Source organism: Strongylocentrotus purpuratus, unplaced genomic scaffold (genome assembly GCF_000002235.5).
Source record: "Strongylocentrotus purpuratus isolate Spur 01 unplaced genomic scaffold, Spur_5.0 spur5_scaffold_11, whole genome shotgun sequence".
NCBI lineage: Eukaryota > Metazoa > Echinodermata > Echinoidea > Camarodonta > Strongylocentrotidae > Strongylocentrotus > Strongylocentrotus purpuratus.
Window position 1 is genome coordinate 27,388,388 of NW_022145596.1, and position 115,791 is coordinate 27,504,178.

The 115,791-nt window shown below is 37.7% G+C and overlaps 4 protein-coding genes and 1 long non-coding RNA gene across 6 annotated transcripts; 4 read left to right on the forward strand and 1 right to left on the reverse strand.

The window, feature by feature from the left end:
- Positions 1 to 8,401: 8,401 nt before the first annotated feature.
- LOC579905 (protein unc-50 homolog) lies at positions 8,402 to 19,272 on the forward strand. Of its 2 annotated transcripts, none has more exons than XM_030981065.1 (8): positions 8,402 to 8,618; positions 15,238 to 15,533; positions 15,942 to 15,967; positions 16,479 to 16,544; positions 17,078 to 17,198; positions 17,778 to 17,914; positions 18,412 to 18,513; positions 18,882 to 19,272. In XM_030981065.1, the coding sequence occupies exons 2-8, from the start codon at positions 15,322 to 15,324 to the stop codon at positions 19,019 to 19,021; spliced, it is 804 nt and encodes a 267-aa protein (XP_030836925.1). In that variant the 5' UTR covers positions 8,402 to 8,618; positions 15,238 to 15,321; the 3' UTR covers positions 19,022 to 19,272. The 2 variants fall into 2 exon arrangements, with proteins under 2 accessions (XP_030836925.1, XP_030836924.1); XM_030981064.1 differs by having other exon boundaries at positions 8,403 to 8,618; positions 15,297 to 15,533.
- Positions 19,273 to 20,931: 1,659 nt separating this feature from the next.
- Positions 20,932 to 22,128, forward strand: LOC115922318. The gene is made up of 2 exons (XR_004063424.1): positions 20,932 to 21,627; positions 21,932 to 22,128. It is a non-coding gene; the product is annotated as an uncharacterized LOC115922318 (long non-coding RNA).
- A 3,279-nt stretch (positions 22,129 to 25,407) lies between these two features.
- Positions 25,408 to 60,520, forward strand: LOC580021. Its single transcript, XM_030981066.1, has 17 exons — positions 25,408 to 25,613; positions 33,144 to 33,174; positions 33,925 to 34,049; positions 35,417 to 35,714; positions 36,347 to 36,519; positions 37,283 to 37,486; positions 38,208 to 38,325; positions 39,161 to 39,295; positions 41,908 to 41,999; positions 42,348 to 42,579; positions 48,559 to 48,638; positions 49,498 to 49,741; positions 50,389 to 50,468; positions 52,019 to 52,253; positions 52,929 to 53,009; positions 53,437 to 56,429; positions 56,929 to 60,520. The coding sequence occupies exons 1-17, from the start codon at positions 25,611 to 25,613 to the stop codon at positions 57,097 to 57,099; spliced, it is 5,295 nt and encodes a 1,764-aa protein (XP_030836926.1). The 5' UTR covers positions 25,408 to 25,610; the 3' UTR covers positions 57,100 to 60,520.
- Positions 60,521 to 64,827: 4,307 nt separating this feature from the next.
- Positions 64,828 to 89,359, reverse strand: LOC580085 (hyaluronan receptor-like). Its single transcript, XM_780159.5, has 22 exons — positions 89,011 to 89,359; positions 87,170 to 87,277; positions 86,206 to 86,291; positions 85,622 to 85,714; positions 84,116 to 84,304; positions 83,083 to 83,172; positions 82,601 to 82,712; positions 80,097 to 80,162; positions 78,395 to 78,569; positions 75,950 to 76,144; positions 75,293 to 75,512; positions 74,756 to 74,857; positions 74,160 to 74,333; positions 73,548 to 73,658; positions 72,464 to 72,637; positions 71,454 to 71,552; positions 69,814 to 70,094; positions 68,888 to 69,184; positions 68,270 to 68,326; positions 66,709 to 66,757; positions 66,092 to 66,268; positions 64,828 to 65,722 (listed from the first exon to the last, which is right to left on the reverse strand). Exons 1-22 carry the CDS (start codon positions 89,054 to 89,056, stop codon positions 65,561 to 65,563), a joined length of 3,063 nt encoding a protein of 1,020 aa, XP_785252.4. The 5' UTR covers positions 89,057 to 89,359; the 3' UTR covers positions 64,828 to 65,560.
- A 23,989-nt stretch (positions 89,360 to 113,348) lies between these two features.
- LOC105443304 (uncharacterized protein K02A2.6-like) lies at positions 113,349 to 113,873 on the forward strand. The gene has a single exon (XM_011676326.1). It carries the CDS (start codon positions 113,349 to 113,351, stop codon positions 113,871 to 113,873), a length of 525 nt encoding a protein of 174 aa, XP_011674628.1.
- Positions 113,874 to 115,791: the final 1,918 nt, after the last annotated feature.

The window sequence follows — 115,791 nt, forward strand, 5'->3', positions numbered from 1 at the left end:
CCCTACATTCTAACTAATCCTAAGTCTGATTACATGTACATGTATGTTGAAACATATACACTATAATATTGAAATGCCTTGGTAAGGTTGAAGAGTACAGTACTATTATAAGCCGTGTGAATAGTTTACCTTACCAATGCTGTACTTTTTTGGTGAATTGATACGAGTTTCTAATAAAATGTGCACCTTTATACTCTATGGTCCGTATTTTACTTCATAAATTAAACCCGACTGTGCGTCTCAGATCATGTTTAACAAAGGAAAACTGAAACTTTGGACTTACTTCCTTTGTTAATTCTGATTTTGAACAAAAGCTTAAGGACATCCGTGGGTTTAAGTTGAATACAGCCTTGTGCCTGTACACTTTGGAGTTTCTCGACTGTTTTGATGAGTGTAATTATTGGACAGTCAGAACATTTACATGATAAAGGGATTTCATATATTCATCTCTATGAATATGGATAACAATTTGAAGAAGAAAAAAAACTCTTATTAACTGATGCTGTAAATAAGCTTTTACAAACGTTTCAAAACAGTGGGGGAAAATATAAAAAATTGGTGTTATACCCATTTTTTGCTAGTATTAATTATTCACCTCTGTTTGTGAGTTTTGGGGGCAGAATGCTGAAAATCTTGTGTTAATAAGGGGGAAAAAAGTTTGATTATTTTTTTGGCGACACTGTCTTAGTCCTCTTTGGTGCCAGATTTTATGAGAGAATGTTCAGTTTGTTTGAAATGTTAGCCATGTGCATTATTATCCTACTTAAAGATGAAGTTGAGTTCTGGTCATGCGATTGCATTGTGAAAGAAACGGTGTGGAACCGACCAGAAAAGGTTGATCATCTAGCATATAAGAATTTGTGTGTATTGCAAGGTTCTGGAATCATCAAAATGATAAGAAATTCGGCCAAGTCTTGGTAAAGTTACAAACACTTGCACAGAAAGACGTATATGGACTACACGAACACGTGGCGTAAAAAGCCGGCCCCCGATTTCTACGATGTTACATGTATATTTAGAATATGAAGGCATTTGAAGAGCCATGCTTTTCAGGGAACATGTCTTAACTGATGTTCTTCCACATTTGCATAATAAGAATGAGTAATGCTCACAAATTATTTTTCACCTCTTCCCAGAACTCAACCTTCTCTTTAATCATAGGGCTTTGGGGAGCAGTAAGATGCTTTTTTAGATATTTTATGCTGTTAATGGTGTGATTTTTTTAAAAACATTTTTAAGATCTTAGGGGATGATACTAGTACATAAAATTTGGTGTAGTTTTGTGCCAGATCATATGGTTTCAAATTTTGAATTACATCCTTCTTCTATTTCTCCATCTTCCAAGGTCAAAGTAGAGTTCTATGGCAAAAAAAGAACATGTATATGATTGTGTACCCTTGTGATATTTCTATCAAGTTGTTCTTGACATTACTGTAGTAAATTGTGTGTCTTTGTGCAACGTCTGACATACATTACAGCAATACCAATATGGTACTCTGTTTTACCGTTTAAACATTGTTTTCTGACTGTGCCTTTGATTATCATACATTTTCACCCAAAGCCTTCTGAAATTTCCTTCCTCCTTTAACAATACTGTAGCAGCATGCGGTACTCATAGATATTTGGAATAGACAAATAGATTTGTTAGATGCCTGCTTCTATTTTTAAAGGGATCATTATGTAATAATTGTGTAAATATTAATTAAAAAAGAGATTAATGTTTGTGCTTGGAAATGTACACAACTATTGCATGGTCAGCCAAGTTAAATTAAAATTAAAATGTTGATGTATTTGTACTGAATAATCTGGACTAATAATTTGGTCAATATTTCTCTCTCTCTCTCTCTCTCTCTCTATATATATATATATGTATGTACATATTTTCTAGATTTTCATCAATTTACTTAAAGATACGGATCATGGTGCCAAATTTTGTGCAATATTTATGACGAATCACACTTGCTTCTTAATAACCCTTAATCTTTAATTGTTATCAAATAATCTTCCAGATATTAATTTGCATTTCAAGTGCCTATGTTTAGAAATGTTTTACATTAGGTTACATTAATTCATTTAAATTGTTTCTCTCTGTCTGTTTATGTACCATACTCATGAAGGGTTTGTGTTCTTCTATTCCTCACTTCTCTTTCTTTATTGTCTTCTTGTTTCATATATTTTAATTTATACATGAACTCTTTGCTGCTTTTATTGAGAAGGGACATCATTTTCACAGTGATTTGCCAGCATTCAAAAGCTATTGCTTTAATCAGGGCTCTACATTATCTTTTTTGGAAGGGGATCCAGATTGATGTACGAGACCCTATGTAACAAGTTTAATCTTAGGGAAGGGGATGGGGGAGAGGTCTGGACTTATATTTTGAGTGCCCATGTGTTTCGGTTGCCTGTAAGTGTGGAGCCATGCTTTAATACCTAAGAAAAGATATCTTATACTTTGGAATCATTTGAAACAAATGGAATCATTTTCGTATTTGAAGGACTGGAATAAATGTTCACTGCAAAAAAAAAAGAATTATCGTAATGTCTAATAGTATTTTATATGGGTTCGATTAAGGACCCTTTCAAAATTACGGGGTTAGATTAAGGACTTTTCCCAAATTACTTGTACATGATAGCCCCCCTTTGAATTAGCACTGGCTATTAAATGATATTGAAAATGTGAGAAGTATGATATTTTAGATGAAAGCAGATGGCTACTAACCTACTTTAGGATAGAGAAGAGGAGTAAGGGATACCTCATTGCTTTACCATTGATACAAGATATTTTTTATATGTTACCATCTTATGATAATTTGCCAGAGTTGTATATTTTAAAGTGAAATATCACCTTCAACATGCATATGAAAAATTAAAAGTTTTGTGCTTTACCAATATCATTGTTGATGTATTATTATTTTTAAGACTCATAAATGTAATTACCTGCTGTAATTTTAAATGTTATTTTACTATGTACACCTGTAATGGAACACAGACACCACATGAAGAGTATGATATAGTCGATCTGTTCTTTAGGATCATGCTTTAGTTAGAGGAGCATGGCAGAAATGGGGTTACTTCTTATGTTCTGAAGCTATGTTAATGTGAATACACACTTTTCCTTTACAAGCAATATCTTGTTTGAAAAAATGAAACAAGGTTTGTAATCAGAATTTTAAATATGTTGATTGAGGTGTTTCATTCAAAAGGTGTTTCATTCAAAAGATGCTGTTCCTGAATTTTAACAGGACTGTGTATCCCAAAATGATATACAAATCTATTAGGCTAATAAATTATGTTAGGTAATTATAAATATATTACAGGTATACATATTTACAAAGTCACCATAGATTTAGTGTGTATTCTACTGAAATTTAAATACTAGATGATGTACACATTGCTTCATTCAAAGATCCAGTTCATGCGATGAAAGTTAGACCCAACTCTAATCTTTCTTTCTAAAAAAAAACTATTTAGACACAACATCAGGTTGATCTAAATAAATGGCATACATGTCTTTGTTTTTACAAAAGAATTGAAGTATCTTGTGGGGAATAAATGAGGGTAAATGCATAAGGAATTGGAGGATAACATGTAGAAGACTGAGAAAAACTATTTGTGAGGTAATGAAATCTTGAAAGAATATAAATAGAGAAAAGTGGATGAATGAGACAAAATGAGATTATGATGAGCCACAGAGCTAACATCTATATTTTGCAAGTTTCTTTTGCTGTAAAAATATTTGGGAAGAAAGGAAAGAAGAGTCATATTCATTTTTTTTTACAACAGCATTTTAATTATCAATGGAAGTTTAGGTCCAGTATCTTTTCTACCTTCAAATATAGGTAATTTTGATTACAGATGGATGATATTGCTTTGTTCACATTTACAAGATCATTACCAAGTTTTTAAAACTTCATACATACAATGGTGCATACATACATACATATCAACAACCATTTTGTTGTTACTGATTGGGAATTCCTATAAGTATTAGTACACAAAGGTAGGTATTGTATACTTAAGTGAAAGTATAGGATATCAATGTAAACTTTTCATTTAAATTGTTTTAGACAGCTCCTATCGTCCATCCTGTTTCCAATTAGATCAGTAAAACACAAGAAGTACTAAATAAGAATATAGAAAGAAAAAATTCTTCATAGCGCTAAGACTTTAAAGGTAATACAAAGTTTTGGGAAATTTGGAGAATTGGGTGGATAGTGATTCTTTACCATTTTTATATATTTGGATGCCCCTGTGGATGTATTGTAAGCACTAGAAAAATTAGCCCCTAAAACACTTCTGCTTTCGAGAAATATTCAATATAATAATTTACCGGTGCTCCCGGTAAATTTTGATAAATTTCAAATAGCGCCTACACCGGAAGGCTGTACAATGATAGCTGTGACAATGAAAATCTCAGAATATGTAGTTGTGATATATAATTTCCAAACGGGAATAGCTTATCGGTCGATTTTAGTCAAGAAACATTGTTTCATAGCTTAATTAATATCTTGACTTTGAGAGGGAGCTATACAACATAAAGAGTTTATTATTTACAATTTCAAAACTTTAGACTCGTTTTCAACTGCGACAACGATCACTCAATATTGTAGGATCGTATTTGCTTCCAATATTTTCACCAAATTCATGACCCCATACCAAAACTTTGTATTACCTTTAAGAAATCAAAAATAATTCTTGCTTTATCTTATATTCCCAATACTTTCATTATAATATCATCTTGTTATAAAAGTATAAAGTTTGTTCATTAACTCATATAGTTTAACACAGAGTTAATGCCCTTCTGGCTCTGAACAGATAAATGTGATCTGTAGGTGAATATGCACTTTTTTTCTTTGATACATCAAGATTAATCAAAGTGTATCATCGTAATGATGAGCAAACTGCAATATAAATATCTGAAAGGTGAAACAAACTTATAGCATAAAAATATGCATGTATACTATCTGTTGGAATCCAGAAAAGTTTTAAATCTTATGTTAAACACTTTAGATAATGCCTTTCTGGCTCTCAACAGATAATATATATACATATATATATATATGTATATATATATATGTCACACTATCAATAGAAATAGATCAAAAGGAAACGTGCCATGGAATTTAAGTCAATTTCACTTGATCAAACATATTCATATAACTTGTTTCATAAATTGCAGAGTGATTTCCGTTCACAAGCAATAAAACTCTTTAACTGACTCAATAAATTCTATCGCAATATCTGCGTGCACTTAGATTAAATGGAACTCCATTTTTTCTCCATTTGCTATGCTCCAGTGTACGGCAGTACGAGTATGCAATACTCTTGTATAAAACATTTGAACACAGTTTGTTGTGCAAAGTATACCTGATCCACAAAATGATGACATAGTCATATCAGGATGTTAAAAGTTAGTTTTGAATCATAATCATCAATGGATAATAATGCTAGGGTACCATATTCACAGGATCATAATCCATTAAAAAAAGCCATAATGCACTATAATTATACCTGTAATATATGAACATTAATACATACACACAAACCCTGGAGACCAAGCCATATTGAACAAGCCTTGCATATCAATCATCCTTACATCCCGATCCATGAAATTGCAAATCCACATCCTGGTCTTGAAGACGGAACCTTGCAAACTCTTCAACCGTCACGTCACATGGTAAATGTCCACAACATTTGATTCAGTTAATCATTGAGGCGTCAATTCTTGTCCAGTACAATTTGACAGAGATTGGATCAGTATCCTTTTCTCCCTCGGAATCTTGTCCTTGTGTCAAGCTATGGCATCATAAAAGGAACATAGAAGCAAGCACATAAACATATCAATAACAATATCTGCACAAATCAATATCAACAGCATGCATGTCAATATTTACAATACTGTTTGAATTACCATGCCTGAATATAGTTCATTCTTTTAAACAGTTGTCAACTATAATAAATATTTTAGTGCACGGTTGATCATTAAAACATACAAAACAAGACATTACAGAAATTTAGCGCAAATGCTCTATGTGATTGTCAAGTACTTCACAAAAATATGATATTTTATTAAAGAAAATAAATGAAAAACTTGAAATGGAGCGCAAACTGTTATATCATTCATATAGAAGTGAAATTTTGAGAATATGAAAGAATACAAAGTTCGAAATTCCCAAATAGTTTTTACAAAAAAAGTATTACAAGAGTAGAGCATAAAAGCAAAAAAGAACAAAATACATACCAGTGATCTTTTACATTCAAAGAAGGCAAACTGTAAAGCTCTGCATTCACTGTCAACTCTTGCTCCCTCTTTTAGGCATTCCTTAGGAGACATTTTGTCCTTTATGGGAAATGGGATAAATTAAGTGAAACAATTCAAACATACAAGTTGAAAATTTGTTAAACGAAAAATTACACTTCAAAAAAGAATATGATGAACAAGAATATGAAAACAGAGAAAATGAGAGGATGGAGAAGGAAAAGATGGTAATACAATTTGAAATGCACTCAGTACATACATAAAAATGTATCAAATTTAATGAATATACACATTACATTGTTGTATTTTCTTTTAAATCCTGAGGGCAGTTGTGGATGAGTCCAATCAACGGACAAGTATGATAAACAAGATGAAAAATATAGAATAAGAGAAGATAGAAGGAAAATAACATGATACAATTTGGAATGAACTATATTACAGTAACACATGAGAAAGAAGTTGAAAATGTTAAACAAGGCTGATGAGAGCTAGAGGAGGGTTTTCTTACTTTCCTGACACAATCACTCTCCAGGAGACATGCCTTAAGGTCTTCTTTCAGCCCAGAGCATGGTTTCTTCACCTCCCCCTCTATTGCCTCTTCAAAATACTTGGGCATTGCTCCAAATAAAATCAAATACTGTTAACCTGCAAGTCCACCTGTCCTTGGCAAACAAGTTGACTGTAATAGAGGAGTAATGATTAGAAAAAAATGATCAGTGAAAATTGAGGAAAGTCAATAAGAAAGTTGATATGTTACTGAAAGTATTTATGAACAATAACACAAGGTGGCTACTCTAGTCTGATTTCTTTGGCAAGCGGCTCTCAGTATTATGTTAAATAGCCTCCACCAATATATCACACTCACAATGCTCCTACAATACCATGTTTAATAAATTATCAATAATAACATCTAATAATATCTAACTATTTAAGTCTAACATTAATTAAATGATTGATAGGCCTTTCAAATAATGACAATTATTAGCACATACTAGTACTAGTCTATATAATCATAAATGGGCCTTTTTCTTTCATTACCATTATTATTATAATCATTCTAGATTCTATCATTATTATTATTATTATACAGTAGATCCCTATTTTTATTTCATCATGATGACTCATTGACTTGAACAACTAAATTGAAGTTTGATTAAAATTAAAGACTTGAAGTTAAAATTGATGAAGATAATTCACACACACAACTGTAATACTATTCTGTGTATTAAAATTTACTCATCATCATGTCACGTGCGAGTCATACTCATAATAATATTTTTTTTACCTATTAAAAAAAATTAAGAACATACACATTAACTTGGTAGTTGACATATTTTAAATCGCTTTTTGTTTCTTAATATTGCTTTTGTTTTGCTTTTTAACATTTGAATTTTGAAATTATTCTTTCTAACAATAACATCGGTAAGTTGGAAAAAAAAATTGTATTTTACTATTTTTAGGTGTCATCACTCATCAATTGTCGCTTAAGTACCGATTTGGAGTGAAATCAGTTGAATTCTGTACAGTGGTGTTTGAAATGTTGAAAATCGATAGCACAACTTTTAATACATAGCTAGGATAGTAATGCAGCTATGTGTGAATTATTATGTGGTAGATGAATGCAATGAACTAACATCAACATGCACGTATGGGGCAATACATTTTGTTTTATAGTTAAAAATGATCACATTAGTCTTATTATACCAATTAAGTTGCGGAAAGGTATGCGTGATAATATGAAGATATATACCCAATGCACTTTAACGCAGTATGAATCCAGTAAAGTCGTTCCAGGTGAAGTGCAGACACATAAATTTTGAGCGGTGGATTGGGTTTTCAGTCAAAGGAGGCTGCCATCTTTATTCGGTATACCTCTTTATTCAGCTTTAAGTTTTCCGATCTTTTATTTTAAATTGCTACTGATGTTCAATCATCAAAAATATAGAAATGTATATTTATTTTTGTATTAAATATTTATTAAATATAAAATTAATATTAAAAATTGTCTAATTGTATGATTTTTAAATAATTTTAAAACAATACACCTGATTGAGGCTGTATAGGGGGGGGGGGGGTGGTAAGCGGACACCTTTTTTTTTTTCTATGTTTTTGTACACTTTTGAGCTTCCACGTATAATTCAATAGGCCTACGTGTTTTTAACTGGCTCTTATACATAAGTTAGGCCCTATTCTTTGCGTTTGCAGTGCAGTATTTGAGGTCATCGCTTGGAACTTTTATAATTAATTCTCGACCAGTCGATCAACCTAGTTGAGCCAGACTGATCAAGAGTCACAAGACTTGGACCTAAGTCTGAGACAAGAGGGGAAGAGGACCAGGCCAAGATCAGACATTAGACAGGTAAAAACTAATTTGGAATTGGGAGTTTGGAGGCTCGGTGAAACTGAAATTGAAAATAGACAGAGTCAGAGAGACGAGAGAGTCGAATTTTATTTGGAATCTAATATGTGTAGTGAGTAGTGTATAGCAGTAGCCGTAGTATCCTTGAAGAGACTGAGAGATGAGTCAAACTTATTAAAGTTAACATGGAAGAAGTCACAAAAGGGCCATTCCATGAGAAGAAGGACATGACATCAAAAAAAGAAATGTACCTCTTATGTTAATTCTTTGATTTATCACTAACCTTATGCCATGGATGTTCATAAAACATTAGGGCCTTTCAAATTCAATACAATTTTTTTTTCATTTTTGTTGATTTCCTAAGATCTCAAACTATCATCAAAAACGTACATGTGGGACTGTAGCTGAAAAAAAAAAATTTATTGCAGATTACACAGGATTCTTGTAATTTTTTATCCTGAAAATTTCGCTAAATGGAAAAAGATGAATATATTTCCATATTCTAAGGGGTCCTGTGATATTTAATCTATTACAAAGGGGTGAAAATGGCCTCCGGACAAAATGTAACGCGAGTTACCGTAACGTGAGTTACCGACATATTTGCTTCCTGCATTTTACTAGTCCATCGTTTCTTATCTTTAATATTGTGATCTTATACTAGTAAGTCACAACCTACTATCAAATTAAAATAGGAAAGATTTTGTCAAGATTGTCTAGTATGAGGAGAAAAGAGGGTCTCGTAGAATTGACCATGTCCTTTTTTTGTAACGCGAGTTACCGAAATTCAATAATCCAAGAATCTAAAAATGTTTGTTCTTCAATTTTCTCTTTTGTTTCATTCAGTTGTTCTATATCTACCCTGTCCATGTTTGAAAAAAGTATCTTGTAGATCCTAGCAGTTCTAAAGATATAGGCACATTATCGTGTCAATGTACCCATTAAGTGTAACGCGAGTTACCATGGAATGGCCCAAAAACAGACTCCCGGATCCCGTTTGAAAATCATAATTCACAGTCACAGTCTCACAGATGAGATTTAGCAAGGTCATGTCTGTTGACGTTGTTTGAAGAAGTGACAGAGGATTACACTGTACAGCTAGGGTGTCTGAACGATTTTTCAATTTTCAATTTGGGATCGTTTTTCACAATTTTTGTTTGATATTTGAATTAAAAATGTAATCAGAATAATACATTTCAAATTTCAAGTCTCGCCGATGTTTCTATCAAAAGATACAGCCCCTTCAAAACGCTGAAATATTCATAGCATTTTGCTCAGAATCGACGAAAAAGACGTTTTTGGTGTGCACCTCTATAGGTAGCCTCTCTCATTTTGAGCTCTGTAATTTGTTTCATTTTTCACCAATTTTGGTTGGATTTAGTATTTGTATTCTCAACATTGTGTTTGATATTGGTCAAGGAACAGAGGTAATCAATTTGTAAGGTGTATTTTGGTGTGAATTTGCAGTATTTCTGTTAAGTTTAATGTTTGATGTTCTTGTTCAATTTTACTGTACAGGCATGTGCATTAAGCTTTACTGGTACTTTGCTTGTATGCCATTTGAATGTACTGACATTCACAATAGTCTCTTTTGTATGCTCCTTTTGTGTAAGCTATTCCTGCTTGTACAATGGATGGAAAGCCATTGAAAGTGTTGTTTTCTATAGGGCTTGTTATTTCTATTCTGTACACTTTGAATCAGCCCTATATAACCAAGGAATGTTTCACTTGTACTGGCTCACACATGAAGAGCCTCCACTGTAAACATCTCAAATATTGTAGTCAACCTATACTATACTACTGTAATTCGACAGCTACATTTCGATGTCTCCTTAATTCTGGAGATATCCAGCCCAATCCTGGTCCAGTGAATCGCACTGAGAATGTTTCCAATATTGGCCATACCAACTCACCTCCTTATTCAGCTGATTGTACAGCTTTACATATTTCATACAACTTGAATGATCTCCATCAGATTAATAACCAGCCGCTTAATTTACTACCCATGAATGTTTGGAGCAGGATCTGCGATCTTGGCATCGGTCGCCGACGTCGAACTCATCGCGGACGTGGGCGGCGTACGATGCCAAGGCCGGATTTCCCTCCACCAATGTCGGTATCATCCAATAGCCTCAAACTTGGCCTTTGGAATGCACGTTCCATGACCAATAAAACACACGCAATTACTGATTTGATTGTTGAACATGATCTAGATGTTCTAGTCATCACCGAGTCGTGGCTCTCTGGAGACAGTAAGAGGGATGGTCTCATATTAGCTGATCTAAGATCTGGTTTGCCTAATTATGATTTCACCCATCGACCCCGGTTATCTTCCAAGGGCGGTGGGATTTTGCTTCTCTATAGATCCACGGCTCGCTGTACCTTGAACAACAACAATGATTTTACATCTTTTGAATTACTGGATGTCACACTCAATCTGACACCTTCATCTGCTGTAAGGTTGTACTGTATTTATCGACCACCCCCGTCTGCCAATAATAATCTCTCCAACGGCACATTCTTGGATGAATTTCCAACTCTCCTTGAAGGTGCTGTTGTAGATGATCATTTTCCTCTATTATTGGGTGATTTCAACATACATGTTGATGATCCCAATGATAATTTTGCAAAATCTGTTATGACATGTGTTGATTCGTTAGGGTTCAAGCAACATGTTCGTGAACCAACCCATCGCGCAGGTCACACTCTAGATTTGATTTTCACAAGGAATTCGGATGATGTCTGCAACGTGAACTCGCTATCTTCCATGCCTTCCGACCATTGTGCACTTGTCACCACTGTCAATATCGCAAGGCCAAAGAATCCCAAGAAAGAGGTTTCCTTCAGGAAATATCGCAGCATTGACAAGGACTCTCTACGCAACTCTATTGACACAATGTTCCATTCACTTCCTGATCTATCTTGTCCATCTGCTTCCGCGGAGCATTACAACTCATCTTTGCGGACGTTGATTGATGAGCACGCTCCAATCCAGGTCAAGACTGTATCAATCAGACCTGATGCGCCATGGTTTACCGATGATATCCAGGAAGCCAAGAGGCGAAGGCGTCGTGCGGAACGTCGTTCGATCAAGTCTGGACTTTTTGTTAATAGAGAGCTGTACCGCCGTGAATGCGAGTCATATTACGAGTGCATCTTCAATGCGAAGTCAGCGTATCTCAAAGATCTCATCAAGAATGCTGACACTAAAGAACTGTTTCGTCTTGTAAAGACACTCTCAACGCCCACTCAATCTTCACCTCTTCCAGATCATTCTTCTGATAGTGAACTCGCCAACAGATTTGCTACATTCTTCAGGGAAAAAGTCGCCAAAGTTGTATCCTCTTTCCCTAATGTAGTACCAGCACCAGCTTCAAGATCTTTTGCTTCAGGCCCTCGTCATGAACTCTCTGATTTCTGCCTTGTATCCCTCTCACAAGTCAGGAAGCTCATCACTTCACTTCCTTCTAAACACTGTAAGCTAGATCCGATTCCTACCTGGCTTCTAAAGGAAGTCCTCGATGAACTCCTTCCTCACATAACCAAACTGTTCAATCTCTCGTTATCATCCGGAATAGTTCCAGAGTCTTTTAAGACTTCTCTGCTTCTTCCCCTCCTAAAGAAGCCGAGTCTCGACACGAATGGACTTAAGAACTACAGGCCCATCGCAAACCTGCCATTCCTTGGGAAGGTTTTGGAACGTATTGTGTCACTACAGCTGAAAGCCCACATTGACAATCTCGGTTTGTTTCCAATCCACCAATCTGCCTATCGGAATCATCATTCTACTGAGACTGCAACTGTCAAGGTCCTAAATGACCTACTTCTAGCTGTAGATAAGGGTAATGAAGCTGTCCTCATCTTGCTTGATTACACTGCCGCATTTGACACTATCAACCACGACCTGTTACTCCATCGCTTAGAGAACGACTTCTCCATCACCGGCACCGTACTTCAATGGATTAGCTCCTATCTCATGCACCGAACTCAGAAGGTGATCATCAATGACACCAACTCGGAATCATTTCCCCTCATCTGCGGCGTTCCTCAGGGTTCCGTGGTCGGCCCCCTCCTGTTTATTCTTTACACCAGCCCTCTCTCAAATGTTATTAACCTTCATCAGAATATTCAACACACTATGTATGCAGACGACACCCAGATTTATGTAACTCTTCACCCAAACAGCAGGACAGTAGCCGCGAACAAACTCACCAGTTGCCTCAATGAAATCAAAACCTGGTCTTTTCAAAACTGTCTCTGCCTTAATGATTCAAAATCTGAAATGATTCATATTACTTCTAAATTTCGGAACTCAGACCCCTTTCCTGATCTTGTTATGAGTGATGGCTCTCTCAGTTGTTGTGCTTCTGTGCGTGACCTTGGTTTAAATATTGACAGCAATCTTACTTTCAAACAACACATTAGTAATATTTGTAAGTCTGCTTCCTTTGGTATATATAAGATCAGTAGAATCAGGAGGCTACTTGACCGACCCACAACTTCAAAATTAGTCCATGCTTTTGTCTCGACCCATATCGATTACTGTAATTCTTCTCTTTCTGGCCTCCCTCAGTCACATCTAGTCCCACTTCAAAGGGTACAGAATAGCGCTGCTCGGCTTGTGACTCTCTCGCGTAAATCAGAGCACATAACTCCAATATTGAACTCACTACATTGGCTTAAAATTCACCACCGCATATCCTTCAAAATTCTTCTCCTGTGCTACAAAGCTATCAATGGCTTAGCCCCCTCTTACCTTTCCGATCTCATATCCTTACGTTCACGTACGTCGTCACGAACACTTCGTTCATCTTCCACATTACTGTTAACACCTGGACCCCGCACTAACACCCGGTATGGTGACCGCGCCTTTTCAGTTATTGCCCCCGCTCTCTGGAACAAACTGCCCGCCTTTATTCACTGCGCCCCCTCTGTATCTCAATTCAAATCTCTACTCAAAACCTATCTTTTCAAATTGTAAATTGCAGTTGTGCGTCGGTCAATGGAGGTGCGCACCATATTTGTCTTTATTTAGTTGATTGCCACTGTTTTTCTTACCTTATCTATGTTACTTTTGTATTTTTGCTTTTTCTTCTAATTTAATTCTACGGGTTATAGTCTTCTCTTAATCAGAACACTGTGCGCTTAGAAACATCAGTATTAAGCGCCTAATAAATGTTATGTATTATTATTATTATTACACGCAGAGTTATGTTGTTTTGCTAAATTTAGCCAAACAGCTGTATCGCGCGATATGCAAGCGTATGCATATCGTACGCAAGTTGCTCAGCCAATGCGCGACTTGCAAGCTTGAGCCACGCTGTCTCCGCGATATGTGCCATTGACTAGTATGGGTGGCCGTTCCCGCCATAGAACCCGGAAGTGAATACACGTTGTAGTCAATGGCAATATCGCGGAGACAACACGCGATATTGCCATTGACTACAACGTGTATTCACTTCCGGGTTCTATGGCGGGAACGGCCACCCATACTTTCATTCACTATAAGCGCACATGTTACGCGATGTAACCATGGTTTGGACTGAGCAGAGCTCACGCCTCCCTAATTAGCTGATTCCAAAAATGTGGGAAGGGTATTTTCAAACTGTTATAACAAATGATCCCTTGGGGCTAGCGAAAAAAAAAGCATCTGGATATTATCCTTACGTCTAGCCCTGCTTAAGCCGCGGGGCGGCAGCTCAGGAAAGTGGCAAATTTTGGAGCTAGGATGCAAACAACATTTCAATCGCTGTTTTGACCAAGATATTTTTAGAATTCTGGGGGTGGCCCCCGATGGGGAATATGGAGAAAAACCTGCTCTTTCATATGACACCTCATTTATTGAGTTTCACCTTCAGGATCATTTGTTATAAAGGTTTGAATTTCAAATTTTTTCATAAAATCATTGACCAATTTTGGATGGTCGCACAATGCACGTAGACCACATAGGGAAGCGTACAATCTCTATGGGAAGGGTTTTAGCACACAACATTGGGTGCGCGATCAGACACCCTAGTACAGCCCACACTGACCCTGTCAAATTAAAAATTGCCCTGACGTCCCCCCCCCCCCCATCTACAAATAGGGTCTAGTTACTAGATATACATGTACACCCTATCCATGGAGATATAAGAAGAGATATCTCCATGCCCTATCCGCACCTCTTTTTAAAACTCAATATTTTGGAGGACCAACCAACCAGTACCAAGATCCTCGTATCGTGATGTTGATGATCATGATGATGTTGTTTTGTTCAATTTGTTGAGGATGGAAATTGGAAAATAATAAATGATAATGAATAATAGATCTACGTGATAAATAATAAATTATAAATTATAAATAGAAGTTGCCATTGAATTTGTTAAACTTAAAGGTAGTCCAGGTTTTTAATTTATGACTGGTAGATTTATAAATATATGTAAAGAAAAGAAAAGAGTTTTTTTTTTTCTCTTGAGGTTCAATTTTGGGATAGTTTTTGCACCTGTGATTTTGGCGCATCATATTTATATATAAGAATAACAACACAGTCTTTTGTTTCTCTCTCTCTCTCTTTCTCTCTCTCTGTCTCTGTCTCTCTCTCTCTCTCTCTCTCTCCCCCCTCCCATTCCTGTTAGCATTGTAGTGAAGGTCTTAGCCTGGGATGATTGATGATCAGTTTCATTATCGTCTTTTACCAATTAGATCTGAGAGTTGAATTATCACAGAGATGCTGTCCAGTGTCATCACCACCCATTCCCCGCATTCATCCCCACCCACCAGCCCGACGGGGATTGGGCCAACTTCCCCTCGTACGGAGGCCCACATGAGTGCCCAAGCTAAGCGGCAGAAGTATCTGCGCCGAATTCTGCATTTCCGCCAGATGGATTTTGAGTTTGCCATGTGGCAGATGATCTATCTCCTGGTTGCTCCTCAGAAAGTGTAAGTTTATAAAAACTTGTTGGGAGAAATAACAAATTAAGAGTAATCAAGAGTTGAGCCAGTAAAACCAATCCAATCCATAGGTATTTTATTAGCACCTTTTCCTTATGGCTGAAAAGTGTGTTACAATATGTGCCACATTTATATGGGCCACTGAACATTAACTATCACTTCAAAAGACCAGAAGAGCCACTGTTTACATATGAAAGTATATTTTTTCTAGCAAATAGATGAGACTTCACAAGTTCCTTGAACTTGAGTATAGACATCAATGCAGAAAATCATCAGTATCATAAACAGAACATCTAGGTAGGAATTTCAACAAGGACTTGTAAGCTATTAAACTTGTATATATTGATGTTAATATGATTTCATTTTCCTTTTCTTCATCTTTGTCTCTTTTCATAGATATCGCAATTTTCAGTACAGAAAACGTGAGTACATTTGGTACCCTTAATTTCTTGATTGTAATCTTACATCTGCAGTACATTCATTTCTCATTTGTGCTCACCAAAATATTGTCAATATTCTCCACTGTAATTTAATTGCTACCATTGCTACCATTACCATTTCCGTACTACTTTTCTCATTAATCTTTCTATGTCATCTGTAATTATTTTGTGCAGGATGTTGATAATCTTGTTCAAAAATATCATTCCTGACTTTAATATCAATTTAGGTTTAGGTTTGATACAATAGGGAACCTTTAGTCATTTCTGAAAGCCATGGTCTGTTGCCTCCCTGATCCCTTTGTAGTTATTCAGTTTATCCTATATTATGTCTGTTAAGTGTTATTATTTTTTAATCCCTTTTTTAAAAACACATTTTGTACACAGCAAGCAATTAATGAACATTAAAGTATTCAAGCAGAGTACTTCGTTAAATCAGGAACAAAAGCACTGAGGTCTATCTCAACTAATCCTACACTTTTTATTTTATTTTCAGAAACTAAGAACCAGTTTGCAAGGGATGATCCAGCTTTCCTTGTCCTTCTGAGTGTCTGCCTTTGTGGTAAGGTTTATCATAATTGAACTGTGTGGAGCTTTTAGAGTTTCTCCAGGAGAAGGAGGGGGGGGGGGGGGCTCCCATACCCATCCCTGAAATATCACCAATTGAATTATCAATCACCAGCTTTTTAAGCATTGCTCCAGCATAAAGCATTTAATTTTTTTTTTTTAATACCTCAAGGTGCAATAATATGAGTAATGTACACCACATACATTGTATATCTTTCAATACAGACATACTGAAGCTTTTCATGTTGCACCTGTTAGAGTCAAAGGCAAGACTGAATAGAAATCTGAAGAATGCCAGAGGAAAAACTTCATTATTTCTGTATCATTCCATTTTTTCAAGATCTTTTTATTATAGAATCAAACGACGGGGATCAGAATAATAGTGTACGCACTTAGTCAGTTAACAAGTAAGGTGCCTCATAAGAAACAGTTATTATTATAATCATTATTGTTATTGATATAAAATGTGAATGATCTATTACTTCCTCATTTGAATGAAAACATTGTCTTTTACTTGTGTTTCTGCAGCATCTTCAGTTGGATTTGCCTTTGTGTTAGGTTTGTCTTTTGTGGGATTCCTCAAGTTTCTTCTGTGGGTGGTGTGTATTGACTGCATTAGTGTTGGACTCTGTATTGCTACAGCCCTGTGGTAAGTTTCAATGTGATGTTGAATTAGTGGTCCATTTGTATAGAGGAAGAAGAGTCGATAGTGAGAAGGATAAAAGAGTGAATATTCGTCATGGGAAATATATGAATTTTTTTAATTTAATTTTTTGTAGATGGAAAGGATGGGATGGTCTAGGGGCATGAAAACCAAGTATTCAATTTTACTGCACACCATGTCGAAACAAATGGATAGACATGCTAACTGGTATGATATCCATGAATCAGAAACGTTTATAATGTTCTCACATAACTAGACAAAAACATGAGAGAATTGTGGCTATGCTATGCTCATGATCCTGATCAGAGGAGGGGGAGAGGAGGGGATGGAAGGAAAGGGAGGGAGGGGAAAGGAAGAGGTGATAGAGGAAAAAAGACGGTGAGGGAAATGAAAAGAGAGAGTGCCGAATTGGTGAGAAAAAATGATTATTATCTGGAAAGTATAAATTAATTGATTAACTGGTTATTCATGTATAATTTACCTCACATCACATCGCATTTCTATGTGTCAAAAATTGATATCATTCATACGTTGTTTCCTATTCTTTTCTTTGCTTCTTTCCAGGTTCATAACAAACAGATATCTGTTGATATCCCATCGAGGGCAAGATGTGGAATGGGGTTATGCCTTTGATGTCCATCTTAATGCTTTCTTTCCCATACTCATTATTCTTCATGTGTTCCAGCTTATTCTTTACATGCGTAAGTTTGGAAAATTGAATGTAATGGCCCATAGTTTGGGCAATATTTTGAAGTCAGACAAAATTGTAACTATGTCTTTTATACATCACTTGGGTAAAGTACAATTATGTCATCCCTTCCATATATTGTGCTATTTGCATATTCAAAACCTAATCTATATTGACTTGTGACTTCAGTAATTGTGACTGCATATTATATTACAAAATTTGTTGGCCGAAAGACTGTCAGAGATCTATGTTCTATCAAGTTCTCTTTATTTTACCCCAGAGATCCATTTCAAAGTTATATTGAGCAATAATTCCCTAAGAAGAATATCCAATAGCTAATTTCATTTTGATGTTTATAGCAGTTCCCATCATCTCTTTATTTTTTTATATATTTTTTTTTAATATTAACATATTGCCTCCAGGAACCGGGTGTTCCCTGCTTTGAAGCCTACAAGTATTATAGAATTCAGATATCAGTGGGTAAATTTTGTTTTGTTTGTTGTTTTTCAGCAATTATCAATAGAGACTCATTTCTGTCAACTTTCTTTGGCGACACGCTCTGGTTGATTGCGATTGGTTACTATATCTACATTACATTTCTTGGTTACAGTGGTGAGTTCAGATAACATTAGCTCTTAATATAAAAATGCACTTAAAATGTATTCAAAATTGTTATCAAATTCCCCACAGCAATCTGGGATATTTGTAGAAATCGTGACACACAGGATGACCATGTTTAGTGCATGTCAATGTTCTTCCTATTCATGTGCAGAATCACAAATAGAAATTATCTTTTACCTTCCATATTTCACATCAGTTTAATATTGCTTGTGCCCTGTCATTTACCGACTAGATCAAAGAAATCTGATCAAAAGGTTCGGGTAAGTTACCAAAACTGCACCTGGGCTGTGTAAGCCTTCTTTCTATGTGAAAATGCAGTTCTTGTAAAGACATGTTTCATGTTTCTTATTTTCTGACAGCATTACCGTTTCTCAAGAGGACTGTAGTGCTTCTATACCCACCCTGCGTAACACTATTCTGCTTGTACGTCCTTTCCGTTATACTCAATTGGAACATCAGTCGGACTGTCATGCACTTTTACAGATATCGAGTCAACTAGAGCCGTGCGAACTACAGAAAAAAGGCACAGACTTTTCTACATATATATAATGGCACAATGGACTCTTTGCTGTGGAACTTGAGATGGTATTGGCTGACTATGCTCTTCTGTATGAGATGGTGAATAAAGATCATCAAACTGGCATCTATCTCTTTTATAGCAGTGTGATACGGCACATCTTTGTTTGTTGATGGAATGGTATTTGAAATGCATATTTGTTAAAAAACAGCAGTAATGTAACATTGTAAAAATTTAGTGATTGAACAATCTATGCTCTGGTGACAATTGCTTCATGGTCAATTTGTAATACTAACTTCATCTTTGGATCCTAAACTTGACCTAATCCTAATCCTTACACCAGTGCAGCTTGCAGGGCAGGCACTCTACCACCAGGCCATCACTGGTCAATGGCACAGTCACGATGAACTGGAAACAAATACCTCAGCTCACCTGACCCTAAATAGAAATATTCATTAGTCCGCCATTAGGATAATAGCTTTGAATGTTAGGCTTCCTTGGAGAAGTTTCAATTGTTTTGGAAACTTTGGCTTGCATCCAGTAGATGTACAGATAGCGTGCTCAATCTTGTAATTAAAAACTACCGGTAGTCGGAAAAAACTCTTCTCCCAGGAAGCCGAACATTCAAAAGATACATGTAAGTAAGCAGTGTGTATATATATATTTCCATGTTCGATAATTGCATTGAATTTTGAAGTAACTAGCTTCTTTCTAGGGCAAAATATGTGTATAGAGTCTATATAGAGCAGGTAGACAATTATAGCATATTTAGTATTCACAAAATGATCATAGAAAGAACTGTTAAAAAGACTTTCCATCTCCAAGGATATCAAACATTATTCAAAGAAATTTTGAGTTTAATGCACAGCTTACACCTAACCTCTTAACTTTAGTACTGAATTCTCATCTGTGCTTAATATAGGAGCCACACAGTCCCCATAGGCAATGGGTTATGTATTTCATCATTTCTTTTCTATAGCTCATCCTTGTACTTTAACTGCATCTGAAATTCTGAATGGAACGTTTCGCTCTTTCAGAAGAAATTTGAAGTGTTGCATTTAATGTGTCATCTCTCCATTACAGTCATTTGATTTGATTATTCTAGTAAGAGGCTGCAGAGGTGAAAAATCTAGTTTAATGTGGGTAGGGAATTTTGTCATCAAAATGATACAAATCATATAACTGAAAGCTTGATGCAAGAGAGTTCAATTGCTTGTCATATGGGGATGAAAAGATATCCTTCCCCCCCCCCCCCCCGGGGGGTCCCTCTGTCTCTCTCTGTCTCTCTCTCTGTATCAGGCTCTCTGCTAAATGTTGTACATTTGATTGTTTTGTTTGATTTCAAATATACTAAACAACTTAAAAAGGCTTGACCGAATTGCATGCTTTCAATAGGCATTGAAATGGACAGTGGTTATGACATTAAAGGGATAGTTGAGTTCTGTTTTCAGACTGCAAATGCCTTCAAAGTGCATGGTAATTGCTATTATTCTTATCTATGACATTTATAGTGCCCTTTTAGAACCTAAATTTGTTATAAAGGCAATTTTAGACCCCAAATTGTGTGAAATTTAGTCAATACGAGCATACCAATTCAGCTCCACTTTAAAAAAAACACGGTGACCGTTAATTAAGTATTTAATTACAAAAAACAATACATGGGCCGGCTGGTTGTGCGTAATATAAGCAATACAAAAATGCCAACAGAAAAGCCAACACCGGCATTGGCTGAAATACGACATAAAAGGCGTTATTTCGTTTTTTCAACGTTTTTTTCAAATCTTTCAAAATATCTAATATTTGTGGTGGTACACAAGTATTAGAAATCGTGATATTTTAGCCGTCTCTGAACCGATTTAGATGAAAACAAAGATGATTTTGTCATTTAAATATTATGTTCTTTCAAATTTACCACTCAGTTTTTCATTATCTCACAAAAAATTATTTTGTGTAGCACCCTCTGCAACAGAACTCAACTATCCCTTTAACAAATTTATGGGCTATTGAGAATACCTCTGAAAAGAAAAACTTCAGGTACCAATCTCAAGCAAAAACATCATGCCATTATAACCAAAATTGCAATTTGTAGGTGGTGTCTTATATTCATTCAGCATATAGGTCTATAAGGCCTCTGCTTTCAATTGCAAAGATATATATATATATATATATATATATATATATATGTGCAGATAATATCATAATATCAAACTGCTCAATATGCTCAAACATTATGTATACATTTATCTGCTTCTTCATTGTTGTTTGTGTCAAGACCGTTACTTCTTGTAACAAAAAAGGGAAAAAAGAAGGAATTATTAGTCCTCTGTGTATGGATAGTGGTACGTGATGTAGAAAATGCTTTTTACAATATTTATTAAACTTCAGAAACCTTGATTTTGCTGAAAATTAATTGAATTATTTTGCGCTCACAATGTGATGAAAACAAAACCATTTTTAAAAATCTTCCTTTTCTAAATTTCATTAGTAACATGCATTGCATGCATACTTGTATTGCATGTATAAAGGTTACATGTTGGATATCTTAACCATTATTATTTTGATTAGTGGAAACAATATGTATATGTGTAGTCTTTACAGTGTAAGCTATAATGATCAATGTTTCAAGGTGAGAAATGAACCAATTTTCACAGATTTTATTTCATTGCATTTCATTAACATAAAAGATTGTTGACAGATTTGCCTACCGTTCATATACATGTATGACATTATCACTCCTATATGCTAACAATAAGCCTTAGGCATCTACTGTTCAAAGTTTGAAATGAACAAACATATAAAGTCATAATTCAAACATATCTTCCTTGGAGTATAAAATAATGTCAAGAAATTACCCTTGAGATAATTTCCTGACAGTGTCTGTGACATTGTTAGACCTAAAATTCCAGTATAGAATACTTTAAAATGTGACTTTTTGTAATATCCTCAAATATTAAACCATTGCTTATATAAAGTCCTGAAGAATTTTGCTGAAAAAATTATTTAAGAAATACAGATGACTAGACAAGTTTGATTTGTATTGGAAATAAAAACTTGTTTGTACATCTGAAAATTGTTCATTCTCCAGTGTACAAAGTGTGTCGTGGATAATTTTTTTGATAAGTTATTTATTTTGATGCTGCTTATAAGTATTAGCTTGCATGGCTCGTGGTTGCACTCTCTCACATGGTGCAACCGCAAGCCTACTGTATAATATTTATTTTCCTTTTATGTTTGTCTTAAATGTTTTCTATCAATAGATATTCAAACATTATTTTTCTCCATCTACTACCAGTAATTATAAAGAAGTTAATTTTTTGTCACTAATATGATAAAAAGACAATAGTTTTGACTCATCTAAAAAGGGGTAAATGACAGAAAGCATATTAGGTTTTGATTTGAATCTAAAATAATGTGATAGTTATTTTTTATGTTTACTGTAAACGTGGGCATTGGGGAACAATTTATTCAGGGATAGATGTTGCTTACCCAAATATCATCTTTCCAGTTACTAGATTCTGCAAAATAAATTCTGATATTTCATTATGAACGTATATCAAAACGTTATAAATATATGCCTTACTACTGTGATGACGAAATACAATTGCTTCTCTTAAACAGGACGGTTGATAATCACAGTTTCACCCCCCCCCCCCCCCCCCCTCCATCATCCTCCCCAAGACGGTTGCTCCATTTCCTTACAAAGTTTGCCCTATATTTGAGAACATGACATCCCTGGTTATTTCAGAATTCTTTTCTCTTTCTCTGCCGCCCCCCCCCCCCCCCTTCCCTCGTTTTACATCTTTATTCTTGTCTCCATTGATTGAAGTCCTAAGTAAAATAGCGTAAAACGCATACTTGAGGGATTTTGTCGGTATATCAAACTCAATTGAACAAAATGTCATCCAAAATAAATTCAAGAATTTATAACTAAAAAATTTAACTAAATGAGAAATGAGATATGAAAAAAGGAGAGAGGGGGGAGATAGGCGAAGAGAGTGGAAGAAAGGATGATAGAAAAGAGAGAGAACGAGGAAGAGAGAAGACTCGAGAGAGAGAGAGAAAAGAGACGCACAAAGAAAAGAAATAAAAAAGAGACCGCCCAAAAGAAAAGGAAAAAGTCAAAGAGAAAAGGAGGAAGAGCGTAAAGCGGGGAAACACAACAAATATAATAATAATATACATGTATAATTTAAATCACGATCTAATTTCAATACATTATTTATTTTATCAAGAAGAGAAGAAAGAGAGAGACAATAAAAGGGGAAGGACAAGAGAAAAGCAGGAAGCACCCTAAAAGAAGAAGAACAAGAAAAAATACGGTAATGATTGAATAATTGATTGAATTATATTACTAATCAGGATCTAATTTATTTATTTAAAAAAATAGATAAAGAAAGTAAGGACAAAGAAAAGATGGAGACGTGACAGCACCAGGCACGTAGCCACTGGGGGCACGGGGGGGGGGGGGGGGGGCACGTGCCCCCTAAAATTCCAAGATCGGTTGAACTTTTTTAGACCCCTTTTTTTTACCTCGATCGATTACATGTATGTGCCCCCCCCCCCCAAACATCGAACTCTGGCTACGTGCCTGGAAAGCACCCTAAAAGCGAGAAGAACAGGAATGAAATATCTTAATGATTATTACATAATTGATTTAATATAATTATGTATCACATAGATTCAATAAAAAATGATATTACGTTCCACCTGTCTTTATAACGAGCCGCTGAAACCACTCTCTTTTATGATGTACAGCCGCGCATGCAGCGGTCCAAGTTAATAATCAGTCACACACAGGAAGGGGGAGGGGCGGGGTTCCCATGCCCTAGCTGTCGTCTTCATCAAATGGCGAAGACAAAGAACAATGATAATGAGACAGAACATCAAAAGAAATGAAGAAGAAGAAGAAGAAGAAGAAGAAGAAGAAAATCAATGAGTAGAGAAGGGAAGAGAATTAAGAGAAGAGAGTGAGGAGAGGGGCGTGAAATGTGATGCAACTGGCCCTCCCCCACTTTATATGGCTCGCGCATTTCGTCCATAATGATGATGATGATAATACGAATAATAATACACTATAATAATGCTAATGACGACGATAATAATGATAATTATAATAATAAAAATAATATTAATAATGAAAATAATTAATTTCAATGATAATTTGAAGAATGATTATACGATTAAGATAACAATTAACAAATACATTAAAACTACTAATAACGATCACATAATGATAAGATTATTATTATTACTATCACCATATATTTTTGTTCAGTGTTATTATAATACCGTCCAGCTATCAGGGTGGAATTCCCTTTTAAACTATATAGCTCGGTCCTCGGTGATTTCGATCCTGCACTGTATGTGCCCCTTGACTTCGTTTTGCATGGGGCACTGTCCCGGGGCACTGGGTTGTGTCTAAACTTACCTTGGGCTGTAGTTTTAACTGTGCCCCTTAAAGAAGTCAGTATTTTGTATAATACATGTATATAATTATACATGCGGACTCATGCATGCAGCCCCCCCCCCCGCACCTCGATTCTCGGACGCCGCTCCAGTGCCCCATTTTGCACTATTTGTGACTTCTAACTATAGGCCTATTCGGCAGCAAGCCCCTGATTTCTAAGTAAAAATATCTCTTCGATCTTACTTCAATATATATTTTAATTATATTTAACGCTGTGAATAGACCGTCGGATACATTGATATAGTAAGCCATATATATGAACCTATGATATATGTAATCTTAGAGTTTGTGTTCTGCTTGCTTGCTCTTATTTATTCCCCTCGCAGTGATGGTGACTAGAAAATTTATGAATTCTTCGTTATACCAGGCTCGCGCCCTTCCTAATACTATGCCTGGAAGAATATAATTGAGAATTACCCTAATTATATAGACGTAGTGTGAAAATATATGTTTCTTAAAATCAAAGGAAATCCTTCTACAATGGTGTTGCAAAATAATGCAGAATAAATCAGACATACCGATTGTCAAAATCTTTAAAGACCAATTAAACAATTATTTGGGGGTGTGACCGATAATATGTGCCATCTATTCGAGTGGGTTTTAAATTGTGCGCCTGCTCCATAAATCAGCCCTTCTCAAGAGACTGGATCTCATTGGTCGAATGTGAAATTACTTCCGGTATATCCACGCGATGAATTCTTCAAAGCAGTATTTTCCCAAGCTCTTTGATTAGTTTTATTCATACTCATCAATGTTGCATCAATCATAAATAAATATATATGTTAGTGCCTACTTTATCTACTAATTAATCGCAATCAATCAATTATCTGACCAATCAAAATTTGCGAACTGACTTGTCTTTGCAAAAACCCTGCTATTGCGCATGCGCCAATCATGCTCCATGTTGTTATTTACTAGATCGAGAGAGAGCGAGAGAGAGGGCGGCGAGAGGAAAAAAATAGGAGAAAAAAGGTTATCATCGAGTTCAAGCTCTCATCCGAGTTCTTCGGCCAAAATGTCGGCACAAGTTTCACGATGTTTTACAAGTAATTTCTCACAAATCCGTTGTTACAGTCATTGAGAACGATTCTTGGAGACAACATCATGGTGAGTAACGTATTCATGTTAAATTTGTGCGAACAGACGAATTTTACGCCAACTTTAATTAGAGGTCTAGATCTATGTTCGAGAAAACTGAAAAATGGTGAAGAAGCGAATCATCTTGTCAGTCACGTAGAGATAGACGCCAAGCTGTCATCTTGTCTCTACATTCAGTTTGCTGCATCCTCAGTTCATTAATATCAAACAAATTAGTGAGAAGAACAGAGTAGGTCTACTGTTGTGTTTCCTGAGAAAAAGAGCTGTTATTTATTAAGTCGTAAAATTGTGAATGTAAAAGAATAATGGAGAGCATGCACTCTCTGTGAGTCTGACACCAATGCCAATGGACGGTGAAAGCCTAACTTTGTTAGTGTCTGATCATCTATTCTCAGATTCTAGACTCTAGTATTTTCCTACTCTAATTAGATCTAGGTCTACTATTATTACTAGAGTCTAGACTAGATCTAGATCTAGACCTACTATTATTTTTATATTTATTTAGAATAGAATCTATTCATACTTTCTCGTAAGTCTGATAAGAAAGTCAGAATTTACATTTTACAGGGGTCTAGAGTCTACTCAAATTGTTGAACAGTCATTTAATATTTAAATAATGTTGCAATCATTTATCATTGATAGTCGATATTTCAATTTTAGAAACGAGAAAATAGTAAGTAGACTCTAGGCTAATGTAAAGTTCATCCAATCCAAGATTATGACTCTTATGAGAGCTTTCCTTTTATGGAATCCATGCCCATGCCATGGAATCATTTGTCATGTTTTAGACCGAAAGCTTCAGTCTCTATAATCGTCGGTTGTTCCACTGAGACTACGTCTGGCTCCACTAGACCTCCGGTTATAGAGACAGAACGACTGCCTATGCCAGCCTGTGTTGAACTTATTCCGCTAGATTTTAGCCGCTAGGCCCCTCCCACAAACTTGCCACGGCCGTATTGTTATGCCCCAAAATCCCCCAAAATGTCATTTTACCTCGTCCATATCCAATTTTAAATTAGGCCTAGGCTATAATACATCGGTTCCACTTACTAATTTGATGGAAATAATCCGTTTAATGGTCCCTTTTAAGGAAATTATGGGTCAAAATCGACATCCATGTTGAAAATCTTGCAAGCCGTGTTAAACTCTCGCTGCCGTCAATCTCATCCCTTCTAGTCTACGCCGAAGGCAAAATGATTATGAAGGAAAAAACTGTGATAACGCCATTACGAACGTGTAGATGGCGCACAGTTTTTCCTTCATTATCATTTTGCCTTCGGCGTAGACTAGAAGGGATGAGATTGACGGCAGCGAGAGTTTAACGGACGGCTTGCAAGATTTTCAACATGGATGTCGATTTTGACCCATAATTTCCTTAAAAGGGACCATTAAACGGATTATTTACATCAAATTAGTAAGTGGAACCGATGTATTATAGCCTAGGCCTAATTTAAAATTGGATATGGACGAGGTAAAATGACATTTTGGGGGATTTTGGGGGCATAACAATACGGCCGTGGCAAGTTTGTGGGAGGGGCCTAGCGGCTAAAATCTAGCGGAATAAGTTCAACACAGGCTGGCATAGGCAGTCGTTCAGTCTCTATAACCGGAGGTCTAGTGGAGCCAGACGTAGTCTCAGTGGAACAACCGACGGTATAGAGACTGAAGCTTTCGGTCTAGTCATGTTTGTATCTAATTCCACAGAGGCAGAGCCCATTTGCAGTGTCTCAATCTTGTAACAACTAACATTGCTGCTGGGTTTTTTCCTAGACAGAATTTTCTGTCTCTTTCGTTCGTTAGCCTCTGATTTGGGTAGGGTCGGCTCCTGTAAAGCCGACCCTACGCAAATCAGAGGCTAAAGAACGAAAGCCGACCCTACCCAAATCAGAGGCTAACGAACGAAAGAGACAGAAAATTTGGTCTAGTTTTTTCCCAGTCATACCGGTACTCATACTAGTAGTCAATTACATTAGTCATATACAATTTTTTACAAGGTATTCCCATTTAGGTCTAGTTATCAGATGTCTATACTGAGGTGACTTTCTACGGTAGATAAGCTTGTGTTCCAAACTGGTGACGGTTTCAACACTGTTATAAAAAATAGCCATCTGGGTCGGGGAATTCTTTATAAAAGTTGCATTTGGAAACCTTCCCCATAGTACACAGACGGTAGGCCTACTACATATCGCTGGAACCACAGCAGGAGTTTGATAATTACTCATCATTTTGGCTACAATCTAGCCAAAAATTTGTCTCTGAGTTGTCCTTTATTTCAACCATAAGTTTCTGAAAAATCTACAAACTGAAAAGAAATAATTAATACAGACCCCAATGTAATGTTAATCTAAAGTTATAGTCTAGATCTACTGTAAATCCATTTAAAACATACAAATATAAGGACTTACTTTCAGCTAATCTATCCGGTTCGTGAAGCCGCTGATTGCCGTTCACATGAGACCTGCAATCACATTGCAACTGCACATAATCTCAGTGGAACAATCATCAATGCAAGAGGCTAAAACTTAACGTCTAAATATGTAGATTGCCTGGCAGGCTGGCATATACAACAATTAAAAAAAACAGCTAACTTGAACTAAATCTAATTATGTAAATTCCATAAGCTGATGAAGATACAATGGATATAATTTTATTGAAAGATTCGGATCCCTTATATTTTAAAAGGCTTCTTTTTTCTGCGCATATTGCTGCTTCTCCTAGCAACTTACATTACAAATCGACATCGGCCAAAGTAGAAATAGGCACATCCTCACAAATGCATTATTGTATTTGTTATCTAAAGTAAGTCGTAGTTCAATAAAAGTAAATGAGCAAACAAAGTTATAGTTTCTTAAAAATTTATTCCCTCTCCCGTGTCTCGTCTCAAAACCAACTCGCGATCATCAACCGATCACAACGTTTCTAACATAACATGAGGGCAGCATTTAACAATAATGGCCCTTGTTCAAGTCACATACATGTACATGTACATAACACACATCGTTCAGTGAGTGGTTTGAGTTGGACTATTAGGTTGCTTCAGTAATGAAGCCTTGTCGTAATTAGAAATCTAGATCTCTATTTGACTTTAGACTTGGCTCTTCTGGTCCAAACTATCTGACATTATCTTTTATGTTATAATAATGGTAGCTTCTTATATAGTGCACATGTCTGTCACGTTGTGAAGCTCCTGGCACTTCAACCTTATTACCCCAGTCTTGGCTGGCAGCCAATTATGTAGCACTCTGGCATATCAGGTACCCATTTACACCTGGGTGGAGAGTGGCAAAAGGACGTTAGTGCCAGGGTGGGATTCGAACCCTGGCCCTAGGATTGAGAATCAAGTAAATGAACCACTATACCGCAACACCTCCAAATGTGATGCATTCAGCCCCGTTATAGATGTAGCGCCCGTACCCTAAATAACACTGAGTGGGGGGGGGGGGGGGGGGGACTTGGCATCATAACATAGATATAGTTTCTTACAAATTTGAGTTGTAGTTTCTGATTGCTGTACCACACTCACATAGATGGAAATACTGCATCTATGTTGACAGAGAAAAAGTACTCTGAAGCAGTGAGTGATTTATTTCTGGAAAATATATTCAGATTTCAGAACTCTTAGTTCTGGGCCCCGTCTTACAAACGGTTGTGATTAATGTCAATCACCACTACAGTATAAATGTATGAACATACTGTTAACCATTTTAAAGTTTTTAATTTCTTAATTGGTCATCCATCCCTTCTAATAGAAACTATGGTCCTGTTTTAGAACAATACCTGTATTTTCCTACTTTGGAACCCTGCTCACAATGATTTCTGATCATTTTGATCATCATTCATGAACCTTGGAAAGGACATATCAGAACCAGAACTATTCCAATTACAACATAGAGGTCATATTGGGTAGGATATCCTAGATGAATGTGGTACTGTGTGGAGGCAATAATTTGATGTTCTGAAAGACGTGTGAATACCAGTTTTTGCAAAAGAACAGACTGAAATGTTTAATCATGCACATCACTCCCCAAACATGAATCAAGCATTGAAGCAAAATGTCTAATAAACATTAGGAGCAGCAATGCATAGCATTAATATTTTTTTAAAGAAAAAAATACAGATGTTCCTTAAGATATTTTCTGGAATTGATTTTGGTCAAAATATTTTCAGGTACAAAAAGTGCAGTCTGAATATAGTGACCTATTCGTATTCATGCTCCACGTATGCAACAAGTAACTTGTAAACTGTTATCTTTTGTGTGAATGAAAATATTTCAAATGTCATAAGAAATTAGGATAGGATATGAGGTCATTGGTGAATTTCAGCACAAAGTTTTATGTACAGATACATGCTTTGAGACTCTCATTCAGGACTTTTGACCACATTGTTGTGAGTCTAATACTCTTTTCACACTTGTTTTGCTTAACCCCATACTATCCTTAACCCCGGACTAACTTTTTTGGCTTTTCTCACTGTAATTCGTTAGCCCCGTACTAGCCATAGCGTGAATATTTATTAATTCGCTCCACTGCGTAATCCCGGACTATTCTTCATTTCTGTTCTCATTCATTTGCTTGGCAACGCAATTCTGGAGTTAGCACCACAATTGCGAGGCTAGCCCTGCTATTTTGCAGGGCCAGCTAACCCCGTACTATAGGTGGGGCTAGCCCACTTTGGTAAATACGTGTCTGAACAGAAAGTGGAATAAGCTTAACCCCGGACTATAGGTGGAGCTAAGACCCCCCTTTAACCCCTCCTATATTACGGGGTTAAGCAAATTTTTGCCAGTGTGAAAAAGAAAGTGGAATATACTTAACCCCGGATTAAGGGGGGGGGGGGGGATAACCCCACCTATAGTACGGGGTTAAGCAACATTTTGCTAGTGTGAAAAGAAAGTGGAAATAAGCTTAACCCCGGACTATAGGTGGGGCTAAGATCCCCTTTAACCCCACCTATAGTACAGGGTTAAGCAAAATATTGCCAGTGTAAAAACAGTAAGAGTGTATCTGCCAGAGCAGTGGATGTTTACATGGTGCAATTTCTTTTTATTGTGACAATTATCCTAGTTCTCACTAACATCAAAAATAGATTGAACATGTAGCATATATGTTTCAGAATGCAGATTTTTTATTTTGTGCATTACAAACCATGGACAAATTGTTTTTCTGGGGTCTTCCTTGGTATCTACAGTACATGTATATTAGGGAGTGTTAGATTGAGTGGAAGAGAACGGCGTGAACGTCCACTGATCATGCGTGTCTATGGCAAGCCGTTTAAACATTTATTCTTATATTTTTATATCAAGAATTACCATTGCTTTACAACAGAAAATCATTTCTTGATATCAAGAATTAAATTCCTGATGTCAAGAAATAGGAATAAATGTTAATACGGCTTGCCACGGACACGCATGATGAGTGGACGTTCACGCCGTTCTCGTCCACTCAATCTAGAAGTCCCTAATGACTCCTTTTAGAGCTACATGTAGCTTTAGGGGCAAATTACCCTATATTTTCACTCAGATTACTATATCAGGGTCAGAAGTTGCTGTTAGCATAATCATGCTTTTGCATACCGTCAAAGATTCAAGCAATAATTCATTCTTTGTGATTGAATGAAGAATGACCTCCTGACCTTCATGAATTTAACAGAGTGTGAAGCAAACCCCTATGTGAAAGACTAAGATATCAATCGTTCTTTCCCTTTTGTTCGACATGGGAAATTTCCACAGTTGAACACTGGTATTCATTTTAGGCCTCATTTAACAATTTTTTTCCCATTGTTTTATTTGTTAATCTTATGAGAGAGGATCAAAGGACACATCCATTACTAAAAAAAAATTAAACAGAAAACAAGGTGCAATTGGTAGTTCCATTTTGAAGCTGTTATTGGTGTATATTGTATGTGAATGAAAGTCACAAAATTTTACTCCCTCAGTTGCTGATAGCTCTTGTGATGTCATGCTATTAACAATGACCAGGAGAGAGACGATTTTTAGAGATTATTTGATGGGAAGAAATAAGAATTATTATTATGATAATTATGATTATGATACGGTAATCATATAAGTCAGAAGGGGTATAGAAATGATCTGTATTTTAAAGTGCTTATTTTTTATATTTGTTTATATTGTAACCCCTTGATAGCCGTATGATAGGCACTCCATGTCCTGCAGTGCAATTTCATATACAGCTCTGTACATGTCAGAGCCATCAATTGTTTGGCCAACCTGTTTCTAGTTGGTTACAGTGTGGGGAATACTGCTTTGCTGGGCAAGTACAAGAAACAATAATATAACCCTTGTTGTGACCAACTGAAAGTTTCTGAAACCAAGTTGTCCAAACTGGTTCTGTACACTGTATTTCAGACCTACATGTACAAGTACCTGACAAATTAATAAAAGAACTTCTGATATATCATACATTCTATTTACATGTTTTCCGAAAGATGATGCCCCAAATTTATTTTGTGACAATGCATGTACCACTTCTATGGATGTAGTAGAGGTGCCACACTGAATCTAGGTCAATGGTCTCAATGTGAACATACTTGAAATAGAAGCCTTTAAATATCATTATTGCTATGCTTGTTATTGGATTTCTAACACTTGTTGTCATATCCTAGTTACCACATCACGACAACGCTTTCTCAAAAACTGGCAATCTGAAGCTGTGCACCTTCTTCCAAATTTGAAAAATGTGTTAGCCGACGAGCCATAGTTGCAGAGTTGTGCTGGAAAAGTCATGTTGATAGTTCAGCTTATTTTTACAAGAGTAACTTGTACCTGTTGAAATTTGGTGATACATGCATCAATAATCACAGTTTAATTTTTTTTAACAATAGGGTGGATTCACAATTAACGGCGCCCCCACCGGCAAGCCAATTTTTCAGCTCGCGGGTCTATATCTTTCCATCAGTGCAGCGCAGCAAAACACGAGCCACCAATCAAAATGACGAAAGCATTCGTTCAATGAGATCGATTATTCTGGAGTCGGTGCCCATTTGTTTTCCTACTGATATCAGTCAAAATCCACTCATCAATTGAATCTGACTGAAAAGTTGGCTTAATTTCGGACAAAATACCATACAAACTGTAATTTTTCCAGAAAAGTGACAAAAATTACTAAATGTTGTTGATGGTGACCACTTATTTTAGCATCAGGGCCCATAATTAGATTAGATTAGGCCTATGAAAATGACCAAGGTGTGGTGAGTAGGGTCACTAAGAATTTAACCCTGAGTACGCTCCCGGATTCAAACCTTTCCCCTTATCTCTTAGGCCTAGAGTATTCATGTAAGTCACAGCTGATACAATGTCAACTATGTCCCATAATGCATCACATGAAATCAACCAAACATTGGTGTCGCTAGATGGCGCTGTGGATCCACCATATTGCAGCACAGTTTTGTGCAAATGCTATCCTTAGCTGTGTATTATTTGTCGATTGTGAATCCACCGTATTGCAGCACGGTTTGGTGCAAATGCTTATACCCTTAGCTGTGTATTATTTGTCTGATCTTATGCCTTTTTTCTTCCCACAGAACTCCCTGGATTCTGAGCCACCATACAGTGGTAAGTTGATAACTCATGAATTCAATTAAAATAAGCGGTAGTGTTAAATGTATAAATTATTACACACAGATTAGTCATTCCATGGGGTAAGGGCAACTTTTGTGACGTACCATGAGTGAGAAACCGTGTCTCCTACATGTATCAACCATAACAATATTTGTCCAATTGAGTTTAGCACAATATAGAAATATTGAATATTGAAATAGATTTTTGAAGTACTCCAGCTTTATGATGAATCAATATTATAGACCCAAAGTTTATGTAATATTGCAGTTTGTTGTATATAAATTGGTGTCCATATAATGTTGGTAAAAAAGAAATGCATATCAAGCAAAGATTTTGAAGAGAAGCAACTGAGAAACAGGAATGACTCTGGCAGGGCACTACTGTTTATATATTCAGTGCATAAACATATTCAACAGATGATTTTGTCTTCCATGTGTAGTTAGAGATCTCACATTAGCATTTAAATGTAAATTGTGCAAACTCATTCACAGACAGAGTCACAAGGCATCCATTTTTACAATTATTATTGATGTAAAAGGAGGTGAATATGAACCAAAAAATAATAATTATTTCTTTGATTGTTTTTTGGTTGGTATTTTAATGTCCCTTGAGGAATTAAACAAACTAAAAAATGGAGAATATGCATCAAAACTTTGTCATTGTGTATTTTCAAGACCTAAGATTTCAAGTTTTGTGCTCTTGCTGTTATTACCGGTAATTTTTTTTCTGCCTCTTTTTTTTGCAGTTTTGGATCTGGAGGAGGCTGCCTACTGATGGGAGACTGCATGATGGGGGCAGCTGACCCTCTACTCAGCCAAGATCCTCACAGCGTTCACAACACTTATAATAGCTCAGCAGAGGAAGAAGTAGTAAGTAGTTTGATAGGCTGATCTTATCAGTGGCAAAGGTCCACATTTCTTCTCTTGACAACTAGAAGTCCTTTAATCCTCTACAAAAATCTATGGCCTTCTGGCTCTCAGCAGATGACTTGATAGTTTATAAAAAAATTATATAAAATATTTCTGCCAAAGTTATGCCCATTTATTTTGTTTTACTTTGATGTTGTTTGCCGCCAAAAATTCCGTACATTTGGAAATGAAGGTAGTATTTAAGTCTACAATTTTGCAGCAGATTGGTGAGTGTAGAAGCCATCTATTGCTATGAAAATTAAGCAATCTTTTACTTTTTAATGCAATTAAAATTAATTAATATCTAGTATTCATGTATTTTCAAAGGAGAAGCATGACTTTTAGACAGAATAGTATATAGCAGAAGAAAAAAAATTAGATAAAAATTCAGAAGGGGGGGGGGGGGGGAGAGAAGTAATTCATCATTTTTACAAGCGCACACTTGCTCATCTAACCACATTAACTTTCGCATCCTACTGGGTACCCATTTAACACCTGGGTGGAGAGTGGCAAATGTAGATCAATGTCTTGCCAAAGAACATTAGTGGCGCAGCGGGACTTGAACTGCGGACCTTGTGATCCACAGTCCAGTGACATATCCACTCGACCACAACACCTCACATGTGTATATCTCTTCTACATATTGGGGATATCTGAGAATGACAAGGCTCGCATCATCAGCTTTCTTCCTTAGGGGTTACTTGAAAGAGCAGTTAGGTTAACTTATATCATAAGTTTCATTTGGAGATACTCAATAGGTGGTCAGTTATATCTTATTGAAGATGTATTAAGCCTCGGTCACAAATGCCATTACGAACTGCTACGAACGCCGTACGAACGATTTTCAGACAATGGAAATTCAGGAAGACAATGGAAAAACGGAGATTCATACAAAATTATCGTTCGTACAAACCTTTGTGACCGTAGCATTAAACAGTATAGTTAAATCAAATTTGTTAGTTCGTTTTGTTAAACCACTGAATCCAATTTGATTGCATAGACTTTAGCCCAAGTTATCCCAGTCTTTATTTTAACCTGTTAGGGTGTTAGTATAACAAGGGTTGGCTAAAAATGATGGTGGCACAAGTGCCTTTGGCTACCTGAAATACTATTGGGTGTTTTAAGTGTTACCTTTGTGGCCAAATTGACCAAATAGTTTGTATGATTGTTTCTTGTTTGTACATTATGCATTTCATCGTAAATGACCACCAAAAAGTTTGATTCTAGCAAGATGAGAAGTTGCCTAAGCCGCCTGGCTGGCAACTGGTAACTTTGAAGAGATCAATCATAATATTGGACAAATTTTATCCTTGGTTTTGACAATCCAGAGCAACGATTTTCCTGAAGAACAAATGATGCCTTCAAGTAATCTGTACAGTCTATACCTGCTGCACCCCAGCTCAGACTCCAAAACATCGCCCAAGCAGAAGTCTGATTTCAACCACTACGGAAGCAACGAGAATGAGCACAAAGGCACAACCAACGGGAGGACCAGTGATTCTGAGGAGAACATTGACGTTCTGTCAGTGGACAGTCACAGCCAGTCAACACCAAACACCAATGGGCTTGATCATGATGCTCTGTTTGAAGGAATGCCCTTCTATGAGCTCAAAGGGAGAGAAGTTGGTGAGTTGATCAGACATGGGTAGTATAATGATGGTAAAGTTGGTGAGTTGATGAGACATGGGTAGTATAATGATGGTGAAGTTGGTGAGTTGATCAGACATGGGTAGTATAATGATGGTGAAGTTGGTGAGTTGATCAGACATGGGTAGTATAATGATGGTGAAGTTGGTGAGTTGATCAGACATGGGTAGTATAATGATGGTGAAGTTGGTGAGTTGATCAGACATGGGTAGTATAATGATGGTGAAGATATTAGGTCCTATTATTAAAAACTTTACAGATATCCATTGTAAATCTAATAAAATAATGGGATTGATTTCCTTTACTTAGCTTAACACACTATAATATTAGCAAGAACAAAATGTGTTAATATTTTCTATAAAATTTGAAGTTACAAGGAAGTATTTTCTGAGGTTTGCTCTCTTAATTAGTTAGCCACACAATTTTGGAATATATTTTTTCTTCCACAGGCTTTTCCTTGGTCTATAATTAACAGACACAATATTCAAGATATGTACACATGCTTTAAATACCAAGTAGATGATCACAAATTTAATGCATTCCAGTAAAAAGACATTTATATTAGTTACACATTTCCTCACGAGAATTATTTTGATTTGGCTGTTTGACAGGACCCTGTGCCTACTGCACCATGTGGCGGTCAATTCGATTCCTGTCGTACTGTGGGAACTACCCTTTCTGTAGTGTGGCTTGCACCAAGAAATTTGCAGTATATAAGAGAGAGAAGGGAGAGCTACTGGAGAAGACTACTGGAGACCTTAATACAAGCCAACATCTCAATAAGGTGGGTTCACACTTTCTAAACTTGATTCAGCATACATTTTACATCTATCTATACATAATGTAATGTGATGTAATGTGTTCCCTAATATTTTGAAGCGCCTTGAGCATCTAATTAAACTGGATAATAGGGCTATATAAATCTCATGTATTATTATCATTATTATAGGCAAATACCATGTGCTCTGTGCAGAGAATGGAATTAATAAAAAGTTGTTGAAAAGATGCATACATGTTTTTTTTTAAATATTGTGAAAGGCAAGCGAGAACTTCGTATTTGCAGCCATGCTCATCCAAAGTTTAGAAAGCTCATTTAGGATAATGGGTATGTATAGTACTATTCTGGGTTGAATTTTATTCTTATGATAATTGGTACTCATGAATACCCTGTAAAAGTATCACCAACCTGATAGTGTGGTACAGTATGTCACTGAAACAGCTCCAGTAGGACTTTTGTGCCAAATTGTTGTTGTTGGTGTTGATTCATTGGGGTCCAAGCTATTAGAAATTGAGGGTTTTTTTTCCAGAAGACCCCAAAGTTCCCTATTGCACTTTATATAAGCCATTTTGGCACCCAATATGGACCCCCCCCCCCAGGAAATGAAGGAGGGGTCTGAAAATTTGAACCCCATCATTTTTGGCCAATTGGGACCCTTTTGAAGCCAAAACAGCAACAACAAAAACAAATTTGGCAAAAAAATCCTACAGGATTACATATCATACTGCACTATGACCACATTGTATTTTGTTGTACAATGCTTTTTTAGGTGCCCACCCTGTTTGAGGAGCACAAACCACAACCCTTGTTTCCTCCACGTTTCAACAACCACAAGCATTCCAGATCGGTCAGTGTTAACAACACCATTCCCAACGGTCAGATGACCAACGGTCACAGCTCAGAGGCATTTGACTGGACAGAGTATCTACAAGCTCATGACACCGAAGCCGCTCCTGTGAAGTGCTTCTGTCATGTAAGTTGTGATTGAGTTGTCATTTTCCAGGAAGCAAGGGGCAGAATGGGACTCTACTTTTATCCTGAAAGAAAAACACTGTCATATTTTTTTTCTTTTTATTGTAAAAAAAAAGAACTTTCCTTTCAACCACAAATTGGTTAAATATTTTCAGCTCTTCCTTAAAACCCTGTAATCTCCTGCTTACCAGTATACCCATAACACCCCTTCAATTCTAAACATTCCTGTTGCATCGCTTGCAAATTTAAAGCTTCTGTGATGTAAGAGTAGGATAGTATAAATTAGGACCACTTTGGGATATTAAAATTGTGTGTTTTTCTTGTTTTGCATCGTTGAAAAGTATCTTTACTTCAAAAGCACATAGCTTTGTATTTGTGTGTCCACCGATGATGTGCTTCAAGTCATGACTATACTTTATATACAGGTGTTGTAGATACCATAGAGGTACTCAAATCAAGTGGCCTAAACACTTGACTAGAGTAAGAAAAGTCATGGAAACCGGGTATGAATGAAGTCCATAAATGCCATAAGCAATGAAATTGATAGCCTAGCTAGAGTTGGGGTTAATGGCAGAGTGCATTTAGGAAGATTGATATGAGCTATACGAGAAGCTATTGTTCTCATTATCATCGTCATCATCATTGTAGTTATTGTCATCATGATCATGATCATCACCACCACTATCATTATTATCTTTGATTTTTATTGTTGTGGTTGACAGGCACCCCTGTCCCAGGAATGGAAAGGTAACATGATAGGAGCGATGATAGAAGTGCACAACAGAGACCCTGAGGAATCAGCCAATAGCTTCTGGGTAGCACGGGTTATACACATGGCAGGTCAGTAGCAAATCAATGCCATAGAACCAACCGTTCCTTACGCGGAGGAATGACTCCTACTTTTGACTGTCAAAGTAATCATATGAACCCTAGTTTCCTTTCTTCGGAAAACCTCTGTGTAAAACTGATAAAATCATTGCGGTTTTCACTAAGTGACGGTAGTGAGGAAAATCCACACGCAAATTGTATGGGATTATCATTCACTACTGTCACTTCATGATAATAGGGACGAAATACATTGTATTTCCAGTTGTGCTTTAAGGGATTCCTAATTGTTGTTGTGAAATGTTGGTAGGTATGCAATTCCTAAAGTCCCATCCAGTAATAGCCATGTTTCAGTAATAATATGGTTCCTTGTCCGGGACTACATGTATAAACAGTTCCTTGTCTGGGACTACATGTATAAACAGTTCAAGTTAAGACATTCTCAGGCTTCTAGAGGGTGCATCCATAATCTCACTGGGCAAAGACATCATTCACATGTGTTGCACATCCTTGGACTAATGCAAAGTACCTGTTTCCTTTAACATATTGATGTGTCAGTGCTGCAATATGATGTTGCCTAGCAATATTTTGGAGAAGCACCATCTACAGCTCCAGGATGCCATGAGTTGAACACATACTCCTCCTCTCTTAGCTCTTAACCACTAATGCATTATTTGAAGATTTTTTTTCTTCCCCACATGGCAATATTTGCAGTACATGCATGTTGGGGCCGACTGCCTCCCTTTCCCCATTCATTCACAAACCTCAAGAATATCATTCTCTAGAATTAAAAAGATTTTTATCTACTCATCTGAAAGAATTTATTTGAAAACTTTTCTTGATATTTTAGGTTACAAAGTGAGGTTAAGATTTGAAGGTTACGGCATGGACAGCAGTCATGACTTTACCCTTCATCTTCTCATGGCTGAATGCTACTCTCTTAACGGTGCTGTCAAAGCAGGTCACATCATGAAACCACCAAAAGGTTAGTAAGGTCAATACAATTATACGACAAATGCTCCGTTCTGTTATTTACCGCCTCCATACCTTCAACTACCAACTAGGCTTGGGAGCGAGAGCCGAGTACCCGACTCTAACCGATTCTGAAATCCAGAACCGAGGAGTCGACTCCAATCTCTAGAGAGTCGATTACTCGAGCACGTCGGTTCCGAGAAAAGGAGACTCGGTTCCAAGATAAGAACCGAGTCTTTGGCGCTGGAGTCGACTCCACAGCACCAAAATTCAAAGAGATACTTTGCAAAAGTGAACAAGGAACATTGCCCGAACGAACTGGTGTCGATTCCACAGCACAGAGAATGAACAAAATCAGCTCTGTCAAAGCAGAATGCATGCGAGCGATGGGCGCACTAGCAGCATGCTGTTTTGATACACACATTTGTGTATAGCACTGCTGCATGTTGTCTGTAAAACTGCCCCCCCCCCCCTCCCAGCTGAACGTTTGACCTTTGGTAAATTGCGCAAGAGTCTTGGAACAATGGCCCCATTTTCTCTCCTCTTGGAGCGTGTGATCAAGGAGTTGATTCATGTTTTCTCTCGTGCGCAAACTGATTTATGTGACTTTGTGTTTGCTCTCTCTCTCTCTCTCTCTATCCCTAGTCTCCCCTTCCCCTAGACATCAGACGTTTAGTTTTCTTCCTCAAATAAACTAAATCACACAACTCACAATTTCCTCCTCCTTTCTCTCCCTTGAATTATCCTCATCAAGTTTTATTCTTCTTAAAAATAAGTTTGACAGGTCTACAATTTACATGCACATTCCCCCACCCCCTATATCTTGTTTCCTTCAGTTATTTTGTTTTCCTTGCAAGAATAAATGTGGCAGGTCAACATCTCCCCTTCTCCCTTTCTCTCCCCCTCTAGCATCCCCTTCTGTTATTATTTTTGTCTCAAGAATAAGTTTTGCAGATCTACATCTCTCTGTCTTGTGTTCTTTTTGGGGGTATTTAAACAAATAAGAATAATTCAGGCAAGTCAAGTGTCCCCTCTCGCTGTGGCATTAGCGCAATCTCTAAGAGTGGCTGAAAATGCAGACTAGTTATTCTGAAACCAAGATCTAGCGCTGTTATCTGTTGTTTTTAGAAAGCACGTGGTAACCATGGGAATGGAGTGCCACGAGCTGGGGCTGGGGTCATTAAAGTTTTTGGGTGGCATTGGGCGGGCGGGCGGCCATGTGAGCATGAGTTATTTACACTTAGCTCTCAGATAAAGGTTGGTCCCTGGGAGGAGAGCCAGCGGACCAGGCATGTTTCGGATACATTCCATTTATTTTAGGCAGGGAATCAGAATCTTTAGTTTTACATAATGGATTGTTTACCGTAATATTGGAAATAATTGTTCTGCATTTCTTACATTTTAGCAGTGTAAGTACGAGTTGATTATTCCATCATTCTATGTTGAAGTTTAGAATTTAAATTAGACCTAACATGTTTTTGTTTGTTTACATTGTTGCCAAGTTGCCATGAGTTATTAAATAATTAATTACTTTATTAGCAGTGGTCATGTTTTTTTCTCGATTTGATCGAAAGTAGTAAAATAAATCATTTCATAACTGTTTATGAAGGTCTGCACTTTGATCTTCTTTATATATTGTTTAATTGCATGTAATTGTAGAGATATCATGAGACGAAACAGATATAAACAAAACATCAATTTACACACACAAGTCACACATACATTCATACTTTTGATACTCATTTTTAAAAGTAAAGTTTTCCAAAAAAATATCTCAGAAAATCATCTGTTGCTATCGGTGCCACTGCTGAGTGGAGCCGACATGCACAGTACATAACATACAGTGTGTAAACACCTCCCTGGTGTGTGTGTGTGGCCTTTACAGCATTGTGGCTTCAATTACATGTACTGTATATGGCAGCCAGCGGGAGTCGATTCCACTTGGAACCGAGGCCGAGAGTGGGAACCGGAGTCGGTTCTCATCAACAAGGGAACCGCCCAAGCCTACTACCAACCAAACACTATCCCTAACTCTCATCCTCAAGCTAAACCTAAATTAAAACCCAATCACAACCCTAACGTTATCCTACAATGTCTAGTTTTGAAGAATTAAAGCCTGAAGCAAAATCAGCTGGAGAAAACAACAAATCACCATCAAACCTGCAAAAGTAACCACCTATGTATTAACTCCATATTTTTAGTTTCCTTTTGAAAATAGTTTCTAATTGAAACTTTTTTTAAACAAAATCTTTGCATAAGACTTGTCTGTAAAGATGACCTTTTTGTCTTATGTTAGCAGTTTTTATATGTAAGTTTCTCTGTACAATTGGCTATGCTTCTTTAATTTCCTTATCGTCTTTTCATGCCAAGAAACATAGCATGAACATAGCATATCTTACATTCACCCTGTCTAGAGTCCACATGATTAAAATGAAACATGCACAAGTCTTTTATTTTTTATTTTTCCCCTATTAAAAAACCCCACCTCTATTGAGTGAAAGTTCTATAACTATACTCTAAGAATCATTATTGGGATGTAGGTTAGATATACACTTCACAGTATGTAACATTGTAGACTCAATGTTGATGTCATTCTCTCCATGTTATTTACATCACACTGTATAGGTGTTTTAGCTCGTCTAGGTAACAGCTGGCAAGAGCATCTTGCCCGAGCTGCCCATTCTGGAAGCCCAACCATCATGCTGCCCCCAAACAAGGTATCTATGAAGCTCACTTTCCTCTTATCAGCTCTTACTAACAGTTTTCTTGTTTGTCTGCTGAGTCTGAAATTTTTCTTTGACTGTATGATGTATTCTGTTCAGACATCTTCATGATGGTGAAAAGCCATGAAGCAACACTTACATACAAAGTATAATATATGAGGATTCGTTATGGGATTATACACTCAGCAAAAAAATAAAGTGGGCGCTCTTTATTGTTTAAAACTTTCATATCATCAATAAAGTAAAATAACATTTATATCAAATGAAAGAAAAAGAAGAACCCTACCACTTTCAATCTAGATGTATTTTTGAACTTTCATGCTGGATTTCATTTTGATCTAGGACTACCTGAAATGTAGATTTAAACCTGGCATGCATCTTGAGGCTGTCTACAAACAGAAAATCTCCCACGCCATTGTTGCCACGGTGACGGAGACGGTGGCAAGCCGCATTCATGTGCAATACGATGACTGCAAGGACCCAAGCAAGGACTTTTGGTTCCATGAGACGTCACCTTGGATTCATCCTGTGGGATGGTCCCAACGAGTTGGTCATCCAATCATCTCTACTGCTGGTATGTCACATTCCAGGATTCGATTTGATTTGATTTGAATTTATTTCCACATTTCACTAATAAATTTGAACAAGTAATTATACAAACAAACAATACATTCAAAAGCGAAATACAATTAAATGAATTAATTGAAGAGTAAAGTACAGTAAATATTATAAAATCAACAATTGTTTGTAATTAAAATAATGTGGAATATGGTGGAACAAAAAAGAAGCAATGCTTGTAAAATATTTGGTTCCCAGGGCTAATTGTGTCTAATCAATATTAATCAAGAAAAAAGTAATAAAAGAAAACGAACAAGGTAAGAACAAAAAAAAAAAAAGAATAAAAGAAAAGAAAAGAAAAGAAAAAAGACGACAAGGTGCCATGCCAACTAACAACTTTTGTTAGACCATGGTGTTGGCAATGATGATAATATCAATACTGATGATCATGACAAGGATCATGACAATGAGGAGAAGGATAAATAAGAGGATGGTGATGATGGTGTGAGGAGTTGTGATGGCTGTGGCGTGATGATGATGGTGTGATGAGTTGTGGTGGCTGTGGCATGATGATGATGGTGTGATGAGTTGTGGTGGCTGTGGCATGATGATGATGGTTTGATGAGTTGTGGTGGCTGTGGCGTGATGATGATGGTGTGATGAGTTGTGGTGGCTGTGGCATGATGATAGTACAGCGGATTAGCTCCCCATATAACGAGAATTGTGCACTTTTTGATAAAAGCATGAAACTTCTAGCATAGTTAGTTTAGACCATAAGATTCATTTTCAGATGTGGAGGGAAGTCAGATTTGACCTCTGATGACCCTGAGAGGTCAAATTCAAAATGGCCGCCAGTCCGCATGGCCTAATGTACAAACACGCTTAACTTTTTAACCAAATAGTCCAGAAAAACATTTAAGGTGTCGTTTCCAACTAAATTGAGGATGCCAATGCATTTGGTAATACTTTTGAGATCGCCAGATTTCGGGGTTTGGCATTTAGGTCAAGGTTAAGGTAAAAATTGACTAAAAATAGCAAGTTTTCAATGTTTACAACGAAACAAATCCCATTTATTTGTCATTTGTTCGCTCCTATGTTCTCAAATTTCTTTAAGAGTGGTTCCCCTGCAGACCATGAGATTCATTTTCAGATGTAGAGCGAAATCAGATTTGACCTCTGATGACCCTGAGAGGTAAAATAAAAAATGACTGCCAGTCCGCCGCATAGTCTAATAATTGTCCAAACACGCTTAACTCTTGAACTAAATAGTCCAGAAAAACGTTTAAGGTGTCATTTCCAACTAAGTTGGGGATGCCAATTCATTTGGTAATACTTTTGGGTACGCCAGAACTCTGGGCTTTGCATGAAGTCAAGGTCAAGGTCAAAATTGACTAAAAAAATAGCAAGTTTTGAATGTTTACAAAAAGTTTTTCCCATTTATTTGTCCCCCTATGTTCTCACATTTCTTTAGGAGTGGTTCCCCTGCATAGTCTCCATCGTAATCCCTGTCAGTTAGTTTATTTCACTAATTATAGCACCAAACCAGTAGTTGTCTTGTAACTGACCATATGCATATAGCATGGTCAGTGGGCAGCTAGGCAGTATACGGTACAAACCTCAATTCAAGTCAGGGAAACTGCTCCTTTCCGTTACTGCTCAATAATACTGGTAAGACGTTCTTTAAGTTACTTTGTGTTTTATTTGGTTTAAGTAATTTAAATAATCGCTACAGAGTTGGAGGAACATGCCATAAAGCAAACGAACGTTTCCGCTAACACTATACAAACATCACCTTGACCAGCAACCTGGAGTGCAGGCAGCATTCTTGAGGAATGGGAACTTCTGACAGTACTGAAAGAGATGGGGAATCCATCTCAAGAACAAAGTCAAGACATACTAGTCATTGGCACAAGCGGCATATCATGGACATCCAATTGGCTGAAACGGGGAGAAGGATTGAGACCCTAGGTGAGCAGTACACAAAGTTTGTGACAGAAAGGCTAGAGCAGTGTACGACACCTAGCTGTCACACAAACACTTCATACGAACAAGTTGCCATTTTTCAGTCGGCAGCCGGCGAAGGTTATATATATGTTAAAACAGAAGGCACAGCTTTCAGCACTTAAGAGTGACTGTGGTCTCTTTTTGAGGATTTACATCTCGTATCAGTCAAGGGATGGAGATATGGACAATTTCTTCTCTCATGAAAACCAGGCAGTCCCGCCAGCTTTGTTAACTGGAGGTAAATGCGGTTTGGAGTTAAAGCAGATCTACTTCGCTGCCTGGAATCAAATCTGCTCGAAAACAATAGTGCACCTGTGGCCCAAGCAATAATTATTGATGGTGAAGCTGTGGTTCAAATGATCAACCCTGGAACATCAAGAACATTTCAAGAGTATGGAGAAAAAGTGTTTGCCCCATACATCTTTGCTCAACTCGAGAAAAGCATCCGCCTCGACCTTGGCTATGGTGTATACTTACCTGCTAGCCTGAAAGCCTCAATAGGGCAGGAAAAGGGAAAGGGCACCAGGAAAAGGGTGGCTCCTTCTATTTTGCTGCCAGAAAGCTGGAAGGACTTCCTTCGATTCAATGAGAACAAAACCGAATTGTTTGATTTCATGTCTGCGAAGCCGTTTACCTTCCTCTACCACAGGGCAAGGAACTGTATAATATGCAACAGATGGAAGTGGAGTACTCTGCTCTCCTGCTGAGTCACACTTGGCAGGCCTTGTCCCATGGGTGTAAAAGGGTATCCATACGTATTGTTGGTACTGATGCGGTTGAACTGGCTGTGGCTTCATTCAGCAAGACAGCTCCTGATGCTGGGGATCGCTTTTGATGTCAGATCAAGCTTTCGATACTAGGCTTTTCATAAAATCATGATAGTTGCCACCATGAGTCTGACACAATGTATGACTCTTCCAATCTTTCATGCGTTCACCGGGTGTCACACTGTTTCTACATTCACAGGAAAAACTTAGAAGTCTTTCCCAGAGGTGAATGATTCCTTCAATGAACTCCTGTGCATGCCTAGGGAGGTCAGTGAATGATCAATGTTACTGCCAGAGCAATTTGTGGTGCTAATACGACCGAACCAGTGAGAGCATGATAGTGAATGATGCCAGGAAACAGCTCTTCGCACAGAAGTCTAGAAACCTGGAGAACTTTCCTCCATCCCAGGCAGCACTCAAGCAGCACCTCAAGCGCACTTGCTACCAGGCCAACTGTTGAAACCAGATATTGGCCAAGAATCCAGAGATGCAGAGCCATCTGACTTGGGCTGGACAAACGAAACAACTGAGTGGCAGCCTCTTTGGACCACTCTCCCGGAAGCATAAAAATTGTGGCATGAATAATCCACTGTCGCTGCAAGAAAGGATGCACTGAACTGTGATCTTGTTCTGGAGACTGTTAGATTTTGATCGTTACCATCATTAGGATATGCATAAGTTGTGGACAGTGCTAAATTCATGTAGATATCTATAGCTGTGGTTATGAACAGGTTTTAGGTCGTATTTGGAATAGCTTTTTTTGTCTTCTGGGCCCAATTTCATAAAGCTGCTAACCGGTAAGCAAATTTACGTGCTATAACTGTAGCAGACAAATTTGTACCTTGTACGTTCACAACGGGTTACATTGTTACAAAATTCATTTTCGTCCAGTAAGCAGCTAGCGTAATGTTAATGCATTTTCGTGTGCTTACGGTTAGCAGTGCTTTGAAGTAGAAACTAATACGTAAGCACAGAACCAGCCGATAAGCAGCTCTATGAAATTTGGCCCTGGATAGACAAAGTGGTGGTACACGGGTCTTTTTATTAATTTTTAAAATAATGAAACCTTAAGTGTCAAAATAGAGGCAAATTTTATTTTAAAAAAGAAAACAGCACTTTTTTGGCCTAATATGACCTTTAACTTGACCTTATTGCAAATCCCTGAGTTCTGGCGATCTCAATGTATTACGATATGAATTAGCATCCCCAAGTTAGTTGACACCTCAAACGTTTTTCTACACTTTTTGGTTCAAAAGTTACCACGTTTGTACATTAGACCATGCGGACTGGCGGCTATTTTGGATTTGACCTCTTAGGGTCATCAGAGGTCACAATCACATCAAACTGTTAAATAAACTAACTGAAAAGGATTAAGGTGGAGAACTCTGCAGGGGAACCATTCCTTAATAAATTTGAGAACATAGCTAGGGAGAACAAATTACAAATAATGGGGATTTAACCTTCTGTAACCATTCAAAACCTGCTATTTTTAGTCAATTTTGACCTCGACCTTGACATAAATACCACACTCTGAGTTCTGGCGATCTCAAATGTACTACCAGATGAACTGGCATCCCCAATTTAGTTGGAAATGACACCTTAAATGTTTTTTCTGGATTATTTGGTTCAAAAGTTACTGCGTTTATACATTAGCCCTTGCGGACTGGCGGCCATTTTGGATTTGACCTCTCAGGGTCATCAGAGGTCAAATTAAACTGAAATAGACTACCTGAAAAGGATTAAGGTGGAGGACTATGCAGGGGAACCATTCCTAAAGAAATTTGAGAACAAATGACAAATAAATGAGATTTAACCATTTGTAACCATTCAAAACTTGCTATTTTTAGTCAATTTTGACCTTGACCTTGACCTAAATGCAAAACCCTGAGTTCAGGCGATCTCAAAAGTATTACCAAATGAATTGGCATCCCCAAGCTAGTTGGAAATGACACCTTAAACGTTTCTCTGGACTATTTGGTTCAAAAGTTAAGCATGTTTGTACATTAGACCATGCGGCCTAGCGGCCATTTTGGATTTGACCTCTCAGGGTCATCAGAGGTCAAATCTGACTTCCCTCCACATCTGAAAATAAATCTTATGGTGAAAGCAAACTATGCTAGAAGTTTCATGCTTTTATCAAAAAGTGCACAATTTTCTTGCTAAGCCGCTGCACTATGATGATGGTGTGATGAGTTGTGGTGGCTGTGGCATGATGATTATGATGATTATGATGGTGTGATGAGTTGTGGTGGCTGTGGCATGATGATGATGGTGTGATGAGTTGTGGTGGCTGTGGCATGATGATTATGATGATTATGATGGTGTGATGAGTTGTGGTGGCAGTGGCGTGATGATGATGGTGTGATGAGTTGTGGTGGCTGTGGCATGATGATGATGGTTTGATGAGTTGTGGTGGCTGTGGCGTGATGATGATGGTGTGATGAGTTGTGGTGGCTGTGGCATGATGATGATGGTGTGATGAGTTGTGGTGGCTGTGGCATGATGATTATGATGATTATGATGGTTTGATGAGTTGTGGTGGCTGTGGCGTGATGATGATGGTGTGATGAGTTGTGGTGGCTGTGGCATGATGATGATGGTGTGATGAGTTGTGGTGGCTGTGGCATGATGATGATGGTGTGATGAGTTGTGGCTGTGGCATGATGATGATGATGGTGTGATGAGTTGTGGTGGCTGTGGCATGATGATTATGATGATTATGATGGTTTGATGAGTTGTGGTGGCTGTGGCATGATGATTATGATGATTATGATGGTGTGATGAGTTGTGGTGGCAGTGGCGTGATGATGATGGTGTGATGAGTTGTGGTGGATCTGGCATGATGATGATGGTGTGATGAGTTGTGGTTGCAGTGGCATGATGATGATGGTGTGATGAGTTGTGGTGGCTGTGGCGTGATGATGATGGTGTGATGAGTTGTGGTGGCTGTGGCGTGATGATGATGGTGTGATGAGTTGTGGTGGCTGTGGCGTGATGATGATGATGATGATGGTGCTCATTGTAATTGAATTCACCATCCATTTGATAATGTGATGAGATTTGTAGTGAGGTTTTTTATTGTACGTAAACTTTTAGATGTTCCTTCAGATTCAGTTGAAATTTACTTTAGAAACTGTAATTAATAAAAAAGAAAATATAACATTCTTTTCCTATTTCATGTGATGTAAATACATAAATATTGCAATTTTCTTCCGTTATTCTAGCATATATATCTGAGGCCTTGGATAAGGGAAGGAACAAGAAGTCTGGACCAGATGATGCACCATGGGAAATCTTTAACATGGTGAGATTTTCATGCTCTTTACATTGCACTCGGCTTCTTGCAAACTATTCCTTTAATGAATTGATTTAATGACATATTGTCTGATACCCCTTTCTAACTGGCCTGATTTTCATCGGATGTATCCGATGAAACTGCCAGAATGAATGCTATAGAGGAGAAAAAGCCGATTAAATAGCCGATGAAAAGAAGAGAAATAGGCGATTTAATTCTCATTCTATCGGTGTGACACCGATGAAACAGCCACTGTGAATGCGTTCGGGAGAAAACAGTGATTAAAACACTGATTAAAATGGTCAAAGGTCGCAGTGTACGCGCGCTTTATCGTAACCAGCTGTGTTTGTTGACTTATGGTTGAACATGCTGCATGCTAGCTAGATGGGGCGCAGGCTTAATAATTGCTCAATAATTCTTCACTTCCGGCAAGGGCTCGCCACAGCGAGTGATTTCACCGGCAGTATGAAAGCGACAGCAGGGAAACGGCGGTTTCACCTTTGTTTACATAAGGAAAATTTAATCAGTATTTTCATCAGTGTGACTCTGATAGAAGCCAGTTTGAAAGCAGTATAAGTAATCATCTATCTGTATTTTCTCTTTTTTACTCCCTCTCTGTCTGTGTTGCAAATATGATAAGTGTTGAACAGTTAATGTAAATCATGTTGAGTCATTTAAGAACTGTATCTTTTGTTACCAAAACTTTAGACTAACTTTCAGGGGAGAGAAAATGATGAATATAAATATTCTCACTCAAAGAGGGATTACTTTTGTACAATTGATATCAAGTATCATGTTTTTTTATACAAAAAAAAATTGAAATTATAATCTGTAAATTACAACTTCTTTACCAAATACCAATTGACAGCCGGCATCCAAGGAGGAGACCCAATTTCGCATCAACATGAAGCTGGAGGTGGTGGACCCCCTGCGACTAGGCACGGTCTGCGTTGCCACGGTGATGCAAGTACTGAGGGAGGGGTATCTGATGATTGGTGTAGATGGGTGCCTGGAGGATACTAACAGCTGGTTCTGTTGTCACTGTACCTCCCCTGCTCTCCTGCCAGTGGGGTTCTGTGAATACCATAAGATCGACCTTCAACCTCCAAGAGGTACTTGAAACACTGGATTCAAAAGAATATTCCCTTTTACATCTTCATTATAATAGTATCCTTGGTTTTTGTGAAGCGACCTTTAATTGATCTAAAAAGAGCAACGTCAATCTGGCGCTGCTCAGTGGCTGCCGGGCTCATGATCAATTGGGCAAAAAGAATTTCCATTTTCGGTTTAACTTAATAAAATTTGGAGTGGACTTTAAAAGATTATTATTATTATTATTATTATTATTATTATATTCTCATCCACACTGTTGATATTTATTTTTTTATTAATTGAAAGTGAATTTATATTTGAATTGTAACTTCTAATGTTCAGCATATTCATATACCCTATAGGGTATGTAAACAAGTTTATTAATTCATTATTATTAGTTTTATTCTCAGGTAAGAAAGTCTATTCAATATTTATTTAATATTCTTCTTGATTCATATGTGGTAATTAAGCAGTCCATAAGACTAAACAAAGTGCAAAATTACCTTCACTTTATTCAGGTGATAAATATGTATACACTGTATTTGCTTAAGAGAGGACTTCTGTTGAAATCTTTAGACCTGGAGAACAATGAAGGATGTAATTCACATGTTTTCACTATTTAATTCTTTTCAAAACTATTTTCTATGTGCGATTCTTATCTCTGCAGGTTCAGATAGTAATTTTGACTGGGTAGATTACCTACGGACGACCGAGTCTCTGTCAGCACCCATTGAAATATTTCATCAGGTAAGCACACACACACACAAATCATCTCATTGTCTAATTGAAGCCAAAATGCTGCTAACTCTTCTACATGTACTTATAAGTTTAACACAAAATTAACCCCCTTCTGGTTCTGCACATACATTATATACTTTGCAATATGTTACTGTATTTGCCGGCCTAAAGGCCGCAGTATTTTTGGAAGAGAAAATATCAAAAAGTCGGGGTGCGGCCTTTACGGTGAAAGAGTAAAAAAAAAAAAAAAAACATCAAAACCAGCACGAATTTGCACATATGGGACTACATACGGTAAAATAACTGTACCACTATGGTACAGGACATTTCAACACATCTTACATTGTTGACAATTTTATCTTACATTGTTGACAAGAATACAAAAATAAATTGCTAAACCAACATTTGCCATAGATCTTGATCTAAGCTCGTGCCAATGCATTGCAAAAGTAAAGGAAGGGACCTGCCGCAAAGCATCCATCTGAAGTCGCCATTTTGTTTTCCATTTCATGCAGTTTCGCATTACATCGTACATTGTGGTAGGGGTATATATAGGACACCAAATCTGCCCGCGATCACTTTTTGAGCTAAACTTCCGGTAAATTATAAGAATATTGATGAATTTGGTATCAGTTTGTAAAAAAATTAGTGTTTTACGAGAAAATTGCGATTATTTTGTTTTGTCTTTTGGTTTTTTTTTCCCTTTTTTTTTTTTTTTTTTTCCTCTTTGAAATGTCAAAGTTGGGGTGCAGCCTATGCGACGGTGCAGCCTTATTGCTGGCAAATACGGTATATGAGTTGAGGTTCAATTGGAAGGTGCATCTAAGTTTGTATTGTATAGTTTGGAAGACATACTCAAAATAAGATTATTGAGAAGGCGTGATTGCTCAGTGGTATAGCAGCGGACTCATAATCAGGAGGTCCCAGGTTCTAAACCAAATCGATGCAGTAGTGCCCTTTGGTAAGACAATCATCCTAATAACAAGTCCCTCAGAGAGGACTAACATCCATCGATCCCCTGGTTTCTTACTTACAAGCATACAATGCTTTCTTAACAGTCCGTTTAAAACAAACCATCAAACCATTGAAGTAAGCAATGTGTCTCAGTTTGCCTCTGTCTGATTCTGAATTTGAGGATACAGTTTAGCTGTAAAACCTTAGGATAGGACATTCAAATAGGTTGCTTATTTACACCTGAGGAAAACACTTTGTGATTAGAATGAATTCTCTGCTCGTGTATTATATTTATTTATCAATCAACACTTGATTTTAATACCTAGTAGTTTCTCTCATGAAAGCCATATTTTTGTAACGAGTAGCTTTGGGTAATGTCTTCATGATGAGCATACAAGTAAAAATTAAGAAATGGCAGGCCAAAGAGAAGGTAGACTGACAACATACAGGAATAGACAAGAAAAGACAATTAGACAAAACTCCGACCATCATCGCCACCACGCCATCATCATCACTCATCTACAGGAGTTAAGGGATCAAAGCAAGGCACGGCTAGGCAATACAAAACTCACAATATTGTAATTTGTTGTATCCTTCTCCTGCAGAAAACTGTAGACCGAGGTTTCAAGGTCGGTCACAAGCTGGAAGCGGTTGACCTGATAGAGTCCGGTTTCATCTGTGTTGCCACGGTGACCAAGGTGGCTGGTCCATTGTTGAGGGTTCACTTTGATGGATGGGACAGATCGTTTGATCAGTGGATGGACTGTGATTCACCAGACATCTGCCCAGTCGGGTGGTGTGAGATGGTCTCATATAAACTACAACCTCCAAGGATACATGGTGAGTTGGGATGCGACCAAGACTCCGTAGTCGTTTTCTACTCTAACCGAATTTCTAATTTCAACCCAGGACCTAACACTATACCTAATCACATTCACAATGCTAAACCTAACCCAAAAGGTAACCTCAAATCCAGCCAACCCTAACCCTGCATGAATCTGTGACAACATAATACACAAAGCAGGAACACTATTAGTGTACATGGTAAATGATTGAATGATTGGATTACTCACTGTTCAAAGGTCATTTGACCAGTGGGTAGACTGCCCTGTGGGGGTAGTGTTAGATGTTTTTATATGGATACATGGTGACATAGAACAGATGGTAGATATGAGCTGTTTGATTTTACATGCAAATAACAAAATTGTTAATGGTAAAAGATCTTTGAATTCAAGTAGTGCAAATATTTGCCTTAATTAGCCTTTTATCGCCAATTCAGGAGAAGAGATAAATAAATTTTTAGCAAATCAACCTCTGAATTCTATATAATTACTATATGCTAGCATTTTTTGTATTGTCAGTCACACCCTTAGATGATCTTTTTATAACCATCATCATTTATTTACCTGGGTTAGATACATTTACAATGGTTTGGCAATGGTGGGAGATGAACCAGAGAAACATATGTGCTATTTAACTGATGTTCTTTATGTCTGTCTTCCTTTGAATGAGCAGAGTCACAGGATTATATCAGCATCACACCAGTATGCAAACCAATCTCAAGAAGAAAGCACTATCCTACTGGAGAAAAGAGAAGTGAGTTTCCCCTCTACAATTAGAAATCATGATAGAGTTGGATTAATAAACTTAAATTAAGCGCATGCTCCTCAGTAGAATTGTCAGTGTCAATGCCATTAAAACAAATTTATTTTCATCAAGAAATGGTGTCTTAGATGGAGAATGCCCAGCTCACCTTTAAAACCTTTTAATATTTAGTATTTCCTTTAGCAGATTCATGATTAGTGCAAGAACAAAAAATGAAAGTAAGGGAGGGATTGCCCATCCTGATGGTCTTGTGTTACAAACCAAGTCAGTTGGTCGTGCCCCTTGCAAGATTCAGGACTTATAATTATGACTTATTGTTCTCTTGATTGCTTGCCTTAATTCCCTCCAGATGAAATTGACATGTTTTGTATGTTTAATATAGAGTTGATTATCATATTATTGTTTGTTTATTTGACAGGGATGTCTCTAACTCCAGCCCTGGAGAGGATGAGCAGAGAGAAGAGTGATGAAGCTCAGAAGATGATGCCTTCAGTCTACTCTTTCTCTGATGAAGAGAGCAACCATGACAGGAGCATCATCCCTCCACCTCCCAAGAAACACCTGATCAAGAAACCTCAGGTCCGCTCCAATCTCAAGTTAAAGATGCCCAAATCAACTTTGAAGCACAATGGCAAAGGCAGGCCCCATGAGCCGGCCTCTCATCACAACTACGCACTGCCCTCATCCAGGCAAGGCAATGGCAGTCTGCTTGGGCAGCAGGTGCAAGAGAAAGAGGTAGAAAAGAGCGTACCACCAGACCAGACACTTAGTGTGAAGACTAGCAATATGGTGAAAGGATTCTTGAAGCCAGAGAATATAGAAAATGGGGAATTCATCGTAGAGGTTGAGAAGGGCATCGTGGAGAGCCATTCCAAGCCAGATACGTCTATTTCCAGTCTAGATTCACCTCCACTGTCAGCAGATTCCTCTTCAGGATACATTGGGGCTGGTGCTTCTCATCAGACAGAGTGCTCAGAGTCCATGGGGGATGCAGAAAGTCCTGGCAAGTTCACCATGAGGAACTGGTCACATGTAGAGCACAAACAACAATGCTCAAAGATGCTGTCTTCAAGGCCATTCAAAGACTTTGTGAAAGAGAAAAACGATGAGTTTGGCATTGAGATGTATGACTTTGAAGATGCCTCTATGGCTCCACCTGTTCTCATACCAAGCGTTAACAAGCATGAGAAAAAGAAAAAGAAGAAGAAAAAGAAGAAAAACAAAAAGAAGAAAGACAGAGAGAAAGACAAAGACAAAGATGAGGACATAGAGAAGGAGAAGCACAAGAAGGAAGGGAAGAAGAAGAAGTCAAAGTTGGATAAAGAGCGAAAAAAGGAGAGGAGGAAAGAAAAGGCGAAAGCAAAAGCAAAGGCCAGTCAACTAGCAACTCTGTTGAATCTGCCGACAGAACTGCCTTCAGTTATGCAGACTGACCTGACAAACGGTGAGGAAAATGTGCTAAATCATATTCTGAATGATAAAAACACTCCCCAGGGTGGACTAGACTTGAACAGAATGTCCAAGGTGAAGTTCTCCATGAACACTGGGAGCAACCAGGACCCAAGTACTGATATCCCAGTGGAGGAAGATAACCGAACTGCATCTGACAAAGTCTCTGCATTGGATAGACTGTTGGCTAAGTCTGTCGATGATAGCGTTTCGGTGAGAGTAGCTCCTTATACTGTGTGTAGTCAGACCTTGAAATCAGATAGTGCAGTGTTCACAAGCATGCCGAGCGGCTCCAACACAAAGCCTCTAGAATCACAGGTCAAGGAGAGTAGTGCAAGCAAAGAATCAAAGTTAGTTGCTGGATTTTCATCTTCTTTTGCTACCAAGGATTTGGGAAAGCCCAGTGTGCCAAGGACAAACTCTTTTATTGATAAGACTAAGTCTAGAGACTTGACCCTCAAAGAGCGGCTTGTTAAAGAACTGCCGAGTGCAATTGACGATCCCTATAACTTTGAAGCTGAACCAAGTGAAATAGTGCCTCTCAGACCTATCAAAGAGAAAAGAGCATCAGCATCTAACCTTCGCAAAGAGACTGGCAAAGGAAGTTTGGCAAAAAACGGGACAATGTTAAAGGCTGGTCCAGACACTGCAGCGTTGTTGGCGTCGCAAGCGCAGGTCCAGAAAATAATCAAGGATGTTAACACTTCACTGGCATCCCAAGAGCATCCAAAGCCAACGCCTGCATCCAAAGACCAGGTACAAGCAGGAAAGAAGAGTCTTGCTTCCGCAATGACGTCTCGAGGAGGAAAAGCCCAGATGTCGGAGGAAGATGAACTGAAGCTGAAGAAACTTCGTTCTCTCTTCCTAAAGCAGGAAAAAATCAGCGACATACTGACTAAGCAGCAGCAAGCAAAAAGGAAGAGGAGGATCAGCAGTGAGGAGCAGTCTGGGCTTGGGATGATGAACCCACAGGGTATAGCTCAGGTAGGGTTCTTGAACTCGATGGATGGCAGTACCATTCCCAGTCTCCCATCTCCTAGGCAACAAGACATGATAAGAATGATGATGCAAGGGCAGAGGTCACATATTCCTCCATCCAGTCTGCCCCTAGGCCCTGAGCTTGTGAGCCATTCTCAACTCAGCCCTTCTTCCCACCCTGGTGTATTCTCTGGATTCAGACCCTCTGGTAGAGATCTGTGCAATATGGTAGCCCTGTCAAGGCCGCCAAAAGAATTCTGTATGCCTGTCAATGTCCGTTCCCCTTCACCTACAACCATGATGCAAGGCCTCACCCATCCTCCTCGTATGTCCCCAACAAGTATACCTCTGTCCAGTCCAACCTCCATGTCTCCTACTATAAGCAGACCTCCCCCAACCTACGGGGCTCATTTATCTCAAGCATTACGTAATATGCCAAGATCTCCGGTAGACCCAAGATCAGACTTCTTGCCATTCCCCCCTCAGCACCGCATGCCCATTGACTCTAGCTTTCCCATGCCCCACCCACATGCCAGTGCCCCCCAACGGCTTCCTCCACTGCAGTCCCTCCTAATGCAGCCCCGGTACCCTCCCCCACCCCACCCTAAGAAATCCCCCATCCCAGCCCAAGCCAATCATTCCCTGGGTTCACAACAGCTGTCTGGAGTGCCCCCACCAACACATATCCTGCCCCCTCCTTCAGTACCGCCTCCATCTTACAACCTCCACCAGGCTATGGTGAATCAACAATCCCTACTGCCGAGCCCTCTGGGTCGTAAGGCCCCGTCCTCCAGCACCAGCAGCCCACAAACGAGTCCTGCCACACCTGGTGAACCTGCCCTCACCAGGGAACGGCCAACCACGCCCAGTCTTAATTCACCTGGAGAAAAGATGCCTAATCCATGGACATGGGGAATCGCTGAGGTGGTTCAATTCCTAGCTGAGACAGGGGAAGGCTCATGTGCAGAGTGTTTTTGTAGACAGGTGAGATATCATTTTAAATAGTTTTTCATAAATAGAAACTTGCAAATGAAATATATTCATTTCATTTGAACCGTATACAAAATATTGTAAGGGAAGGGGATAATACCTTGTAAGTCAATGTTCAATTTTCAGGAGATCTAAAAGACATGCATGTGAACATTAGTGCATTGACCTTTTTCCTTTTACATCTTGCTTGCGGCATTATTTTTACAGATCGGTATTACATGTAGGATAATGGAAAATCGAATTGGTCCTTGGTTGCAAAATTATCCCAAAAATAAAAAACAAAACTTGCAAGAAATCAATCTATGATAATTCATCACCCAGTTATACCATACATTTTTACAAAATGATTCTGTGATTCAAACAAATTGTTTCTCAGTTACATTTGTTCTAAGGAGGATCTGGGTTATTTTGGGCAATATGATATATGGTAGGAAAAGGATTAAAAAACAACCATGCAATTATATGTATTTCTCGTCACTTGTAATTACTGCAGAATATCAATGGCCAGAAACTGATGTCTCTGAGCAAAGAGCAGCTGGTCAAACTGACTGGAATGAAGGTGGCTCCCTCGCTCAAGATCTACGAGCAGATTGTGAAGCTACGGTCCCAGTTTCCCATGGGTCCACTCGGCCCCACCCCACAGACGGACTCCATGGCCAGATGATAATCAGTTTAGGTCAGTGCAGAACTAGATGACCTCATATGAACACTTATATTGTCAACAATTCTTTGATAACTCACTACCGGTGATTGTTCACCAGAGCTTGATGTCCTTCCTGCATAAGCCAGAATAGTTACTTCTGGACAGCACAGCTCAACAACTCCTAACCTGTTCTCTTCGATATTGGGTGCAGAAGATCAGTACCAGTATGATGTTAGCGCAGCTTGACAGCTCAGCTCCTAGCTTGTTCTTTCTTCAATGTTGGGTGTAGGTCAGTATGGTCAGCTAAAAATGTCCTGTCTTGTTCTCTCTATAATGATGAGGTGCAAAATATTGTTAGGATGTTGACCCTACATCAGAGCCCATCACTTGCTTCCCAATGCACTGCATAAGGTCTATGTATGATAAAGCTACATGAATGTTTCTGTCTTTTTTGCAGATAACTATTATCCATCATTGTGCTACGGCTGTTCACTTTGCTTGTGATATTGTTTGTCTTTTGATAAGAGTGAGTAAGGCTTTACAGTGACATCCTTTATTCAGGCACATCAAATTTCTCTGTTCCAGCAAACAGTATCTGTATGATATGCCAAGTCTAAGAGTAATAAACTAAAGAGTTCATTTGGACAACAACAAAAATGTGCTTTATCCTATTTTAAAAATTCAGGTTAAGGTAATCTTTGACCATGTTTTATGTGTAAGTGAATTTGCCAATTATCCCTATCTTTTGTATTCTCACAACTGCTAAGAAAGATGTTGATTTTATATTGTTATAGAAAAAAAATACATATGACCATGAGTTTGAAAATACAAGATATGTTCCATATGCTGCGACTTTGGTGGTCTTCACAAGTTGCCCAAATATGTAGGTGTATATATATATATATATACTTGTATGTGACATTCTACAAGGGGGTAATGTGTGTTTCCTACATACTTATATTCCTGCATGTTTTATTTGCAGTGTTTTCTTCTTAAGTAGTGGGCTCTTTTATCTTGATCTGGTCAACAGTTCTATGAAACCCTTCATAATCAGTCAACTTGCAGTGGCTCTTTACACTATGTCATGTACTATTCTACATTTACAAAACATAGAGTTTACCATGGCTAATAAGTATAAGTAGATAGTAAGCATGGAGATATTGTCGGATGTGTTTTGGTAGATTTCAATTTCACAAGAACTGTCATACAGCAGGGATTAGAGCAATACAGTCTTGTGGAGAGTATGGATTTTTTTTTAGAGGTATGTTGAGTCTTGTGTAGGTTTTGACACTGCAAAAAAAAATGTGTATGGCCGCAGTTGATGTGTGAAATAATCTTTATTCCATTTAAGCTGATATTTTTATTTATTTTCTTTTATAATAAATAAGTTTTTGTTTGTTGCTCATGTTAGCTCAGAATGAGATATGTGAGATATGAATACATGTTATAAACCAAATAATTACCAAATATTCCTACATGATAGCCTGCTATACATGACTGTATGGATCTTGCTAGAGTTTTATTTCTCTTAGTGCCTCCCATATTTTTTTAAATAGTAAAAAACGATCCTGCTATTCTGGACTTTAGGCCAGCTGAAACCCATCTTGCCATAAATACTACCCTTGTCAATATTGTTTTTTTCTATGCATATGATTTTTTAAAAACCTTTGATAAGTTATTTATGCCCATTATATGATATCTTTCATAGCTTACATTATCTGTATAGTCCTGCTCTTACTCAAGGACTCTTCTTCTATGTCATTCATTTTATACAGAACAATATTTTTTTCCAAAATTAAATTAAGTTTGCCACACATTTTCTTTATATCGCTGCATGACTTGCCTGTCATTTTTTTATGAAGACAAACGACAACTGATCTCAATATTGGCCAATTCAGAAAGAAAAAAATGTTCTGTTATTTCAAAGCTCACCAATGTCATATGACAGCCCTTTTCAACTAGAGTGCTGGGAGAGAAATGGTGTTACATCAAAATAGTATTTTGGAATAATGTTGATTTTATGAAACACCACATATTAGATCATGAGGAAATAGCATTTTAAAGTTGAAAAGAATATTCTTCCTCACTCTCTCACTTTGTTTAGAAACGGGAAGATTTCAGGCAACAAAGTACCTGAATACCTCCATATTTGGCTTAAAGGTGCCCAAATATCATTTTATTTGACAGCCAGTTACCCAAATATATTTTATATCTTTTATATCGAAATTGGATTGCTACCATGCTCGTTCACTGCACTTGATTGCAAAATATAGAAACAGGATAATTCTGGGCAACGAGATGCCCCAATATCCTCATATTCATGTATATTTGACAGTGGGGTGCCTGTATACATTATTGGATATCTTATGTAATGTGTTATTGCAAAATGATATTTTAACATTTTAGGGTGGTCTTTTTTTTTGCGTGCTCACTTTGCTCGCTCACTCAAAAAACAATGGAAACAAATAAGCCTGCCTCCAAATAATGTTCAAGATTTAGAGACTGTATCATCATTTAGAAATTTAAAAAGTATAGTGAAAAGATCAAGAAACATAGTAGAGAAATATATTTGTACACCATATTCCTAGAAAGAAAAGTTTGAAAAATTACATTAGACTGTTGTACTACCACTTGTTATGACTATGAATAATTTGCCATGCTAATATAATTGCAGGGAAATCCAAATAATCGCCCTAAAATAAAGTAGAAAAATCAGATTGGCAAATTGGAGACATTTTTAACAAAATTGGACGTACAATAAGAAAGTTGTTTAAAAAAAAAGTTTTGATCACTATAACTATGAGAATTTCAAATTGGCTGAACAGTAAAATATGACTGTGATGTAGTTGGCAGACAACTCTATGTGGAGGACCTATGGTAATATGCTATCCATGATATATTTGTAATATTGCCCAAAAAGAGAAAGTACCTAGGGGGGCAAAAACAGTTACTTATATTTCAGTATATACTGGTAATGAATGGTGGAGTTGACTGTGAATACATCACAATATACTGACCAAATTGCCAATTTGAGGTTCGCATAGATTTAGCGATTTGAAACTTTTACTACTTTTTTTTGTGGTCATACAAATTAACTTCTTACACAGCGTTCCCTGTAAGAGCTTCAAAGAAACCAATATCAACATTTCAAAAACTTGTTTTATTGCTTCGGCTAAAAAAGTTTAGAAATTTGACTTATTTGAGTGATAGTGTTAAGTTAACTATGGTATAATTATTATATGCAATATCTTTTTTAATTTTGCTTAAATTTTTCATTCAAATTGTTCTTCTGATGAATTTGATGAATTCTTGGTATAATGCTTTATAAGCACCAACCCATGATGATTTGACAGATTTTCACAAGCACGAACAAGGGTTATATGCCTTTCTATAGCTCAAGAAAAAAATCTCCTTACTGAGGAGTATGGAAAAACAATCCTTTGAAGATATTGTATTTGAAATCTGGACCGTTAATCATGAAAAACTGATTCCTAGCTGTAATTTGAATGAGCTGATTTGCACCATTCTTACTCAGCTATGTTTTATTTTAATTTTTAGAAAGCCATCCTTGGTGGATGCATCTCTTGATATTCATGCATTTTCCCATCAGCTAGGGCATCCTCTTTCCACAAATCTGTCATAAAATACAAGTTTGCAGAAATCTCATTGAGCCCTTTGTTAATTGTAATGCATGTACATGCATATCAATGGGATGTCAGCAAACTTGCACTCTTGCAACTTTGTGAGATGCTGTGATTTTAAGACTTTCAAAAGGGTAGAATAAGATTAAATAATGAGACTGAAAATAGTAAAAATTAAAATAATGAGACTGAAAATTGAGTCACATTAAAATACTAAGTCTTGAAAATAGAGTCAAATGTTTTGGTCAGTGTTTTGATGATGCCCTAAAGTGTAATACGTGTCATATTTCTCTATTTTATAATACACAGCTCAGTGAAAAAGCATAGGACCTATTTTGCATGCATAAGAACATGTGTCATTTATTTCCATGAACGAGTCTAAATTTAGTGTGAATTTGTCAATGGAATGTTACTGCATTATGCTATACTGGCACATGTACTTCATTAATGCATTGTTATGTAAACAATTTGGGTATTTTGCCAGCTGAAATGCAGATACTGCATTATGAATTTAACTTGTTAAATATGTGCTGCCTGCATCTTTTTCTATATGTGGGGCTGTTGTGTAGTTATACCTGTATTTAGTGTAGATCGAGGCCCTCCTACAATGTAGGCCGGGTAAAGAATCATGTACTTGTATATTTGAGTAGCACTACCTCATGAGATATATTGAGTATTATTGAATTCATCTTTATGGTGAACATTAACGCTTGGGGACAATCTATATATGGACATTATACATTTATTCATTCATCTATATCTTAGTTATGATATTCTGTCCCTTGCAGATTGGAGCAACTTGAGCTCTACTTTTACTTTACTTTTTTTCAAATGCAGTTAAAGGGAACCAAAACCTTCATACTAAGTTACTTTTATTGTAAAATTTAAAAGATTTGAATAAAATCAGTGAAAATTTGAACAGAATTGGGCAAGGAATAAGGAAGTTAGAGCTTTTTGAAATGACTAGTCACTAGAGGGCGGTATTCAATTTTTTGACATCATCTGTGGACAACTCTCCATGCCTTTTGTACATAAAATTTCACAATTTTTTCGTTTTCTTCGTATTTATTTGTGTTCTTGATCTGACTTCATAACATGTGAAGTAAAATATCATTTTGCATTCTATATCTTGCTTTCAGGGGAGTAGATTATCTCAATCACAAGAAAGAAGGAAAAACATGAAACACAAAAGGCATGGAGAGTTGTCCACAGATGATGCCATCAAATTGAATACCGCCCTCTAGTGACTAGTCATTTAAAAAAAAACTCTAACTTCCTTATTCCTTGCCCGATTTTGTTCAAATTTTCAATGATATTTTTCATATAAATACTTTACAATAAAAGTAACTTAGTATGAAGGTTTTGGTTCCCTTTAACTTTGCTTTTTTCAAATGCAGTTAACTAAGTGTGTCCAAATTTACTTTTTTGGGGTCCTAAAATTACTTATAGCCAATTATTTCAAAAGCATAGGTAGAATGCATCTATCTCGCATACCTTAGTTTGATTATGACAGGGAAGTACGTTTGAAAATCAAAATATATTTTCAAAAACTATTCTTACAATTTGATATTCATTTCTGCCATTCACATTTTCTGCCAAGTATTTCACTGCAATTTCTAGTAGTGGAGGTTTCATTTATTCATTCATTTTCTTGAAATAGGACCACATGGGTTCATTATTTAATGCACTGTTGTCCATAAAGTTGGAACTGTTTTTCCTCTTCTTTTTCATGCAATGATTGACAATATGTTTTGTAGATAAAATTTACGTATTCTCAGAACTTTATTGATCAATCTCTATGACTCTTCAGATTGATTAATGAAGTTCTGAAATTGAATAATATTGTCAAAATCATTTCATGAAAAAGAGGTTGAAAAAAGTTCATAGGCAACTTTGGAGTAGATCAAAATGTTGTATGCCTGGCAGAAGGGGGCAGACATGAACTTTGGTAACTTTTCTTTGGATAAAGAAACGATATAGAGAAGTTATAATGTTGTACATGTATGTAACGAAATATTCTGGTTCGATGTAGTTAAATTAAGGTTACAACTGTGTAAAAATAATGTCTAAAAATGTAATCAATCTATTGATGGCTTCCTGACAGGCACACATTGAATTACATCAGTTATAACTGGCCCTAATGATCTGGGGAAAACCAAATTTTACAGTTAAGCAAGGAGGGAAAGTTGTCCATAGTCTGTCTGCTTAGTCAAGGTGAATGGGCATATCCATTTTAACATTTGTTGTTGTTGTTATTGAACTACAGGTATCATTGAATTGTGTGCACATACTCTTAGTACCACAAAATATGTATACTTTTTGCAATACATTGATCTACATTTGCCACACTCCACCCAGGTGAAGTAAATGGGTACCTGGTAGGAATTTATTCCTTGAAATGCTAGAGCGCTATAATGGCATCACAGCTAAAGCCGGGGTAATAATATCCAAGTTTGGAAGCGCTTAGAGACTTATTGTGATTTGCGCTATATAAAAGCTGAATATTATTATTTATTATTACATGTTGATAACTTGAACTGAAATTTGATCCATTTTATTAACACCTTTTAAAATCACTCCATACAATTCAGGACAGGCAAATGTTTATTTCTACTCCATGATAATTGTTTTCAGTTAGATATTTGAAGCTTTTGATAAAGGTGGAATCTTGCAAGTTATGTTAATGGATGCATCAGTGAGCTTTTATATGACATTAGATTTCCCCAGATTTTCAATTTATGAAAAATTTCCACCTCCAAGGCGACGATTTTTTAAAAACTGTAATATACTTTGTATTTCCTTTATTTATCTGAGCATATTATTTTGATATTCAAATCCCTTCTTTCCCACACCAATTCATGAGGCATTGCAATTTTCATGTATATTAACATTTCTGAAATAATTTCTCATAAGTGTGTACTATATAACATGGGCCTTTTCCTATTTGTAAGCTCTACATTGTGTGTGTCATATGTAGCATTTCAAAATAGGATGGAAATTGAGTAGCTAGGATCAGTAATCCATAGTATGGAGTATGTTTACTTATTCTTTCATAATCATAAATGTTGTGTTAATATTGATTTTATTTATTGTAAATTTTATTTTCTGTTATATCAGTATTCTTTTTACTTTTACAGTTACAAATGAAGTATATGCAATGTAAGATACTCTTCCAGTTGACTGCAAAAACAATTATTTCTATTATAAAAATGCTAAATACTGTAGAGAATTATGTGAAATTATAATCGTTGTGTTTCAGATGAAATTGTAATGTTTATTACCATCACAGGTTTTTGTGTACATAATGAAGTAGACTTGTACAGTTTTGTGAATACTGTATGTAATTATTTAGTGTCAGGTCTTGATATTTTGTTTTTTTGTTTTTTGAATGCAACCAATATATATAGTGCAGGACATATGTGATTTCTGGTTGAATAAAATGAGAAATCATGTTGTGAAAAAGCATTTTGAGATCTAAGAATCAGTTATTGATGATGATGATGATGATGATGATGATGATGATGATGATGATGATGATGATGATGATGATGATGATGATGATGATGATGATGATGATGATGATGATGATGATGATGATGATGATGATGATGATGATGATGATGATGATGATGATGATGATGATGATGATGATGATGATGATGATGATGATGATGATGATGATGATGATGATGATGATGACCTCATTCATATTCATAGGGCTTAATCTTCATAAATAAAAACAAGGAATGATAGAAAACAAAAATCTAAATGTTTATACATGTAATTTTATTAAGGATGATGAAATGCTGCTTATAATGGAAGTTCAATATGAATTTTTTTCTTCTTCCAATTAAAGCGGCAATCAGCAGTTTGGATGACATGTACAAATATAGCATTCTCCCTTATTAGCTAATTTGGTATATTATTATTTAATATATTACAGTAGTCCCCCTATTACTCATATACATGTATTTTGACAAACTGACATTTCATACATTTTGTGCGTATATTCAAATATTTCTTTCTCATTTTTTGTCCAATTTCATTTAAACTTTCACTAGTCTGCTTCTAAGAATGTTCTCTGTTCTTGTAGAATATTAAGGTTGGATTTTTTTTTCTTTTAGGGGTTCACGTATATACTATACATAAAACAAATACCTCAGAAACGAGGTTGAACAAAATTCAGACAAACATGAAGTATGAGTTTACAATTCACACATATTTAATGAAGTACTTATGATTGTGAATTATATGTTGTTCCTGTGAAATTATCCTCTATGGACATATAGAAATGAAATGAAATGAAATACATTTACAAGAAAACATAACAAAATTTTGATTTTGGGCAGGAAAGTAAGACTACTTTTGTTAACATATTCACAAAAAAGATGTACTAAAGACTCTGGATATACATTTTATTTATATACAATCTAAGTACATACATAGGTATCCTTGGAAGCTAGGATTTTCCAAATAATGGGATCACTGGTCTGTCCATAATCCATCACTAATATTAAAATATTTACTGCGATGTGATCATAATGTTTACACAAAGAGTCACCAGATTATATACTTGCAGATGACATCCAGACATGAACATTTTCACATAATTGTTTGCAATTAATTTCTCAGTCTTTTCTATTCTATTTTCTCATGAAGTCACAGTAGAAAATATCCTCTAAAAAGATTGCCCTCATGAAAAGTTTTGACTAAAACATTCATGCCACATGTGTGGTGTAGTCCCATATACCGATTCTGTATGCAGTGCTTGTGACATTCTTCTCATGTACTTCCCAATTTTTTCCACAGTTTCTTTTACAAAGTGTTCATTTAACCAGTTTTTAATTTCTTTGAGTTAGGGGTTGAGTTTGGTTCTCCTTGCCATGACGGAAAGCAGAGGTGGGATCAAATTTCTTCTTTCCCTCCATCTTCTCCACTTTATCCTTCATCTGCCTTAGGTTTCTGCTCTGTTTGGTGGTTTCTTCTCGCAGTTTGGTAACCTCCTGAAAATGCAAACAAATGAAAGACAAACGATTTACTGCCTATTTTGCATGCCTCCTCACATTCTGTATTGAATTATCAACGTTTGAATCCTACAGTATATGGAAAATTCAAGTGCATGGTTGTCATGCCTTGTACAAACGGTACAACCTGTATTTTGTGAATTTAAACTGGCAAACTCCATGTGAACCCAATGAGTTGTTGATCGAGGTGTTTAACTATACACCTTTGTGCGGCGCACTGCGTTAACATTTTTTTCCTTCAACATATGGGATGGATTAGCCCATTGAACAGAGTTGGTTTTCAAAGGGGCCCACATAATTCTTTTGTCTGAACTAGGTTGAATTTGTAATTGGTTAAGCCTGCATTACCTTCTTGAGACTGGCGTTTTCATCCTTGATCTTCATGATGTGATGTATCTTCTGCTTCTGGTTCTGGTGCCCAAGGAGTTTAGCATAGTCGTTACTCAGCTTGTTAACCTCACTCTGTGCAGCATCGTTCTGGCTAAGTAGCATTCGTCGATCCATCTCAAACTGGTTCAGTTGATCCTTCCAAAACAAGCAATTCATTTATTATTCTTGGTCATGTAATTATATTGTGAGAATCAGGAAAGATTATTACATGTATTTTGTCAGACTTGAATCATCAACATAAATATCAATCGGACAGATCACTAATGGGTAATAACATGGTTTTACATGCCTGTTTGAATTAAAAACAATGGAGGCTGAGTTGCTTTATCCAACATTATGTGACCGCACATGACCAATCATTTGATTAGGATCTGGGAGTGAGTTGTATAATACCTACTATTTAAATACCCATATATTGGGCATTTCACCTGCCTTGATTTACAAAGGATTTTTTTCATTTTTGAATTCCTTTTCAATCTATTGCAAAGTTGTTTCTTTGATGTTTCTGCTTCCACCAAGCACAAAATTCTGTAATTTTTCTGTTACATCATTAAACCATATTCAAATAAACTTACCTTAAAGGGAGCTACTTTTTCTATCAGTTCCTCAAACTGCAGCTTCCAACTGGGGTATCAAAGAGAAACAATCAGTTCATTAAAGGTCATTCCAAGCGTAATGTTCATTACTAAACATATAAAGAACTGCAGGGGGTTAGATGAAAAAATTCAACCCATTTTTTAGCCCCATCTATCCAGGGTAAATGTGACCCTGTTTGTCGGAAAGAAGGATATTGGGAAAAATTTCATGAAAGTTGTAAAAACACAAATTTTCGACAAAATCTGCAAGGGGTCAGTTCAGCTTTTTGTTGTTGACATATCACTAGACCAACTTTGTCAGTCTTGTGTGCCTTGTGTAAATTTGTTGAGGGTTCACTCTCCAAGGTTCCACAAGACCAATCATTTCTATCTTCCTTCATGTATTTCTTTGTTTTGGCTTACGCTCTAATGAATGACAAAAGTCATGTTTCATCTCCTGGGCCATTAGTCAGCTGTGACAATCTCAGTCACATTGAATATCAAAATCTAATGCAACAAGAAAGTGCTTTAGTTGTCTATAGTGACAATCCAACCAAAACAGACAAAACTGGTTTAACTAATTGTACATTGAGCATATCCTTCCTGTCAACAAGATAGCAAGATGAGGGCTATGATAGCAAATCAATATTCAAGATCACTGATTAGCTATCATAGTAGCCCCCCCCCCCTGTAAAAAATCAAGCAAAAAAGAAAAAAAATAACATAAATAATGAAAGTAGTCTGCTACATTACTGGGGATACCCCTAAATGCATGGATGTTATTTTCACGCCCCCATTTCAAATGAATCCGAGTCTGGGATAGCTTAGTGATTTAGGCGCTTCCAGCTGTACTACATGTGCCGATCAAGTCTCAGCAGCTTGCGCTGGCCAGTAGTCACAGAGCAAGCTGTCTATATACACATTGCAATAGTTGGACGGTGCCAGCTTTCACCACTTCTTTGGTGTTTTAAATAGTATTTCGTAAGCAATTTTCTATTTTACATAAATTGTGAATCTGCTGTGTGCTGGTTAAAGATAAAACCCTTCAGAGATATCCCTAGATGAGAGATGTGACTTGGGAAAGACTTCCAATAAACCCCTACACAGTGCACAACCTGGAAAAGTTGCTCCGAAGGCAAGTCAAGTTTGAAATCACTGCACGATCGGGACTCTATATTCACAGCATTTTGACAAAGAACAATAACAAAAAATAAAAAAATGATGGACATGCAGTGGGATTCCCAAATTATTTCTTCTGGAACAATCATGAACTTGTAAAAAATGCAAGGAAGTAAATAAGCAGCCGTAAAGAGAGGAATCTAGAAATAGCTTTCGAATACGTATATTGCACATGCTTAATACATGTAACTCAGGCGCTACATGCATGCACCTGTATACCAGAAGTATGTAGGTCCCGTAAGTGGCCCGAAATTACATCCAAGAGTGGGCAATTCAGGCATTTTGGGGTATTGGCGATAGCAAGATTTAGAACTTTGATATTTTTATTTTTTCCTATTTAGCTTGTATGAAATTTTGAGTATAAAAAAGGAAAAAAGCTTACCTTTGACTCTCGGTTTGAAGAATTTCAACAGCCTTTTCGTCCAAGCACTGGTGATTTCTGATAAGAAAAATATAATCCAGAGCAAAATCTAATAATGATATCTGATATTGAGATTGTAAAGAGGATGATGGGATCTTCCTCAAGTATGTAATTGTTATATTTGACCAATTTATACTTGGGCAAGTAAAAGCTATTGTGTGCCCCATGCATTATGAAGTATTACAGTGTAATCAACACGCATCAACACCCAGAGTATCATAGTTGATATCCAGAGGGTTCACAAATTAATACAATAATCAGATACAAGATACAAGTTATTTTATTTGATCTTTAGAGCAAACAAGTTACATAGAAATTTGGTTTCCACTGGCGTTACAGTAATATTCAAGAAAATACATAATTACAAGAAATAGATGAAATAAGAAACAAATACATGCAAAAGATAATGAAGCAACAAAAATGGTCAATTGTACTTAAAATCATGAGTTTCACTACACTAAAATACAGATATGGTTGGTAATGTATGGGAGAAAGTACCATGGAACTGCCCACTCAACAAACTGTTTATATACAACGAATCTATGACTCATCATAGTTGGTAATATTTCTGAAACTAACTCTCTCTCAGTCTGAAGCTGATGCAGTCTCTGCTCCAGATCATCTATCCTCTCCTCCAGGCGTTCCCTAATCTGAGAGGTCTTAACCTCGTGGTCCTCCCTCGCCTTCCTCCTCTCAGCCTCGCTCTGAGACAGCTTGGTCTGGGTGTCAACCAGCCGACGCCCAAACTCTGCCCGCTGGTGGCTGCAGGCTTCCTCCAGGTTTTGGACCTTGGACTTCCAGGTGGTCTCAATGTTGCTGACCTGTTCTCGCAGTGTGGTGCTCTCCTGTTTGGCAGAGGTGGCCTCGCATTCAAGTCTGCAGAGGCAAGGGAATAGATGTGATGGCAAAAAATAACACATGAACTATCTCATTTCAGTTAACCCATTTACTGCAGAAACCAAGTGGCTTCTGTATTAAAGGCTATGGGAATAAGAGAAGTCAGTTGTCTATGGGTTAATAGCTTACATTCTGTGATATGCCAACAGGGAGAGGGAATAATGGTAAAGTAAACATGACTTTGACGTTTCAGATACTATGGCCAGCTGTGTTTTCTACATGCTGGCAAATAAATGACTCTCTAATTTGTCAAAATCATTCCAAGCCTGATAATTATCTAATTTAGATATGTAGATATTGCTCTTGAAACACCTTTTAAAATTCCCCTTTAAATACATCATTAGTTTATGTGGAGCCCTTCATTAGAATTTGTATGTATTCTCTACTGTCATTTATCCAGTGTTCAGTATTTTTTAATTCCATATTTAGTATTCTTAAAACAAACCCACATTGATGATGTATAAAGGAGAAATCTCAGCAAAATCATGACAAGGAAAAATAGAGGAAGAAAGAAATGGGTTGAGAAGGAAAGAGAGATAAAGGGGAAAAAAGGAAAACAAGACAGAAGAGTCTCATGCACAGGAAGCTAACATCATGAGAAACCATACCTGTGGACATTCTGTTGGCCTGCAAGCGAGTCTGCACTGAGTTTTTTCTTTGCTGCCTGCAGTAGCTCTACTTGCGTCATCAGACTCTCTTTGGCTTTCTGAGTGATCTTCAGACTGGACTCAAGACTGGCACTCAGTTGCTGTTGCTCCTCTAGACTCATCTGTACAGCCTTTTGCTCGGATCGTGCCTGGTCGAAAGCCTGCTCAGCTCGTATCTGCCCATCTTGAGCCAAATTCAGCATGGAACTGAGTCTATCCTTATCCATCTTGATGTCTTCAGCCTGTTTAAATTATGAAAGAAATAGGGTTGCTCTTTCACCTTTTGTTGAGATTATCATTACCAAATTTTAAACAAAACTTAATAGGGCTCATCATACATTGCGATAAAATTGGTGTACGTAGAAAGTGTATGTTGCTCGCCAATATGCTATTGAGCCTTCAGCACCAATTTTCTTGTCCATATGTGATCAGGGTCCCGTATCACAAATATAACATAAGAATAAGAATAATAGGCATTTATATAGCGCCGTCTATCTAAACAATTAACAAATTAATTATTACCCTGGCTTTAGCCTAGCTGCCATTACAGCGCTTTAGTATTTTAAGGAATTAATTCCTGCCACGTACCCGTTTACCTCACCTGGGTCGAGTGTGGCAAATGTAGATTAATGCCTTGCCAAAGCAAACTTAGCAATTGATAGCTATTTTGCAATTGACCATGATGTAAAGTTTTATGTTTTACAGGGCTCAGCTCATAATCCTGACCATACAACCGAAGTGACCACATAGTCAACAACGAAAGGTAATGAATTATAAGCTTCATTCTAATCGTAGATACAGCCTACACTCCCAAAATGTGACATGTAGATGTAGGGACAACAGAAATATAATAGAACAATATCAAGAGGAGATGGCTCTGTACAGGGTAGAGCAGTGGTCTCGTAAATGGGAGGTCCTAGATAAACCAAGTCGATGTACTAATGCCCCTTGGTAAGGCACTAATCCTCATTACCAAGGCCCTTGGACCTCTCTTAAAGCTGTTGGTCTCCAGGTTGCTGACTTACAAACATATGCATGCTTCCTTAGCAGTCATGTACAATGTAAATAAACAAACCATCACCATTCCGGAATAAAGATATATAAACATAAATAAACATCTTTTACACAGGGGTGATAGTGAGCACACAACCAAAAATAGGTATTTTTGTTTTCCCCTCAACCACGCCCCCTTGAGTAAAAAAAAAAGAAGAGGATTCGCGGGGAAAAAATGTCATCTAACAACATTTCCCCCCTTTCGAGTAAGAAAATTTGGGGAAAATTTGGAAAAAATAAGGCAAAATTGGGAATACAGAAAATAAGGGGGAAATCGGGAAAATCAGGATTAAATAGGGAAGAAAAAAAAAATCTGGTTAAAAAAAAAAAAAAGAAAAAGAACTGGATTTTTAATTTTTTTTTTTTTAATTGGGAAGAAGAAAAAAAATCGGGGAAAAATTAAAAAAATCGGGAAACCAATTTAAATCGGGTTTTTATCATGCCTGTTACAGTAAGATGAGAAATGTCAGCTAACATTATGTGAGGGTAAAAATGTTGAGGGTATAATTTAGCCATTAGCACTGCATGTTTTTATCAAGCTTGCCTACCGTGCCCTCTTGTTTGGCAAGTCTGTTCTCAATGTTGCTCAGTTCTTCAAAATCATTACTGAGCTCTGACAGCTGTACTTCCAAGGCATCAACTCTTTCCTGTAAAAGAAGGCATGAACATTAGAATAAGTCTAGCATGAAAGATGTATTATACACTCATTCCATCCATTTTCTATTTCTGACACTACATGGTTCTCTTTTCATTTTGATGTATTCTAACAAGTATCTTGACTTGAGATATTTATCACTTTTGAAAGTTGAGAGGACGTTCTTGCTGGTGTGACAATAAAGAAAGAGATTGGAATGTAGAAAACATTGCAACAATAGTTTGTCCCTTTTTTCAATAGATTTTAAGGCTGCGACTCGCACTGTTGACAACTATTCAAGTAAGATTTCTCGTACTCGAATACACGGCCGCCATTTTTTCTTCTTTTTCCCCCCCGATTTATGCCCTGCCTCCTGGCACTGTGCCGGCCGGCCGACGCTCAACCGTGCCCGGAAGAGCACCGGCATGGTACCGTGAGTAAAAATGTTTCCAAGCTCAATCATACACGGGGTGTCACTGTCAACTCATCACTCAGAAACTATGGCGTAAAATCACCACAATAAAAAGGCAAGGTATTTACATGTCAAATATTTTTTCCTTGCCATGTCTAAAAAATAAAAAATGTTAATTTTTGAAATGGTTAAAAAATGGCCGCTGAGTACTTGAGTACCTGCCTGTAAGCCTGGGCGTGTACTTGAGTACCTCATTACACGCTTACGCACAGCCTTAATAGATTTGGATTAAAAAAATTATTCCTACAAAATTGTGAAACTTTATCTGGGTTATATGTCCTTTCAAACATTACTACCATGGGGTTGTAGTATCAAAATATAGAATACATTAATGATCCCCTCCTTACAAAATATATCGTTCACATGATATATGTTTATTTCAACTTTACACTTTCAAATGTTAATTGCATTTATTAATGTCTCTGTATATTGCTTTTTAGGAAGTTTAATACCTTTTCAATGTTGAGCTCCTCACACAATATCTCCTTGTCCTTTGTATGGTTGTGTTTATCCATCTCTCGTGCCTCCTCCACACTCTTGAGTGATGCCATCACTTGGTCTTTCTCCTCTCTCATCTCATCCAACTTGGTCTGGAGTTGATCATTGATTGCTCTGATTGAACAAATCTGGGCAAATATATCAGAAAGGAGCGGAAAGAATATAATGTGTGTGTGTGTGTGTGTGTGAGAGAGAGAGAGAGAGAGAGTGTGTGTATTTGTAAAGGGCTTAGAGACATTTGTATTAAAGCTTATCAACACTAGTGTGGCTAGGAGAGATTAGACCACACAGCGAGGTCACTGACAGGTGGCTATCTCAACAACTCAGCTCTCAAATAACATAAGAAATAGAGGATCATGAGGGACCAACAGGCACCGATTGGGGAAGTTTTCTATATAGAAGGAGCAAGTAGCTACAAGTAGGACAGTGAGGCTTTAAGCGCTATATACAAATTACAAATTATTATTAGAGAGAGAGAGAGAGAGAGGGGGGGGGGGGGGGGGTAGATAAAGAAATAGAAGAACACTGATAGAGCAAGATAAATAGAGATGGAGAGAGTGGAGTAAAGGAAAACAGAAGCTTGGAGGGGTTATAGAAGGAAGAAATTTGGAGAGAGGTAAGAGAAAGAAAATTACACATAAGAGACGAAAGGGAAATATAGAGAAAGAGAGCAAGAGAGAGATAAGGGCTGAATTAGATAGGGTATATACAAAGATGCAAACAAAGAGACAAAACAGAAGGTGCAATGGAAAAATAGAGGGGAAAACTGATGAGGCAAAGAAGAAAGGCGAGACGTATCGAAGAGAAAGATGGCCGGGCAGACAGGGGAGAGGGAGCTAGGGAGAGCACCAAAGAGAGAAAGGGCATATATGGAGAGACAGGAGACAATGGGTAAAGAAGAGTTAGAAGGGAGAGGGAGGAAAAGAGACATAGAAAAACAGGAAGATTCAGAGAGACATGCAGATTATGCTGGAAGGCATGCATACATGTAACACACAGACGATGAGCAACCCATGAAGGGCGATCTCACATACACACCTCATCTTCTTGGAGTTGTAGTCTCTCATCCAAGCCCGTCACCTCCTGCATCTCTTCCTCCATCTCGTTACCTAGCTCCTCAAGCTGTTTCTCAAGAAAACAAACTTGTTTCTATGGCAACAAATGAAGCAAATATTTGTGTGCATTAGAAAGACTACATTTTTGTGAGAAAAAACGGAAAGCCAGCAAATGCCCCTAAACTGAAATTTATTAGTGAACATGGCCCACATTAATAATACCTTGCTAAGCCTAGCTGGCAACTGAAATGGTCTCTAGCTTTTAACTAGTAGTTACTCATAGGTATTCATCAAACCTTACTAATTTTTAGTTCGCCACTAGGCCTTATTCAGAAATAGCAAATAGCTTATGAATATGGGCCCAGAAAAACCCCAATTCTGTTACCATGCCTGCACCTTGTCTATTGAGGCTGAGGCTAAACTCAAAACAGCTGTTTTACATATCTACGTATATTTCAGTGAATTTAAGGATAGCTATTTTAGAAACAAGAAACTTTTGTGAAATTCCAAAAAATTTGAAGTTGTCAGTCAAACCGATCTTGAGCTTTCACAAATCTTGTCCACTGCGTTCAGAAATTACACGGCATGCACCCACCTTTTCAGATTGCAAGGCAGTTGAGAGCTGGCCCTTCTCCTCCTCAAACATGTGTTGGTCCTTCTGGGCCTTCAGCTCCAGAGCCTGGACATGATCCTCTGCCTTGGTCTTCCCTTGCTTCATGTCCTTCAGGTGTTCACCAAGATCAGAACAGATTTCCTTAATGTCTTCGCTCTGTGATGGGTGGAATAAGGAAGTAAAAAATATTGCATGTTATATCACACTTTATTCTGAGTAATGAAAAATTTTGCTAATGCTTTCTCAATGTTATACATGTATCCTCATGTGTATTTCAACAGAAAAATTACATTGTAAAAGTATTGTTAACCATTTTTATATCCTCTGATGATACATGTAATAACAGTGGCATTTTCGACTAACAAAAATAAATGTACTTAAGTACATTTATTTCTGGCATGAAATGTCCAAGATACTACATGTTCCTTCCTGTGATGTGTGTTGATAACGTGTGACAATTACATTTAGACAACACTAAATAAAAAAAAGTGCATGTGCCTGTGTAAATGTAAAACACTGCAAAGTTGCATTCTTCACTGGCAGAGGATATGAAGAAAAAAACCCAGAAGATTTCTTACATTCTTCTCCTGCTTGTCCAGCCTGTCACCAATCATTTCCAAATCTTCCTTGTCCTCAGTTGTGAGCTCTTCTAACTGCTCTCTCAATAGATCACACTCCTCCTGTTAACAACATTTCATAAATCATAGATAAATATCATTCAGTCATTAAGTAAAGGTCAAGAATTTTGAATTGACATTGTAACTATCAGACATTTTTCTTTGTCAGGGTGGTTCTTTTGAAGTCTACTACTGGGTCAAACATGAACAAGACTTAAAAACAACAAATAAAACACATGAAATTAATACTCTACAAACATATGCTAATTATGCTTACATGTTGAAATGCACCAACAAAAAGATTGTAACATAAGCCGTTATGCCCACTCATTTTCTGTGAAATGACTGAGATGACCCAAATGACCTTTAACCAATTATTACTGAAGAAGTGTCATAATCCCTCATACAAGCATCTCTAAATTGAGTATCATCAAAATTTAATCAAATTGGTGTACGAAGTTGCTATTAAAGCAGATAACACAACATTGATATATCCACCTTTTCCACATTGTATGCATGTATAAGATCCCTGTTTTGAATCTGCAAGGCTTCGCATTCTGCTGCCCTCTGTTGGCTGATGGCCTCAGCCGCAGCGAGCTGAGCCTTATGAGTGTCAGCCTCCCAGGTCAGGTCTGCCTCGGCTTGGGCTAGGATGGTCTCTAAGGTCTGGTACTTGTTGCTCATCTGTCTCAGGCTCTCTGTCGTACTTGTCTCAGTCCTATTGAATTCAATATTAAGATCATAAGCATGGTGAGATCTTTATGTAAAGTCTTTATTGAGATAAACTGTGCACTAAACCTACCCCATTGTTAGTTTTATTTGATCTGATCATCAACTACTACCAAATTACATGATACATGTTTAATTGCAAAAATAACAGTTGACATATTTCCACAAAGGGTATAGGGACAAAAAAGCAAACTTTGAATCAAGGTTAGTGAAATGACATCAATTATACAAACTTTACTTGATATATTCAAACAGATTTAGAATTTAAAATGTATTCTGGTATTGTTTTGCTCAAACTATCAGACACATTCTTCTCATTTTTCTGCTTCTATTAAAACCAACTAAATACCAGGGTGGACATCCCATTTTGAAAAGATTTTTTTTTTAAGTTGGTGGTTTTAACAAAAAATGTGAACTTGGCTTTACCTTTCTAATTCTTCCTCAAGATTCTCCACTTTTTCTTGGGCATCTTTTCTGCGTTTTGTCTCCTCTTCAAACTGAATTTGTAATTCTGAGAGCTGAGATTCAAGCTTTAAGATCTGTTCCTTAAGATGGACTTCTCCCTCTCGAAGAGAAGAGATTGTTGATTCAGCATGGCTCAAATTTTCTCCCATTTCAGATCTAAAAAGAGAAGTACAGTGAAACCTGCTTTAGAAACCACCTGTACTGAAGACCATTCATCTCTTAGGCCAAAAAAAAAAATTGTTTGGTTGTCCTCGATTGCTATTCTGGAGTAGGGGCGGGCGGGCGGATTTTTTTTTTTTCCATAAAAAAAATAAATAATTGGGATTGTCAAGCATTTAAACAAACAAAGTCTATAAAACACTGTAATATGGTAAAAGACTAGTTTAATATACAATGAATATCAAGACCAACACAGAAAGTATTTTGGGCTTTGAAATACAGCACCTTTTAAATCTCCATTGTACTACTTATAGCTACTTGCGCCCTCTATGTAGCAAACAATGCCTAATCCGTGACCATGCATTGGTCCCCATTATCCTCTTTATCTTATATTAACTGAGAGCTGATTTGATGAGATAACCACCTGTGCAGTGATCTTGCAGGGTGGTCTAATCCCTCTTGTAAACTAGTACAGATTGGCTTTATAATCAGTTTATGAATGCTCAGAACCTGACTTGAATGAACGGCATTTTGACATAGAAAAATAAAAAAGGCAAGTTTAATAAATACCTAATTGCGTACTGAAAAGACCAAACTGGCAACGGGACGCATTTTGATCCTTGCAAATGCATAAAATGGTATGTTTGGCATTTAAGATTGCTCCCCCATAAAAAATTTAATTTAAATTAAAACAAAAAAACAAAAAAACAACGAGCGGGCAGTTGAGGACAATCCAAATGATTTTTTTTTTTTTGGCCTTAAAGGTAGTCACTCGTCAGTTTCCATGTGCAGAAGGCCATAATTTGCTGACACCAGACTTGGTGGATAAAAATCATTAACGTGTGTACAGGTACTACGTCTGCACACAGCGAACCCGTAGCCCAATCGAGAAATACCCCCTCCTCTCTCGGAGATCTCTGGATGTGGGAAAGGTTTGATAATGACTTTACCATGTGGGGGAATGGGTGGAAAATGCAGTTCGTTACATAAGGCCTGCTGGTCATAAAACTGAAGGCTAATTCTAGTGATTGACAGCACCTCTTATTGGGTAAACACCCGAACAGTGTTGAATTCCCCATGAGAGCTAACTACTGAGTGTCTTTAAAACCACCTAATTTGTTTCCTTTAAATATTACTGCCCATTGAAAAAATTTCTAAAAACCTTTCTATAAAGACCCCTTTAATTGTTTCCCCAGATTGGTGTTAAAGGGATCGTTTAACAATGTTAAATCTGAGATACACGGCCCTACGTGTTATCAGTGTCTGTGATGGTGTAATATTGAAGCCCTAAAAAAATTGCGCTTCAAAATGATCAAGAAGTGCCTCAAAAAAGGAAAAAATCTTTGAGTGACCGGTTTTACCATGCTCGTTTTCCCCAATGTAGTGTTATGAAAACCGACAGGCGAACGGTTTTCAAAATTTGTAATTCCAATCATAAATATCTTGATAATCAGACAGGCGATCGGCTTGTAAAAGTCATGGGGTTCCTGACTGACCTAAAAGTTTATAATTATCATTGCATCATGAGCTAAATCCAGAATTTTATTTCAGAATCTGAGACAAAGTTACCGGATCCCTTTAATATGCAGATTTCAATGTATTTCAGTTTTTATCATCAATTAAATTCATAAAAAGGGGGGGGGGGGTCAATATTTTCATATCTGATATATATATATTATAAAACTTTTAAGTTGGATTATTGCTATCAAATTATTAACATCAGCCTGTTCTTTTCAGACATTGTAAAGAGAACATGACCACCTAATTCTATATTTAGTGTAAACAATGACACAACTGTAGTTCAAATACAGCTTAATACTGGGATTAGATTCAATTTGATGATCAAAGTAAACTGCAAACTTTAAATATTGTCACAAAATTATGTTAAATTTGATTATCGACCTTCAAAGTAAACTTTATACTACATATACATGTACATAACATTCATACTTGACACAAATATTCAAATTATCAATAGTGATTTATTTATACTACTGACGAGTTCTACTATAGACGAATCACCTTGTATAAACCTGTGATGTACGACGATAAAAGGAGATTATTTTCCTTTTGCATATTAGTCAATTATTAGATTCATGTAAAATGAAAATGACACATATACCACAACAAAAAAAAATCATATTTAAAATTATTTTTGTATAAATAATTCCTTAACTACATGTCCATAAACACCTATCTATTAACTGAAAACAACACAGGATAGAAATAGAGGAAGAGATGACATACTTGGCCAGTTCAAGGATATCTACGTTGGCTATAGATATATCAAGCCTTGACTCCGTCTCTAGAAGGGAGCGCTTCACCCTTTCTATCATTCTTTCTGTGGACTCCTGCTGGATAATAGCTGAACTCAGGTTGTCTTGAAGGCGGACATTCTCCTCCCTCAGACAATCAGTTACCGCTGCAAGAGGGTCACAAGGTTACAGGGTCAGAAGGTCACAGGGTCAAAGGGGGAACATTAACAAGGGTGAAGAGAGAGACCTATATGCATGTATCTTGAAGAAAGGTTTGCCTGGCTAGACTAGAGACCTGCCCACCAGAGTGAGGCGCAATGGCTTAAAGCCGTCTGCACTCAACCCAGCTAGTGAGGTAAATGGGTACCTGCATGGTACATTACATATACTTGAGGAAGATCCCATCATCCTCTTAACAATCTCAATATCAGATATCATTATTAGATTTTGCTCTGAATTACATTTTTTCTTATCAGAAATCACCAGTGCTTGGATAAGAAGGCGGTTGAAATTCTTCAAACCGAGAGTCAAAGGTAAGTTTTTTTTCCTTTTTTATACTCAAAATTTCATACAAGCTGAATAGGAAAAATAAAAATGTCAAAGTTCTAAATCTTGTTATCGCCAATATACCCCCAAATGCCTGAATTGCCCACTCTTGGATGTAATTTCAGGCCACTTACGGGACCTACATACTTCCGGTATACAGTGCATGCATGTAGCGCCCGAGTTACATGTATTAAGCATGTGCAATATACGTATTCGAAAGCTATTTCTAGATTCCTCTCTTTACGGCTGCTATTTACTTCCTTGCATTTTTTACAAGTTCATGATTGTTCCAGAAGATTGTTCTTTTTTCCCGTCTTATCTAGTCTCGTCTCCCTTTTTTGTTTTTGTTCTTGTTGTGTGTGTACACTTCTTGTTTTTTATGCCACCTTTTCCCTTTTGTATTCTTAGGTATAGTCACAAATATCTACTCATCATGTTTATCTGGCTCAAAGGGGAACCTAAAACTTACAAGCTCTGCTTTTACCAGGGTCTCCTCGTCTTTCTTTAAGTTAACTTTGTTTTTATCATTGCCATAATTTGTTATTTTACATTGTAAATGTTAATGATCTAATGTTATGCTCTATGTGTCATTTGAAAGAAAGACGAATAAATATCTTATCTTAAAATATCTTATCTATTTGTTATGTGCACAGCAGAATGGCATAGACAGGAATAGGTTTATTTTTTTCAAATTGAATTCATCAAATACCTGCCAAATAAAACCTTCCATTTTCAAGATATATTGGCCACACTTGACCCAGGTAACTTAAATGGATAAATGTACATGGCAGGAGTTTATTTGAACCAAGCTGAATCAACAATCTTATGTCTTCGAGAGGGAGAAGTCCATCTCAAAGAACAGATCTTAAATCTTAAATCTCAGCTCTCAGAATTTCAAACTCAGTTTGATGAGGAGACAAAACGCAGCAAGGATGCCCAAGAGAAAGTGGAGAATCTTGAGGAAGAATTAGAAAAGTTTATTCCTTTAAAATGCCAGAGAGCTGCAATATAGCAGCTATGCTAAGGCAGAGAAGTATACTGGGAGTGTTGAGTTGAGACAAAGATCACTATCTATACAAGAACCTATTCTATACTTGAGTCACATGCCGACAGTATTAGTTGGTTTTATAATCCTACATGTACGTTACCTTGTAGCTGTCTGATCTCTTCCTCTATAACCTCTCCATGATCTCTCATTTCTTGATTGGTTTGCTCTGAAATAAATCATCACATTTTTTGCTTTAATACTTTTCTTACTTCAATGTGAATTTAACAAAACAATAGGTTTTACCCTTATATAGTTACCCAGTGAACATGCACGTTATCAGTGATCACAATGAAGAAAACATAGGCCTGTATATATTTTTACAATGTTTGAGTCTTAATTGTACAGGATCATGCAATGCTCCAGGAAATACTGTTACAGAAAGGATTATGATGTTGTAAAGAGAATGAATGATGTAAGAGAAAAGGGTGGTGAAAGGAAATCGAGGATAGAGCATAGAACCAGCAGGCTTTGAAATTAGACATTGAAAATATATCTTTCTAATGAATTAGACCATTTCATGCACATTGCAGTATACTCACCCATAAGTCCTAAAGATGACAAGTTCTATTCCTACTGTCCTTCCTCAAATAGTCTTGTGCTTTTCCCTTTTCTATTAGGTACTCTACACAACATCTTTTTTTCTTTCTTTTCTTCTTTCTTTTTATTAATGTTTGTTTTCTGCATCTTTTTACACAAATATTCACCTCCTGCCAAACACTTACAAACTCAACAGATTCTGCCTGTCTTCAACTTGTATGGAAAGGTATTTTACATTTCGTCATAAAAATTCCTTGACCACAAGAACAGTCTCTTTAAACTGCAAAATATCAGTGTATGGAATATTGTATTTATTATGAAATTCAGGATTATTACATGAATGAAGTAAGTTTAACTAACCTTAAAAAATGAATTAAAATTCCAGTCTGTTTCATTACCTTACAAATATACAAACTATATAATGCTTTATAATCTGAATGGAGAATGATTGAAATGTAACTACCGGTATACCATTTAACAATGTGCTTAATTAGGGTGAGCCTAGAATCAAGATACACAAAGAGAACATTGTTTTGAATATCAACTCATTATAATAGTAATGTCTTTTAGTGAGCACATTAGTGTGGTTTGTAATTCAATCAAGTGGAAGACATACATGTACAGTGTGTATATATACTTGAATGTTATTATCAAATAAGAACATGCAATCACAATGCAGAGGAGTTTTAAGTGCCTATATAGATCTACAACCTTTTGATATTTTGATAGAAAAATCAATATAAATCAATATATGTGATTTTAATCATTATTTTTGTGTGTAAGTGATATGAAATAACCAATTCCCTGAAACCATTAGCACAAGGGATGAATTAGAAGTAATAAAAGAATATCCTATCAGGATTGAGGTGCCATATTTGTTTGTTTGTAAAAATGTTGACAATCAATTAAATAAATAGATGGTCTTCATGCACAAGATGACCATTTCTTTAGCTGTAAAATCATTAGATCGACAAAAGAAATGTTAATCTTTTGATATGGTATCTTATGGTTCAACTTTCATCAATCTACATATTACTACAAGGATCTTGATTACATATATTTAGGGATTCTTGTGCTGCCTGGATTAAGATGAGGAAATCATAAATGGTAGGAGGAAAAGAATGGTGAAAGAAAAGAAAAGATATGAATGAGATTATAAAGAAATTAAAAACATAAAGAAGAGCATGATTTGAAGAGAAAAAATAGGAAACAATAAAATCATGAGAAATGAAAACATAAATAAGAAAAAAGAGAGTTTGGGGAAAACAAACACACAGTAAATGCACATGTACAATGAAATGAGGTAAAGTGATGATTATAAATCATAGAATAGCAGAAATTCAGTATGGTTTAGTCTAAGGCGTGCAGTGAGTGTTAGCGATTCCTAGGGGGAAGCAAATTAGTTGGTATATGAATAGTTTCAAGTAAACGCGAGAATGGGTATAGTTATAAATGAAATGCCAAGAGGAAACTAAAATATTAGATCATAGCCCTATCATATTCCTGAATACTTGAATGATTTTAACCGTTCCTGTTGTTTGGAAAAATCAGTTCACATGGTGTGGAATATACATAAACTGATATTCATCCAAATAGTATGAGAGCTGTATGATTATATAAGAATAGGGAAAGACCAATTTAACTGAGGTGCGTTGTACAGCAGCATGCATGCACATCAATTCATATTAAACGATTATTTAACAGTTACAGATGAGCAAGAAAGGGTAAGAGAGAAGGAAGGAGAGAAGGAAGGGGAGAAGGAGAGGAGGTGAAAGGAGGTGAAAGGAAGAAAGGAAGAACAAGATAGTGAGGAACTTGAGGAAGAGAAGAAAGGTAATAAACAAAAAAAGAAAGGAAGGAGGAAAGGGGAGATGAGGTAAGAGAGGGAGAGGGAGAGATATATAGAACAAAGGAGTGGAAGAAAGAGAGGGTATCAAGAAAGTGCCAGAGAGAAAGAGAGGGAGAGGGAGAGAGAGAGAGAGAGAGAGAGAGAGAGAGAGAGAGACATACATATGGACAAAGACAGAGAGGCATAACTATGGATCAGATCAAAATATCCAATCTTACCTAGAGCCTTCCTGGCTTCCTGGAGAGCCGTAATGTTAGTATGTGCAGCAGCAAGGTCTGCCTGCAGAGAATTCACCTTGTTGTTCAGCTCCGTCGTGATTTGTTCAAGCTCCTACAAATCGAAAGCAAAAGAATATATGGTCATGTCTATTAAACTCTAACAGATTTTGGCTCAATATATTGGTGATGTCTCTTGGCAACAAGGTATTGTAAATTGATTCCCATGTCAGCATCCTTTGGGATTTAAAGCGTACATATCAAAGACGAAGGTTTTTGGAGATCCTTGGCTGAATAAACAATTTCAAACTCCTCAAGTTGGCAACACAATCTTGATTGAACTATCATATCTCCATTTCCCAGTGTTAACTGACAAGATTTGAAACAAAGAACCAAATCAGTATTTCAAATATAACTCATGAGTATACTCAGCATTGGCAGTTACTAGCATCATTACCAGAAGACATCATTATCAGTTGTCTCACCTTCTCCTTCTTCCTGAGTTGAAGTTTAGCAGCATCAAGTTCTTCCGATGTACTGGCGTGCCTTGAATGGGTGCCCTCAAGGTTCTCAACCTATACCAGGATAGATAGGCATCATTCATTAAACCAGGAGTACTTCTCAGTAAATTTGAGCTCAAGTCAAACATTGATTCTAAGGCAAATAACCCCATATAACAATTATATCCACTGATATCTGTGACTTCCTTTTAAAGGCAAATGTTACCTTCAAATAACAGGGGTGATAGTGAGCACTAAAAAAAAAATAGGTTTTTTGTTTTCCCCTCAACCATGCCCCCCTTGAGTAAAAAAAAAAAAAGAGGATTCACGGGGGAAAAATGGAATCTAACAACATTCCCCCCTTTTGAGTAAGAAAATTGGGAAAAAAATAGGGCAAAATAGGGAAGTATAGAGAAAATGAGAGGGAAATCGGGAAAATCAGTATAAAAAAAAGGGAAGGAAAAAAAAATTGGAAAAAAAATTGGAAAAAAAATTGGAAAAAAAAAAAAAAAATCTGGATTTTTTTTTTTTTTTAAATCGGGAAGAAAGAAAAAATTGGGAAAAAATTGGGAAAAATAAAAAAATCAGAAAACCGATTTAAATCAGGTTTTTATCAGGCCTGAAACAATCATTCTCCAGATGAATGAATACTACCCCTCACTCTTAGGGGAGGTACATGCACATGTAACAAGTGGGTAGCACTTCATCACTTTTTTGTTTCGTTTTTTATGGGGGGAGGGGTATTTATCCTGTGTGGATTGTTGTCTGTTGGGTAATTATTGTTGAGAATATTTATTTATTCGACAGAGATGCTAGTTGGTTTCCAGGGTTATTAGACCATATAGCACAGTACTTTTAATAGCTCTCTGAGCAATTAAGACAAAATATCAAGCAAGTCAGTTACTACCAAGACTATGTCAAATGTCTGAAAGAGAAAATATGAGACTCCCCGACTATCCAGAGACTAACCCAATTAATGGTTTGTTACCTTGACTGTCTGCATACAGATCATATTTACCTTATTCATAAGAACATCTTTGGATCTTGAGAGTTCTAAGATCTGCTTCTCTGACTTGGCCAGGTGGGCCTGGAGCTGGGCCTTCTCTTTGTAGGCTGACTGGAGCTTGCCCTCGAGCTTCTCACTTTTCTCCTGCGCCTGCTGGAGCCTCCTACCCATCTCTGTCTCTTGAAGCAGAAGGTGTTTGATCTGTGGATCACAAAGGATGGAATATTGAAAGTACAGTCAAACCTGCCATAGTGGCTACAAAATATACAGACAGGCCACCTGTATTACCGCCCTCTAGAAGGAAATGAGTGCTGAAGTACCTGTCTAAAAGGTCATCTGTCTACAATGGCCACTTTTTGTGTTTTCCTTTTGGGGCCTTAATACAGTCAGTGTCGATCCTACTTGCCGGAGCGGAGACTGAGACTGATCCCATCTCCCCCAATTTGTTACCTTTTGACTCTTTCCTCATGGAATACTTTTGACTCAATTTTGAAACCCAGAAAAGCAGCATCAACTACCTGCACTGCAGATAATAGTGTTCGAGACTAAGCATGTAATTTGCTTTATTGTTATTTTTGAAAGACACCATAGAAGAGCCAGGTAGTTATTGAGACGACATCTTTGTTGTTTTACCTGTGCTGCACAATGATGTGTTATGCCATGATTTGACTGTGATTCAGCCTCATGGAACTGAAATTGGCTTGAATTTAAGGCATGAATGAAAGCACTGAGTACCAAATAAAGATACAACAAAAGGAATAAGAATGGATGCGTGTACTTTGTCTCCTAGATAGAGCCATTGAACTGTGTAGTTGACTCTATAATGATGATTAACATAGAGCATTCATCTTCAGAAGATCTATCTGAACATGCCTGCCTAAACTGCTGCCAGAAACGCCCTAAACTGATGACAGTGGAAAAATCACTAAAAGCTTGAAACGAAGACACGGACATACAAGGTAGCACTTGCTGAACACAAAAAAGTTGACTGTGTACTCCAAGAGGCCCAAAATAACAAAATCACATAATCACACTAGAAGAGCACTACTGTGCGAGTCAAAACAAAGAGTTCACACCAAGAAAATTGCTAATTATTTTAAAAATCATATATGAACAGTAAATTATTATACATCTCATGAAAGAATGTTTTATCCCGACTTTTTTTTGACTCACACTGTATAGATCATCAACAAGAAAGCTCAAATTGCAAAGCAAAACCTGGTTGCATAAATGAAAGCAAACAACATCATGCACGAGCAAATAATAACTAACTTCTTATCTAATGACCTCATCATAGTAGTCTGCCTAAAGTAATTTATACCCAACATTATATCATAAAATTGTATGTGCATGTTAAACAAAATATAAAAGACACTAAAATGTAAAACAAAGTACACTTAAAAAACATGGTTTACTGCAGCATATATACATTGTATAAAAGGCTTTACTACTTCCATTGTCTACAACATGTCATTCTTAAATAAAAAGACAAAATTTGTTAGTAGAGTCCGTACTTACCTTTGCTTCTAACTGTTTGATTTTTCCATTTTCTGCTTGATGGCGAGGTGTGCTCACACTAGAAGCATTTCTCCTTCTTTCAATTCCCTTAACCTATACAGACAACAGTCGGATAACAAATTTTTCATTAGAAATATGGCAAGAAATCATACCTTCTATAATTTAAACTTAGGACTGTTAAATAACTTAAACAATTGTATGCTTTTGTGCACTTGATTTTAAAATGCCCCCCTCCCCCTTGAAAAAAACTTACTTTGGACATTAGTATTACACCCAGTTGGGTGCTTAGTCTTAGTTTGCTGTGCCATAAAGCTATGTATTGTGCATGGCTTGCAAAATCTTATTTTTCATTCTAGAATTCTATTTTTTTTATTAAACTATAGACAACAAAAATCTCATTCTGCATTTAGGAAAAGAAGCCTAGCACCCAGCGTATACCATTTTCAAATATCATACAGAGGAACCTTAATTAGTATAAAGAACTCTGTACAAATATACAACCATGCAAAATAATGAACTATCTCAAAGCACAAACTGGAGTTTTAATAACAATATATTGTATAAAAGACATTTCTTCTCCTTACCATGGACATGTTGGGTTTGATTGGGGTTCTGAGTTCACCCATTGAAGAGCTCTTACTCATTACACTGTCATCCGTACTGCATGAATCTGCATACGTGAGAGGAGACACAGAGAAAGAGAGATTATATTTCAAAAAGCTTCAAAAAAGCTCGATCTCATTCATCTTGTGACATCATCTGTCAATCATTGGTGAGCTAACGAGAGACATTGGTATGTAGCTTCACCAGAACTTACCACCTGTTTACAATAGACTATTCAATATCAACATAGGAGTTGCTATGTCAGACTCAACCAGGAAAAGATAGGTAACTAATGAGGAGGTATTGTATGAAAGAATGCAATTCTTTTGTGAGCATGTGTTGAGCTGGGGGAAGTTACATACCACTGTCTCTTGTTATCTCACTAATGATTGAAAGATGATGTCACAAGATGAATGAGATCTGGACCTTTTTTTTTAGGGTGGAGATTAGCAGGTCTGAGAAAAAAAATATTTACAAATACTTACAAATCAATGAAATATATATCTACATGTAGATACAAAATATGAATTGTATGCAGCCCTGCCCATCAATAAGAATCAACTTATATTTGGATGTCACCAGACCTGAGATATAAACATGGCATATTTTCATGAAATGTCAGAAGGATAAATCACTGTTAAAGTGAACGTGCAATGATAAAAGCTGGAGGATTTCTTGTCCTTTTGCCAGCCATAGTCTACCTAATAAATTACATGTGATAGCGCTGCACCGACTAAAAAAGTTGTGCCAGAGATATTACAGAGTCAGAGGCATCATAACTACTAGCTTGGTCACGATGTTGTCTTTGATCTAGGCAAAGAGGGCTTCATGAAATGCACAGCGGACAAGAAGCTTACTAATGCTGATTTATACAAGGAGTTAGACTTATGACGGTTTTGATAAACGGACCCGAAGAGTTATCTTTAAAGATATCTTGTTAATTACCTTTGGTTTCTATAAAGCGTTGCGATTTGTCAGTCATGGCTGCTGCTGCAGCTCCTTTTACTTTCCTATTGTCTTTGACATCATAGCTTCCTACACCCGGTGCACAGCCTGAAAGGAAGTTGTTAAGAGGGTCAAAATATATTGAAGCAGATTAGATTTTCAATCAACCTTTAATTCAAACAAGGCCATGAGTTGTACACCTGGTTGTACATCATGAATTGTAGTACCGATATATCAGACCACTTTGGAATAACAATATAATACAGACACAGTGGCGCCCCCCCCCCCATGCCCCCACAAGCGGGCGGGCGGATGTGCACCTGCCCGCAACCCACCATAGGTATGTAGTTGTAATGTGCAGCGGTTTGCCGGGCCGTGAAACCTGTGAAAAAGTGTCAACGTTTATCCGTAAAATAATCCAAAAATAACAAGAAAATTGACACGAAACAGGTAATAAACATATCAAATTTTAACTCATGATCTTTATTTGGACATTTCAATGAAACTTCATTTTGGGTATGTTTAGCAGTAGGGGCGCTGGTCCGAGAATGAGGATTGTCCTCATAAACAAGGATATCCTCATAAACAAGGACAAAATGCATCCTCAAAAATAAGGGTCGTCTGCATTTTCGAGGACGTATTTTTTCATCGGCGCTCTGGGGGTTTCATGTTACAGAACGGCCTGCTGGCGATGCCAAAAATGGATTCCCCAGGGGAAAATAACCCCAGTTCACCGTTTACTTTTATGGGTTGTCCGTCTTCCCAAGGATTTATTGCTCATAATGTGAAGGTCTCTGTACAATGTCAATGTAAAATGCATCAAGAAAATCATTGCAGAATCTTTTTTGCATCGCCAATGCGCCGATCAAAATTATGAAACGTCTGCAAAAATGCAGACGGTCCTTATTTTTGAGGACGCATCGGTCCAGGTTAAAGAAGACGATCCTTGTTTATGAAGACGATCCTTATTCTCGGACCAGCGCCCCTACTACTGTTTAGTAGGGTATCTCTACGCCAGAGTTACAGGTCAAATTTTGGTTCTGAACAAGCGCCGGAGTAAGTACTATACTAATTTGCGCTAACTCCAGGAAGCTATGGTCATACTCGTTAATGTCTAATGACGCTATAGGTCTAGAGTCTAGGCCTAATTAGACTCTATATTGGCCTTTTGGGTCAACTGTACAGAGCTCAGAGGCAAAACAAGGTGAAATTGCAAAGTTGTAATTTCTAGACCTAGAGACGAGTCTAGATTAGGACCTAGACCGAATTTTCTGTCTCTTTCGTTCGTTAGCCTCTGATTTGGGTAAGGTCTAAAGAGGAGCCGACCTTAGATCTACTCCTTACACTATGAACATGATCATGACTGGCAAAGAAAGCGGACAAAATGTAGGGTCTAGACTCTAGATCTAGATGAGATCTACCATGTAGACTAATAGATCTAGATCTAGAGTCTAGACTAGGCCTAGATCTAAGATCTACAGTTCCTCAGGTAGACAAAGGAACATCCCTAGGCCTACACTGCATGTAGAATCTAAAGAGTGAATATGCAATGCATGTCACACCCGTTCTACACATTTTTACACGATAGCAGTGAATGGATGTTCCTTTGTCGACCTGAGGAACTGCATGTATATTTTGTCCGCTTTCTTTGTCAGTCATGCATATTCTGTTAGTCCTTACCCAAATCAGACTTTCATTTTCAGAGGCTAACAAACGAAAGAGACAGAAAATTTGGTTATTAGGACCTAGATCTAGACCTATATCTAGATAGTAGTTAGTACTAAACAGGCTAAAAGTAAAACTTGTTAAAAGGCTGTCTGTTAGTGTTAGTGTTTACTTACCACTGGTTTCGTTGAAGCGTGTGACTCTACCTTTTGAAAATGACATGGTGCACGGCCGTGTCTAAATTCTTGCTTGATAGAATCTAGATCCTAGATCTACGGTGGCCGGTGCGGTGGATGCAAAATGACGTTAGTGTATCAAAATCAGTTGGCTTTCGACGTTATGCATTTCATGCAGAGCTACGGCGGCAGTACGAGTCTAGCTGTATTGATTCATAAATACCTAATACGGTAGTCGGTACCTCAACAAGTACAAACACACCTAGATTTTCATAATAATGCACTGACTGCTTTTCAAATTCTTGCCGCGAGAGCTGGCTTCAGTGATCTTGTAAGTTGTACACAAACAACGTATTCGAAAAACCCTCCACAAAACAGGAATCGGAGCTGTTTGGCCAATCACAGGCTTCGACTGAAAAGCCAAGGCAGCACATCGTCATAATAAGAGGGCGACACATATATTGTCCTTTATAAATAAAAGGGACACAAGGCTACTCTAAACTAATGAAACGCCGATAATACAAACATAACCAACAGCAACTCTCCATACTTATGATCGTATCTCTTTTAATCTCATCAAGAGACTCTATAATTCATATGTGATCCTCACAGGGGCAGATCTAGCTTTTTGCCAAGTGCGGGGGGAGGGGGGAGGGGGGTGACCCAGTGGCGGATCCAGGTTTTTCCAAAAATCGCGCCGTTTACTGTTTTACTTTTTTGTTATCTTCTTCCCCTCTTTTTTTTCTTCACTTGGCCGCCCAAGGGGGGGGGGGGGGAGTTAAACCGCCGAAACCCCCTTTAGATCCGCCCCTGTCCTCCTCATAATAATAATACTACTCTCCAAACAGGTTGCTCTTCTTTTCTCTTCCCCCAAAGTTATGATACCGATAGGCATGTATTGTGGGAATTATAAGTCTTATTAATGAAACAGAAGAGATTTGGGAGTGTTGTTTCAACCATGACCTGTCTTAATTTCAGCAACCATGCAGCAGATGCTGCAAAGAGAGCCAACATTAAAGGACAAGTTCGCTCCAAAAATAATTTGCTTTTAATAGATGCAAAAAACAAGAGAAGCCGCAGAGCAAAACAACTTTGAGTAAAATCAGATAACTAATAAGGAAGTTATGCATTTTTTTTAATATGAAAAACTTTGAAAGTTAGAAAATAGCTACACAAATTGCCAATTTGGTTATCCGTTTGTGACGTCATTGTTTCACTATTTGTCAATTGCTTTGTTATCCCCCCAAACTTGATTTACTCATGCCTTTGGCCAGGTTATATGATTTGTACATATTGCGTGAACGCCGTGAATGACATTTCACAAAATCTTTTGTGAACTTAGAAACTATTTTCTGAATATTGTATATTCATAATCATTGATTTGTAATCGATAGTTTATCACAATTCACACTTTTCATGATTTAACAGAATAAAACATATTACTATATATTAGTGCATCCACACGAAAAAATAGGGCCCATCAATATTAATATATAACTTGGATGCTAGTGTGAGAAAATAATATTTTTTTTAGGAGCGAATTATAGGAAATTTATCCGATTTTGCTCAAACTTTTTTTGATTGGTTTGTCTGATTTTTCTGCTTCTATTGAAAGTAAATTATTTTTGGAATGGAATTGCCCTTTAAAGTACAAGACCACTCGAAAAATAACTTACTTTCAATAGAGCAAAAAAATCAGACAAACCAATCAAAAAAAGTTTAAGCAAAATCGAATAACTAATAAGAAAGTTTTAGAAAAAGTATTCTTACTTTTTCAAAAAAGTGAGGGGGGGGGCTTGAGCCCCCGAGTTTGCCGTTCTGCAAGCCATGATATGAAGGCTTCTAACTAGATATGCATATTTTTCGCCTGACTGTCAATTTGGGAATTCGTAATTTTCCAACAAACACATACAAATGTATAATTTACAGAAAAAAATAGAGAAAAAATCCCGGAAAATCACATTATTTCAGCAACATTTGAATTTGAGAACAGAAATATATAGGGGGCAACTGCCCCCCCCCCTCCCATCGATCAATTCACCAGCGCGTACGCAGGATTTTTTTCAAGGGGGGGGGGCTTTAAAATTTACAAATCAGGCCGAAAATTTCGCAACGACTCAGCCAGCCGCTGAATAAGCGGGGGGGGGGGGGATCGAGGGGGGTTTTAGGGGAGTTTAGTGGGGGTTTACACACAGAAAAAATACCAAAGGGGAGGGTTTAACCCCCCAAACCCCCTCCTCCTGTGTACGCGCCTGTGTACAGTGCCTCTCAGGAAAACAGTTTGAATATATACTGAAAGAGTTACCCCGTCTAAATAAAACGAATGAATAAATAAATAATACAAATACGTACAACACTAGCAAAGATCATCGCTAGATGGCGTGCTTCATCTATGATGGTTTCTTCCAATTTTAAGCTTGCCTATATAGCTAGGCGGGGGACGACCTCGTTTTTATAGTTTCGTTCACTACCCAGGGCAGTAAGCCAATTTAGTCTTTAAAATAGAGGTTACAAAAAACAAACAAAAAACAGATTCCCAAAAGTCGTATCAGGAGAATTACCCCTTGGACAATCACCCCCGGAAAAACTAACCCCCCCCCCCCCACAGGACAATTACCCCCGGAAAATTACCCCCATCCCCAAGGACAGTTAACCCTTGTTCATTGAAGTTGGTTTTAAGAAAAGCAGATTTTGTTTTCAAGGGTAATCGCATGTCGAAGAGGGTAATTTTTAGGTGAGACGGTCGTATGTCCTGCCCCGACATGCAATCCAGTCTTATAATTATTTTAAAGCCTCGACCGTAATGTACACATTATGACGAGAAAATTTAGCCTCCGTTTGGCCTGAAAATGTAAGTATCGTTTGACTTGTGTATGTTTTTGTTTTATAGCTTAAACATTGCTTAAACAGTTTGGGTGTTGTTGTTGTTGTTGTTGTTGTTGTTGTTCGATTATGTTGTAAGGCAATTCAGTCAAAATTAACTGATTATACCTTACGTGTGTTTCTAGCTAGCTCTTTTGTTCGTTTGTTTTCATGCAGTTTCGTCATAATTGTTTTGTTTCGGTGGCCGTTTGATTTAATTTTGTTTTATTTTTTTTTATTTTTCTGATCTGAGAAGTTTGGCTAAAAAAAGGTACCCCCATTTGCTTTCTTGCTTGCTTGTCCGACGGGAATCTGGCAGCCTCCCCCCTCCCCGTCGCTTTTTTGATAAAAATATCAGTTCATTCCAGCTGGTTGTTCCTGCCTATACCCCCTATATACTAATGACCTAGCGGCTACCTCCCGCAGGCACGCAGTCAGCAACTCAAAGCAACAAAACATCTCACAAGACAAGACTCAAGCAAAGGCGTCCTGGAAGAGAACATCAACAATCCATTCCAACTCCCTGTATCAACCAAACAGACGTATATAGATACTTATATACTCTCAGTTCAGCTCATAATATAGTACTCATTATGCAACCGAGAGCTTGAGGACCTTCTACCCAACCATGCCACCAGGAGCTAGAGCACATCGTCTAAGATAAAGGTACCACAATTCCAATAGACCCTGTAGCCTGTAGGAAAGGAAATAAGATTTAGGCATAAAAGACAATAACGATGTGTGGAGGATTAGTTTAACCTATCATCATGGGGGTCTCAATCATGTAGAAATACTGTAAGCATGCGTGACCACAGGTTTTTCCAGACACCACCTAAACGAAGATTTCGCGGGTTTTTTCCCCCGAACTCGCATCCTACACGGGTATTTCAAAAAAGTGTACCACCCCCGTAAAAACTAGGGGTTCGGGGGTTCGCGCTAACCCCCCCCCCTAAAAAAAGGACATATATATATATATTTATATAAATATGTTTTTGCTCAAGAAGGGGAAGGGGGTGTTAATTGATTTAAAAAAAGAATTTGTGCTCCATCCTAAACAAGTATTGTTAAATTGTAACCCCTTTAGCAATTTGAAGTGCGATAGAGATTACCATTGAAGTTGTTGACAATGTAAAATAAATCAAATTGTGCTTGTGATGTAAAATTCATAATGTAAACGTTTATTTCCAGAGAAGAGCAATAACATCAACCTGAAACAAAAGGGTTTAATGCACAGCCATCATATAAGTCTCTTTTTTAGAAAAAAATAAGTACATCTACAATTTTATCTATTTTATGAAACTTACATGTAGTGTTTACAAAAAGTACACCATGTACAACGAACGGTTAGTATTCTACTATGCATTATAATTTAATAAGACCCTATTGATGCATGCATGCACCAACTCGCGCTAAATATTTTAAAGCTACCTCTCGCGGCCGTCGTCCACAGAGCTGACAGAGCGCCTATAACCAACTAGCAAGGCGGCAGGTGCAGGCGGCGGACGACAGGGTCGCCAATGGGCAATTGTTACCGCCCCCCCCCCCCCCCCCCAATCTCGTTTGAGGGCTAGAAAAAGTACCCTCCAAAAATGGCCCAAAACCGCGCGGCGCGGACCGCTTCCCATCTAAAAAAAAAAAACACCCCTTTATGCTCGTTTTCTTGGTCACGCATGCTAACAGCAAACAGCATTTGTATTTGGCTGAGATATCGGGCTTCTCATTTAGCCAAGTGAGCATGCGCCTAAATATATCTACTTCATATATTTGGCCTTACAAAAATATTGTTGAAAATAATCTATTTGTGCATTATTTTGTTTATCTATAATCTCATTGAACACTTGTGTAAAAGATGGACAATATACAGTTATGCGAGGTCAGTGGGATAACCAGATTTTTAAACGGGGGGGGGGGGGGGCGACGTACAAAATAACACAGTGGATTACCTTTTTTGTAGTGAATGTACAGATGGGGGTGGACATGGCCCTACTTGCACCAAGGCTATATACTGTATATGCCTATCTCAGGCCTAATGAATTGCAAACTTATTTTCTCTCGTCCTTTTTATTACAATGGCCCTGGCTATTTATCAGAGTGCGGGGAGGCGGGCACACTGTTCTTACAAATTACAATGATTGGAAGAAAACAATTAGTAACTTCATCTTATTTGATCTTCCCGATGGTTTCGATGAGCATAGTATTTAAACTTGGACAGTAATATTGTTATGAGGTTGGGTTTGTCTCCGTACACGAACAATTTTTTCATTTCAATATAGCAGAAATTGAGACATCAGATAAGAAAATTGGGAAAATTTAAAAGAAAGACAAAATGTAACAAGAAATTATCAAAGTTTTTTCAACTAGCCGTATAGATAAACTTCAAATTTGCCGAATCGGTAATGTCACAGTTATGTATTGCTATGCCATACAACTTTCCCCCAAAATCTGTTCCAATACACACACAAATAAAAAAAAAGAAGGTCCATTACTTCTAGAAAAAGAATTTCCGTTTCGGTTTAATAAAATTTGGAGTGGACTATTAGGCTATTATTATTATTACTATTATTATTATTATTATTTCTTTTTAGTAGTGTCAAAAGGGAGAAAATATACTTTGTAGAAAAACAAAAATTATTAACGGGAGAGTTGTCCATGAATACCTCATAATCCACTGAAAAAAATACTCATTTGAGTTTCGCACAGGTTTAGTGATCTCGTATTTCAACATTCATAACTATTATTGGTCTATTTTATTTCATACTTTCGCCATTCTGTTCTCTGATTTTTCTGTTTTAATTCTTACAAAACCTTTAACAAAGGATGGATCGTCCTTAAAACATCTTGTTTTCATGGGTGGATCGAGGGGGGGGGGGAGGCTGTGCATGTGCAATTATGTTTCAGCCCCCCCCCCCGCCTGACGACACCACTAAATAGAGAATAGCAACATTTTGATTATTTAAGCAAAGACATGTGCCCACTTTGACCCCTCCCCCTTCAACATTTTCTAAGAAATTATTTATAGATCTACCGTGTGAGTCAAAAAAAAGTTTACACCTCGAGACTTGCTAATTATTATAAAACTCATCTATGAACAGTAAATTATTATACATCTTATGAAACAGTGTTTTACCCCAAATCATTTGGTATCATTTTTGTGTGGTATATTTCCACGCTTGGATGAACAGGGGCATTGTTTACGAGAGTGCAAAAATCGACTTGCGCCAAAGCGATTCCTACAAAATGTTTTATGTTGGGATTAGCGGAGTGAGAGAATGAATTGAATGTATCAAATGAAATGCATTGCATATGCTTTTTGCAGAAGCAAAGTCACACACGCACACACACACGCGCACAAATGTTCTTTGATATTCGATATTTGATATGTGTGACATGATTAATTTTGTTAGGGATGTTATTAGGATCTGCAAAAACCGATTTAATTTCCCAATCCCAATTGTTTTATTCAAACATCACATGAGCAACTTTGGCGCAAGTCGATTTTTGCACTCTCGCAAACAATGCCTCCTGTTCATCCAAGCGTGAACACATACCACACAAAAATGATACCAAATGATTAGGGATAAAACACTCTTTCATAAGATGTATAATAATTTACTGTTCATAGATGATCTTAAAAATAATTAGCAATTTTCTAGGTGTAAACTTTTTTTGACTCACACTGTAGTGGAAACGGTCCTTGATTCTCTCTCGTTATTTAACTGAACTTTCCTTGCTTGAAGAACCCTATCCCATGAAAATACATCTTTTTATCAATGGAAAGCCGAAAGAACAAAATATTCACCCGTTCAGTATTGCACAAAAGCGAATTAAATCCTTATTTTCTGCACCTCTCCGAATTACAGGTCAAGGGGAGTCAAATTTGCCGGAGTTACAGTGACGGCATAATAATTATGTGTGATCCGCCTATATAGCTGATGCGATGAGTCGTGCTTAATGAATGTAAAGTCATTGTGAATATGCGTACTCCACATACGATTTTTTCTTTGTAGCATTTTTGTTTTGTATTCATTCATTCATGTCATCAATTCGATAGCTAGTTTTTAGGTCAACAACTCCCGATATCCAAATCTTTAGATTTCGAGTTTTTAAAGAGCTGTTACTCGTCTGACAGGCACTAAGTAGCAAGTAATTGGTATTTTGTAATCTATGGCTTGTAAGCTTTCCTTTGATATAGAATTCATCAATTTCATTTTCACTTCCGACAGGCTGTAGTTGGCTGTTCTGCCTATACCCTGCCTAGACCCGCCCTAGACCCGCCCTATCCCAACACGCAGTCAGCAGCTCTTAACAACCAAACATCTCATAAGGTCAGACTCAAACCAAGGATTCATGGATGAACATCAACAAAACACCCGCGCTAAACGCGCATGTACAGTAGATATTCTCAGTATTAACCGCAAAACACAAAACACCAACAAAAACAGAAAACTAATCTGCACTGGCAAAAAGAATGTATATATATATTTATATATTTATATATTTATATATTTATATATTTATATATATATAATAATAGAATCAGTATTATAATACATGCATAAATGATGACATAATAGATGCCATCAGTATAACAGAATAACAAAATATATGTCAATGCATTTAACGAGTTTTGGCAAAATTCTATACAGAAATCATAAAAACAATCATCATTTGGTAATTTTTTTGTATATACCATCAATAAAATAATTTAACAATTTGATACATACATCATGATAAACGAACACTCAGAGAAAGATACCAAATAAAGAGGAAACTCGACAGAGGGAAAGAAAATGTTGCACCTAGGGTAAATAGATGATTTTTTTGCAAAATAATGTTTATGAATTTAGTACGATGTAAACAAAATCTAGACCAGTTGATCTATTATCTGCTAACATGTCTACTTTGAGAAAAAATGTTCTTATCACAATGATTTTTTTCTTCAATTGCTATACTCTATACTCATAGGCGTTGATCAAGTGATATAGAGAAGGTATATCTGAATATATTTATATGTACACCCATATGCTTTGATATTCTCAGTATTATCCGCAAAACAGAAAACACCAACAAAAACAGAAAACTAATCTAATCATGCACTGGCAAAAAAAAATGAATATAATCATAGAATCAATCAATTACATTACATGCATAACAATTACATAATATATGTCATCAGTAGAACAGAATAACAAAATACATGTAAATGCATTTAACAAATTTTAGCAAAATTCTATACAGAAATCATAAAAACAATCATAATTTGGTAATTTTTTGTATATACCATCAATAAAATAATTTAACAATTTGATACATACATCATGATAAACAAACACTCAGAGAAAGATACCAAATAAAAAAAGAGGAAACTCGACAGAGGGAAAGAAAATGTTGCACCTAGGGTAAATAGATGATTTTTTTGCAAAATAATGTTTATGAATTTAGTACGATGTAAACAAAATCTAGACCAGTTGATCTATTATCTGCTAACATCTCTACTTTGAGAAAAAATGTTCTTATCACAATGATTTTTTTCTTCAATTGCTATACTCTATACTCATAGGCATTGATCAAGTGATATAGAGAAGGTATATGATGCTGTGAAGGTATATCTGAATATATTTATAATATGTACACCACTATGCTCCTAAATTGATAAGACTGAGATTGCAATCTTTTATAGACCATATGCATGCTTAGGAGTTTAAGACTAGAATTTGGGCTTGTTCCTGGTTAACTTTGTGCACAATTCTGAAGAGCTAGAAAAATCCCTTAATTTATTGCATAATATAGGGATACGGTGTATATATCTCGTTACATGCTGAAAATCTGGCCATAACAGCTCAGTTATCACATGTGCATTAATTACTCCATGATTAAAACCATCTTTGGTATAGTTGTGTGTACTGGTACAATGCAATGGGATCCGTTTTACTACGGAGTGGTCCATATATCCACCGCGCAGTTGGTCCCACACGTAAGTTATTGCTACATGATCATATTAGTGGGGTCCATTTTGCCACGGAGTGGTCCATATATCCACCACGAAGTTGGACCCACACAAGCTACATTGTGTTACTCATTAAATCCCATTAAAAAGTATACACAGTGATCATGAAGCACTTGATTCTGGCTTAGACCATTTGATTTTCTGTCTCCTGACATTTCCATCAAGACAGATCTTGTGCTTTTAAAATCATTCCTTTTATTATTGTTCTCAAAAGGAAGGTGTACAGCTCAGATGTTGAAACGAGTCACCATCTTGCATTAAAAAATAGGCAGGCCCTGTGACACGACCAGTTTGAATGATGGCAAAGTATACCAGGCAGTCCAAATTTTCATCTTCTAGGCAAAATTTGAGTAAGTAATTTTCCTTTACAAACCCATACCTATATTCTGTGATGTGAAGAAGTAAGTTTTATGTTCTATCACATTGATCTTTAATTATTCAAACATCGATCTCCTCATCAGGCTAATAGTAAACTCTTGCATTTTTTCTTATGAAAACATTAAAAAAATGTAACCTTTGAGTACATCGATAATGCAATAGTTTTCCCTAACACTATATCACTTGATCTATTTATGAGTACGTGTATATCAGTAGAAGGCAGACAAATATATTACATTTAGTAGACTTCATAAATTGTGATTTTCCCTCTGTTTTCAAAATAAGGTATTGTATTACAAAAGTTATAATGCTGTTTATAAACATTGCTTTCAAATATCATTGTTGAGGCTAAAGTGAGTTTTTAACCATGATGACATAAATAAGATGACATAAATAAGATGAATTGAAACAGTAATGCTGTTTATGATGACATAAATGAGATTATATAAATGAGATGAATTGAAACAGTTATGATGCTGTTTATAAATATTGCTTTACAATATCACTGTTGAGGCTGGAGTGAGTTTTACCATGACATAAATAAGATTCATAAATAAGATAAATTGAAACAGTCATAATGCTGTTTATGATGACATAGACTAAGATTTCATAAATGAGATGAATTGAAATAATTATACAAGACTGATAGAACATAGGTAATACTGTACATTATACAGTAGGATCCCAGATAAATCCAGGAATATATACACATATTTATTTTTCTTTTTTCGGAGTAAATAAATCTTTGAATAACATATTCGAATACATGTACAAATGAATATCATAAAACTTCAGAAAAAGAAATCTTAAATATAATAAACGAGGACTGAGAGCAAAACATATTAATAATAATATGATAATGGTAATACTATACATATGAGAACATGATAATAAAAAATATGCAAAAAAAAAAAATGCAATATATGCACAAAAAAACACCCCTCCCCCCAAAAAAAAACCTCTCCCCCAAAATAAACACTCTCTCCCCCCCAAAAAAAAGTAAACTTTCTAACAAGACTGACAAATTTGATAATATTTACACGTATTGCCACAAAACAATCAACATGATCTTTGAGCTAAAGTAAGAAATTAAAATATAAGGAATTAAAGGAACACATATTCAATGGCATTAAATTACCATAAATCAAATGTAAACTCATCTTAATTGGGCTAAATTAAAAAAATATAAATGTAAGGATAGTGCATGGCAAGTAGTTCACTATATTGACAAATATAAATCTGGGTAACCAGACTCATCTACCACCTGTGCTAACTTTTGCCCCCTTAACAATAACAGTTTTAGACATACTCCTTTCTTGCATTTGAATATAGCATACTTTGTATCAAAATAATGTGTACCTTATTCATGTGTAATGTTATTTATCTTGTGTTAATTTGACTATTCTATTTCCTTGTTGACTTTCATTATAAAGTTTATGTTATATATATATTTATATATATATATATATATGTAATATTGTATAGTACCAACAGATTCTTGCCAAAGACAGGGAACCAGACAAATCTAGTTTGTGCTAACTTCTGGTTTTAACAACAACAGTGTAAGACAATCTTTTCTTTCATTTGTATATACAACAATGTTTATCTTATTTATGTGTAATGTTTTTTTTTTATCTTGTGTTAATTTGACTATTCTATTTCCTTGTTGACTTTCACTATAAAGTTTATGTTATATATATATATATATATATATATATATATATGTAATATTGTATAGTACCAACAGATTCTTGCCAAAGACAGGGAACCAGACAAATCTAGTTTGTGCTAACTTCTGGTTTTAACAACAACAGTGTAAGACAATCTTTTCTTTCATTTGTATATACAACAATGTTTATCTTATTTATGTGTAATGTTTTTTTTTATCTTGTGTTAATTTGACTATTCTATTTCCTTGTTGACTTTCATTATAAAGTTTATGTTATATATATATATATGTAATATAGTATAGTACAAAAAGATTCTTGCCAAAGACAGTGAACCAGACTAATCTAGATTATGCTAACTTCTGGTATTAACAACATCAGTGTAAAACATAATCTTTTCTTTCATTTGTATATACAACAATGTTTATCTTATTTATGTGTAATGTTTTTTTTATCTTGTGTTAATTTGACTATTCTATTTCCTTGTTGACTTTCATTATAAAGTTTATGTTATATATATATATATATATATATATATATATATGTATATGTAATATTGTATAGTACCAACAGATTCTTGCCAAAGACAGGGAACCAGACAAATCTAGTTTGTGCTAACTTCTGGTTTTAACAACAACAGTGTAAGACAATCTTTTCTTTCATTTGTATATACAACAATGTTTATCTTATTTATGTGTAATGTTTTTTTATCTTGTGTTAATTTGACTATTCTATTTCCTTGTTGACTTTCACTATAAAGTTTATGTATATATATATATATATATATATATATATATATATATATATATAATATATATATATACATATATAATATAGTATAGTACCAAAAGATTCTTGACAAAGACAGGGAACCAGACAAATCTAGATTTTGCTAACTTCTGGTTTTAACAGCAACAGTGTAAGACAATCTTTTCTTTCATTTGTATATACAACAATGTTTATATTATCTATGTTTAATGTTATTTATCTTGTGTTATATGTAATCATGATTGATACCTTATGTTTTACATGTTCTTATTGCTGTTGTAAATAATCTCAAACTCAAACCTAAGCCCTTTGAAGAAGGCAAATGTTTTTTTTAATTATTATTGAGAATGTTTTTCAAGATCATTTTATACCTGAGGAAGTAAGAACGATTATCAAACTCTCAAAATTTAAGTTATATGTCCCTAAAAATAATTCAGACACCAATTTATTGTTGTTGAGAATGTATCCCAAGATCCGTAAGTTTGCGGTTTCATCAAGCGGGTAGTCATAAAAATGACTGTTTGGTTTGAAAGGGGATAGAGACAAAGTGAACAAAGATAGTCTTTCGATTTCTTCCTATGGAGGACTACTTGGTATTGTATGGATATAGAGGTAGAGGAATTAAGAGATCTATGCTTTCATGAAAGGAGTCCTGTAAAGGACTGGTGACCAGGTTATGAATGTAAAGAGAGATTGGGGCTCAACATTCGTCATCCGCAGTGAATGGGCGACGGGCGTTGAGGGGGTATAAGTAGCAGGTATGCAGACTTTGAGGAGATGAGCAGGCCAGTGAGTTATGTGGTACAGAGAGAGGTGCATGGTGCTATATGGACTACGTACTCTTGTGTGGACATAGGTTGTGACAGGATGTCTCTGTGAGTTGTGGTGACTGGAGAGTGGTGGATTGGTTACTATCCGAGCTGGCGGTACTCTTGCGTGAGCGTAGATTGTGGCAGGAAGTCCTTGTGTGCGGAGGTGGTGGGAGAATGCTGGGCTGGCTTGTGTCTAAGCTGGTTGCTACTGTGTCTTGAGTAGGCTGAACGGTGCGCTGGGTGGTGGGTAACAGGCGAGTGTCGGGCTGCTGGTTGGTTTCCCGGCTAGAAGCCTGTGCTGCATTGGGTGGGATGGCCTGCGGGCGGCGATACGTATTCCTGGGGCAGGAGTTGGGCCTTGTAGAGGAGAGGGAACCAAAATGTTGATGTTAAGTCCGGTGTCTTGATGTACTAGTTAAGCCTGTGTCTTTTGATGGCCTCTCTAACCCTTCCAGTTCTCTAGCGTTTGATCGAAGTGATGAGATGGCTTCAGTCGTACGTCCCAGTTGATGTGATGCCCATGTTCTTAGCTGTGTTTACAACAGTGGCTGATCTGTCTGAGTTGCGCCTGGTGTTGAATTTGTGTCCGGTTTCGCTGATTTAGATATAGCTTCCAGGCTGTGTATTGGATGTTTGTCCTTGTGGGAGTGCAGGGTGGAGGGAATTAGCTTGTTGGTTAAACGGTGTCGGACTAAGATGCGAGGATTTGCTGTATCTCGAGGGATGTTTTGCCAATGGAGGGTAGAACAACATTCATGGATGATGTGGTGGTTTGGTGCCGTTGTTGGTGGTGTCTGATGGAACCCTTTGGTGGGCTAGGAGTTTGATCTTCCGTCTTTGGTACTGGTTGATGGTGGTGAGGTAATATGGCCGAGTCCAGTCTTGGTCGATAAGTTTGTAGGCTTGTCGGATGAATGTGTTGCGGGCTGAATGTCCGATGGACAGATGGTGGAAGCGGTTATGAAGATATGTCGGATGGGTAGGTTGCAGTAGACCTGGGAATCGTTTCACAGAGCAGTTTTCAATGACAAAAGACAAAAATCAGTGACAAATCTGCTGATAACCAATTAAAAAAAAATGTCATTTTGTCACTGAAGACAAGTTTGTGAAATGGGTCCCAGATGTTAATACAAGCCATTGGGTTTTTCCTTTATGAGTATTTCAAGAAAAGGAAAGGAGTTGTCTTGTGGGCGATGAATACTTAAGGCCTGGTTTCTTGCTGAGCCAGGTAATAAAAGGTCTTGTCAATGTTCCAGAGCTAAAGAGATGGACGTGTCTGCGTTGTCTTCAGGGCATGGGTCTTGAGATTTTCCAGGGAGATATTGGCAACGATGGGAGAGAGGGGGAATCTCATGACAGCCCCATTGTATTTGTCGGTAATAACTGTTACGCCACTGGAATGAGTTGGAGTTCAGGCATGTCTGAAAGAGTTGTTGGTTGATTATTGTTCTGCGGCTGGTTTTGAATTTCCTTTGAGTTAGGACTAGGTTGTGGTGTCATCGAGTATTGCGGGAATCTTGTCATCGTAGTCCCGTCTATCCATGATAATAGAGAGGTGCCGTAGTATAATGGAAAAGTCTCCAGACTGAACCACGAGATATGTGGGTCGAATCCCGCTGCAGCACAAACCTTTGGCAAGTACTTAATCTACATTTACCACACACAGGTGTGGTAAGTGGGTATTTGGTAGGATTCATTCCTTGAATTCACTGAGCGCTATGGTTGCTGGAGCTAAAGCCGGGGTAATAAAAACCACAGTACTTTGGAAGCGCATATAAATTTATTATTCTAGAATAGCAAATTATTATCATAAATGTGGCCTACTCTTTGATTGTCAGTCTGTAGGATGTGGATGGATGAAAGGCTTTGGTGGCGGCATCTTCTTTGCTGATGTTGGATTGTGGAGGTTCCTTTTTTTTTGCCTCGGAGCAGCTAGGCAAGGGCGATCTTGAGGTGCATGTCTCCCGTAGCGGTGGCAGGTTTGGTATTAAGGAATCTGCGTTTTGGTTCTACTTGTTGGATGACTTCAGTCTGATAACAGGACTCCATCGGGGGAAAACGGCGTATTTAAGACATAGTGAAAGTAGTTCCTCTTCAGAGAGCTTGTGTCGGTAGAGGTTGACATTGGTGTCCTTGGGGAGAAGGGGAGACAATCGATCATCGTTGGGTATTCAATGTGGAGTAAATTCCTGCTGAATTATCTAAGTTGCTGATGTCCAGTAGTTTCAACCGACAAGCTTCACTCCATCCGGACATTCCACAAGAACAAGCACCCACTCAACAAACAGCGTGGATACTATCAAATACCCTGCGAATGCAGCAAGATTTACTGGTTGATGGTGACGAGTCCGGAGGTAACATGGCGGAGTCCCTGATGTAAGTGGGCCTGGTCAGTAAATTGTTAGTCCAATCGAATGAGAGTACTGACTGTCAGAGGGACAGATGATGGTGGGAGCCTTAATAAATATATCTGTTGGTGTGGATAGCTTTGTGGTAGACCTCATGTGATGGTAAACCGTTGGGCATTTTCACGATAAGGAATGTAGAAAGGAGATGGGTTTGTCTTGTCCGATTTCTCTTGTGAACTTGAGGCTTGAATGTTGTTTCTTCATGTAGGCGTGGAACAGATCAAGGTCTGATTTGCTGTATAACGAAGGTGTTATCGACGTACCAGAGCTAGATAGACTGACAGGTGTGTTCAGTCTTAGGGCCTGGGTTTCAATATTTTCCTTGAAAATATTGCTGATGACGGGGGGAGCCGGGGTCCCATGGTAGCCCTTTGTATTTGTCGGTAATAACTTATACACCACTGGAAGGAGTTCGTGCATGTCAGAAGATTGTAGATTTGGTCAGGAGTTAGCCCATGCCTTGGAGGTCGGGTTCAGAGTTGAGTCGTTGCTAGGTGACGTCACAGGCTTTCTTGAAATGGACGGCTTAAAGTGAAAGTCCACCTTAATCTTTAAGTTTGTGTTGATTCAAGCAGAAGAATAGAAGGAACAGGTCATTAATTAAAAGTTTGAGCTTTAACCGATTAATAATAAGAAAGTTATTTAGTTTGAAGATGCGATTGATCAAACACAAATCGGCAACTAAGTGTCATATCGTTGTAAGATTTGTCATAGTGTTGCCAATTAGTGTTTCACTACTGACAACTTCCAAAATGCACAACTTTCCTATTTTTAATTGGATATTGCTTACATTTTGTTGATTTGTCTGACTGAGGGGGTGTTTTCAAAAGGAGGGAACATGCATATGCGTACCCTAAATAACACTGAGTGGGGGGGGGGGCTTTGATGACGGTTTCTTTTTTTGCTGATGTTGGTTTATGTGGGGGTTTTTTGCGTTAGGGCAGGCACTTAAGAGCAATCTAATTGAGGCGTATCGGCGGCAGTTTTGGTAAGGTTTGATTATCATAGATAAAGGGGGCACTCATCTTTTTCTTCTTCTTCTCCTTCTTTGGTGTAGTTTGCTTCCTTCAATCTTGGATATTCTTGCAGAACGTTGGTGTAGGGTGTGTCACAAGGATAGGGTGCATGTGCCAATAATTAACAAGGTGCAAGTAAAAGGAGCATTGTATCTAGCTGCTGCAGCCTCTCATCAATTATCAGAGGTGGTAAAAGGCACATATAGGAATGTGGAATGGGCACCAACTAGAAAAAAGGGACACCTTTCCTATGTAAAAAAAAAGAGCACTATAGGGGTACTTGAAAAAAAAGTAGGTACTGTGTCCATCCGACTGTAGATGGTAGACTTGATGTGATGGTTAGCCGTTGGGTGTTTATATGATGAGGACATCCAGAAATGGGGTTGAGTTATCTTGTCCGATTTCTGTTGTGAACTTGAAGCTGGGATGCTGTAAGTTGATGAGGGTGAGCGAGAGTTCAAGGTACGCTTTGCTGTATAACAAAGTTGTTGTCGACGTACCGAAGCTAGAGAGATGGACGGGTGCGTTTGGTCTTTAGGGTTGAGGTTTTGGGTCCTAGGGCCGGGGTTGACAATTCGTGGATCCCGGGCTGGCCAAAGTGATGAGGCAGCTGGGAGTAGATTTGTTTGGGTAGAACATCAGACCTGTGTATAGAAAAGAGTTGTTGGATGATCTTTCATTCAGCTGCTGATGCTGTGGTTGTTGAGATTAACGGCGTTTCCATCGTAATTAATTGGATGATTTACGCCATAATGTTGGGCGGTGCTGTCGTTTAGAAGTTCTCCAATCGTGAAATTGTAGTAGAGCTGTCTCTCCATGATAACGGTGGTGTACGTGTCGTGTGTCAGCTTGGAGGAAGTGGGTGGTTGGGTTGTGATGGGTTCACGTTGAAGAGAGGGTCTGGCAACGCGCTAATATCTACAACAGAGAAACCCAACTCAATGACTGAGACAGACCAGCCATTGTTAAACACATCCGACAACTTGACTATATGGCATTAATAGGGGGCAGTAGCCTACGCAGGATTTTTTCTTTCAAGGGGGGGGGGGGGGGGGGGGGGGGGGTAAGAGGACACTTTTTTTTTTGGTCCCAAAAAAATTTGCAACGACTCAGCCAGCCGCTGAATAGGGGGAAGCGGGGAGGGAGGGGGGGGGGGGGGGTAAGAGGACACTTTTTTTTGTTTGTTTGGTAAAAAAAAACGACTCAGCCAGCCGCTGAATAAGCGGGGAGGGAGTGGGAGGACGCTTTTTTTTTTGGGGGGGGGGGGGGTCCCAACAAAATTGAAACGACTCAGCCAGCCACTGAATAGGGGGAAGCGGGAAGCGGGGAGGACACTTTTTTTTGGGGGGGGGGTCCCTAAAAAATTGCAATGACTCAGCCATCCGCTGAATAGGGGGAAGCGGGAAGCGGGGAGGGGAGGGGGGAGGGGGGGGCGGTAAGAAGACACTTTTTTGTTTGGTCTCGAAATTTAAAAAATTGAGATTTTGTTACGTTTTTCAGGTCAGTCATTGGCAATTTTTTTTTTTTTTTTTTTTTAATAACAAAAACAAAAAAAAATCATAAAGGGGGAGGGGAGTTTTGCTCCAAAATACACAAATAAACAAACTGAAGGGGGGTTAACCCCCCCACCCCTGTGTACGCGCCTGACTGGGACGTCAGCCATCTCATCTCTACGATCAGTGCTTCCCAGAAAAAACGAAACAGAGGATTATCGATGATTTATCATAACTTAATCACAATTATAACTAAATAAATAATAAATGACACACATCTTTAAAGCTTACACCCTCCTCTTTTATTTGATGCATCTCATATGATGTATTTCATGCATGAGAGATTAAAACAATTTGTAGAGAGAGTACCAAAAAGTCATTTGGCCGGTGGTATCTGGATTTCAAAGAGAAAATCACATTCCCAGAAAGTCTATTTTCTGCCCTTTCATATGACACCTCAATCAGGAATAATGAGCCAGGAATAACAGAGTTCTGTTTGTGTTAAGGAATGCTTGCATTTCCATGATTTGATTAAATGAATTCGATTTCACTGGCTGCCTGCCATAGCAACACAAAGAGTTGACAAATGACTTTACTCAGTTTCTTCGACGATCAGCCGTCAACGAAACAGAGTTAAATCATTTGTTAACTCTGAGTGTTGCTATACACCAGGCAGCCAGTGAAAACGAATTAGTTTTTATCAAATTATGAAAATAAAAGCATTACTTTAAACAAACAGAACTTTGTTATTCCCGGCTCATTTTTCCTGTTTGAGGTGTCATATGAAAGGGCATAAAATAGACTTTCTGGGAATTTGATTTTCTCTTTGAAATCCAGATACCACCCACCAAATGACTTTTTGTAGCTCTCTTCAAATTGTTTTTAATTATGCATGCGTGAAATATGCATAATATGAGTTGCAGCAAATGAAAGAGGAGGATCTATACTTTAAAAGTATGTGTTATTTATTAATTATAATTGTGATTGAGTTATGATAAAACATCGATAATTCTCGGTTTCGTTTTTTCTGGGACGCACTGTAGGGGGATCAGAAAGCCATCAAAATACACAGACATGACTAGTACATCAAGACACCGGACTTAACATCAACATTTTGGGTCTACGAGACCCAACTCATGCCCCGGGAACACGCATCGCCGGCCACAGCCCAGCCCACCCGAGGCAGTACAGCTGCTAGCCGGGAAACAAACCAGCAGCCAGACACTCACCTGTTACCCATCACCCAGCGCACCGTTCAGCCTACTCAAGACACAGTAGCAACCAGCTTAGACACAAGCCAGCCCAGCATCCTCCCACCTCCTCCACACACAAGGACTTCCAGCCACAACCTACGCTCACGCAAGAGTACCGCCAACTCGGATAGTAACCAACCCAGCACTCTCCAGTCACCACAACTCACAGAGACGCCTTGCCACAACCTATGCCCGCACAAGAGTACGTAGTCCACATAGCACCATGCACCTCTCTCTGCACCACAGAACTCACTGACCTACTCATCTCCTCAAAGTCTGCATACCTGCTACTTACACCCCCTCAACGCCCGTCGCCCATTCACTTCGGATGACGAATGTTGAGCCCCAATCTCTCTTTACATTCGTAACCTGGTCACCAGTCCTTTACAGGACTCCTCCCATGAAAGAATAGCTCTCTTAATTCCTCTACCTCTATCCATACAATACTAATTGGTCCTTCATAGGAAGAAATCGAAAGAATATAACCCGGGAATATAACTCTTTCACTTTGTCTATGTTCCCTTTCAAACCGAACATTTATTTTCAGGACTATACCCAATAAATGAAACAGCAAACTTAGGGATCTTGGGAAACATTCTCAACAGCAATAAATCGGCCGGTGTCTGAACAATTGAACATCATTTGTATTAACTAGCTTTACTCGTTCTAACTGTTGATTCCTGCTGCTTGCAGAGTGTATACTCATCAATTCGATGATGTGCTTTAAAAACCTATCCTCTGCATAACTTCCCATATGTTATTATGGCTGACACAATCAAATTATATTTTTGTCAGCATGATTTCAATTTGTCATGAAAATAACAATGTAAAGTATCGTAAATCTATCTTTCAAATGAAACAAATACATACATATCACAATGGACAGCGATACAACTCTGTTTAAACCTGGATCAGGAAGAGAAAAATATGACACGGTGAAATTTTATTTTAAATAATTTTAATCGTGTTTAATCGAGAAGCAAAGCTATTTCTTGCGATGGGAGAATATTGTTTGTTTTGAAGAAAAAAAAGGAAGGTTTTATTCATCTTTGTGTGCGACTATAGAGATTAACACCAGGTGGTTCAGTATAATGAGAGGATCTCGCCACGGGTTTATTTTCTCATCAAGCCTTCTTAATGTGTATTGGGAGGAAATAATGAGGGAGGCACTAGAAGGATTTGATAGAGGTATTTTCTTGGTGGCATGAAGATCACCAACCTCAGATATGCCGATGACACTACCCTCATTTGTGCAAGCAGGAAGGAGTAATTGGTGGAGTGTGCAGCGTTTCAAGCAAGCAAGTGTAAAATTAAGAATGGTCTGCTATTGAATTTTAATTTTGTAAATGTTCATGGTTTGTTATCTTTTGTTAATGATTTTTGTTTGTGATATAATTTGAATTTTGTTTTAATTCAGTTAACACGGACTTTCTGAAAAACAGCCGTTTAGGCTGAGAGAGTTACCGTGTTTAAATAAATAAATGAAATGAACACCAAGAAGACCAAAATAATGGTTTGGGACAAGTGACAGACAGCTGATGCATATATCTTAGAGGGCCAGCAGATTACCTAGGATCGCTCATCAACATCGAAAGCGACACTACTGAAATTAAAAAACTGGCAATTCCAAGGAATACCATCCAGAACATGATTAACATCTGAAAGAGAGAGGCGTATCCACAGAGCTGAAGTAACGACTCCTTCGAGCGACAGTCTTCAGCGTTGCCACTTACGGCTGTGAATCATGGGCGCCAACCAAAAATAACAGGAAACGCATTGATGCATTTGAGATGTGGAGCTATTGATGTCTTCTAAGGATATTCTGGCAAGACAAAAGATCAAATGATCGCGTGCTTGAAAAGATCTCATAAGAGAAAGGAAGCTGAAATACTTTTTGCACATCACTAGGAGGCAAAACAGCATTGAGAAGCAAATTATTCAGAGTGCAATGGAAGGATATCGAGGTAGAGGTCGTCCGACCACAGTTTGGACAGATGAAGTAAAGGTCTTGTCAGATGGAAGTATGGCAAGAGCTACAAATATAGCTAGCGATAAAGGAAGATGGCTGTGATGTATCTTGATCAATGTAAATCCATATCAATGTATGTAATGGCGCCACCTACTGGTATATGTTTATGCCAGACAAAGTTATGTAATGAGCTTACAGGGCCACTGTGAAACCCCTCTAATAAAGATCACTCCTAGTCTGTAACTTATCCGTGTCGGACATGTATTACTTGTCTTGCCTCCAATATATCACATGGTGTCAGGAGAAAAGGAAGACAGGAGTCAAAAACAAGATGTCGGGACTTAGACCCCCAGGACCACTTTCCTTTGATGGAAACGTCGCAAAGAATTGGAAGGACTGGCTTAGAGCCTATGAATTTTATGAAGGAGCAACCGAACTTTCGGCAAAGACGGAGCCGGTGAGATACGCCACATTTCTCCACGTGGCGGGGCCCATGGCCCAACAGATAACGGAAACATTAACATTCACCGAAACAGAATCGAGCAAAGTGAGCGCCCTGAAGACCAAGCTGGCAGCTTACTGCCAACCAAAGAGAAACCTCAGTGTCATCAGGTACCTGTTTAACTCGAGGAATCAGAAAAAAGGTGAGAGTTTTAGCTCCTACATCACCGATCTAAAGGCTCTTGTAAAGGATTGCGAGTTTGGAGAACTCGAGAATGACCTGTTGAAGGACAGGATTGTCTGTGGCATACAGGACCAAACTCTCCGGGAGAAGCTCTTACAAGTGCGGGACTTGAACTTAAAGAAATGCATCGACGTGTGCAGCGTGGCCGAGAACAGCGCCAACGAGATGGTCGAACTACAAGCCGCCTGCAGCCCAGGAATACCCGCAGAAACCGATTACATCCAACGAGGACGACGTCAGCCTCAACGCCCACGACAACGCTACGAGCAGTCACACGAACAAGGAGGAAGGCCCCCGAAATCGGAAGCAAGTGCGTGCCTGAACTGCACATATGAACATAGAAACAGGGCGTGCCCGGCGATAAATGAAAGGTGCCGGGCATGTGGAGAAATTGGACATTTCTCAAAATCACCGCGATGTACCGAACACCGAAACCAACGACGACAACAGCCGAGAAGCCGACATGACAACCGCCGCCGGGATGTGGAGTACATCGACCGACACTGCGAAGATGACGACGAGCCGTATCGTGATTACAGTGACAAGAACAGGCCGAACATGCCCAGCCACGACAGTGACATTGACATGAATGAATTCTTCATTGATTTAGTTGTGGATAATGTAGACAGTGACGATGACTGGTACCAAGAGATAATAATTGATGATGATGTTTGTGTCGACTTTAAACTAGACTCAGGAGCCCAAGTGAACGTTCTTCCCGAAAATATTTTTAGGAAAACTAATTAAGTTGAGTCTTGATAAGACCCCCGTGACCCTACGTTCATACTCGCGACACATTATGAAACCTGTGGGGAAAACGAGGTTTAAAGTACTGGTCGGTAAGCATGAATACCTTCTTACATTTCAGGTGGTTGGTGGTTATGGGAAACCATTAATAGGGAGGAGAGATTGCGAAAGGATGAATTTGTTGAAAAGGTGTGAAATTGTTGATGAAGTGACAAGCAAGGCAGCCCCCCACCCTCCCCGCGAGCACAACTACGCAGGCCCCCGCTAATACTAACAGCATTCTCAGTACAAATGCGCCCCCATCAACTGATCGCATTCCAACGAGCCCCACCCCCAATCGCCCACAAATGGACCCTCTAGAAATATATGACGATTTGTTCGCAGGCCTAGGGAGATTGCGCAACCATGAGTATGATATCACACTGAGGAACGATGTTAACCCAGTTAAATGCCCTCCTCGCACTATTCCTCACAAAATAAGGGATAAGGTCAGAGCAGAAATAGAGCGAATGGAAGAGATAGGAGTTATAGAACGAGTAACTGAGCCCACTGATTGGGTAAGCCAAATGACGGTCGTTCATAAGCCAGATGGTCGTGTTCGTATATGCCTCGACCCCCACGGTCTAAACACAGCCATCCGAAGGGAGCATTTCCCAATGCCGACGTTTGAACAAGTTTCAGCTAGAATGGCTGGCGCGCGTGTATTTTCGAAATTCGATGCCACGAGCGGATACTGGCAGCTCCCACTAACCAAGGCGAGTTCACATTACACGACTTTCAACAGTTCTTTCGGCCGATATCGTTATAAGGTGATGCCATTTGGCATATCTTCTGCCAGCGAAGTATGGCAGCGAGCAATGACCGATGAATTCGGACAGCTGGACGGAGTTGAAATTGTTGCCGATGACATTCTCGTCTGGGGCAAGGACACTGTGCAGCATGACGCTCGATTGTCTTCCCTGCTCGAAAAAGTGGGAAAATCCGGCCTAAAACTCAACAAGGCGAAATCGGTAATTCGCACCGATAAGATTGAGTATGTGGGACATATTATCTCACCGGAAGGCGTAATGTCCAGTGCGGATAGAATCCGATCGGTCGTGGATCTCCCGTATCCGACTAACAAGAAAGAGGTAGAAACATTTCTCTGCATGATTACGTACCTCGGGAAGTTCATCCCCAAACTTTCGGACATTACGAAACCTCTAAGACAACTCACTCAGAAAAACGTTGCATGGCATTGGGAGGCCGAACATGCGCACGCAGTAGATGCACTTGAGAACAAGATAACGTCTGCCCCCACTCTCAAATTGTATGACAAAAAAAACCCCGTTTCCATGGCAACAGATGCCTCGAATCAAGGGCTAGGTGCCGTATTAATGCAAGACGACTCTAGCCCCATAGCCTACGCATCAAGGCGTGTGAACGATGCCGAACACAACTATGCCCCAATCGAAAAAGAGATGAGCGCAATTCTCTTTGCATGCAAGAAATTTCATGACTACATCTTTGGACAAAGGGTAACGATATTCACTGATCACAAGCCCCTAATTGGCATCTTCAATAAACCGCTACATAAGCTTAGTCCAAGATTACAGCGAATGAGACTTCACCTCATGATGTATGACATAGACTTAAGATGGAAGCCAGGTAAAGAAATGTTTGTGCCCGATGCACTGAGCAGGCTACTGCCAACAAACAGGCCAGCACGCCAGTGCGAACCGACCACCGATATCGGAATAGAAACTGTCGATTGCGTAATGCACATGTCTGACCGCAGACTAGAGCAATTCCGTGAGAAGACAAAACGCGACCCAGTCCTCAAGCAGATCAGCGCGTTCATACTCGAGGGCTGGCCAGAAAGTAAACGCAACATTCCGCACAATGTGTTACCATACCACTCATTCCGGGACGAGTTGACAGAAATAGATGGCCTCATATTGAAAGGAAGCCGACTAGTAGTACCGGCCGACTTACAAAAGGACATGCTCGATGTCCTACATCAGTCCCACTTGGGAATTGTGAAGCTAAAATCGCGAGCGCGACAGGTCTTGTTTTGGCCCGGAATGAGCGCACAAATTGAAGACAAGGTAGCCAGATGCGTTATATGTCAAACTACACGGAAAGCTCAACAATCTGAACCCCTCATGTCACACCCCATACCTGACTGACCATGGTCAAAACTTGGAATTGACATTTTCCACTTGGATGGAGCCAACTACCTTCTTGTAGTCGACTACTACTCCAAATTTCCAGAAGTTCAGATTCTCACCGAAATGACAGCCCACAAGGTCATTACAAGCTTGAAAGAAATATTCTCGCGAAATGGCACACCAGACATGATTGTGTCAGACAACGCCCGTCAATTTGATTGTAGCGAGTTTCGAGAGTTTGTGCAAAAGTGGGAAATAACCCATCACACATCGAGCCCCCATTATGCACAAAGCAATGGCCAGGCTGAGCGGTGCATTCAGACGGTGAAGACCCTCATGAAGCGAGCTAACATGAGTAAGAATGATCCGATGTACGCTTTGCTCGAATACAGAAACACACCCATAGATGGTCTGCGTGGATTTGCCCCATCACAAATCCTGAATGGGAGATTACTGAGAAGTCGCATCCCAGTATCAACCTCCCTTCTTCGCCCTCAGGCCATACCCCCACTACAAGATGACCTGGCGGAAAGGCAGCGAAGACAGCTGACCAACTACAACGCACGTGCTCAAATCAAACCCCTCCCATCGCTGAGCACCAACCAGGACGTCGTGTTTCGCGCCAAACCCGGCACATGGCGACAATGATGCGTGGCTGGCACAGCACATACCCCGCGGAGCTACGTCATCCAAACAGAGCAAGGCGAATACAACCGCCACCTCATCAACAAACACAGAGTTATGAAAGCATCTCACCCTCGCAACCCACCACCACCCGAAGTGGAAGAGTATCCAAACCACCAGAGCGGCTGGATATGCAAGACCACGCTGAATAATCTCAATAATTCCTGAGTGTGCCCATATCCCAACACTGGTAATCATAATAACAGGCATAATGAAGGCTTGTTAGAACGTTTGGTACTTTCTATTTGAAATCCATGGCTTAAACTATGGAACCATTTAGCATGTTAAACCGTATGTCAACTATATAGGATGGGCCAAATAGGAACAGAAATAACCTAAATAAACACAATGAGGCAAATCTTTAGCATTAAGAGATACTCTCAATAACGCGATTAAAGTTGATAAAAGTTTTTTTTTTTTAATTGTTTTATTAAAAAAAAAATACAAAAAAAAAAGTGGAAAGAAAACCATGCACACCTATTACCTTATTTCACGTTGTTGAAAAGATGGAGTGTAGACTAGTGAAACGATAGGATAGCTAAATACATTATGTATTATGTAATACGGAAATGAGCAAAGAGTATAGTAGAGAAGGAAAAGGCTTTTATTACAGCTACACCTTCCCATAAATATTAATTCATTTATTCAGAAACACAATTATGGTAATACAACCTAATCTCACTTAACAGACATTGATGTATACTTAAACGCGAGTTTCAATAACTGATCCCTGCTATCTTTAAAGAGGAAGATGTGATGTATCTTGATCAATGTAAATCCATATCAATGTATGTAATGGCGCCACCTACTGGTATATGTTTATGCCAGACAAAGTTATGTAATGAGCTTACAGGGCCACTGTGAAACCCCTCTAATAAAGATCACTCCTAGTCTGTAACTTATCCGTGTCGGACATGTATTACTTGTCTTGCCTCCAATATATCACAATGGCGAGCTTTAGTGAACGCCACATCAGTGCATATATGGGCACCATCTGACAACGAGAGAGAAAGAGATTATTGTAATTAACAGCTTATTTGTTCTAATTTGTGTCATTATTCAATTCACCGAAGTATTCCTTATTTTTTACGTATATCTGCACTATTGCATATAGAGAACAAGATAAGTACTTAAACACAATCTTAATGAGATTTGAAACATATCTTAAATGAAATGTAATGCACACATGGTCGAGACATCGGCAACTAAACCATCAACCCCATGTACATTATAAGTGACGTATACAGTGTTTATCAATTATCATGTAACTACATTGTATTTTGTTTATGTGCTGCCGGTGGAGGCCAATTTTCTATGTTTTGAACGTGGATCAATAAAAGAATCTATCTATCTATGAGATCCATGTGAGCCAACGGCCATCCTCTGTGGAAAAGATTAAAGCCTTACCACGTTTTCTCTAAAATAGTATGCTGTGCACAGACATGACACAGACAGAAGTCACACAGATGAGCTTTGGACTCTTGCAAGTGATGCATCTGTTATAAATAGTGCCAAGGGTGCCCCTTCGAATTGTAAGTCTTCCGAGAATGACGGGGTCACACCAAAGCCAGAAGGAAGTGTGGCACTGGATGAAACTAGGGAAAATCTCCTGCGCATCGGCACTTGGAACGTGCGTACGATGGTTCAAGAGTCTTGATATATTAGGAATAAGTGAACTTCGGTGGAAAGAGACAGGGGCAGTTGATAGGGACGATTTTGTCACTGTCTACTCTGGAGGCGTGCGTCATCTCAATGGAATAGGAATAATTATGAAGAGCAAAATCTCTAATACTATAAATAGCTTTCTCAGAGAGAGTCATTGTAGCTTTAAAGTTCAATGGAAAACCTTTTGATGTTGTCATAGTGCATGTGTATGCACCAA

What these genes read in the sequence shown, in the direction of transcription:
- LOC579905 (XM_030981065.1), top strand. Translation starts at nt 15,322, where the DNA reads ATGCTGTCCAGTGTCATCACCACCCATTCCCCGCATTCATCCCCACCC. An exon ending in CTGGTTGCTCCTCAGAAAGT is followed by an intron (nt 15,534 to 15,941) that starts GTAAGTTTATAA and finishes CTCTTTTCATAG; the next exon opens with ATATCGCAATTTTCAGTACA. An exon ending in CAATTTTCAGTACAGAAAAC is followed by an intron (nt 15,968 to 16,478) that starts GTGAGTACATTT and finishes TTTTATTTTCAG; the next exon opens with AAACTAAGAACCAGTTTGCA.
- LOC580021 (XM_030981066.1), top strand. An exon ending in TTCTGAGCCACCATACAGTG is followed by an intron (nt 33,175 to 33,924) that starts GTAAGTTGATAA and finishes CTTTTTTTTGCA; the next exon opens with GTTTTGGATCTGGAGGAGGC. An exon ending in GCTCAAAGGGAGAGAAGTTG is followed by an intron (nt 35,715 to 36,346) that starts GTGAGTTGATCA and finishes GCTGTTTGACAG; the next exon opens with GACCCTGTGCCTACTGCACC.
- LOC580085 (XM_780159.5), bottom strand. Translation starts at nt 89,056, where the DNA reads ATGTCATTTTCAAAAGGTAGAGTCACACGCTTCAACGAAACCAGTG. An exon ending in ACGCTTCAACGAAACCAGTG is followed by an intron (nt 87,278 to 89,010) that starts GTAAGTAAACAC and finishes ACTTCCTTTCAG; the next exon opens with GCTGTGCACCGGGTGTAGGA. An exon ending in ATGCATACAATGTGGAAAAG is followed by an intron (nt 74,858 to 75,292) that starts GTGGATATATCA and finishes TGTTGTTAACAG; the next exon opens with GAGGAGTGTGATCTATTGAG.
- LOC105443304 (XM_011676326.1), top strand. Translation starts at nt 113,349, where the DNA reads ATGACAGCCCACAAGGTCATTACAAGCTTGAAAGAAATATTCTCGCGA.